Source organism: Gymnogyps californianus, chromosome 2 (assembly GCF_018139145.2).
Source record: "Gymnogyps californianus isolate 813 chromosome 2, ASM1813914v2, whole genome shotgun sequence".
NCBI classification, from domain to species: Eukaryota; Metazoa; Chordata; class Aves; order Accipitriformes; family Cathartidae; genus Gymnogyps; species Gymnogyps californianus.
The window spans coordinates 162,420,195-162,554,426 of NC_059472.1; the positions used below are offsets into that span (position 1 = coordinate 162,420,195).

The following is a 134,232-nucleotide window of genomic DNA, read 5'->3' on the forward strand; positions in this document are numbered from 1 at the left end:
ACTAGAAATTCAGAACCTATTGAGTTTGGATGTCCAGGACACAGTGATAGAGGATGGGATATTTTTTTCACCAGGCAATTCAGAAAAGTTACCCAAGGAAGCTGAGCTTCAGTCAGACAACATGGATTTTCTGGAGGAAAACAACTTGTTCTTTTCTGGAGGACAAGATTTTCCCAGCGTAGCAAGTAAAACCCCAAATTCAGACCTGCAAAATTCAGAGGCAGAAACTCCACCCTGCTTTGATCCAAATCCTTCAGAATTATGCCAGGAAATCCCGGCAGAAACAAATGCCCCACTAGTGCTGTGGGACACCTCCAGTCTCTCGCTTCTTGCTGGACAGGATGAGATTAATATTAGAGACCTGGAAGGGATTCAGAGCTGTGCACTGCTGCAGCAGTTGGATCCACAGTGCCAGGCTCCAAAGGCTGCAGAAGATACATTTGGATTGGGTCTCAGTGCTGAAGGCTCAACAAACAAGTATCTCTCTATGCAGGAAGACAGTTTTCCCCCAATGTACATGTTCACCAGCCATGCTTCTGAAACCTTTAATCAGCCTGTCTTTGATCCTTTTGATGTTGATTCAACCAAAATGGGCCAGGAGGCTCCTGAAAAAATAAACAGGAGCAGAAAAACATTAGGAGTTGAAGAAGATTATGAAAGTCTCTCTTCTGCAGACCTGAATGTGTTAAATGATGGCCTTTTAGACCATGAGTTCTTTATATAGTTGAAAAAAAGAAGATTAAAAAAAGCACCCACCCCTGCAACATAAGTTAGCTGATACGGGACAAAAATTGACTCATGAAATAAGCTTAGAAATCCCCCACTCCTCTGGCATGAGACAAATTCAGTTATGCATAGGCTGATTTATTAATGGCTTAAGGAGTTAAACTTAAGATCTCTATCCCGGTCATAGTGGGTCAGTGCTCAGTTCCTGAAAAAGAACATTGCAAGAACTGGCTTCACTGTGAGGAACCTCCAAGGAGAGACCAACCAGCACCCCATTCTCTGCACCCAGGGGTCTTCTGCAGAGGGGATCTTCTGCACAATCTACTGCCAAGGTCCCTCAGAGGATGTCTGTATGGCCACTGTCTGCACAGACCTCCGAAGAGGTCCAACCAGCAAGCAGCCATGAGCAACAAGCTAATCAAGAACTAGAAACTCAAATGAGAAGAGAATGCCGTTATCAGAAAGGAACCGAATCCTTGGCCGCAGGTGGACAAGTAAAATGCAATGGGCAAAGGCAAAGCTGAGGGGGACAGGGTGAACATTTGTCTCCAAATTAGGTTTAGGTGTTTGCAATATTAGCGTTTCAATGTAAACCAGATGCTTAAGCCCACATCAGAGTCAATGGAGAATGAGAAAGTACAGTTTGGGGAGTGATTCAGCCCACCCTAAGACAGACAACTGCATTCAAAAAGCTAACAGCTCTCTGGACTCTAACTGCGTCGATCCATCTCCACTACTACACTACTATATTTCACATATAGACAACTACATTTAGACATCCAGAGATGAATCCAACCCAAAACATCATATACCTTTTCACTACATGGCTTGCCTACACTTAATAATAATGATATCTCACTCCTGTCATTATATTTTTTCCTTCTGTAGACTGCGAAATTGCTTCACATAGGAGGTTGCCATCATTAGCCTCATTGTACGATGATGAGCACAGATAAGTGAAGTGACCTTGCCAAGGTGACCCGGCCTGAAGGGCAGAGGAGGAAAGGGAACCCAGGTCTCTTGAAGTCTTGGGGCGTGGGGACATTGCTACATGCGCTCTCCCTGTGCAGTTGCACTCTGACCCTCCCTGACTGCCCTTTGCTGCCATAACATAAATGTTATAGGAGTTAACAATTATACTAATGATAAACAAGCTCACCAGAAACCTCAGAGGGTCAAAGCAAGAACACGTGTATTATGAAAAGGATCGTGGAGCATACCACTTCACCAGTTTTAATCAGCTGTCTGTAAAAAAAAAAAAAAAAGATGAAGATGTTAAAATAATTAATTTAAAAAATTAAAAAATAAAAAAAAACCCAACCTCCCTGCCTCACCAGTGCCAAAATAACTCTGGCTTTGTCAGATCTGCTGGAGGAATAAACCTGCTTAATGACTGCATCTGCTGCAAAGCAGTATGTCAGTGCTCTGTGCAGGGAGACTGTTCAATCAACATGAATCAGGGAAAAGAGAGATGTCCTTGAAAGTTACATGACTCATTAGATGTTGAAGTTGGTCTCACCTTGGGATGGGGCAAGAGACTTGGGACAGAGGTGCTGCCATCTCACAACCCTGCCTGAAACCTGGTAAAGCTGTGTTTAGAGACGGAGAAATGAGACCTAAAGGCTTGCAGGGATCAAGCACCTTTCACTGAAGCAGTGGGAAGGGGGTGGCCTGTTACCTGTGCCAAAGACGCTCTGAGTGACACCCCAGACAAGTTGTCACTAGCACATGACACCCATAAACCTGACCTCTCCCTGCCACCACTAAGAGGAAGAGGGAAAATGCAGGAGCACCACAGCTGGTAGGTACGAATCCATTCTGGCCACAATTCACCCCAATATATAGGTGTCCAAATGGGTCTCCAGTCACAGTCACTCCTGATGCTCAGAGCTGTCTAAGAGAAAAGCCAAGTCCATAAATTAGCGCATCAATGCCTTACTGCCCGCACCAGCCTTCCTCCCCAGGCAATGGTTTCTCTTTCTGAACTACTCTCTTGGATGTTCTCTCTCCCTTCCCCTAGTCCTTGACATTTGTACATGGATGTACAGGCTTTCCAGCTGTCCATCCCAGGTCTTCCCTGAGACCTGCTGATTTCTCATGCCCTCTGATAGAGGCTTTTCCATTTTCAAGAGGCTTTGCAAGCGTTAGTAATCCACCTGGGCAAAAATGTCGGACAGAGAGAAATAAGCACAAAAACTCTAGCAGTGGGGCTCCAGGAAACAGAGGTTTGCAGGGCTGATCCAGCCTTTGTCCCTGAGAGATCTCCACCATGCAGGATTGACCCACTCAGCCCCAGATGATGAAGACAGTCATAAGAACGATGTCTTTCTATGAGAAATGTCATCTTAGGGTGACAAAATCTACAAGGGACTGAAGCTTTCCTACGGCTTCAGGAGAGCCTGTCTGGTGACATTAGGAAGAACAGCCTCAAGAAGTCACATCTGTGTTAGCGCATGAGACTGCAGTCATGTCTGGGTCGCCCCCAAGGAGTTTTTGTAGTCAAAATCTGGCCTCTTTGCCACGGGAGATGCTTGTGGCTGAGGAGTGGGAGGGAAGACCATGCACCACACACAACAGGGTAATCTTGAAGACTTCAGTTTGTTGCACACTGATGGAAAAGGCACTTACGTCCTGTTCAGCAGGACAGGGTTAAAAAACCTCTGCCACAGCCGATCTCCTTGGCCAAGTCATCCCATGATGTGGCCAGAGATGGATTTAGGGTAAAAGGAACCTCTGGCAGCCGCTTAGCTCAACCTCCTGTTCAAGGCATGTCTCTGAATAATAGCAAGTCCTCTCATCCAAGCATGTGGATCCAGAGCCCAGGGATACATTTGGCTGTGTGGTGCATGCACATGATACATGCACATCGCTGGTGCAAATTTACACAACTCTAAGTAACATTTACTCTCTTCCTTAACTCCCAATAGCATTAACCAGTATGACCTCTCTCTCCCACCCCAGCTTAGAGGGTGATGTTTTAGGATCCTATCTTTTACCCCTCTTCCCACCTCCATAACCACGCCAGTGCCATACTAACTCATGAAACACCAACCCAGACTTGTGTGATCCTTCAGTAACTTTGCTGGAGGCTCAGACGTACTACCTGGCTTGAGAGCGAAGGACAAAGAATTTGAGAGGAGACATGAAGTGAGCAGGTCAGTGTCTAGTGACCTGTCCTTATCGCTCTGGTGAAAGCAGCCAGGAGACCTTTGCCAAATTACACACCGAATTTCATACACTGAGGGCAATCCGGCTTTCCGGTTTCCAGGAATAAAGATACAAACCACTCAGGGAGTCTGTCCAGGAAGCAGCTCAGACGTGCAGCAGAAATCAGGTCAATCTGCTTTCCAAGTGACATCAGAACCTCGGGCAAAGCCAAGCTGGTGTCGTTTCTTATCCCCAAATCCTGTGTGCTCTGTGTGTCTGTGTGCATAACGTGCTATGTTTTTCTTAAGGGTACTCTCTAAGTCAAATCTATTTTAGGATTCTCCCCAAGACACTGTAGTTTAGATCTAGTTTTATGACTAAGGAGGGTTTCTACATGGGGCAAATGAAAACCGACAGCTTGGGACACAGCTGTCAAGACCAAATCTACTTGACTACCAGCCATATTTCCTGGTCCAGAGGAGAAGTGCTTTTCTGCTTCTGTTTTCTGTAGTCTCCAGGATGGGCTATATATCCATTAAGCCATTAATGAGAGCAGCAAATTTACTCTGTTCGCTTCACCACACTTAGGAAAATTAGCCCTCATTTGCAGAGTCACAACTTCACGTCTCGGACAAAAACCTTGCGCTGCAGCACAGTTGCCTTCAGGAGGCCTGGGGACACACTCTGGGCTGGGACAAGACAAGCTGTCCCTGCGCTGTCCCCAAGAGTGGCAATGCTCTGGCACCTTTGTTCCGGCCCCAAGAACAGGGAGGGAATGGCTGGTGACAAAGTACACCCTGGAGGACTGCAGTATATCATCGCAATGGATGAATGTGCTGATACAAGTGCTCATTTTATCACACCTGATTAGGGGTTTAGTGCTCACATAGTTTAAACATTAATATTTGCCTACTTAAGCAACGTGCCCTGGTGCAGCCTGGCCATAGAGGTAGTCACCATGACTGAGTTTGGAGATTTTATAAGTGCTGTGGGGGAGTTTGGGCTATATCAGAAATTGCTGGTACTCTTCCTCTCCCTCCCGCTACTTCTTAACCCTTTCCACATGATTGGCCAAGTGTTCATGGTTGTGGATGTGCCTCATCACTGTGACACCAGCTGGATCCGTGCCATCGGCCCCAACCTGACGGAGGAAGAGCAGCTGAACCTCACCCTGCCCCGGGATGCAGACGGGGCGTACGAGCAGTGCTCCATGTACTCGCCGGTGGACTGGGACCTCGGCTCCATCGTGGCGTACGGCCTGAATGCCACAGAGAAATGCAGCAGTGGCTGGGTGTACCCCTCAGCACAACCGCCGTCCCTGCTGACTGAGGTCTGTAATTGCCTTTTGAAGTGACGGGGACATGGAAGGGAAGGGATGGGCATATCCTGTCCTGTAGTTTGGTAAGCCAATGCCAGCTGTGGTGCAGTCAGGCTGAGATTTACACCAGGCATTGAGGGACTTTGGCTCCATCACACAGATCACAGCTGTAATCCTTGGGAGGTTGTTGCAGGAAGACCATGATGTAGATGCCCAAGGGGGCCACAGGCAGAGGCGGTGGGAGTGTGAGTCCAGCACATGCTCTGCTCACCTTCCCTCCCCTTTCCAGTATCCAGGCCCTTGAACCCATGATGTATCTTGCCTGGAGGGACCTTTTGGGTCTCCCTGCCACAGCTTCCCTTATTCTTCAGCCTGGTTCTACTCACATCACCTTCTCTGTGAAAGACATTTACCTTCCAAGGGCTTGTCATTGATATTTCTGGGGTCTCCAGAGACCTTCAGTGCTGCAACAAGACATCCCATGGGCCATGCAGTTGAGCAAAGGCTCTGTCTGTCAGCATCCACAACTTCTCCCTCTCTGGACCTCTGTTCCTCTCTCACTTTCCCTCATTCCTCCCTTCTTCCTCCCTCCCTCCCTCCTTTCCTCACTCCCAGCTCCAGCGCTTTCTTGCAAGTACCTTCCTCTGAGCTGAAACCAGAGGAGAGAGTCCAGCCTCTGGCATTTGCAAAGGCTCCTTGGGGTCCCTGGAGCAGCGTCCATTTCACAGCCAGCTTCTCTAGAGGACCCTCAGTAGCTGCTGCATCCCTTCCCATTCCTATGTCAGTCTTCCTTTACCAGAGAAGACACTACTCTCCTGCCCTCCTCCTCCTTCCACCCTGTCCTGCCTTTGCAGCCAGAGAAGCAAGCTGCTAAAACTCTTATCCTGAGGTCCCACTTTAAGCGAAACTTGCCAACCAGGAGGCTCCCTTGGGAATACCTGGGCTGGAGGGGAGTCCTGCAGGTACCAGCACTCAGGAGATATACACCATGATGAAGAAGCAGGCTGAGCATCTCGTATGCCTGTCCCACCTCTGACTTGTGTCATGTGGGCACACCATGGAGGCTCATGTCCTTGTGGGTGGGTTCTCTGCTCCCAGGGGCTGGAGCAAGAGCTCAGGCACCCACCTCCTGGGTCCACCATGGACCAGAAGGGCTGCCCACCCTCAGAAAGCAGCTGGGGTCTGTCGAGAGCAAAAGCATCTGTGTTTCCTTCCTCCAGTTTGACCTGGTGTGCGACAGGAAGAACCTGAATGACATCTCCCAGTCCGTCTACATGGTGGGGCTTCTCCTAGGAGCCATGATCTTTGGGCCACTAAGTGACAGGTGAGGAAACACAGCCACCTTCCCAGAGTTATTGCCCAGCACCCAGGGACAGCCCAGCTGAGAGTTCAGGATGTCCATGCACTGAGCATGAAATAGTCCCACCCCAGGACCTGATCCCCTTGCCTGAGCAAGGGCATCTGGGGCCATCTGACATATCTGTAGATGTCTGAGGGTTGAAAAGAGAGGGAGGCAGATACAGCCTTATGGGGGGGGTACTTCAGGAATCACAGGTCTAGCCCCAGCTGGTGTCTCAGCTACCCAAAGGTGTGTCCAGGAGTCCCAGAAATATACATTTGGGCACAGAGTTGGACCCACCTTCAGCTGTGTTAACCAGACCATGCGTCCCTCTTTCCTGTGGCTCTGCTCGGCTCATGGTGACCTGGACCAAAGTCCTCAGCTCCCTAGAGGACATGGCTGCACAGGGGACATGGAAAGAAGGGCACAGCATGTGTACAGGGTGCCTCACAGGGGAACCAGCACTGCAGTCCATTTCAGTCTCATCCTCACTGCTCTCAAGAGAGGGGACATGGGGGCCCTTCAAGGGCTGGTTCCTTTAGCAGCATCTCCTTTTGCCTTTGCGACGGGTCAAAAGTGGAGATGTTGCTTTTCCTGATGGTTACTTCCTGGGGCATATAGAGGAGCTTTGTTCACATGGGTGCCAAATCTCCTCTGGTGTGAATGGTTCTCAAATCACTTTGTATTCCACCTGGGCCCTTCCTCATCCCCATGGGGTCTCTCCAGATACCAACTGTGTCTTCCCTCTTCCTCCACAGGATAGGCCGTCGGCTGATCTTTCTAATCTCCATGCTCCTCCAGTGCTCGTTTGGTGTAGGAATTGCCTTTGTGCCCCATTTCTATGTGTACATGGCCTTCAGATGTGTCGTGGGGGCTTCGGTGTCGGGAATTCTGATTACTGCCTTGGCCTTGGGTAAGTAGGATGCCCTTACCCTGAGGCAGACAGATGTGGCCTCACAAGATGCAATAACAAAAGATAGTCCTGCACGTTTTGAAAAGGGTGAACCTGAACCTTTGTTCTTCTTCTCAGCTACAGAATGGGTTGGTGTCTCCTCCCGGCCAAAGGCAGTGCTTATTTCTCACTGCTTTGTCGCCATCGGACAGATGCTTTTGGCTGGCTTGAGTTATGGTATTCGCAACTGGAGGCTGCTGGAGATTGCAGGATCTGCTCCAATGTTTGCCCTTTTCTTCTACATCTGGTAAGCAGGAGCGGGGCAGAGCTTCTTGAAGACATGACAGCAGTGGGTGTGAGGGGTGGCAGTGAGGAGGCAGCAGCTCAGGAGCAGATTGGGTCTTTCCCAGTAGAGTGCAGATGCTGGAGGGACTTCTGCAGAGCTCAGCACATCTCCCTGGGGCACTGGACCACTGAGAGCAGCAGCTGCTTTGCTTTTGGTCTTCAAATGTGGCCTTTGAAGCCTAAATGTAGGCCTGGAAAACCTGACCTGAGGAGGAATTTAGACCCATCCATCACATGTGATGCCCATTGCTTGTTGGACGTGGTTGCAGGGAGATGGGCTGTGGGGAAACTCAGCAGGTCACAGCAGCATCTCCTGATTTCATCTCCTTGGCAGGGTGCTACCAGAATCAGCTCGGTGGCTGGTGACAAAAGGCAGAATAGAAGAAGCTAAGAAGGTCCTTCAGAAGGCAGCGTCCAGCAACAAGCGCACCATCCCACCAGGACTCCTTGAGCAGGTACTTGTAATGGCATGCAGAACTGCTTGTTGTCTTCAGAGGCTTTCCTCTGTGCTTGGGTTTGTAGCCGCCGCTGGAGCTGAGCTCATCTGATGATAAATATTTGGCATGCCTGCTGGGGATGGTTTGGGGATGGACTGTGGGGGAGTCCAGCTTCAGCTGCGTTGTACAGAGACGAGGTCAGGGAAGAGGCACAGCTTCTGCTGAGGCTCAGCCTGGAGCTTTCTGGAGTCCACCTTGGGATATGGAAAAGACTCAAATGCTTCCCTGGCTTTTCTTCTGTGAGGATTGCAGGAGTGTTGATGATGAGCACGAGGTCTCTGTTTAGTCTGTGGTTTTCCATGCATAAATGCCTGAAGGGGGGGTTACCTCCTTGCCCACCTCAAAGTCCCTGCGCTGGGGAAATCTTCTTCCCTAGGAACCTCTTAGTCACCAAACTACTGCGCTGGGCACCCAGAGCACAGGCACAGGAGCCTAGCCCCGCTGGGCTGCCTTCCCTCCCAGAGCAGTTTGGGGTCCCAAGCCTGTCCTGCTGAGGCTTTCATTTGACTGCGGCTGGGAAAGGAGCTAGCCAGGGGTTTCCTTTGCCTGGTTTGACTCTTTGGCTTTCTGCATTTTGAAGTTGAAGCCTGAGACGCAGACCAAGTCTGGAAGTACTCTGGATCTCTTTCGGAAGAAACACCTCCGGAAGGTGACTTTAATCATGTCGTGTGCCTGGTAAGACATCCCCTGGTCCCCTCTTTCCAAACTTCTAGGTGAAGAAAAGAAGAGATTGAGGGTTGACAAGAACTGTAAATTCACTTCATGTGATTTTTGGGGTCATGTTTATGTCTATGTGTTCATCTGCTATCTTTCTATCTCCCCATAATGGACCAGATCTACCTTGTTTGGGCATGGGGAGAAGATGATTATTCAAGATGTTGTGGGTTTTGTGAGAAAGGCTGGAGTAATTCCAGTTTTTGGCAATCCCTGGGCCTTCAGGTTGTTTTGTGCCCCCCTAGAAGTTCTGGGTGCAGTCTAAAAGTTGCTGACCATATGGGGATCCATACTGCTTTATCTCATGTAACTACATCCCACAGAATTGTCACAGGTGGTGACTGGAAGCAAAACAGAGATTGCTGGGAGTTTAAATAAGTTTTGTGTGGTCTAACCACCTTAATATTTGAGGATAAACCCCTGGAAAACCCATCTGATTACCTGTTCTGTTCCATTTTACTTGAATTTCAGGTTTGCAGACAGCCTTGTCTACTACGGGCTGAGTCTGAACGTGACACATTTTGGTCTGGATATCTACCTGACGCAGCTTGCCTTTGGGGCGGTGGAGTTACCAGCTCGGTTTTGCTGCATTTTCCTGCTGCAGTGGTTTGGGAGGAAGAAAACCCAGGCTGTTCTCCTGCTGCTGTCTGGCCTGATGTGTCTCGCTATCACTGGCATCCCTGAAGGTGAACAACCTCCTCCCAACCCAAGAGCACAGCCGGGCAGAGCCCCAGCCAGCTCTATCCTGGTTCAGACCCATCCTCCCAGCCCGGCTGGCCGCAGACCCACACTCGCTCCCAGGGGCTGAGCTGCCTCGAGTGCCACAGCCCAAAGGGCTGCACTCCCAATGATGTGCTGGCTTCCTCTCTGCTTGACTTTCTTCTCCTTCAGAGCTGTGCCTGGTCCTTCCGCAGCTCCTGGCCCTTGGCAGGCAGTGTCCATTACACACCAGCACCTACTAGGTACCACCACCTCCACCTACTATACACCACCACCTCCTCTCAGAAAGGTGTAGCGGAAGAGGGGTTTTAAAAGCCACCGTGTCTCCCTTCTTTAGATGAACAGGAAAAGCAAATACCCCCCCTTATCTGTTTCTGCCTACACATTGCCACAGTCTGTACCTTCACCCCTGCTGCTGTGCTAGTGCTGTGAGTAAGGCTGAAGGAAAGAGAGGGGCTGCATGATGCTTTCAAGCCCATGGACATGATATTTCCAACCGAGCACTCCCTGAAGACCTGTAGTGGCTCACTCCAGTTGCAGATTTAGGAAATGCCCAAGCCTCAGGAGAAATCTAGGCTCTCTTTGCCAGTTGTCCAGAGGGTATTTTCCAAGTAAGGGTGCGCTAGGAATAATTTCCAGTGGGCTAGGTAGTAGATTTGCTTGGTAAGTCCATTAGAAAGGGCTGTCCCAAGAAATCCCACTGCAGACACCTTTGGTTCCAACTGAACCTTCTCCACGGAGGTCACAGTGGTGGTCTCTCCTCCTCCCTTCAGACCAGGCTGTGGCGACCACCGTCGTGGCCATCATCGGCAAGTTTACAGCCACAGCCTCCTTCTCCACCTCCTACGTCTACTCCGCAGAGCTCTTCCCCACGGTCGCCAGGTGAGGTCTCTCCACACATAGAGCTTCCCTCTGCCATGGCTGGTGGCAGTGATGGGGCAAGAGCCTGGTTGTCCCCATGGCCATGCCTGGTCCCATGGCGGCCCAGGGGATGCTGAGCCCTGCCCATGCCTCCCAGTGTCCCTCTCTTCCCCAGGCAGACCGGCGTGGGACTGTGCTCGATGTCGGCGCGGGTGGCGGGGATCATGGCCCCGCTGATCCACCTCCTGGGCCAGTACCACCGGGCCATCCCCATGGCCATCTTCGGGAGTGCCCCTGTGGTGGGGGGGCTGCTCTGCGTCCTGCTGCCCGAAACCCGCGGCACTGACTTAGTGGACGACACGGGGGCAGCCACCCCCGAGCTGAGGTGGGTATCTGGAGCTCTGAATTTAAGGCACAAAAAAATCCAAAGGTGCAAATTTAAGGCAAAGAGAAATATGTCAGAAACCAGGATGGAAACAGCATTACCGCTTCCTCTTTCCTTTTTGTCTTCAGCAGCAGGAAACTGGAAATTTTGTGCAAGAGAGAAACCAGAGAGGATGGAGTAGACTTGGAGAAGGACGTCTACAGATGCTCAGGGAGCAAGTGATGAATGGACAGGCATATACTAAAGGTCTCCTCTGATCCAATCTTTCTTAAAGCAGACCAATGAGGCATTGCTATCTGGAAACTGGTCTTTCAGCTGATCAACAAAATATTCGTGGTCAGAGGGAGAGGAGATCTGTGTCGCTCTGCGTTTGGAAAAGATGCACTTCAAACTGTTTCTGAAACCCAGTCTGTTATGCCTGGCTGCGCGAGTCCTCCCGACGTGTTTCCCAGTCCTTTGCAAACTGGTACCCGTGGAACCATCCCTGTCGTGTTTTACAGCAATAAAGAATCGCCAGTAGAGTGGTGGTACTGGGCAAGCGAGCGCCGGGCTGTGTCCCTCCTGCACTAATCGCTTGGGCCGTCAGCTTTCTCATCGGTCCAAGCCTCGACATTTGATCAGGATGTCACTGAAACCCTGTCACACACGTATTTAGCTTTTATTTCTATGTGGTGTTGAATTTGAGTTTCTACATGAATAATATAAATTATACTCTGAGTTTGATAAGAGACACTTGTAATGCAATATGTGAATAATAAATGGTGTTGATTCTTTTTTTTCCTACTGTTTCACAGTTGGCCTTTGTAACTGCTCTTGGCTCTGGAGTGTTTTCTACACAGAAATTGTAAGTCTGTAACTTAACACACAGATGGAACCGTGTTCGGTTTCCATCAGCTACAAACAACGCAGAAACAGTGTTAAAGCGGAATGACTGAGTTCAATTAAGACTTTTTTTTATTTCCAAGTCTTCCGATAAACAATCTATATTTATTGTCTCTACTAACAGCTGTGGAAGTTTCCTGAATTGTGTGGCGTATGCTGCAATTCAATGTCAGTTACAATGAGCGGGCATCTGGATCGCTTTCCCCAGTCATGGTCAGCCTTTAACAGTGACCTTGGTTGGCTGCTGCCAGCTCAGCCACAACATTTCAGTGTCATCTAGTGTCACGCAAAAGAAAGAGAAGTGTGGCCTCCTCTCTGCACTACTTGTTTGGAAGCAGAGAATGTATATTTGGTGCCCTTTCATGAAGCTATCTATCTCCTCAAACCACAGCACTACTCTTGGTCAAAGAAGAAGGCTGGTCACTCAGGGTTGTAGCATCCTTTTGTTTCTGTTTGCTTTGTGCTGTAGTAAATGATGTTTTGAAGGCTGGGATGTCCCAAGTCCGGGCCAGACATGCCTGGAGGTGATATTAATTTTGTGCTTTGGCTTTGGTGCACAAAATCTCCCCAGTGTCACATGGCACCTGGCCACGGCTGGAGATGGGGCAGGGCATTTGCAGGATCTGGGCTTTGGCACTGACTCATTGCACAGAGTCATGAGAGCAGCGTTAATGCTGCTTCTCCTCACCTCCTCAGCCATTCCCTGCTGGGTCCCTTTCTGCAAGCTTTGCTCTGGTCATGGACCTGGGGCCTTCCCAGCACGTGGTCAGAAGGAAGGAGAGGACAATGTCCTCTAGTCAAAGGGCAAGGTCCAGGATCCTGACATCTCTGCCCCACAGCCAGGAGTCAGGGTTGCAGCATAGTTTGTTGGTGTCACTGACACCGAGGATGTGCTGATAGTCTCAGTGGTCCCTGCGGGGCTCCTCTGGCAACAGGAGCTGCTTCGCCCCATAGCTCCTCACCTCACCTCGGAGAACAGGGCCAGGCCAGGCTCTGCTGCCCCTCCATGCCTTAGATACCTCTGGCTCTGCCTGACCAGCTTCCTCGGCAGTGGGGAGGATCCGATACATGAACCTGGGTCTCCTCCAAAGGGGAAATGGAGGTCAAGACGTTCTGACCTGAACACAGACAGGCGTAAGTGAATGTGTAAGCGCAGGAGCAGGGCCTTGTTCCTATGTCTGATATAGGAGGGCCTGAAGAAGGCTTGGCCATTAATCGATATGCCTTAGCAAACCCTTCACAGTATCCATGGCATTTGCTCACCACTGCCACCTTCAGCACCGTCCCACAACTGGCCCTCCAGTCATGGCTTGGTAAGCCACTCTATTAAGGTCTTGCATCTGCTCTTCGCAGCTAAACCTTGCTACCTCATTTTGTCCTCACCTTCTTTTCAGCCTTTTGGCTCCCTCCCCTTGGCTATGGGGTCATCCTCTTTCCCTTAGTTATCCCTTCAGGTCACCTGAGGCACTTTTTACCCTTTACCCATAGCTTTATCATGATGAGAACCCAAAACACCCCATTGTATGCATGCAAAAGTGTGTTTGCATTCTCACATGTTATTCCACCACACCTAGCTCGACTCTGTACTGTGAGCTCTATTTATTACAGTGCAAGACCATGTGTGGACCAGGTAGCAGCGACATTAAGGCACAGCAAAACCATTAGACATCCTCCCATTTCTGCTGAGCTGGGCAAAACATCATGAGTCAAGCTATTCAGGTGCTCTTCAGCCAAAAGTGCACCATCCAGTGATCTTCAAACCAACCAGGCGCAGTGGTCTAGAGAAGAGGAGATGAAATGGATCTTCAGCCTACTGGAGGCATGAATGAGATGGAAGCAGAAGTACATCAGATGTGCTTGGACACCTTTATTTATGAAGTGAGCTGAAACAGAGAGTCTCAGAGCAGAATTCCCCAAAGGAGCCATGGTTCACTCAACAACTGTGCATTTTACTCTAAGCTCTTCCCTCAGCCTTTACCCTCAATGCCCTATTTTCCACAAAAGCCTGAAGGAGGCAGCCCCCAGCCTTTGCCAAGGAAAGAGTGCCCTCGGGCAAAGGACCGAGCTCCTCTATACTCAGGGCCACTGAACGGGAGCACCACAGCAAATCCTTTGAAAAGCAGTGCCAGGGAGAAGACAGCACCACAGGCAGCCCCTCCTGGTGGGGCATTGTCACATGTCACTGGTTTTATCCAAAACTCTGTCTTTATCAAACTGCATATCCGTGGGGTACTTTGATCCATGGAAAACATGCAGGCATGACAACAGGGAGAAGAAATAAAGTCTGCTTTAAAAGCTTCTTGACACTACCAGAAAATAGCCTTTGAGCTGTATACAGACAAAGCTGGACCACCACCGCTGAGTATCTTCTGGCTTCATCTGTATCAAGCTAGTGGTAAAAGAAAGTCATCTTGAGGGACAGCAGATAAGAGGAGGGGAAGCACAGGAAAAGCACGTGTTTTTTCTTCATAGTATAAGACAAAAGTGGTCCTAAACCGTTTAAACACAGAAATGGACAGCAAGAAGGAATAGACTAGAACAGAGTAGAATAGACCTGGTAGTTCCCAGAAAGATTTGCACTTTCTTCTAAGAGATCAACTGCCACAACGTCTCTCAGTTTCCTGGAATAGACAAATTAATGTGGTCCTACACCATAGCCTGACAGCACAATTTTCATGCACAAAGCATCATGACATGCTTTAATTCAAAGCCACCAGCACTAAGGCAAAAATTCTGCTGCCTGTTAGACATCCTCGCTGCTTGCTGTTTCTTCCATCGCATCTTTTTTTCCTCAGCTAAGTGTCTCAAATTTAAAAAAAAAATAAAAAGGAGTGTTTTTAAGAGAGGGTGAGAAGATCATGCTAGACAGTCAAGAGAAATCACTCCTTCTTGCAAGTGTGAGATTGTTTTCAGTGCTGCATCTGCTCTGGCTTTCTCTTTAGTGAGCACAGTACTCTGTTGCAAGTCTATCCAATGCTCTAGCAGGTGTCTCACTTGGACAAAGTTTACAGTCTCATGTTCCTGGAGATGGGACAGGAAAAAGGAAGAGAAAATGTTGCCTCCATCCTGGTTTCTGACTTCTTCCTTTTACCCTTAAATGAAAAGCATCAGATTTTCTCCAGCAAGAGCACTGTTGAACACCAGAGACAGCATGCAGTGCCTGAGGACAAGCTATAGAGGGAGATACAGGAAGGCAAAAAGGAAAAGGAAAAACAAGAATTGGCAGTGACCGCTTGAGAGGTGGTGGTGTCCTGCAAATGGAGACCCTGCCTGTCCTCAGTGCCAGCACATCACTAGGTTGCCTTTAGCTACAGCCACTTGCAGGCCCAGCTAGAAGTGAGTGGTCTTTGTGCACTTATTGTCTGGGCCACCATCTTTTCCTTTCACGTGTCCATTTTCAGAGCTGCTGTTGGCATTTTCACAGACCTAATGAAAGGGAAAAGAGTTTAAAAGCAAAAAAAGACCTGTTATGAGCTGATGGCAGCCTTCTCTGGGACATGCAGCCTTTAGCAACCTGGCTTCCCATTCACCACTCACTTTCTGGGCCCCTGTGGACACCCTTCTCCCAGCAGGACAACAAAAGTATCGGGGTGCAATTCCACCTGGTCCCGCGGGGAATGGGGTCTGGGAGCTACGAGAGGCCGAAAGCCAGAGGACATGGCTACGAGGCACCGGCCCTTCCCTGGGGAGGGCAGGGGGAGGCAAGCGAAGCGCCGGCCATTCCTGGAGTCCTTCCATCCCATGGACAGGAACGAAGGGATGACCACCATGGGCAGGGTTATGGGGCCTCCTCCCCTCTGTCCGCAGTGGGGCAGCCCCGCTCCCCACCCTCCCACCACTGTAAGCCCTCGAAGAAACCCCTAGCCCCAGCCCATGCAATGCCGACAGCCTCCCGCAGCGCTGGCACCCCACGTCCCTGCCCAAGAGGCAGCACGGGCACCGCCGGGTACCCACCTCAGCTAGGGGCTGGCTGTACCCCGTGTCGTCCACCAAGTCAGTGCCGCAGGTCTCAGGCAGCAGGACGCAGAGCAGCCCCCCCACCACAGGGGCACTCCCGAAGATGGCCATGGGGATGGCCCGGTGGTACTGGCCCAGGAGGCGGATCAGCGGGGCCATGATCCCCGCCGCCCGCGCCGACATCGAGCACAGTCCCACGCCAGTCTGCCTGGAGGAGCAAAGGGCAGCGGGAGGCATGGGCAGGGTTCGGTCCCCCTGGGCCGCCATGGGACCAGGCATGGCCATGGGGACAACCAGGCTCTTGCCCCATCACTGCCACCAGCCATGGCGGAGGGAAGCTCCAATGTGTGGAGAGACCTCACCTGACAACCGTGGGGAAGAGCTCTGCGGAGTAGACGTAGGAGGTGGAGAAGGAGCCGAGGCAGTAAACTTGCCGATGATGGCCACGACGGTGGTCGCCACAGCCTGGTCTGAAGGGAGGAAGAGAGACCACCACTGTGGGACGATGGAGGGCCCAGCACCGCTCAGGGATGGAGGCTGGGGATGCACGGCAACAACTGTGTTGCCTGCAGGGAGCCATCGCCTCTGAACAGTGCCTGAATGTGGACCAAGGAGCAGCTCTGGCCTGGGAGCCACCTTCAGCGCACTTTGCATCCATCATCTCACCTCGTCACGTATTAATTTTCCCAGAGAACAACTCTGCTAATAGCTGGCCTACTGGGCTCAGCTCTCTATCACAATTGGCAAGCAAAAGTTTGCTGATCAGAACGGGCCTTGGGGAGTTAACCAATTCCCTTGTGGCCATGGCACCAGGGTTAGCTCAAGCCCTGAGAGATGTGAGCCAGCCTGGCCGGGAGGAAAGGATCTGTACCAGCAAGGGAAGGGTTGGGGCCTCCCTGTCCCGGAGGTTGTCCTCTCAGGATGGGAAGAGGTAGCTCACCTTCAGGGATGCCAGTGATGATCAGACACGCCAGGCCACTCAGCAGCAGGAGAACAGCCTGGGTTTTCTTCCTCCCAAACCACTGCAGCATGAAGATACAACCAGCACGGGCTGGGATTTCCACTGCTCCAAACGCAAGCTGTGTCAGGTAGATGTCCAGACCAAAATTTGTCACGTTCAGACTCAGCCCATAGTAGACAAGGCTGTTCACAAACCTGAAAGCCGGGCAGGATGGCACTCAGCATATTTTTTGGCCATGAGCAAATACAATATTGATCTCCAATGACAACTTTTTGACCAAGCCATGGCATTTCCAAGGGGACATAAAACCAGACAAATACCACAGGTCTGCCAAAGCTGGAATGGCTCTAACCTTTCCCACAAACCGCATAGCATCTTGAATAGCCAGAAACAGAAACACCCATCAATAACACCCAAAAACCACATGAAGTGAATTTACAGTTATGACTAACCACCAATCCCTTCATTTCTTCACCTAGAAGTTTGGAAAGAGGGACCAGGGGATGTCTTACCAGGCACACGACATGATTAAAGTCACCTTCCGGAGGTGTTTCTTCCGAAAGAGATCCAGAGTACTTCCAGACTTGGTCTGTGTCTCAGGCTTCAACTTCAAAATGCAGAAAGCCAAAGAGTCAAACCAGGCAAAGGAAACCCCTGGCTAGCTCCTTTTCCAGCCGCAGTCAAATGAAAGCCTCAGCAGGACAGGCTTGGGACCCCAAACTGCTCTGGGAGGGAAGGCAGCCCAGCGGGGCTAGGCTCCTGTGCCTGTGCTCTGGGTGCCCAGCGCAGTAGTTTGGTGACTAAGAGGTTCCTAGGGAAGAAGATTTCCCCAGCGCAGGGACTTTGAGGTGGGCAAGGAGGTAACCCCCCTTCAGGCATTTATGCATGGAAAACCACAGACTAAACAGAGACCTCGTGCTCATCATCAACACTCCTGCAATCCTCACAGAAGAAAAGCCAGCAAAGCATTTGAGTCTTTTCCATATCCCAAGGTGGACTCCAGAAAGCTCCAGGCTGAGCCTCAGCAGAAGCTGTGCCTCTTCCCTGACCTCGCCTCTGTACAACGCAGCTGAAGCTGGACTCCCCCACAGTCCATCCCCAAACCATCCCCAGCAGGCATGCCAAAATATTTATCATCAGATGAGCTCAGCTCCAGCGGCGGCTACAAACCCAAGCACAGAGGAAAGCCTCTGAAGACAACAAGCAGTTCTGCATGCCATTACAGGTACCTGCTCAAGGAGTCCTGGTGGGATGGTGCGCTTGTTGCTGGACGCTGCCTTCTGAAGGACCTTCTTAGCTTCTTCTATTCTGCCTTTTGTCACCAGCCACCGAGCTGATTCTGGTAGCACCCTGCCAAGGAGATGAAATCAGGAGATGCTGCTGTGACCTGCTGAGTTTCCCCATGTATTGGGTCTGGCTGAGACGGAGTTAATTTTCCCCATAGCAGCCCTCATAGCGCTGTGCTCTGTACTGGTAGCTAGAAAGGTGTTGGTAACACACCAGTGTTGTGGCTGCTGCTGAGCAGTGCTCGCACAGCATCAAGGCTGTCTCTCCAACATTCCCCCCTCACCAGCAGGCTGGGGGTGGGCAAGATCTTGGGAGGGGACATAGCCAGGAGAGCTGACCCAAACTGACCAAAGGGCTATTCCATACCATATGATGTCTGCTCAGCAATAAAAGCTAGGAGAAGGAGGAGGAAGGGGGGGCATTTGTTATTTATGTTTGTCTTCCGGAGCAACCACTACGTGTACTGAAGCCCTGCTTCCCGGGAAGTGGCCAGACATCGCCTGCTGACGGGAAGCAGAGAATAAAACATTTTGTTTTTCTTTGCTTTCGCTCGCAACCTTTGCTTTTGCTTTATTAAACTGTCCTTACCTTGACCCGCGAGCCTTTCATTATATATTCTCTCACCTGTCCAGTTGAGGAGGGGGAGTGATAGAGTGGCTTTGGTGGGCACCTGGCACCCAGCCAGGGTCAACCCACCACACCCCACAGCCCATCTCCCTGCAACCACGTCCAGCAAGCAATGGGCATCACGTGTGATGGAGCGGGTCTAAATATCCTACATTTAGGCTTCAAAGGCCACATTTGAAGACCAAAAGCAAAGCAGCTGCTGCTCTCAGTGGTCCAGTGCCCCAGGGAGATGTGCTGAGCTCTGCAGAAGTCCCTCCAGCATCTGCACTCTACTGGGAAAGACCCAATCTGCTCCTGAGCTGCTGCCTCCTCACTGCCACCCCTCACACCCACTGCTGTCATGTCTTCAAGAAGCTCTGGCCACATCCCACTTACCGGATGTAGAAGAAAAAGGCAAACATTGGAGCAGATCCTGCAATCTCCAGCAGCCTCCAGTTGCGAATACCATAACTCAAGCCAGCCAAAAGCACCTGTCCGATGGCGAAATAGCAGTGAGAAATAAGCACTGCCTTTGGCCGGGAGGAGACACCAACCCATTCTGCAGCTGAAAGGAAGAATGAAGGTTCAGAGTCATCCATGCAAATGATTTCCCCTGATGCAAACAGAGTGTTTCCCCTGGAGAAGAGACCTCCTGGAGTTGAGGAGAGGAGACCGGCAGTCAGAGCTCTGGCATCAGTCACACATGCAAGTCACCAGTGTTTCATGAAATGCATCACCTCTACTTATCGTCAGGGTGTCCCGGTCCTCTGCAAGAGGACATGAAGCTCAGGTACATCACCTCTTTGCTCTCAGCGTCCACAGAGCCCCTCACTGGGACAGAGCTGGGGCCCAAATCGATCACGTCCCAGAGCCACTGGGCTTTCTCCCCACATTGACCTCCTGAGCTGGGAGGCCGTCCCCTTGCCCTCCTCAGAGCACTGGCATGGGAGAGATGCTCCCCACGGCTCTCACTCGGGGTTAATGAGATGCCAAAGTGCCAAAGGACAGCACAGAGCAAGACCTGTCCTCACCGTGGTGTTTTTCAAGTCGTACATGATGATTTTTATTTCTTTACAGACCTTTCCTATTGCATCTTGAGAGGCCACATTTGTCTGCCTCAGGGTAAGGGCATCCTACTCACCTAAGGCCGCTATCGTCATTGTGATCCCTGACACCGAAGCCCCCACGACACATCTGAAGGCCATGTACACATAGAAATGGGGCACAAAGGCAATTCCTACACCAAACAAGCCCTGGAGGAAGACGGAGATCAGAATGACTGGCCGGCGGCCGATCCTGGGGAGGAAGAGGGAAGACACAGTCGGTATCTGGAGAGACCCTGTGGAGATGGGGAAGAGCCCAGCGGGTTATGCAGTGATTGTATCACCCTCTCTTGAGGGTGATAAGGCTCAGACTAGACTCTGGGTTGACATGTGAAGCACCCTGCGCACACGCTGTGCCCTTCTCTCTTCCACCCCCTGTGTGGCCACGTCCTCACGGGAGCTGAGGACTTTGGTCAGGGTCCCTATTAGTGAGGAGCGGTGACAAAATGCATGGGGTGCAGCGCCCAGCCAGGCTCGGAGCAGCGTGCCGCTCTGCACACCTCCGGCTTTGCACAGACCCTGGACGGGTGGTTGTGTCTCCTCACCTGTCACTTAGTGGCCCAAAGATCATGGCTCCCAGGAACAGCCCCACCATGTAGACGGACTGGGAGATGTCGTTCAGGTCCTTCCTGTCGCACACCAGGTCAAACTGGAGGAAGGAAACACAGATGCTTTTGCTCTCGACAGGCTCCAGATGCTTTCTGATCCCACCTCCAAGGATGTGAGTCTCCACGGTGCGCACACAGCACACAAGTCAGAGGTGGGACAAGCCCGTGGGGCACTCAGTGGTGCCCCTCTCCCGAGCACTGGGACCTGCAGGATTCCCCCCAAGCCCAGGCACCCCCAGGGGAGCCTCCTGGTTGGCAAATTTTGCTTAAAGTGGGACTTGGGACATAAGTCCCAGCAGCTTGCTTCCTCCTAGACTGCCTGCCCTCCCAGAGGAAAAAGGAGGAGTGCAACACTGATTCCTGGGCCAAGCAGTTTCTGCTATAGAGATGTTCTGCAACTGCCAGCATCCAGAGGGCATCTATAGAAAGAGTCACATAGGGAAGATCATGTGTAGGAAATACAGAGAAGTCAGAAAACACTGAAAGAAGTTTAGCACTGCTCGCTGGAGCACTGTTGGTATTGCTGAATCTCCTGTTGACCGTTAGATGTGTGGCTTTGCAAGCTTTCCTCTCCTCATCAAACCTGGTACCTCCGCACAGAGCGAGGAGCGGTGAGGAACTCAGGCTGTTTGCGACAACCCTGAGGTGGAATCGCGACACTGAGACACCGAGGCAGACACCCCACAGCTGCTCGCCCTGATAGTTCCCCAGCATGCGTGGGAGTAGAAACCGAGCACTGAGCTCTGCCTTCTTCCCCTGGCCAGGGTGTCCGAAGCACAAAGCTGTGCACAGGGACAAGTTGGAAGGTTACCCCTGTCTGCAGAGGGGCAGCTGGGGCAGAGAGACCCAAAAGGTCCCACCAGGAGTGATTAATCTCTCCACTGGCTCTGCCTGTAGCCCCTCTGGCATCTATATTGCAGCCTGCTTGCATACAACCCCTCCAGGACCACACCTGGGGGCTGGGTGGTGGAGCCAAGGTCCCCAAAATACACCTCATGTAAATCTCAGCCCAGCCCAGCTGCACCATGGCCGGCACCAGCTTTGACTGAACTGCAGGACAGGGCGGCCGTTTGAGTGTCCCATCCCTTCCATGTCCCTGGCGCGACAAAAGACGATTACAGACCTCGGTCAGCAGGGACGGCGGTTGTGCTGAGGGGTACACCCAGCCACTGCTGCATTTCTCTGTGGCATTCAGGCCGTACGCCACGATGGAGTTGAGGTCCCAGTCCACCGGCGAGTACATGGAGCACTGCTCGTACGCCCCGTCTGCATCCCGGGGCAGGGTGAGGTTCAGCTGCTCTTCCTCCGTCAGGTTGGGGCCGATGGCACGGATCCAGCTGGTGTCACAGTGATGTGGCACATGTGGAACCATAAAAAGTTGGCAAAACTGGTGGAAAGCCACACTGAGGCAGGGAAACAAGGTGAGCAGCACCAGCCATTTCTGAAATGGCCCAAAATCGCCAACCGCTTTCAGAATTTCCGTGACGCCTGACATTGGCAGCTGCATCTGAAACAGGACAGTGCTGGGACAGACTTTCCAGAGGGCTGGAATTAATGTTTAAACCTAAGATAAGCTCTGCAGTCGTAGGCAGCCACCTCAAATATGTGAAGTCAGAATAGACTTCATGCCTGATGTTTTACCTGTCCTAAGTACACCATGTAATATATTAATCACCTCTGTGCCACTCACAAACATACGGTGCTGGCTGGAGCAGAAGGACCCCTGTTTCAGGCAACCTGGGTCACCCCCTCTGCCAGGGCCAGGTGGTGTTGACAGGGGAAAAAAGACTCTTCTCCAAAGCAACTGCAGAAGCGGCATTTGCTGAACGGCTGAGACGGTCCCCAGTGGTTCCACTTGGGCAAGCAATGTTCAGAGGGGCTGAGACAGCCCAGCGTGATGCAGAGCTGGGAAAAGTCCAGGGGAATAAAAGGAGTGATGCTATATGGATGGGCAGAGCCAGCGACGAGGAAGGGTGGCCAGTTGGCTGTGGTCCCAGGCGACAGGAGACTCCATTTCCTTCATCTTTTGCAGCTTCCCTATGCAACCACGAGCAAGCCACGCATGGGACATCCACCCTTCCCAAGAGTTCTGGGCCACCCCACAGGCTGGTGGGGGCTATATGCAGGGAACACTTGGGGAAGGCGTACAGGGATGGGAGAAATCTAGCACAGGGCAATGCCGCTTGAGGCAGGTTTGGCAAATCTCAGCTCAGATGCCTTCCTGCCTTAAAAGGATCATTGAGAACATGAAACCAACTCTGTTCAGCCCATCCCTGATGTAGGAACAGCATTTGCCTGGGGCCCCTTCGGGATGTCCATGAGGCAAAGCCTCCAGAAGTGCCCAAAAGCAACTTGGATGCTCCTTTGCCTGCCCACAGATCCATGGGAAGAGCATTGTATAAGCATGATGGAAACCAGACCATGGCTGCCCCATTTGGGTTGACCAGGGCACCCACACGGGTCAAACTTGGAGGTACACCAGCTCCCCGGGCAGCCAGAGGAGAGATGCTGCCCGCGGGATAAGCCCAGCTCAGCAGCCACAAGCAGGGAGCATCAAAGATAGAGAAAAGCAGGCAGACGTTGAACCAGGCAGAGGTGCTGGACGACATAAACTGGGTCTGTTCAAGTCAACTAGGAAGCTCAGATGGAGGATGAGATTGAGGTGCCCCTGTTCACCTTGGGCTCTGCTTCATCAGCAGGAGACGGGACAGGCCAAACCTTGCTAAAAGCAGAATCACGCGTGTCCACGAGCTCAGGAGCCTTTCCCAGGCCTGATCCTGCCTTCTGCCCTGGCTGTCTCCTGGCTCCATGCTAGAAGGAGTCCATGGCACAAAGCAGCCTCATCCACTCTTCTCTGTCATGGTTTAAATGGGGAAGCCCGGGAGGGTCAGTCAGACACCAGCCATGGGTCTTATGGATCTGGAGAAGCAGGAGCCAGAGGACTGGCACAAAATGCTTCCAGAACTTATGAGAGAGAAAATGGGGTCTGTTCTGCTCTGACCAGCTTTGGAGAGCCTGGGCTGGGCATCACACTGAAAGGAGGCTGGAGGATACCAAGCCCTGGACCAAGGACCAAAGGAAGGAGTGGGAACCCCATTGCTGGCTGTTTCCAACAACAGGTGAGGAAGCAGTGATGGAGCCGAGTCACACCTCTGGGCTGAGATGGCGTCCTCAGGACCTGACCAGGGCACGTGTCCATGACACACCTTTCCATAGCTTTTGGTAAAGGTCAGGAGGAATCGACCTGCTGCAATTCAGGAAGATCTTGTGCACCAAAGCCAAAGCACAGAATGAGCATTGCCTCCAGGCATGCCCTGCTTGAGCTCAGCACACCCCAGCCTTAAAAACACCATTTACCACAGCACAAAGCAATCAGAAACAAAAGGATGCTACAAACCTGAGTGACCAGCGTCACCTCATGGTCTGAGGGGTACACCCAGCCACTGCTGCACTTCTGCGTGGCGTTCAAGCCATACGCCACAATGGAGATGAGGTCCCAGTCCACCGGCGAGTACATGGAGCACTGCTCGTACACCCCGTCTGCATCCCGGGGCAGGGTGAGGTTCAGCTGCTCTTCCTCCGTCAGGTTGGGGCCGATGGCACGGATCCAGCTGGTGTCACAGTGACGTGGCACATGTGGAACCATAAAAAGTTGGCAAAACTGGTGGAAAGCCACACTGAGGCAGGGAAACAAGGTGAGCAGCACCAGCCATTTCTGAAATGGCCCAAAATCACTAACCGCTTTCAAAATTTCCGTGACGCCTGACATTGGCAGCAGTATCTGCAGAGACAGGCTTGCCCGGGGCTGGAACCAGCGCTTAAGCCCAAGATAAGCCCTGCAGCTCTAGGCGGTCACAAGTACGCAGATTTGAAGAAAAAGCAACGCTCTGGGTTGGGATTTGTACTCACACTGCGTTCCCATTAAGTGAAACAGAAATTTCAGGAGGTGCGCGCTGTCCAGGGGAGGTTACTTTCCATTTGGAAACTCATCAGCTGGGAGGAGAGACTTTGAGAAGGTGATGGGGATGCGGTAAGAAGAGCGGGGAAGCCCGCAGGCACGGGCAGTATGAGACACCTCGCGGTGAGCACCCACGAAGGGAAACATCCAAGGATGAAGGTAACTGGAGTGGACTATTCAGTCACAGGAGGACTACGAGGCACTGGACTAAGGCAGTATGGAAAGCCTTTAGGAGTGTCCATAAAGGGATTTCCTACAGAGGCAGGGATGGGAGGCAAAACTGGGATATAATTCTCTGGGGCTTTTTAAGCAGGGCTTGGCCAAATACTGGAAAGACTGCAAAGAATTTGGCTTAGATGCAGAGGATGAGATTCAGCAACCCAGAACGTCCCTTACCATCCCATGTCTTAAACTTGGAAGTTACATTCACCCAAAATAAAGTTTTCTGGTTCCGCGAGTAAAGAGGAACACCTTAAGAGAAATAAAGAGCCAGAAAATGGCAAACTAAGCCCAAGAGCCTTCAAAAGGAGAGTGAATGGAAGAGGCAGCTTAGAAAGTGCCACCATCCAAGACCACCACATTTTTTTTTGTTTTGGTGGGGTTTTTTTGTTTGTTTTTAAGCAAGAACACGCACGGATGGGTGCATCCCAGCCAAAAGGCCTGGGGAACATGCCTAGAACTGGACCATCCCTATCCCCTCCCAAAAGACACACACCTTGCCCTTGACAGTTCCTGAAGCTTTAAAGAAACTTCTCTGCTCCCACACTGTGAGCAGGAAGACCCCTTCTGCTTCTGTTAACGGAGACACCATGATCTCGCCCAAACAAAGCCCCACTAAGCTCTGGGTAAATCATGTCAACAAAGCTATCAAGAGTTTGAATGAACAGGGCACCTTGGGAACAGAAGCCATATATTAGGGAGAAGTTTCCAAAAGGACCTCCAGTGAGAAATACCAGGTTTTTTACTTCTCAGGTAACGTTTCCCTTCATTTCTGAAAACTTCCTTCCTTCATGGAAGATGGGCAAGAAATATTGAAGGATGTGAAGGAAAACTCCATGGTTTCTCCAGTGCAGTGCTTCAGAGAGTTGGCTTTCCAAGAGGGAGTCAGGTAGTCTGCTTGCAACCAGGCACTTCTCTTTTTGCATGACATTAGGTGACACTGAAAGTTTGTGACCAAGGTTGCTGCTAAAGGATGACCACAGCTGGGGACAGCTGTCCAGATGCCCCCTCAGTTTAACTGACATCAAATTGCAGCATTCCCAGTGACAAATCTACTGCCACAACCATAGCAGTGGCTCAGTGCCAGGTCACAGAAGTGTTCTCAATCTTACTGACAGTCTGCCAACAGTCTTGTCACCTGCACACTTGGACAAGACCTTTCATTTCAGGCACCTCCTTGCGCCCGCAGCCCAAAGCGTGACTGCTGGCACCTAAGTATGCTGCAGGACAGGATACTGGTGCTTACAGAGAGGAATGGCCCGGCTACAGCCAAAAGCTGTCAGGATAACGCGAGATGGGGACATGCCTGGGCTCTGCCTCTCACCACCAGTGCATTTTCTTGAAGTCCTGGCTCCACTAGAAACGTAAGGGAGAGACCTGAGGCACCTCTGGATCAGATCTGTCCTGGAGCCTCAAATTCAGAAAGAACAGGTATTGTGGAGGTGGAAAGGAGGGAGTGCAGTTCATGCTCCAAACGCTTCTCAGGGTATAAATCACCCCACTTTAATACCAGCCTGTGTCACCCTGAGGTTTTCCTGGACAGGGGAAGCTCACTCCCAGCTGCGCAGGGCACGCAGAGCTTGGAACAAACTTTGCAACTGGAGACAAGCCCTCAAGGTACAATCTTAATTGCCATCCTGGCTCCATTTCTGCACGCAACTCCTGCAGAGCATCCCCATCCCTTCCCCACCGAGTCTTCCTGGGGGTTGTTGAGCCTCCCACCACCCCAAACAGAAATGCCCCACGAGCCGCAGACACCACTCAGACAAACCCCTTCCCCAAGATACACCATCCAACCCAATGACACGTAAACCACACACCAAACACGTGGCAATGGACAATTTGTTCTTTATTGATTAAAAATTAGAGACATGCAGTAAAATACAAAGTCCAAAAAAGGAAAAAAGCCTGAATATTTTACATCTTTCATTATAATCTACAATACACCAAAGTTGTGAAGAGGATCCGTTTTCATCAACAGAGCATTGTCCTTAAAAGTAGGAACTAACTTAAAATTACCACCTGCTTCCAGGTTCAGATCAGAAATTTGCACAAAAACCAAATCCTTAATGACACTGAAAAACAATTATGAACAGCATTGGCACTTACTGGAACAATATCAGAAAAGACAGTTGTCTAGAACTGTAATAGCCCAAGTAAATATTTTGGATCCCTACCCAAAACATCTGGAGCTCTATAGAACAAAACACATCCATTTCTTCCTTACTTATTTTCTCCATTAAAGAACTAAGGAGCCTTGGGTTAGTGTGAGCTCGTGCTCTCTAAGTCCTGGCTTTGGGAAGGTGGGGAATAACTTAATAAATAGATGCTGCATTGTTCCATTTGAGCAGTTCGAGTCCTACCTTTCCAGCACCAGTACACAAATGAACAAGGAGGTCCCCATGGCATGCAGGCAGAAGGGAAAATAATACTGTACCAAGACTACCTTGTCTCCGTATCCTAAGGGTTTCCAATACATCCATATCAACCACAGGATGACACGAAAATCGAGATGCCAGCCTGCTCTTCCCAAGCCAAGAAGCTCGATGGGGGACACCGTAGGGAGTGCTTTGTGTCAGGCAAACAGGAGAAAGTGCCAGAGGTGCCACACGCACGTGCACGCACACACTTGGCCAAACCCAGCCACCACCAACTCCCTGGTATCTGGCACCTGCTTCCAGGGCTCTTGAGAGCTTCTGCTCAGCACCCTAGGATGCTCTCACTCCCAAACCCTCTTTCTCCTCTCCCTCCCCTTCACACTCACCAGCCATGGGGCTGCAAATAGCCCATGGGGACATACCCAATATCCACCTAGAGGCTAAAAGCAACAAGGGCGGTATAAAAAGAACATGCACAATTCAGGAAGCTTCCACAGCTGCTCATAGAGAACAATATATAAATACAGATTGTTCATCTGAAGACTTGGAAATAAAAAAAGTCTTAATTGAACTCAGTCATTCCGCTTTAACACTGTTTCTGCATTGTTTGTGGCTGATGAAAACCGAACGCGGTTCCATCTGTGTGTTAAGTTACAGACTTACAATTTCTGTGTAGAAAACACTCCAGAGCCAAGAGCAGTTACAAAGGCCAACTGTGAAACAGTAGGAAAAAAAAGAATCAACACCATTTATTATTCACATATTGCATTACAAGTGTCTCTTATCAAACTCAGAGTATAATTTATATTATTCATGTAGAAACTCAAATTCAACACCACATAGAAATAAAAGCTAAATACGTGTGTGACAGGGTTTCAGTGACATCCTGATCAAATGTCGAGGCTTGGACCGATGAGAAAGCTGACGGCCCAAGCGATTAGTGCAGGAGGGACACAGCCCGGCGCTCGCTTGCCCAGTACCACCACTCTACTGGCGATTCTTTATTGCTGTAAAACACGACAGGGATGGTTCCACGGGTACCAGTTTGCAAAGGACTGGGAAACACGTCGGGAGGACTCGCGCAGCCAGGCATAACAGACTGGGTTTCAGAAACAGTTTGAAGTGCATCTTTTCCAAACGCAGAGCGACACAGATCTCCTCTCCCTCTGACCACGAATATTTTGTTGATCAGCTGAAAGACCAGTTTCCAGATAGCAATGCCTCATTGGTCTGCTTCAAGAACAGACTACATCTAAGATGCTGAACGAAAGATGTTTTGAGGAAGGACTGCTTAATGTAAATTAAAAGGTTCAGCCCTCATGCCATGTCTGGCACTCATGTGGAGAGAACCAAAATGGTAAAAAAAAAAATAAAATTAAGGCAGTTTACAAAGGGAAGATGACTTCTAACACCTCAAAGTCAAGGAACTTCTCAAAAACACAAACACAAGGGAAGGCAGCTCTCCCTCCCGTGGGTTAAGACTTGGCTTGCTTTCTCAGGTGCAAGCATTCAAACCAGCAGTTTTAAAAAACACAGCCGAAGAGAAGCAGATTTCTCAGCACTCCAGGTGACCCAAACAACATGTACATTGGTGTTTCAGATAGAAGGAGAAGCAGGTAAAGAACAAAAAAGATCCGTTCAGTATTAAAACTTGTGCAAAAATAGCAAGTGAAAAAAAATGAAACCACATGTAAGCAAACATTTAGGCAAGATCATCAGAGCAGTGGAACCCCCTGCTTCGTACTCAGTAGTATTTTTCTTTAAAGTAAGGCAATAATAAAATGAACATGCAGGCAATGACGTGTTGGATCTGCATGTTTGAGATGACAGATACAAAAACATGAGAGTTGTTTACAAAAGGTGTAAACACCATCGGTAATTTCAGGAAGGTTTGTGATCCTATTAAGGAAAATGTTAAAGCTTCTAGGAAGGGGGCTGTAGTTCAATTCTTTGGCAGTAGTGGTTTTTTTTTTTTTTAGGCTAACAGAAGCATTACGAATATGCACATGTGGGTTCTCAGTTGGAAAATATCTCCTGGGACCATTGTTTAGCTGATGCTGAGCTGTGCAAATCCAATGAGTTTGCCATCATCAGGAATATCTGAGCCTTCGACGCCAGATGCCTGAAACACAAGAAACAGAGATCCAAATAGCAACACGCATGCTCTACCCTCCGATACACACCATGCTACGTATCACAACAAGGTGTATCAGATACGGTCTGGGGAGGTAGCAGTCACAGGACAGCTTTGCACTGTATTCAGCAGCTTGCACTACCCCAAAGTTAAAATTGAGTGCTTTTTTTCTTTTCCCTCCTTTTTTTTTGAAGCTAGGAAGGGCTGGGAGTGAAGTTTTGACAACATCTGCTCTGACTAGGACTACGTGCACTAACTGGGGCAAAACAAGTGAAAACTCCTTACAGAAAGAGTCAAAAATAATGGCACTTACTGCTTCACTACCAATAAACTGGTTACACCTTCGCTTTGCCACCATACCAACCTCTGAATTTCACCACCTCTGAAGGATTCATCTGCTGCTCTTTCTCCTCTCCTAGCCTATCTTCTCTTAGTTTTGGCTCTCTTCTTTTGCCCGCTGCTCTTTTATTTTTTCTTCTCAATTTCATTTCCCCATTTCCTCCTCAGAGACAATGTATCTGGACCCTCCCCATTCTCCTCCTCCAAGAAATGAGTCCGTGTCATTTCTTAGCCCGCTTACCTGCCCTGAAGTACTTTTGCCCTTTCTGGGCAAGCGTACATTCCAAGCCCAGAAAATACTCTTTTGTAACATTTTGATATGCTTATTAGCCAGAGTAAGGGAATGTTTGTATTAGCACATCATCTCACACTTATTTAACCCAGGTGCTGCTCAGAGGACACAAGCAGGGAGCCTGCATTGCCTACTGTTAGACAGCCAGTAGGAAGCTCTGGGAAAGAATGGAGGATTTAGAGTGCATACATTAGATGCATATAGATGTGATATCACATCTATATGCAATGCTTTCTCTTTGCAAGTGACAACTTGTTCAATTAGAGAACAGGAATAAATACCAGTTTGAAAGTGACGGATCTGTTTGCTTGGGGCTCTTCCACAATTTTCTGCAAATTAGCTGCAACTGAAATCACACACACACACACAAAGAAAATGGGCAAATATTAGGACAGGCTAGAGAAAAACATCCCAAACTCATTAGGCCTCTTTCTATTACTCAAACTTAGAACTTTTAAAAGTGATAAATATTTTAGGTCTCAATTAGACTCAATCTACTTAAATCTAAAGCTTTAAACTGTGGAAATGCTGTTATTTGTTACTATGCTTCTTTTTCAGAGGTAGTTATTTTTTCTGGATGTGGTGGGATTAGTAGTAATAAACTGCCCAACTGCACCTGGAAATCCAGTTAATTTTGCACTAGCAGCCTTTCCAGATGTTGCAGCCTGTGTATAAGGAACAGTTTTGCTTGCTGTAGTCGCAATATATAGGCAGTGCTGACAGTTTAAAACTCTCACCTGCTGCACAGAGGGACACGTTCATTTAGCAAACTGTTGCTAGAGTAGCTGTTCATACCCATACAACACGTGCACTTCACAATTCCTTCCCCAGCCCTACTTAAAACAAAAAAGCCTGGCTGATTCCAGTCCCAGACCTCTCTTGCGCAGGACCTGTGAGCAGAACAGGCTTGTGCAGCAATTTGGCAATGCATATACGTCAGATGATAATGATTAGCTAATGCATCGATTAGCCTTCATTTTGCATTACAAGGAACATTTGCTTCATAACGTTTCCAACTAGATCGTATTCTTGTGGACTGGGGGCTGCCTAAATGTACTGGCACAGAACTGTCACCAGAATTAACAGCAGTTTTGTAGAGCCACTGGGGTAGAGAACCAAGGCCACAGCAAACTCTCTTAGTACCCACTAATCACGTCATTTTAAACATGCAAAAAATGACTAAATGGTTAGAGCAGAAAAAACAATATGTAATTACCTATTACCAGATCTCTGCCATCAACAAGACCTGCTGAAATGAGTTCTTGAGACACACCATCAGCAGTATCTGTTGGGGAGAAACCCAAGAGCCAGTCACCACATAACAGAAATTGTCCAACTGATGAAGGCATCACATAGAAAGCTAAAGGAGCTGGTACAAACCAAACAGCAAAAGTGTTGTTCACACAAGACAGATATTAGGGTGTACACCAGGTGCAGTCAGACAGCTCTGAGCTATGCTGTTAAACTCTGAGATGGAATTCATTGAAGGGCTGCACTTCAGTCATATCCACGAACAGTTTTACAAGAGTCTTCTCAACAGCAGTGCTCCAAGCCCAACCATAAGGCAAGCCTTTTACACACAACTGCACAACACCGAACAGAAAACTTCCCCTTCACCAAAACCACCTTCACACACACTGGAATTTCCCACCAGCTCACCTCTCCCTGGGGTAAATTCAAATCGAATATCATTGAGCTCTTTTTTTGAATTCCTGTGGAAAGAAGAGAATTTTATATAGAAGAGACCACTTCATTGCACCGATAGGTGCCCAAAAGAAAGTGCTGTCATTGAATAATCAGTCTGTGAAGAGAAGTGAATTCATTGCACCCTTTCCCCTCAAAGGGCAGAAACTAATCGCTTGAGTGTGCATCTGGAAACAGGGCTCTCGGCACAGTCTGCCTCTCAACCTGACAGGGCCTGAGTGGCTTGAAGTCCAGGATAAGTGAGTGCCACCTCTCTGGTATAAGGCCACATTGTTCCACTGTCTCAGCAACTCGTATCTGTCAGCAGATATATACTCGGAGCACATCTTTCGGAGGAAGAAAACACTCACTGACATCAGATACACACACATTATGCAACTGTCCAGGAATGACTGGGAGGCGATGCTCAGAAGTCCCAGTCCAACGCCTATCAACAACCAAGATGCCTACAGAGATGAGAGGCAGGTTCCTTAAATGAGTAACGTCAATATGTGTAATGATACTAGAATGCCCTTACAATCCTTTTTCTGCCTATTTCTTGGCACATAGACCAGAATCCATGCCTTGAATTGAGTAAAAGCTCTTCACTCTCAGAACTGGCTAAAGTCTGAAGTTGTGCCTGAATAGCAAGACGGTCCAGCACAAGGCCAGAACCCCTGGATCCCTGATCCCCTTTAGGGAACCCAACTAATTCCTTCTTCCCACCCCATTAGAGTTTAGGAATATTTATACAAATATCAAAACTTCTTTCAATCTACAGCTCTTGCCAAACTGAAGAAGTGGATGAGATAAACTGCTTTTCTGGCTCCCAGTTTCGGAAGAGTGGATGAAATCCAAGCTGACAAACAACATATAACCATCACCCTTTTAATTAAAAGGCAGATGGCAAGACGCACTACAGAAGTCTTCCAGTGTCCCTCTCTACAAAGGCTCACTGACAGAACAGGTCAGTTTTGTGTCCTTACCTTAACCTTAGTACAAGGCTGATGGGGACTTTCGTATCTTCCTGTACCGGAGCTGCAGCAGGGGCAGGTGGGGCCTGCAACAGGATTACATCATTTTAAAGCAGATTAACACTTCCTTTCTCTGGTTTTAAAACTAGAAATAATCTTGATGAACTATAAATATAAATAAAAGTTTAACTCATCATTGGAATCATGACACTACAGTGAAAAAGACGACAGACTAATGAAACAGGAGAACTTCATGCTTAAACAGTAACCCAGGAGGTTCTCTGCAATTGTCTTGAAAAGAGTAAAAGCTACACAACTTCGAGAAATTGCAAAATGACAGGAGACTTCAGAAGTAGTGCTAAATGTAAAAAGACTGCTTGCTTTACATCAAAACTTAAGGTTTTTGGGCATTCATGACAGCTTCAAGACCTCCTGTGTTTTAATCCCTGCCCCAAACATCTGATTTAAAAACCTGATACAATTGTGAAAAGTACCTAGGAAATAATTTCATTGGCAGATTAGCATATACTCTCAGTTACTTTTTTGTGAAATCAAAGGCTTTAAGAGCATCTAGCAGCAATTTTATAGCTGCCTATTTTCACTTCTAAACTACTTCTGAGTAATCATTGGAACATGTAATCAAAGCTTTTTATATTGGTCAGCAGCAGATTTCCAGTAGGAAAGATCCAGGAGATGTCCATCTTTATAGCACTTGTAATACTTCCAGTAAAGGGCTAATTGTTACTCAGGCTCCACCAAAAAAAACCCAAACAAAACAGAGAAGGGTTGGTCACTCTTCCACTGTGCAAGTCATCTCTACTGCACACGCTGAGGCAGGGATTTTAAATCTGCAGTAACAAGACAGACACAATGCTAGGCTGATAATTTAAGCCTAGAAGTCTTGACCAAGTTTTTTCATCTAGATCACTTGCTTTTTCATGAGAGGGAAAAAAAAAATTCCTTTGTTTAAGACTAGTATTTTACATCATCTTTTGGTGCTCTTGTGCCAGCAATGCAGCTCAGAGCTTCTGATCACAATCTTGTTTCTGCTGAAGCTGAAAGCTTTACCAGGTCAGCGAAAACAAACAAGGGTTCATAGAGAAGCCCAGAGGTCTGCAAAACAGTAACCAACGAGCTACAAGAACCAGAGGAGACCTATAAAGAATAACACACTGACACAAAGAGCTGTAAAGAAGAACATATTGACAAAAAAGAGCTATAAAGAAGAACATACTGACACAAACAGCTATAAAGAACACCACACTGACACAAAGATACGAAGTTCACCTTAGGACAAGCTACCAACAAACAAGCTATTGGGCACTAGTGGCAGGGAGCAAGATACTCTGCTAGTGCAAATCAAAACACTTTCACTGAGACCAACGCTGCTACTTCATTTTACCGAACTGAGGGTCCTGGCCTTCACTGCTGCTGGTGTTTCAACTGCCGCATAAAATTCAGGGATTAAACACTGGCCCTTTTTCAAGGGATTTGAAGGAGTTTTATTTAAGTATTAAAGCTACTTTTAATGTAGCCAAGAATATGTCAGACCCCAACTCCACTATTTTTGTTTAATGACTAATGCGCTGTCTTTAGTGGTTTTGTAAACAGGAATATGAGCTGACTGCAGTGAAGTGACATATGTATCTTTCTACGTTCTTCAAAATAAAAATAATGAAACATTTCTAGGAAGGAGTAAGTCTAAAAGTTATTTTTCTAACCAACACTGTCAAGTCTCTTCCGCTTGGATCTGCTAAAGGGTGATGGTAGCCTGGCCCCCTCCAACAGTGACAGCCTCTTCCCACCAACAAATATGAACATTAGTGTCTTTTATAAAAGAGGTGCCATCACACAGGAGTCTGGCAAACTCTGCAGTGCTTTACTCCAGCAAACCACAAGACATGTTCCAAGTGTCTCAGTAATGATTTGGGTTGGCCATTTTTCTCTTTTTAACACAAGTCAGAGCTCTTTCCTGACTTTGCTATGCCTGCCTATCTGACCTATATCTTACACTTTGGGGTAATGTAGCTAAGAATTAAACACAAACTTGTCAAGCTTTCACATTCCCTGTACTTCCTCTCAAAGGTCCATTCTCTCCTCTCTGCTTGAAATGGAAGTGTTTGAAAGCACCACTTTCAAAGCTTCCCAAAGATGGATTTTGTCCGCAATTTTTGACTGCTACAAGGACAGTTTTAACCCAGGCTTCCTGTCTCTCTTCTGAAGTCTGGAGAACTTGCACTTTCTAGTTTCTTCCTCTCACTCTTCTCTCCAGTCTTATCCCATAGATGCCAGTGATGCTGAGACACATAATCAGAGCCTGTTTGTGCTGCACCTTAAATACCACGAACAAGGAGCTGCCACTTACATGAGACTCTCCTTTTTTCTTACCTTTAACCGTGCCTCAAGCCAGAGTCCACTCCCTAAACAGCATAAAAAGTCACTGCTCACCCACAGAATAAGAATGAAAAACTGCTGCGCCCACATTGACTGTCTTCCTTTTGCAAGCCACCAGGCCAGCTGTCACTTCTGCATAAGCAGCAGTACTAAATCAACTCCAGACAAGCAACTTGCATGGCTTCAGATCATTTTAGCATGTCTGGAACAGAACAGCTAAGCGCAAAGCTGAAAGCTGGTACGCAGGGTTTCTGATCTTACCTGGGCTGCTGCTGGGGCTGCTGGAGGAGCCTGACTAGGTGGAGGTACAGCAGTTTGAGGTTGTGCAGGTACTGGTCCTGCAGCCTGAGGTAGTTGAGTAGGTGCCTGTGCTGGAGCATTGAGTGAAGGACCTGGAGGCTCAGCTGATGGGAATAGCTGCAAGCAAAAAGGCATTTTAATGAGAAAAGGAACTCAAGAGTTCTGACTCAACCACCAGCTTTCCAAAAAGTGCTCGTTTGCCACATAAATCACTTAGAGAAGTTCAATGTTAAGGCATTCCCAGACCTCCAGGACACTAACACTGATCCCAAGTTGGTGTTCAAGGGGTTTAACATGTCCTTACATCCAGGGACGCCTTCTGCCCTGACGCCTTCTGCAAGTTTTACTCACCAGTAAAGAAGAAGAAGAAACCAAGATAGCAGCAAGACTGTGGATCTTGGACAAAAATTACACTCTGCAGCTAGCAAGGCTGGATGCACACAAATCATATCCTAGCTTGGACAAAAGCACCCTGTCCTTTAGCTTCCCTCCTTCTCAGAATCAGAGTCCTACTTATATTTCCAAGTAGCCATGCAGTCACACCAGAGCAACTCTGCTTTGACTTGTAGTTCCTTTCAGAGAACACAGCCTAGCAAAGCATTAAGATAACTATCGACAAATTATCCATTCATAAAAAAAAGTCAGAGTCAGAGCAATCCGGATATTCAACTGAAAAGTGAATTCAGAGTTCTTCAAAACACACAAGACAAGACTGTTTAGGACTGGACTTAAAGTTAGCCCCTTGCAAAAAAAAATCATATGCAATTAATTTGAGGGTGGGGGAAAAGAGCTAAATGAAAGTTTAACCTTTTTTACCTCTTGTGTTATTCAGAACAGACAAACTGATTTTGGCATGGTAGCCAAAGAACTGTAAGCTTGATGGCACTTCTTCAGTGTGCCCTCCAACTTACTCCGCTAAGTTGTAGGAAATATAAATCACCTTGAATATTGAAAGCCTGGGCAGCAGACCTCCAAATCACAAGATATATTAAGGGATGTATCACAATGGGGAAATTCATCCCAAAGGGATTCTGGTTTTCAGAATTTTTTTTGAATTTGAATTTAGAGTTTATGTCAAATTACAGCACCAGAACTGTAGTCTTTCTTAAGATCTCCCTTTATAATCAATCTTTGGAAACAGATGAAGGAAGAACAGGACAGCCTAACCCAAGACTAATTTCTAGGAGACAGCTCTGTTTATCTTTCCACACAGGTAGGGAAAAGAAAGACATAGCACAGTCTCTAGAAGATAAGCAGTCTCTATCACTGAAGGATAAGATACACTAATATTCCTAATGTAAGAAACACAGGACAGAACTGAAGGCAGGTTATATATTGCAACTGAAGTTTGCTATCAAATACTACTACAGATTTATTTCACAGTTCTGAGCACAGGTTCCAAACCAGTGAATTAGACTACGCAAAACAGACATTTTAAAGTTGTATTTTGTTGGATTTTTTTTTAAAGAGGAAATCAGAACACCATTGTCTTGCTTAGATTGTTCTTGTGACCAATTCAGTATCTCACAACATACGGACTTCTGCCATAGCAAGTAAAGTTGAAAAGATATACACCAAACTTACGTCAGGGAGACCTCTTAGCATTACACAGCCAATGATTCCTTTTATAGGGAGGTTTTCAAGCAAAGCTCAGCTAGATACTAGCTTCTACTTCACACAATATTGTTTTCAAAGGCTAATAAAAACATGTTCCTTGAAACAACAGCAATAACTAGGAGTCATCATTTTGGGAAGCCATTTGCAATTATAACTTACCTCAGAATTCTGTACAGGTTCTTTCACTCTGGGAGACTGAAAAACAGAGAAAAAGCTGTCATTGCCTAGACAAAAGTGAAACTTATTGACTAGAAGGTCTTGTCAGAACCATACTGAACATATGAAATCTACATAATTACTTTCAAGTTACATATACATATTAAGATGCATAATAAAAGGGACACCACACAATTTGTTGGCAACCTAATCATATCATACCACCCCGAAACATACAGTCATGTTTCAGAACTTGCAGTTGACATTTACACAGCGGCACACAATACCCTAAGCTGCTACCGTTGTTAACCATTAGCAAAATCCAGTACTCTTGAAGATCACTCAGATTGGATCAAATTACTTGTGCACCAAGATGGCAAAATCCATTTTAAGCTACCCAAGTCTTGCAGAAAAAGATAAGCCACACAAATCTGCCTTGCAGAATTCTGCTAGGAAACAAATCCCCTTCATGTACTTAGGGAACTAGTTTGCAAACCAACTTGCCTAAACCATACAAAACCGGGGTGGGGGGCGGGAAATCAGCCTTACTTGTGCTGCTTTATAGAAAGAAATCTCTCGCCTCCTCTCCTTGCCCTTGGACTCTGCATTATGCTATGCTCTCCATGAGAGAAAGCAGAAAACTGACAGCTGTACACAAGTTCAGCAGTGAAACACAGATCAGTGGAATAGAGGGGAAAGTGCAGTCAAAGCAATGTGACCAATCTTTGCTTATCAGTAAAACAAAGATAACATGCATTAGCTATTTCACATGAGCAGGAAGGAATTGCCAAGTACTCCTCCAAAGTCCTGCAATTAAGAGAGCCTGCAGCTTTGACTTCTAACAGGTCCAATTACCATGTGGAGATAGACAGGTGGGATGGCTTGGTCCATGCTGGGTATGGTGGGGTGACCCTGGCTGGACACCAGGTGCCCACCAAAGCTGCTCTATCACTCCCCCTCCTAAGCTGGACAGGGGAGAGAAAATAGAACGAAAGGTTCGTGGGTCAAGATAATGACAGGTAGAGCACTCAGCTATTACCATCACGGGCAAAACAGACTCGACTTGGGGAAAAAAAATTAATTTATTACCAGTCAAATCAGAGTAGGATAATGAGAAATAAAACCAAATCTTAAAAACACCTTCCCCCCACCCCGCCCTTCTTCCCAGCTTTACTCCCGAGTTCTCTACCTCCTCCCCCTGCAGTGGCGCAGGGGGACAGGAATGGGGGTTGCAGTCAGTTCATCACACATTGTTTCTGCCGCTCCTTCCTCCTCAGGGGGAGGACTCCTCAACACTCTTCCCCTGCTCCAGCATGGGGTCCCTCCCACGGGAGACAGTCCTTCACGAACTTCTCCAACAGGAGTCCTTCCCACGGGCTGCAGTTCTTCATGAACTGCTCCAGCGTGGGTCCCATCCATGGGGTGCAGTCCTTCAGGAACAGACTGCTCCAGCGTGGGTCCCCCGCGGGGTCACAAGCCCTGCCAGCAAACCTGCTCCAGCCTGGGCTCCTCTCTCCACAGGACCACAGCTCCTGCCAGGAGCCTGCTCCAGCGTGGGCTTCCCACAGGGTCACAGCCTCCTTCAGGCCTCCACCTGCATGGGGTCCTCCACGGGCTGCAGGTGGATATCTGCTCCACCATGGACCTCCATGGGCTGCAGGGGGACAGCCTGCCTCACCATGGTCTTCACCACGGGCTGCAGGGGAATCTCTGCTCTGGCGCCTGGAGCACCTCCTCCCCCTCCTTCTTCACTGACCTTGGTGTCTGCAGGGCTGTTTCTCTCACATATTCTCACTCCTCTCTCTGGCTGCAAGTTGCTGTTGTGCAGGGTTTTTTTCCCCCTTCTTAAATATGTTATCCCAGAGGCGCTACCACCGTCGCTGATGGGCTCGGCCTTGGCCAGCGGTGGGTCCGTCTTGGAGCCAGCTGGCATGGGCTCCATCGGACACAGGGGAAGCTTCTGGCAGCTTCTCACAGAAGCCACCCCTGTAGCCCCCCCCCACTACCAAAACCTTGCCACGCAAACCCAATACACTGGGATTAATAAAATAGATGTTCCTTCTCCACCTAATGGTCTAAAAGACAGGTTGCAATTAGGACAGTACAAGTTCAACAGAAGAATGTAAGTCTCATCATGCCACTATCTTCAGCCAGTTTATGCACTAACCAATGCCACTACCTTAACAAACGCAGATCAGAGCAATTTGTAACATATGACCCAGAGGCTTCTCAGGAGAGAAGGTTAAAAAGTCTTATTCTCAGAACAGCAAGTTCCAAAAGGCCCTCTGGACAGGAGGAGAAGGAACAGTTCCTTCACGATGACTATGTGCAGACAGTGTCAGGAAAAAGAGTCATGCAGCCGGAAAGGTAAAGACTGAAATCCATCTCAATATGCTTAGCCTTCACTTGACAGTTACCAGGCAAGATGAAAAACATGGCACTGCTCCCAGAGATAAACAGCCATGCTCCACATCTGCAGGCCACAGCTGCAGCGCTTTTCTTTCAGGCACAAAGCTCATATCCAAGAGCCTCAAGGAATAACTCAAAAGGAGCTTGTCTGAAAGATCACAGTGTGCTAGACACTGTACAGACAAGTATGGAAACACTGGCCCTGCCCCACAGCTAACAACTAACCCAGATAAATGGCAAACAGAAGTAAACTAAGGAAAAACAAAGAGACAGAAAGGAAACAGGACAAACATTAAAAGACGTTTACCTAATTAAGGCACAAACAGGATGACCTTGGGGATGTGCTGAAATATATTAGTTCTAACTTATTTTTGCTTGCGTAATCAGGGATGATGTGAGTAACCAGTGAAATGTGACCACATGGTGTGCCACTGCACAGATTTATCGAGTAACAGAAGGTGAAGGATTTAAGAGCCCACATAGCACAATTGCTTTAATTTGAATTCAAGCTTTTAAATGCAGAGAGGAAAGAAGTTCAGTAAGTCTTTATATCCAAAAGGTAATGTTGAGCTAGCAAGTCACTATATTCAATGAATTGAGCAGATATTTCTGGCTCTGTTTATAATAAATGTTTGTCTGCTTTCAGGTGCAGTCTTAGCAAGAGACTTGTAAAATACATGTTTGTACATATTAAATTCACCCTATTTTTTCTGTAAAGTGGAGACAAGCAAAAAATACAAACACTTTTCATTTATGTAGATGCTTTTATGCAGGTTAATACTTAAGCATTTTAGCAAATTAAGTCAATCTGCAAGGCATCCTTTTACTTTGAGGCTGACAGCAATAAAATACAGGTACAGATGGAATCATAGAATCACAGAATGGTTTAGGTTCGAAAGGACCTTTAAAGATCATCTATTCCACCCCCACCGCAATGGGCAGGAATAAAAGGTGACACCTAGTTAACATAAGTTATTTTATCTTACAACTTAGTTAAAATTGCAGAGGGATTACAGACAGGTGGAATTTACACCCTGTGTTTGAAATATGGCCAAAACCACAGGATAAACACTAGTCCTCAATAACGCCACCATATTCATGCCAAAGACTGGCAGTCTGGATACACGTCTTAAGACTGCTTGAAAAGGGATCAAATGCAAGAGATGCACAGGCGTTCCTAGCCTTTCATCTTCAGGTAGAAGAAAATGACTCAAAAGCTGTCCAGAGGAAAGACACCCAGGGCAGGATTCAAGTACCTAGGCAGACATGTAGTGAGGTCTAAGATGCCATGGTGCCCTTCCTGACCTCCAGAAAGGTACAGGTCTCCCAAAGTTCTGTGTTATATCTACACAGGGTGCCTCCAAAATGGCAATTACATCTACATTTAGGTAACTGAACTGAGACCTACTGCTCCAACACCCATCCTAAACGTTTCTTGAACAGGAGGCTAAAGGCCAAGCACAGCCGAAATTAGAGCAATCAGAACAGACAGCAGTACAAGGAAATATGCCAAAGCTCCAAGAAAAAAAAACAACTGGCTTGAAAAGGAGCTTGTAAACATGTGTGTCAATCTGCTTTTTTCTGCATAAGAGGAATGAAACAAGCAAGTACTGTTCAAAACACAGTAAACAGTGTTAAGTCATAGTACCCTGAGACTTAGCTTAGAGACAAGACAGAAGAAGTTCTAAGTAATCTCTGAAATAGAGTTAGGGTCTTTTACAATACTGGTCCTAAACTTTGTATTTTAACCTACAAAAGGAATTTAGAAGATTTCAGCTCATAAAATGTCTAGAATTTCAGTAATAGCCACCTGGTACCAAGAGATCCTCCTTGACCATGTAACACAAAGCTGCATACAGTAAGCTCTTTAAAAAGTCACAATAGTTGTTGCCACAAAGCATGGAATTACTATATCAATAGTGGCCTTTAAAAACCCAAGCATTTCAAAGGATGCTAAAAAGATGCAAAATCTTGCATTTAATATTTGTCTATACAGAACACCAGTAGAAGGAAGACCAATGAAAGAGAAATGAGAAAAGTTAAAGTTGTAAAGGGATAAATGCTTCAAAGCAATATTGCTTTTTTCCCTTTTCATATTGAAAAGCTTCCTCTAAAAATCCTTCAGTGTCTCACTAATTCAATTACAGAATGATTAAAAACACATAGTCCACTTCAAGCTACCTGCTGCAGTGAAAAGGGAACAGGCAAGCCATTACAGTCAAAATCCACACTGCTGACTACCGGGGAAGACAATCTGGAAATTTATTGTAATCTTTTAGTTGATCATTATGCATTACTCCTCTGTGTTTCTGCAGTTTAGTCTGGGTTTAGGGGTTTTGTGTTTGTGTTGGGAGAGGGGGAGATACTGTTTTTTGGAGGATTTTCAAGTGCTAGACCAATCACCCCTTGTGACTTCAGGGATACGGTAACATTTTCTACCAGGACTAATCAATGTCAGTGTAACTGAGGGGACAGAACCAGGCCCTATGTGTTTCAGATATCAGCCATAAGCACAGGCCCTGTTGATTTCAGCTCCATCCTGGAGAGGGCAGTAGGACAAAACCTCTCCCGACACTTCCAGAAGAAAGCATCTCAAACAGTCAGCACCCTTAAAAACAAAGAGAATATCCTAGCTCAAGTGAATTAGTATGCTGAGCTGGGAGCAGACCGTCTGAATTCATGTTCCCAATTATGCTCAACATCCCTGAATGAGACCAGCTGTGCCTCAGAATGATGACAGAAGAGAGATCAATACAATTTCTTCAACCTTCAGTCTGCTTTCTCTGGTTTGGCTACAAACTCGAGGGGAGGGATTATAACTTACTGTGTATTGTGCTTAAAACAAGGCAACGTGCTTCCCAGGGATATTTAGACATACCAAATCAGAAAACAAAACAGAGACAGTAGAGCTATCGGAGTTTGAGGACCCACCCTGAGCTGTGAAATTGCTGCTCTGCCTTCCTCACTTTCTTCATCTAGTTCATCATCACTCCATTCCCAGCCACCATCTTCAGTCTTATGAAGACGTCCACTGGAACCTGGGACTCTCCGGACCTGCACAGCACAATGACAGAGAACTGATATGTCAAGCAGACAGTTTCTACAGTTAATCTTTTTTAGGAGAAATAGCACAAGAGCATCTCAGGTTGCACCATCTGCCAGGGCACTGCCATTTATTGCGATGTCTAGCTCTGTATCTAGAAAATGCTGTACTACAATAATTCTCATTAAAAACGTGAACACAAGCATAAAAAACTCTAGCACGACTGTAACAGCAAGAGCCCAGGAGGTTTTCAGTACCTTTTTGGATCTTTCAGTGATTGTTGGTGCTCTCTGCAACATCTTCTCTTGTAAAAATTCTTTATTCTGAAAAAAAAAAAAAACAAACCTAACAAACCCCAAAACATTTGCATTGCTGAAAATGCCCTTTGATTCCTTCAGTGTCTGTGATAAAGAAACTGTTTAGCTATTTCTAGCAGAAAGTGTTTTACATGTTTCATCCCCATTCCCCCAAAGATATTAACCACTTTCTTCCTTTGGACTACAGTATATGATGTTTCATCCTAAATACCTTTTCAGTTAGCGGTGGCACTTTCCCCATGCAAAGTCATATGGAATTAACAATCGAGGAGTTGTATACTATTCTGTCTGATTTACTGGGGAAGATACTTATTATACTGCAGCATCTGATACTCTGCTGAGACATTTGGCATTCTTCCATTTGCAGACACTATACCACCTGGATCCAGCCTCTTTGCTTTATCTTACCCCTAAATTTATGCCTGTACAACTGCCAAAGGCAAACCTCAGATGTCAGGCAGGCCGGGATGCAGGAACCCCTCTATGCTGGAGTAACAAGACTGAGGAATTGGGGCAGCAGGATTTAAAGTGGCTGAAAAAACGTACAGCACATACGATGTTTAGAGAGGAAGTAAATGCAGTGATCACAATAGATTAAATATTGAGAAACTGCTGTGATGCTTTACTGTATTAAATTTCCTCTTCAGCAAGCTACTCTGGACCGGAGAACATGTGGGCTCCTGAGCGTACAATTTTCCAACTGCTTGTTTGCAGAGCCAAACTACTGGCTGCAGGGGAAGCAGGCCAGGCAAGCACCTTGGCATTAGCACTGGGATCTGGCTGGGTATTTCACACCACACGAGTGAGGTTGGATAGCCCTGCCGTCTCTGCCCACGACGTGCTCCCAGAACTCCTCCGTGATGGTTTCTTGCACACAGGATGGAGAGCCTCAAGACACACGCTGTCACTTCCTGATAAGTGGCTCTCAGCATTATCAAAACATGCTTTTACATAACATAGATTGTATTTAAATATATGATTCAATATAGACATATAGAAGTTGGATTCTTCTGTCCTCAAGTTACAGCTGTCAGTTTGGCAGTGGCTGATGTATGAAAGTAATTTAACACTGAGTGTTCACTGGCACACATTTTCACGTCGGGTGCCGGTTTAAGGATTGCCTCATTTACAATAATGTTAATTTTCTATCACCACATATGCTAATATGTCACTCGGCATCAGCTTAATGAAAGCATGAAGGAGATTTTACACGCAACGAAGTATAACATGAACCAGCACTCGCATAACCAAACGGAGAAAGGTCAGCAATGTGTAAACCATCTTGTCCCTTTGGACACCAAGCGTGTATCCAGTATACAGATGCAGACTATTCAGTTACCTAATATCCCATCACGGGCAATGAAAACCTAGTTAATACTGTCAATAGCCCAGACATCAATTAAACTTGCCCTAAAGCAAACTCCTACATTTCATAAACTGGATCACTCTCTAGACTTCCTTGGTCACACTTGTTAGATTTCTGTCAACTTTAACAGGACATCCAGCTCCTGTACAGATACCTAGACATGGCCGCTTCCATTTAAGAATCTTAATCTGGGAGCTGAAAACTACTTTAACTGGTGATGCTGCTGGGCTGTCCCAGGTATCTTTTTGATAGTTTAATCTGTGTTCTGCTATAAAACCCATGTATTTTGATCACAAACATGCCACAGAAAAAAAATAAGCAAAACAGAAAACATTTCTTCATTCCTATGGAAATATAAATTCTCCCTTGTATTATTTCTGTCTCTTTCCCTCAGTAAGACCTTGCACATTGCATATGCACTAATCTCCAGGCAGTAATTACATAAATGTTCACTGGCAGTTCACTTCAAGGCTAGAAATGGGACTTTCCTACTATTTTGTATCACAAGATCTTCACTTTCCATAAAGGCAACACAGGGTGAAATAGTTCTAGGTAGCCCTCTGCACAGTGGGCCTCATTCACTACTTTGCATACAGACTGATTATAGAGTTGACTAAAATATAAGTTACATTTACTGCCACAGAGACCTTTATAGTTGGACAGGCAGCCAGAATGGCACCATTACAAGAGAAGAAAAAACCCCAAAAGCCACTGAAAGACATTTAAATGCTCATGAATTTCTCGATAATTTCTCTTAATAGCAGCATACACAAGGAGGTACAGAAGAGGGGTTTCATTCTGTTCGTTCACAATGACCCATTCAACTCACTCAGCTATGCCGGCCCTAAGCGAAACAGCCCACACATGCCAATAAAGCTGTCACCATACCTATCATACTTCTGAAAAGTCCTCTCCACAGCCTCTGCACAGATCAATTTAGGAAGTGTTTTCTTACCTTTGCTTTTGTGAAAAATTTGTGTCTTAAGAGTTCTGCTGCTGTTGGTCTGTCAATAAAAACAGATGTAGAAAAGACAATTATAAATGCTCCCTTTCAACACAACAGTCCTCCAGGTTGCTGCAGCTTGTTGTAACATGGCATCTCGTAAGGGCATCAGCTTCTCCTGCACTATTCCCCTAAAAATCAGTCTATGTATTCCAAGTAAATTTTACACCAGCATTCTTTTAAACACTCAGTGTATTCTGATCAAAGCCTATTCTGTTCAAAAGCAGTGAATAACCTGGGGCCGGAGAGGGGGGAAGTTGCTCCCATTTTGATGCTGAACTTGAGTCTTAGAGCCAGTTTGATAGGATCACAGAACCAATTTGCTCAAAATTGAAATGAAGGATCATCACCTACAGCAGGAGTGCAGCACTCGCCATGTGCAAGTAACAGAGTTATTTCAGAGATACTTGATTATATGTGTGCAATTAGTTCTATTACACAAAGGTGGGACGATCAACCTTCGTCTAATAGAAAAGGAACAAGTATAAACTATTTTCCCCTTTAAGTTAGACTTTAGGATAAATACTGGAAAGTAAAAGACATCCCTTGGTCAGTTTAGAAGGAGCTTTATAAAGACTCAGGCCTACATGAGAAAGTACCAGCTTACAGCATTCCCCACACTGCAAACGGTGCTTAAATAGTAACAGAGTTTAATTAGTGACTTGCAAAGGCCATTCATCACAGGGTTTCTTTCACCTCAGACTACTCTAACAAAAATCATCCATCTTATAGCAAGGGAGCCCCAAAAATAATTAAAAAGCAACTGCCCTAAATTCTCCTCTTTGAGAACCCATACAATATGCATAAGCATATCTGATTCTGCTAGTTGCTCTTTATGGGCTGACCTCCTGCTCCCATAGTCAGGATGATGACAGTGGCTGTTAGTGGTGCTTGAGAAGAAAGAAGGGGTATGCCATGATTCAAAGTGATTATGTTTAATTCTGATCATCACACACTCTAACCTGCAGGGATAGGATATGCTTTAGAAAGGAGAAAAAACATCATGCTGGGGAAAAAACCCTGCTATCAGCATTTATCAAGCACTCCACTGGATTCGTTAAGCATTTCAAGTGTAAAGCTTGTTAGAAGAGAGAGAACCCATCTCACGATGCACGAGAAGCCTTTGTTCCTGGATATGTCACAAGAGGGAACTGAAAAATGTCTTCATTATTATTATTTTATGAAGAGACTTCTTCCTTTCCAGAATTAGTTTGCTTACTGAGGAAAAAAAGAAAACTCACATATAAAAACTGATCTGTGGGAATGCTTGTTTCTTTACCTTTGCATTTTAAGGAACACTATTTTTAATGCAGGATGAACACTCCTTTAAACAGCTTCACAGACTTGCAAATGTTATGACTGTCCTCCACAGAAATACCTCTGTGCTATCCTATGTGACAGGCTGTGGGTTTTAAACAGTGCCGTAGACAGCTACACTCTCGTGCAGCTTTGAACGATGCCATAACAATGATACAATGCTATCCTGGGAGCCACAACGTACGCACCACTCCCTTGGTAGTACTTCTAACATCACTGAGTAGTCAAGCTACTGTTACAAGGAAGACTGAAAGTGTCTTCAGGTCACTTAAGCAATCCGTATTGATGAAAACATGTTGGTAAAATTTGCCAGTGTTCTTCCTGATTTTCTCCCCCAAACCAAATATTACTTATAATTAAGCAAGTCAAAACTACACTGAAAGCCTTCTTTGCACTGGCAAGTTTTAAAAAGTTTACTTACGAAGCTTTGCAAGTAAACACATATTGCCCAACATGTAATTTCTGATTTATAAACACAGAGCAGTTCTGACTCGGAACAAAACATGAACTGCAGTCACCTGCTGGAGGTGGCAAGGAGGAGAATGGCACTACACATGCAGTGGACTGGGATGCACGCTCATTAACCCAAATGGAAGACGTGTGCCCCGGCCAGGCACGATGCCAGGCATTTATCCATAAAAATAACAACAGCCAAGCGAATTTGCTGCCACACAGCAAGATTGTTGCGTTCATTGTGACTGAAAGGCTGGAAGGGCAGAGAGTGTACCAGCTTTAAAAAAATATGGAATACAATGAGTTTTGTGGTTTTGTTTTAGGGCTTTTTTTAATTTATTTTAGTGTTACCTGTTCTTACCTTTTTTCAGGGTCTTTTTGTAGGCACGATGAAATCATCTTCCTAAATGATTTCCCATACTTCTTCAACATCTCCTTATCTTGCACACCAGTTTCCAAAGATGGAGGATCATTTTGTAGCGTCAGCATTAAAACCTGAAAGAATTATGTCTATTGGCAATGAGATTTTTCTTGGCTTTTGTTAGAGACAGATCTTGGGAACACTATATTTTAGACAAGCATTTTCATTAACCATCTGAGTCAACAAGGACTGTTTCATTACACCGGCTCTCTGAGGGTAGCCTGAGCTCAGAATGAAGTTTCTTACAATTTAGATGGCTCCTTGCATTCACCAGACAGCAAAAACTCACCTACCTTCTCCTCAAGGCAATTACAGGGTCTCTCCTCTTCCCTCTGCTTCCCACATTCACTAACTTTGTGGAAACAATTATTTTCAAAACCTTTACACCTCTCAGCTGACAGTCAGAATTTGCAGAGGTTCAAGACTCATACAACAGGATCTAGAGAGAGTTACCTCCACCTCCTTTCCTTGGGAAGCAAGCCTAATTCATACCCAACTATTTATGCTACTGTTTTCCATCACATCTCCTGGCCCAGAGTGCAGTCTGCGGGCCAAACACAAGGTTGGGATGTGCCTTCAGGCCTATTTGGTGTGATTAAAGGTGTAAGCATAGCAGAACTTCTACCAGCCTTCCTCATTTGAGATGAGCAGTTGTGCAAGGCATTTGATTCAAAGGCTCTGTTTAGATCTCCCTGCAGGTATTTCTTAGCTAGAAATCACATTAATGTAAAAGCAGAAGGGTAACATGAAAAAATACGAGGGTTCACTTCCATGTACCAATGCGACAGCAGGGTGAGGACATTTCTCACACAAGCACCCATCAAGCCAAACTGATTATTTCTTTCACATCACTCAGATATTCTGAAGGAAAGGAAGAAAATTACTCATTTCCATTTTCACTTGTCACCTACATACATATGAATATCTATTTTTAGAAAAGGAAGCAGCACATAGCACATTTAAATAGCTTTCAACAGCTATATTGCTTAGGACGGCAAGAGCCCATCAATCTAGCTGAAATTACACAGTCCATGACAGAATTCCCTGCTTTCTTCCCCTCTCCTTGGAGGGTCACTTAACATGTGGGTCATTTTGCTGTGCAACAAAATTAATCTGCAGTGAAATGCAATTACATTCAATAAATAAAACACAACAGAAGTCCTCTTGCAGGCTGCACGACTGGAACTCATATCTAATAGAATTGGAGACTCATAATTCTATCTACCATATGACAACACACAATACTGAATAGGCAATCTTTGTATTCAAAGCTACAACTCACGCATTCAAAACACAATAAACAGAAGTACAGCCTGCAGAAGCTACTGCAAAATGCCACCAATAATCATAGCACAAAAGGAAGTATCAATGAAAACAGCAACAGCTAAATCAGCAACACATTTCCCTGAACTCCTTGCTGCTCTGCCACAATCACTGATATGGTACGAACTTTAATGGCATTTCTAAACCACGCAGCTACTCAACAGTCCCAGCACAGAGATGACACAACTCTTAAAATTAATTCTGTTCTACAACAGTTAAATCAGTGCAAAGTCCTGGCATTTAAATCAAGACATGGATGTGCCTGTTTTAATGAGTTAGGAGCTACAGGATTCCCAAATACTATTGTAATTGAGGGGTGGGAGGGGATGCACACAGGTCCTAAAGAGGTGACACCCAACTGGCATAGCACTCCAGCAGTTAGAAGACTCGGAAAAGGCAAGCTTGCCCCATGGTATGCCTAAAATTGAGGACCCATAGGCCTCATATCCCAGGTAACTAGACTAACCATAAGCTATGGGGCTACTGAAAGGGCTCTCCACCCCCTCCTGTTTGATTCGATGGAGCATGCATCCCAGGAGTAGAAGCAAAGTGGCCTTCAAGAGGGTGGGCCAAAGGGGCTCAAAGTTTCATGACTGAGACAGGGCCCCATCAGATCTCACAAATGGGCTAAGGAAGATGATCTCAAAGCTCAGTAGAAGGGCAGGATGCTTCAGACCTCAACTGATGAGGTGAACTCTGTTAACTTCAAGATGTAGACTCCCTGAAAGAGCAGCATGTTGGAAGTAGGTCCTGGCTCAAGAGTCAGGAAATAGGGAAAGTTAGCCAAACTATAAGGTGATCTAAAGTTCAAGATATTTAAAAAAGATTTTTGAAGTGTTAGTGTTTAAACAAGAACATTTCCTCCACCTCAACTTCAATAAAATATTAATGTTGCCGCTACCACACCATTTCATTCTGATGTGGTACTTTCCACTGGTTCAGTGACTGACAGGACCGTGTTGGTGTCAAACAGAATACGACATTCTTTTGGATAACTGGTAACAGGATTTCTGAGAGGTATCAAGAAGGATTATCAGTGCAGGAGAAGGAATGGCTCGCCATCCCAGTGTCACTGGATGCCAGATAACATGTTCTGAATCATTATTTATAGCTCTAAAAACATCTGCTACCTTCAGAGGCTCCAGGATTAAAACACACAGCACTTTCCTCAAGAATGGTGACCCTGGCGAGACTCAGGATCTAAATAAGAATGGCACAGTTTCAGACAATGCTGATTAAGTGGCGTATTTTTAAAAGGTGACTTCAGATAAATCCAAGAACATCGTGATCCACAAGTGCAAGTTGAGAGTATAAACTCTTCAACGAAGCATGCTGGCCAAATTCTTGGAAACACCCACAGAACACACTGATCCTTTATCTTGCACAAGTATCTGGAGACCTGCTCACCTTCATCGGTGGGTATTTATGATAAGGAGCTGCCCCTGTAGCCAGTTCGATAGCAGTGATCCCAAAGCTCCAGATGTCTGCCTTGAAATCATATCCTCTGACCTGAAAAACATTAGAGGATGTTAGCATATGCCTCTTGCTATCCTACACTACAATCCCTTTCTTTAGCCTATTACACATCCTTTTGCCCTTTCCTTGCTTTCCCCTTGAATTTGGAAAGACCAGCACTGTAGTGTTAAAGGATGGAAAGAACACCTTCTCCCTCCTCCCCCTCCAGCTCCTTATACCTTCGAGGTGTTTTGGAAGTCATAGTCTGATGAAAATTATGGTTGTGGACTGTGCAACTAGGACTGCTCTGCCATAAACCTCTCCATGTGTAGAATATAAAGGGGCACTGGGTTAACCCAGGCTCTGACTTCTACACAAAGACACAGAGAGTCATTAAACAGTATAATGAAACTCTCATAGTTAATAGATGGACTGTTATCCCCTTGGGACATATGCCTCACTACACTTTTAGTCAACCGCTTAATCAATCTGAGTGCAAACACGCTCAATCCTGAAACTTCAATATGCACCAGCTCAGTAAAGAGCCCCTCATTCCTGTCTGCAAACTAGTATTTCCCTTCACTAATTAATAGTAGCTTCTGCACTTGACATTAAACACAGACTTGTTCAGGAAAATTTATAGCATTTACTTCCCCTCATGCACAGGAAAAAATATTTCATATGCCAAAGCGGTTACTTCCTCATTATCATTAGGTAATATTTTGGCACTTGCCTTCTCCGCTGCAGGGGAGAGACATTATGTACTAACTTCAAGAGCAGCTACAAAAATCAAAGCGTTTTGGCTGCTTAGAAGGGTTTGTATTTCTTCTCACTAAACTATGGAAAAAATGAATATTGAATCAGAGCAAAGCTAATAGGGATATTGTGTTCAGCTAACCTAACGAGCTTTAGAAAGCCACTCATTGTGATGAAGCCAAAAACATTCCCCAAACCACCTTTAAGATGATCTTGAATTTCAGCAAACAAACAAAAACCCCGCTTGCACTATTATTCACATAATACTATAGTTGAATTGAAATTTATTATAGCAACAGGAGTTTATATCTTGCACTAATTTCTTCAACTCTGCAGGCATCATTTTCATGAGCCTTAAAGGTCTGAAAGGTTTCTTGAAGTGCCTCAGTTTATGGATGCCATGATTACAAACAGATTTCAAGTCATTTAACTAAACAAGCACAGATATCTCGTATAATTTAAAAGAACATAGTGGAGGAAGAAATATGCTGTAAGGGTAGATTTTTTTTTCCCCTCACACTATTTTTAGGTTTTGAGAATAACTTTGGGACGTTTCTTAGCTTTATCTTTCAGTTTGCGTAGTCTTGCAGCACATCTATACACTGTACAACTCCCCATTCCCCACTGGGATTTTAACTGTTTAGCGTTTTGGGGTTTTTTAATTCTGTCATGCAATCCTGCTTGCAAATGAAAGCTATGAAGTTCAAAACTGTCTACAACAGTTCATCTTGACATCTGTCCAATCCATATTAGTCACCACTCTGCAGTTAGTTTATATCAACAACATTTATTTTTCTCATCAACTTTTTTTTGCCATAGATCTGTCAAGTGAACGTACATTAAAAGACAATGCCAGGCTATCGTGTATTAACATGTTAAAGGAACTTAATGATGCTGAAGTAAACCAGATGGAATTGGGTTGTTAATATCTACATATCGAAGGCTAACCTACAGCAAACCCCTTCGTCCTTTTTCCCCGGGTTGGATATAGTGGCTCAGAGTGACACCTGCTGGAAGACAGCAAGATGATATAAATGGACATCGAAGGATTTCACATCGGCAGCCAAAATACCTCCTTACCATCTAATATTTGCAACAAGTTAGATGTGCACAGCCTTCATGGAAGTATTGGACTCCCTAGAAAATCTGCCTCCTTCGGAAACACATCTGTTGCATCAAGAACTCCCCCTTTGTCACCAAAACCTTCATTTCCCCTTTTTAGCACCCTCTTTAAGATTTTTTTCCCCTGTTATCCTGTGGATTGCAGCCACCCTAACCAAAATGAACCTAGAGCAGCACCATTAGGTCCTGGCCAGCCTGCTGTGCCCTGTGCACCAGGACAGGACACAAAGGGCAGAAAAGCAAGGGACAACTCTGATCTGGTTTTGGAAACAATAAATACTCTATTTTTATTCATTTTTAAGTCAACGTAACAAAAAAATCCAGAAAAGTATGACAGTGAAGCAGTTCAGAAGCAAGTTTGCAAAGACGGCTCCTGACTTGGGGAGTCGTGTCTTGTACTCTGAGGAAGTTGGAGCAGTGCTGTAACGCACCGGCCCCTCAATGCCACCATGGGGAGCCACTGAAAAGGCCAAATATTGAAAAAGCCTTTCATCAATAGCATACTTAAGCTACTCCAAAGTTATCTCAATCCCTCAAGAAGTTTCAGATATAGGAAAAAATGCATTAAAGTTCTACCACTGTTTTAGCTGCATTTCATTTTAGATATACATACACATGTAGGGGTCTTATTCAAGTTCCTCCTAAGCTTCAAAATATTTTATTGTGAACAGTAAGGAGAAAAGTAACAAGGTGGGTTTACTTTAATAAAACAATGTTTTCCCAAAATACTTTTTTTAAAAAGATTTTTGGAAGGAAAAGAGGAAAAACATTTATAGTCAGTTGTATTTCTGCTTGGCACACCTGTCAAAAATCAAACCCTGAGTCCAGCCCTCTGTCAAACTGTTTTTAAGGGGACAAGGGATAATTTTCAGAATGCTTACGGCACTGAACATCAATGCAACAGACAGCTACTGCAAATGCCCTGTCAGGACTGTGACATAATTTTGTTTGTGGATCTTGCTTAGAAATGGGCAACAATATTTTACATTAAACAAAGTTTCCAGGTGGCCTTCATCAGAAGTCACACAGACAAAGCTTCTGTAGTTTAGTCTAGAAGTAGTGGAGGACAAAAAGTGACATATCTCCACCCAACAGGAAGAAGTATGACATCTTTTTGCTAGCCAAAAGAGCAGAGGAGGAAGGGGGAGAGGCAAGCATTCCTCAGCATTTACAGTCTGGATACTCACAAGCCAAGAGAAACTAAAAACCTCAATAAAGTCAACTGCATGTTACTTTACTGTAATAACTCCCCACTCTGACATGTTGCAATTAGCTACCCCAAATTCTTGTATTTGCAAATGCAAAAGAGCACGTTATTGATCTGTATATGTGCATATCTACCACATGGGAAACTATTTATATTCTACCTCACATCTAAGCAAGAGGGAGGGGCAGGTTAATCTTCTTTACGCAACAGCTGAGCTGTCTCATCCTCACCTTAGGTAGGAGCCTGAAGAGAAGCAACAGGGCAAAAATCTACTGAACACTTAATATTCCCCAGTACAAGCCTGGCTGCAACAGGCAAATTGAAGAAAATCCTGTAGTTTTAAGAAAGCCTTACAGGATGCCAAATTATCATCTTAGTTCGAAGTAAACATGGCCATTGCTGACAACAGGGAATGCCAGGTGCACATCAGCTGAAAGGATACTAGGAAAAACAATTCACCTGTTCCATAACTTCTGGTGCCATCCAGCAAGGTGTGCCCACAAAAGTTTTCCTGACTTTATTTCTGGTAATGTCACCACCAGTGGCCAGAAACGCGCTAACGCCAAAGTCTGAAAAGAAAACAAAACCAGATTTTATTAAGAACATATCCCGAGCAAACTGAAAGGTTGTCCCCTCTTTCCCCTCATATTCCCAGCCATCTATTAAGTACTAGACCACACAGTTACGCATGAGGAGCATCCTAATAAACAAAGAATGATCAGCAGTTAGCTAAGAGTGCGGGTACATGAACGGTCTGTAGTCCACCATTCAATTACTGGGGACAGCAGAGCTTTCAGCGCTGGCTGGCAGAGGAAAATTCCACTTTCCATTACGGCCCACTGGTCACATTACAGCACGCCCGTGCTCCCCCAGCAGACCTGCTACTGTAAAAACCTGTCTCTGACAGCCAGTGCTTTATTTACATTTGTATACATACATAACAAGTAATAACTGAACTTCAGTTAGCATCCTGTTAATATTTGAAGCAATGAACTCTGGTACATAAAAAGTTACTAGACTTTATAACATTTAACTGTCCTAACTGCATCCTGGAGACTGAAGGTATCAGCCCCTTATTCTGGATGTTTTATTACCAGAACACGCTTACTTGGTAATCTTCCATCACTGAGATGCTCAGTGCTTTAACAGGAACTTGGACCGGTTCCCGATGATACAGCAGCATTACTGAATCGAGCAGCACATGCCGCTAACCAGCCCGACCATCCCAGAGGAAGCCTTGCAGACAGGTATTCACACCCTGCACAGCGTTCCCCCCACTTGAAACATCTTTCACAAGCTGAAGGATGCTCAAGGATGCCCCATGCACTCGCTGGTAATTGTATTACTCAAAGTAAATAATTCTTTTATCTTTGAAAGCATAGTTTTCATGTAACACTGATGTTTCATGCAATTAAGAATGACATGGAAAACAGGATCTGTGAACAGCAGCAGTAGTGTGCAGGGACAGCAATGGAATACAGTATGTTTGTTCAGAGAAGAGCATTACAAAAGATTTGGCAACCAAGTCATTCAAGAGAGGATGGCTGACTTTCCTTGGAGAAAAAAAAAATAAATAAATCAGGTGACAGGGAAACTGTAAACACAAAACTGTAAAAGTATTTCTTCCCAATTTGCTCCAAACTACACTGCTTATGTATTGCAGAATTATATAACTTGATTTTATCCACCCCCCTCCCACACTTTTTTAAACACAGTACAAGCAATCAAAATCTTGAATGCCATTTTTGAGATTGATGACAGGCTTGGAGGATGTCTCTGAAATTCAAGGGCTATTTCACATAAAAACAGAACATTATTGACCACAACTGGTTTGAAAATTCTTGAAACTCAGCTGACATAGCTAACTGTAAATGCAAGTCTTACTCAGAGGAGCCACAGAGTTACTCCATGGCTTACGGATGTTATCCTAACTGAGGAATCTAACCGAGGAACCAACTGCAATAAAAAGATCCCTCTTTACAATTTGCAAGCAATGGCATCCACGTGAGGACAGTCTCAAGCTTCCCTCCGCATCACACCAGCAGTGCAACGAGACCCTCCTCACCAGTCTTTCAATATTTGAGAAACACCACTGAAATTATCACTCAGAAGAATAAGATGCTGAAAGCTTTCAGCTCACTTAGGGTAGAGGCTTCCAAGGACAGGAACTTAGTGCTCACTAAAATACTAGACATGGCCAACTGAAAGTCGAAATTAAGGAAAGTTGCACAGAAATCACAGGGCTAAAACAAGCACTAGGAAATGCCTATCATTAGGGTTCAGCTTCTTCCAGATGCGCTGTCCTGTTCTCTTCACTGTTCCTGGAGGCATCTTGTCTTCCTGCTAACCTTGAAGTTTTAGCTCGTCTAGATGGATCACTATCCTCGTCAGCACTGCAATCTGTATTTTTCTGGAAATCCTCTTTTTGCAACAGTGATTTTGCTTTGAGATCTTCCATGTGTGTATCCACCATCCTTGCTTTTCTCAGAAAACTGAATGAGCTTCCTAAAAAGTTCAGAGTAAAATTACTTGCACTTTACCGCTCGTTACGGGAAGTCCCGCAAGATCTATTGTTCTAAACACAAGAGCAATTAGAAGTTCTTTTAAAAAAGATAATATTAATAGAAACTTGTCCAAGTGCCATCAGCATATTATTGTGATGTGCTGTATTTGAACTTGTGTATATTATCTTACCTCAAGTTTCCATGCAGTCATTTTGAGGGTAAAGGAAATGCCATTCAAAGCAAAAGCATTCCAGCCGTAAAAACACAAGTCCTTCACACAGCGCACGCAGCATTCACCACATTTCACATCAAACGTGGGTTTATAAATTCCAGTTGGAAATTGTGCCCCTACATCTGCCATCTGAGGTCAGCAGAAAGCTTAAACAGAATTAACTTTTATTCTGTTGCATGGTTGATTTATTCAATGTTTTCCCAATCAATTTCCCTCATTTCCAGTGGGCTATAACAGGAACAACCTGCCTGTGCTACTCTGCTGTAAGGAATGACTTTGAAACAGTCTTCTCAAATGTCACCTTACTAACTTTATCCAAGTCTCAGCTATTAAGATAAGAATTTGCCTGCTCTCAAGAAATATCTGTAAAGCAATAAAATAAAATCCTGACCACAAGTTAGGGTTCAATTCTTACTTCTGAGCAGTTGGTACGATCTGCATCTCATTCTCTCTGCCAGTGTTAACTACCCTCAGAAAGGCTAAAACAGAACAGGTTATTGCAAATGAATTTAACTCTAGAAAATGGGGAAAGTCACGAAATTCAAGAGGTACGATAGCTCAGAAGTGTTTACATTTGTACTCTTCCTTGGCAGCTTGTACTTTATATTAGCTCACTACAGTGATAACTGGAAAGGGCTGCATCACCAGAAACAGGAAGGAATTGGAAAGGTTTGGACCTGGCTTGCAATGCCAGTAACCACCACTGCTGGGAATCCAACAATTGTCAGATATTCTAAAGGAGCCCAAAAACTGCAGACTTCCAGCAGTCTTCTAGTAAATAGTAGTCTCCAGGATGTCTGGATGCAAGTGGTAGGATCATTTTTTTAAATCATTTTTCTGAAGCAATGTAGAAAAGATTCATCTGCTAGACCTGTTTCAGTGATATAAACCAAAGACTTCTTTTAAAGATATATATATATATATATCTCCAGACTCTCATATCACAGCAAAAACAATCCAGAATGGAAATGACAATTCTGCTGATGCAGGCTTTGCAAAAAATACGGCCAATTTTGTCTTTTTCAGCAGAAACATCATGAGTTGCAAACCACATACCCTACAGAACACTCTACAGTGGCAATGAAGTTGCAGGCTAGTGTTTGAAAAAGCATGGTATTAGGCAACAATTCCCACTATTAAGGTATCCAAGCTGTCAAACTTGAAAAACTATTCTGGCCACACAGGAAATGCAAAAGCTGAAAGGAGAATCTCCTCTTACTGTTCTGCATTGCAGAAACAAAGACCCAGTCTGAACAAGACTGCAAGAATGCTGTGGCAGGACCACGTCACAACCGCACCATTGCTGCTGTGTACCTCAGGAAGATACATTTCTACAGTATCACAAGTGAGATTGTTTTCTCCAAATCTAGAAGCCAGCCGTTAAAAATCATCTCTCTTTGGCCATCTCATATTGTAACATTACCTTAATTCTAAAAAGCTTAAGTACCTGCTACTGTAGGTAGCTACCTACAAGGTAGGTACAAGGGAAAGAAGGCTGTGCACTAACTAGGAGCCAGAACCAAAGCCTACTGACATCAGGAAGGCTCCTACAGAGTTTGGTGGGTTTGGATCAGACCCTAAAGCAGTTCCCAACTTCAGTGCGGGCAGAACAACAGAATTAACCAATCTTGACTTCAAACCACTCGGAGTTGTTTTTAAACTTGGGTAGCTGAGATATTATCCCTCCTCAAGCAAAAATAAAAGTATTTCAGAAGACAGCACTAAGTCTTTTTTTCACTGGTCACCTTCCTTCTTGTCCAGTTGTTCACCATCAGCAAATATCTGCAGTTGTACTTAGTGTTTTTCTGCAAACCTTAAAGCTTTTAGAGCACTGAAGATGAATAAAGCCTGGCAGGAAGAGGAGAAAGACAGTGGTAAATAGCAATTTTGTGCTGAGAACGCAGCAGGTGGTAAGACGCTAGAGAAAAGGAAGAGTAGTGATGAACAAGAATCAAAAACTTCTTTCCTTTTAAAGACTATATGGTCATAGAGTGGTATTGGATCTATAAATACACACTTGTTCTCCCAAATTCTCATTTAGAAAGGTAGATCTTTTCAGTCACATATCTTTCTAATCAATTCACATGCAGAACAGCAGCTTTATTGCATCACAAGTTTAGCCTTTTCGCAATAATGTCAAGGCACAGAAAAGATGTACGAAATCCCTTTGCCAAGTAAACATAAAGATCACATCTGAAACCAAGCCCCAACAGCATGTTAATAAAGATAACACTAATACTGCACAAAGTAACTTAAGGATGACAAAGCCCAGGCCGGGTGAAGCTACCGCCCTTGGAAAAGTTCACAAGTGGTTTCAACAACCAAACAGCGCAACATCCCTTCAGGAAACGCAGATATTACAAGTGACACAAAGAAGAAGTTACTTCACATCATGCTGCTGCAGGGGAGGCACCAAAACTCTCCACCAACCACAAAGAAAAATACTTTTGCCCCTTTTTTCGAAAGAGAGAAGAGGCTCAGAAGTGTCCCTGATACAACAGCGGCCGCTCGAGTCAGCCCTGCAATCGCACACCTCTCCCCGAGTTAGATGCATGCCTTGCCCCTTGTTAAAGCAATTCAATCTCCCAAAGTTAGAGTTGCCTAAAGGAAAGTGGGGGAATGACACTGCCTGCATCATAGCTCGATGTTTATGTAGAGCACTATTTTAGTACAATGAATTAAGAGCAGTCAGGAACACAGCGAACCGGTGACAAGCTGGCATGGATTTGTGGAAAGTTACACAAATTCAGTTACACAAGTTTTGCCTGGCCTTAACTATCCCCATTTTATAAATAGATAAAGCGAGAGGGGTTAGGCAATTTGCCCAGTATCAATTAGCAAGTCCTGAACAACTCTGTGAAATCTCAATCTACTTCAACCGCTTGGCAACACGGCCTGCCCGGGACATGGCAGGCACACTGAGCGCCTCTTGGAGTACGTTATAATAATCCGAGTGGTTTTAAAACCTGAAGATATCGTGTTATTGTCCCTACAACAGAAAAATCCCACACGTGTAGGGACGTGCACCTTTCAGCCTTCGTAGACCCTTGCTTCTTCACATTCTATCACGGAGGGGTGGGTGACAGCATTATTTAATATCCCAGTGGATAAAATCAGAGGAAAAAAGATTTAGTCTGCACCCAGTCTCAGTAGGGTGCTAATATCGTGCCATGGTTGGAGCATGGTTCGTACCGAGCAAGTCTCATGCACCCTGGGAGAGTTTCCCTCAATCTCTCCCAGCCCTTTCCAGTCTATCAAGACTCTCACTTCATTTCACAATAATTTTAGGGCCTGCACAGTTAAATAAACTGAAGAACATTAAGCCTTGCTTACTGTGAGAAGAAGTCTCCTGTTTATGCAGCAATATTGGTGCTGATACAGTTTATGTTGACAAAGAGTGTTTTTACCCGTGCAGCTTTTAGACTCCAGGGAGCCAATAAATGCCAGGGCAAAGAGGTTTTATGCTCTGATTAAAAAAAAAAAAAAAAAAGATACAATAATTGCCATGGAGATGCTGGAACACAAAAGAATGTGGTTATCTCAATTTACATTGCAACCACCGTCAGCACAGCCCAGAACAATGGTATCTGGGAAAGAGTCCTGCTCTCTCCAGAAGACAGATTAACTCAATGTGCAGGAAAACACTTCAAACTGAGAATGCGATACTTTCTGAATTGTAACAGGCTCCAAAAAGTTGGTGCCAAGCCACAAGCCCAAGCCAGAGCCCTTGGGGGAAAAAAAAAAGAAAAAGAAAAAAAAAAAGAAAAAAAAAGATGTTAAGATAGAAGCAAACAGCCTCAGTTTAGGTCTCACTGGTCAGCTGGATCTGTTAAAGGCAATTTTATGCCTTGGTTCAGTGGATGCACATTTTGAAAGCAAAAGGAGCTACATAGTTAAAAACAGACAGAGCCATGAGTAAAAATACCAAGTCCCAGGACCTGGGGAGGAGTCTGAAGCTGGGCGTTTGCACAGGCCATTAGAGGAATTTTTAGAGTTCCTACTTCCAGCAAATACCCCCAAGCTCAGATTTCTCCTCCGTCGCTTTACCTGCACCCGCCTCAGCTCACAGTGCTCCCACAGCAGCTTTCACATCCGATGCACATCAATGTGGAGTTACAAACAGAACCTGAGAAACATCGGACACACTTCATCAAGTTGCTTTTTCTGTTCAGCCTTAACAGAACTGCACAGCCCAAATTAACAAAAGAGGCTTCAGTTTTCACTGGTTAGAACTGTATAATCCTGCAGCAAAATTAGTGCCATGAGTTCTATACAGTGAAAGTTTCCCAAGTAATTAAATTCACTGACATGTTGTAGAGGTATAGCCCGGCAGTGGGGTTTCCTCCACCACGGGGTCGAGCATTTTTTTCTAAACCTTGAAAGCAGCTTTGTTTTTTTCCTCAAAGGATTTCCAGTTTGAGATTCACATTCCTTACATTTAAGATTTACATTTCTTCTGAGACGAGAAACATGAACTGTGTCGAGCAGTAGGAAACACACAGGAACACGAGGTTGCAAAGGCCAAACACTGAGTAAGACCCTCTTAACAACTGTTCACAGGCAGTTTTGATAGAGGGATGGCAAAAGGGAAAGGAGTCATTATAAAATAATTGAAGTCATTCTTTCCTGCTACATTATTTGCATTTTTATGCACACCAAACCAGCTCCTTCAAGAGAGGTGCCCCATTCACTCTAACCCTGAGGCTTCCCTCCACAGCTGATCAATCTTTTTTTTCCTCATGGTGTAACTTTCCAGCGAAACTTAAACACCTTTGTTTCATGGGAACGCAGTGATGTCATCCAGCTGATAATTGAAGCACTCAACGATCAAGAGAATTATTCATAATATGCATTAATATTATTGTCAAAGGCAAGTGCTTTGATCTTGTTGAAACAAAACTCACTTTATTGGGATTGGTTTGCTTCCAGCATTTTTTCCTCCTCAAAAAATTCACGAGAAATTTTGCTATTTCATCCTGGGTCAGGAGGAAAGGAAGCTTAAGTGTCAGAAATTCCCACAGAAACAAAATCTCATGTTATGACCAGGTCAGGCTATTCTCTAGCATTCCGTCATTCATTTATTTTTGTTTCTTTCAAGTCATCAGTTGCCTTTGCAGAAACGAAAGTGCTTCCTGCCACTGTAGTGAACTTGCTGACCTTGGTTGAGTTTAGTCGCTCTGCTGTCTCTCACAAAAGGTTACAGCGTTAGTCCTTTTGCATGTTCAAAGAAAGAATTTGTAAAGAGGGAACTTTGCACATCTTGCAACGTTGCCTTCGCAGGATATGCAGAGACATAGATTTCATCATTTAAACATTGCACATATAAACCACTAGTAGATAGTTCAGCCCAGGGGAACACGTACAAATCACAGACAAAATAAATCCTCTGAAATTCGTACAAGTAAGACTAGTCAACCTTAAAACTGCTTATGAACTAAAAATTATTCAGCAGAAAAAAAAAATACTTGAACAGGTACCTATTAACAGTGAGCCTTAATTAAAAAAAAGCCAAGCCCTGGCACCCTTGTGGAAGAGAAACACAAGCAGCTTTCTGCTAGGCTGGCAGAAACACTTGGAGTAACAGTGCATTGTTCTAATGCAACAGCTATTTGGAGCCTCTCCCAGAACATAATCTAAAGTTCTGTACAATTACAAATCCAAAATGTTACGTCTTGGCCCCATTATGGAAAAAAACTGTAGGATTTCACTGTATAAAGTTTGCTCCTTTGAGCATTTTAAAAGCCACTCCCTACCTTCCATCAGCTGCCACATGGGATGAATTATTTACACCTCATTAGAAATATAACAGCAGGCATTAAGAGCACTGGGAGACTTAAAAGGGAAAACAAAGCAACTTCAGGTTTTGAACAGAAGTCCTGTATTTTAGGTGTTATGTCCTGTACAAGCGCTTATTGCCTTTTGCAGAGGAAGAGCAGCCACCTATAAAAACAACCTGCATCGCAATGCGTTCTGCCTCCTGGGGGAAAATCTACACCCTTCATTTCAAGATGCAAATCCAGGCATAGAGATACCAAAGGAGCCCAGACACCTCTCAGCACTACACAACACGCACTTCTGCCCGACACGACAGTCATTGCCACACAGCTGCAAAGCCCGGTCCCTTAACCCCCGGCACACTGGCTTCACCCACTGCTGTGCCTCTACCAGCAGGACAGGGCACTAAAAGAGACCTTATCACAAACAGATACGGCTCTTTCCAATTACATATGGGACTGAAAAAGTTAAACATGTACAAGGATGTTTGCTAAGATGGCAGGACCAGATGCGAGCTCTGCCCTCTAGCTAGAGGTGGCACAAGGACTGGAAAGGCACCACAAGATTCATGGGAAGAGCACAGTCCTGATGGAAAGGACAGTTGGAGAGAAATCTTACTCAGGATAGGAAAATGGCACACTGGGAAGAAGAGGAAAAACAAGCCTCACAGGTTCTAAATGTACTCTCCAAAAATCTTGTCTTACCTAACAGTCCACAATAATAATAATAATTCTTGATTTCTGGAAAGAAGAGTGAAGTCTGTAGGAACATGTATGAAATAAGAAACCAGAAGGGCACGGGGGGGAGAGAACAACAGCCACCACACACCACCCTTTCCCACAGACATATGATCCATCCACACCAAGGACTGTTTCCAACATACCTGTGTTGATGCAGCTCATGACAGCAGTGACTACAACAGACGTCTCCCTCCAGGCACATCTGTATTAGCTAAAGCAACTGTCTTAACAGTCTTCCCTACCCTGTTCCTCAGCTTACATGACTGCTTCCAAGACTTTCAGTTCACCCCAGTTTGGGCTGGGCTAGGGCAGTCAGTTAAACATGCACTCTGCCACTCGTTTCAACTGAAGCAGACTAGGAAGCATCGACATGAGCAGTTTGACCAGCAGATCTTTGGTTAAGGTGAAGTTGCGAGTGACTTTTACCATCGGACATATCAATTTCCTTCTGATGAATCTATCCACTGTTCACCACAGTCCTTTTGAAAACCACCTTACACATTGATGATAAATCAGTGAGGTCTGTGCAGTCCACTTCCAAGCCTATGAACCTGCTGTTTTAAAAATCTACTAGCTTATGCCAAGAATTTTACCTAATCTGTTGATTCTGAGGGCTTAACAGTCAAAGGATTTATTCATGCTGATTGTCATCATTCCAAAGAACGGTATTTTAAGATAAGAAGATGTAATAAACTCTGGGTTGTTTTTTTTTTTTATTTTGGTTTGTGGTTTGTTTATTGTTGGAGTTTTTGGTGGTGTTGGTTTGGTTTTGTTTGTTTTAAGAACTGTGGGGCTTCTTGAAGCTAACATTTTTATGTAGGTTTCTTCTTGATCATTAAACCATCTCTTGGGATACACACTTACACCTAAAGTTTATTCAAAGCTACAAGGAAAGTTACCTGCAATTTGCACTGAGCCATCTTCTCCAAGAAGAATATTTCCTGCTTTCACATCCCTGCAGAAAAACAAAGCAACAACAAGCAGAAGTCATTAAATCTTTCCTTCAACCAACAAAAATACATTAAAAGGTTATTATTTCTTGTATTTTGCTTCTTGCATTAGCACCTCCTGCTTCCAATCATGCAGAAACAGTAGGGACTTAACACCAATTGTAACTTCAGTAGACAGACACTGAGTGGTATTTCTATGATTTATAGCTAGTAGCATTTTAAGTACTATGCACAAAAAAAAAAAAAAAAAAAAAAAAAAAAATCGAAAAACTTATCAGAAGGTACCCTCAAAAATACAATCGAAGTGGTTTGTCCCAGGTTCTTAAGTTAGCTAAAAATGTGAACACAGAACCTAGCACTGGTCTGATACTCAGGTACCCTTTTAGGGGGGGAGACTTCAAGAGATGGTGAGTTGATCTAGTCTCACTACCGCTGAATGCATCCTACTCTTCCCCAGCCCCAAGTCTCGCTGCTCTCCAGCCCTGGAGGAGTTCATGTGCTTCCTCAGGAAGCCAGTTTAGCCCCATACACTGGTGAAAATCCAGACAGAAGAAAAACGTTGTTTGCTCATGGTTTAATGAACTGAACCACATTACCAAGGGTCAGGTGAGCAGGGCTGGTACAACAGAGACGGTGAGAATGGGAAAGTGGGGCCACTCAACTGTCCTGAAGTCTTAACTTTAGTGAAAAAGTCTCCTCGATTGTTTTTCGACCAAAGTCAATGAATGCACAAGAACATCCAGCATATGCTACGAAAGTTACTGGACCGTCCTCTTTCTACCCCAAGAAAGCTCTAGTTTGTTAGGTTAACAGCAGTACTTCTCCATCCTCGAGGGGAACGCTACTTTCACTCCAAATATGCCTTGAAGTTTTACAGCTTATTTTCACAGGCTGCTCCCCACGCAAAGTCAAGAGAAGCACCTTTGTAGTTGACACCTGCATTCAGCACCATGGCTGCTAAACTTGCACTGGCTAGGAAACCGTGCAGACCTCTAGCACATGCAGGTGCTGTCTCAAGACAGGCTGCAAGCACAGCAACTGCCTGGGGAATGGATGCCCATGAATAGACAGCATTTCACAACACACCTCACCTTAATGGAAACCACCTGCATGGCAGAGAAAAGGAAAAAAAGGAAAAAACCCAAGACAAGCAGATTCTCCCTCCACTGCCTTCCTCAAATATTCCAAATGCTTTCACACACAAAAAAGAAGTCAAAAGCTATTTTCTCTCTCCTCCCTCATGCATCATGAGGGCAGAACTGGCATGAAGGCCTGGCCAAAGAGCCCTGGTCGGGCCCTGGAAATCCTCTCCTTCCTGGCTTTGCTCTTCTGAAGAAGAGCCTGGGCCACTGCCAGTTCCAGGCCAGGATAATTTTAAACACATCCTCTCCAGCATTAGCATTTGTTAGATTCTTCCCAATAGCCAGTCTAGGACACTGGCATGGCAAGGCTTTCCCCCAGCACACAGCAGAACAAAAGTGAACAAAGACTGTCCATAAGACAGTCCCACTAAAGATTATTTTAACAGCAAACTGTGGCTGACAGCAGCTTTAGCCTTCAAACAAGTATTTCAAGTCCTGCCAAATATACACCTCTTGCTAGCAGCGACCATCTTGGAGCCTAATCCCTGTTTGAAACACAAGGATAAGAGCAAGTACAGGAAAATACTGATTTGCTTTAATGATCAAGAACACTTGGACAGATCTATATGGAAACACTGAAGTTGTATGGCAAGATAGCCTTGAGAAGCTGACATAACAGCAGAATGGAATTCAAAGCAGTAAGAAGCTGTGACAGCGATGCTGGAATAAGTAGACAAACGTAAAACAATCAGTGCCAGTCAGCTCCTGTCCTGCTCATTTTACATTGGCCAAATACATGAACACGCATTTAGGGGCAAGTCAGCTTTCCCTCCCAGAAGCATTATTTTGTTTTCTTCCTGCAATTAACAGCTGCAGCCATTGCAGACAAGAAAGCATCAGCACTGCAGTGCATGGAGACTCTTAAGTAGACGGAGGGACCTGAAGGGATTAAATACAACATTAAGCATATAGCTATGCTACCCCCCCTTAGCATCCATTGGCCAAATCCAATACAATCAGAGTTGTAGAGAGTTAATTGCCATGAGATACAAACCTGACTAACTCCTGCACTCCCACAAAGCGTTCACAGTCCGTGACAGTGAGGGAATGGACATCTGCCAATATTTAGGTAGAAGATGCTTTTGGGATCCAACCCCATGAGCACGTGGAGCCATGAGCACGCAGCACCCAAGTCTGCTGCTTTGTAGGTAAGGAGCTGGCTCACACAGCATGAAATGTGCTTGGCACAGGCGCAGCCATCTCCCAGAATCCCTCCTCGCACCAGCACTAATTCAGAGGGAACAGAGGGTGTTCAGGAAACTCTCCAATCCTACTGGAAATGTTTATCCAGACCGTCAGTTCTCCTACGACAGCCAGGACGCATGAGGCCCTTTTGAAGCTGCCTGCCAGTTCCAGGTTACGGGGAAAGGAATAGCATGCACCAAGGTTGCCCGTTGAAGTTATTGTTCCTCTTACTGAAGATGGACGCAAGTAATAGTAATTTCCTCTTCCATCTGTACTCCAAGGCAGCCCAGGATGCTGGAGCGTTTCCCCAGTAAGCTGGGCTGTGCGGTACTGTACAGCCTTTCCAAACTTCCCCTGCCGGCACAACAGCGTGTGCAGCTCACCGAGCAATGAAGGAAGTGCCAGGCAAGTTTTTAAAGCAGAACTGAGGATGAAGTCTCAACCATCGTGCGCTTCAAAGTCCAAAAAAACCTCGGGCAGGTTTCACTGATGTAGCAACAGTGGACAGAAAGCAGCACACATTCAATACCACCAGACCATCCTACCGTAACAGAGCAGGCTGGATGGGCTTGGAGTGCGGAAAGTAGTGAAACAAGCACTCAGATTGAATCCCACAGGAAAAAAAGAGCCAAAGGACTCCAGTCCCTTAACCCCCTCCAATGCAGAGGCTTGTCTTTTTTTTTTTTGTAACTTCAGCTTGGATTAATTAAAATTTACATATTTTCTCATTGGAAACAAAAGTCAGTAAATATGGTGCTTCAAGTTGGTTCAAGAAATTAAAACAAGTCATTACTACAATAAGAAATCCAGGAGGCCAACAACAGCGACTGCCAAATATCCAAGTCAAGCTGCAGAATTAAATCACCACTTGATGTGGCATTTTGTCCGGGTGACCAACCCTGTGAAAAGGCCATTACTCACCCCAGCGTGGTATACTCCACCCCAGAGTAGCAAAATGGATCAGCAGCAAGCTGCTTCGGGACACTGACTCCGTTTTGGAGTTACTGTACCACAGAGGCAACTTCCAGCTTTCCCATTCCTCACCCCAGTGTATTGCCATCACGTCACCCACTGCAACAGCACCGGGTGAACATCAAGCAGCATTAACACTGGGTGAACACAGATCCCTTTCTTTAGCATATACCGGTGTCACTGGCAGTATCTTCAAATTAGGTCCTCCTTTAAAACCATCTTTAAGACTAATTAATTGCATTTAAAGCAATGGGGCAGGGGAGAGAGGAACAGTGCTTTCCTGTTTATTCTCGTCAGGAGATGCTTATAAACTCACAAGCTGAATGGTGAGAAGTTTGTTACTCCAGGATATAGTTATTGCCAAGTATAACAATTTGAAGGTACTTCCTATTAATGTGGTAATGACCATATCCTGGGCTGATACACTCAGAATAAATGGTGTGCCTCTGGCATAATGACTATACTGGAAACAGGAAGCAGCTTTAGGCTGTAGCGTAAACAGTAATTATATCACATTTTAAATGAAGTTACAGAAGGCTGGAGTAAACTCTTTCTTGCCAGTAGCTTAACAAATGCTACCGTAGTACTGGACATTCCTGCTCCGTAGCTGTCATCTTCCTCTCTTCTAAAGCCTCCAAGAGCCCTTCCGCAAAACAACGATTATGCTTTTATTTACCTCGTACTTCACAACCAGAGTGGGAAGAGGGGTTTGGACTTGCTCCAGTGCAAAGCTGGATTCTCCACATCAGCCTTGAAAGGTTTAGCAGCAGGGCAGAAATCCCTCATCTGCATTCCAAACTGGTTTAGCTTCCCAGTGCGACCAAACACTAATGTACCAGTTACATCACATTAATGCCTCCAGGTTAGGGCTGGGCCATAGGCATTAGATGCTATATAACCAAAACCGATCCCTGATCCAACAAAATTACAATCAAGCATCCAGCTACAGGAGGCTTGGGAGCACAGGAAGGCAATGAGATGATGCTCCCCAGTTTCGAGTGCAGTGTTCCCACATCCCCCACAATTAATTTTTCAACGGGCCAGGGAGCGGAACTACAGGAACTGTATCCTAATGGCTTGTTCCCACTATAAAAAGCTGACATGAGTCCTTAAAATCCTGCTAAATGATCAGATCTGCCCTCACCCATAGCCCTCAATCCTTGGCACCGCCATATAGCAGTTGTCATTGCAGTGACAACACCAAGGGAAAAAGCAAGACTTGCTGGTCCATAATGGAAAGCAGCATTATCAACAACCAGCTGCAACTCTGCAATCCCGGCATATGCAATAAAACTTCATATTACAGACTTAAAAGAACTGATGTTTGCAACAAAAGCAATGAAGCATGCTAAGTTATTGCTTTTTAAACAAGCCTCTTAATATTGTTTGGAAATCGAAAAGGATTCACTTGGCTCGTGTTCAAAAGTCTACATTGGGAGCAATAGCTAGGACAATTTTTTAAGGCCACTGCAACCACAATACAAGTGACCTGAGCAAAGAGTGGCATCCCAGGACTTCTGTAGCCTAGCACTGAGAAGAAAACTGTCACATGAAGGGGGAAATGGAGGTAAGCCCTGTTTATTACGCCTTTGCTTCCAACCTGCTCATATGTGCCTTTAGGATGCAATGCTGGCTGTCAGTACAGCCATGAGTCATCTGCCCATTAAATGCAATTTACATCAACTGTAACAATAAGTTTTCATGGACTGAACTCTATAGTGCATAATTTGGCATGAGGAAGGAGTGGTTCGTCCTGCCAAGTTTCATTTAAAAAAAGAGAAGGTGCAAGATACAAGAATTACTGTTTTCTGTTACTGGTAATGAATAACTCAAAAATATTTATACTGAATGCAACCAACTGCTGGAGTTGACATTGTTCTGAGTAATTTGCAAAATACCTCCAGGACAATATCTCTACATACAATTAAACATGAAGCAATTTGTGACATTATACACCAAATGAGCACTATTCTCTCTCTACTATCCAACATTACTCTCCCTTCAATGATATGCTGTTACCTATGTCACCTCTTCCCTTTGCCTTATAAGCCAAGATATAAAAAGCTGGCTATACACGAGAGCTTTACCATTTGAGACAGAGCTGCAAAACGGAAACCAGGCTTGGAGCATGCAAGCAGAGCAGTATTTTTACGCCCTCAAATGTCAGCAAGTTCAGTACAATGTAGGTGAAGGCATTCAAGACAACTGTGTTAGAAGTGCTGTACGTTAGCATGCTCCCTGTTCCTGCTCAGAAAAGCTGCGTGTACTAACATTTTCACGCCAGAGGGTTGAGCCTTAAGTCCCAAACTCTTGCCCTAGATGCAATTACTGCCTGTTACAGCGCTGTACTTAACTCTGCAGAGCTGGACTCGGGAACATCTCCCAAAGCTTGAAGGTCTTCCAACGGCAGAGAGCTGGCAAAGCAGCTTCCATACTCCTCTCTCCAGCATCCCTGCTGAGGCAGGCATAAGCAGGGGGAAGAGACGGCCAAGTCCACAGCTTGCTTCATCCCTGCTCATCCACAGCCCTCTCAGCAGGCCCTTGCAGCCACTGGCAGCCGGGACCAGCAGCAGCAGCCAGGCTGCTATAAATTACAGCGGAGGGACCAGCCCAGCGACACGCTTTATTGCTCAGGATCAGGGAAGCACAGCGACTGCTTCTACCCTCTTCTCTGAGCTGCTGGGCCGTGGTGAAAGATGAGGGCCTCAACATAGGAGCTAAATGCCAGCAGCACAAGGCAACTCATGATTTACTCAGTCTCATAAACAGTAGAGGCATTTTTAAAGCCCCAACTTCACGGGGGCTAGGTAGGTAGGAATATTTAAGGGCTTTTTAACTGTCATCTTAATGTCTGGAGAAAGTTAGATGAATAATCCAGTATTATCAGGAATTAAAAAAAGTTCTTTTTCCTTCTTTTAAGTAGCATGAAGCAAAGCTTTGAAAGGCAGAAGTGACAGACTGTGGCTCTGCAAACAGAGGGGTGCGTAGACAAAGCCTACTGGAAAGGCCTGTCAGCTTCCAACAAGACGAGCTATACGAGTACACCGAGTACTTGTTTTCTCCGTGCCCTACCCTTAACATCCACGCAGATCACACTCAGCGCAGTGAAGAGACCTCTTGGGAGAGATAACTGCATCCAGTCTCCTGGCATAGGCAAACAGAAACCCCAGTAAGGGCTACATGAGAAATGAATCTCCCATTGTACTTTATTTTAGCTAAAACACAAAATACCTTTCAGAGGATCCACGATGCACTTACTACGTACAACTCCTCCTGATTTTTTGCCCTCCAATGCTGCAGAAGTGAACTGCTGCTTTAAGTAGAGGGTTTGGGGTCCAAGAAACCATGACTCAGAAATTAGATTCATTTTAGGTTAAGTCACTACGTCAGCTCAGACAAGGGAGGGCTCACCAAAGAAAGCTGCAGGAGATCCTCCCGAAATCCACTCTGTCATCTTAGTTATCTGAATAGCTCCAGGGGCTGGCAAGATGCTGAGGCAGTAAAGAAAGAGTTGCAGACCTTGGGCTAACTCGGTGAGAGCCTCTGACACGAAGCGAGACAGCAAGCGGTGTGTCACATCACTTACTGCATTCCTGTCTGTCACACAGTCACTGTTATCGCAGCGCCTGCAACTTCCTTTATCTCAGCAAATTATGTCCAGCTTATGCTTTTTGTTCCTGTGCCAACTTCGTCTTTGATGGTTTTGCGCTCTCATTAATTCCTTCTCTTCCCACGTGCTTACAAGCCTAACTATGGTTAAAGGGAGGTGCGGTTCAGTGACAGATCCTGTCTGCCTTGGACTTTACCTCCCATCCATCACCATGCCTCTAGCCCAGCATCAGTGCTCAAGTAACCTCAATTGCACATCAGTGTGGGGGAAGCTGCTCCAGCTAAAACCAAAACCTTAAAAACAGTTTTCAGACAGATCAGCTCCTTCAGCCAGATAATAAAGTGCTACGAACACAGAGCTAGGTCTAATGCGCCAACGTTGAGACGATCGAAGCATACCAACCCTCACAGCCCCACTTCTTCCTCCTACAAAAGAGGCTGTTGCTTCACATATTCACCCCAGTGCACATCACTGTTGTAATATCAACTTATGGCAAGGAGGATTTACCAAGCAGCTAGGGCTTCTGACAAACTTCAGCCCTTCGGCAGTCAATGCAAGAGAGAAACTACGTCTCTAACCTCATACACCACTTTTTAAAGTTTCCCCTATTCAGTCAGAACTTCAGTTTTTTCTCTTGTATCCCCCATAAGGAAAGGACCCTGCCCAGCAGGCTTTAAAATCAAGTTTTCGTACCATTGAACAGCAGCTAAAAAAGTACCAGGATTTCTTCCACGAATTCATCTATTCAGCCCTTCCATTTCCTGATCCTGCTTCCTAAGGACTGCAGTGGGGACAAGGCACAAAGCTCCTTTTAACAGCTGCTGCATGAACAGCAACACACACAGCAAGCTGTGGAGTCACAAGGTCTGCCTCCTACCCCTGGAGGCCCAGATATTTTTGGGAGGCCCTGCCTTAGTCATTGGTAACAGAGGAAAATAGTCAAGTTATAACATGGCCTTATTTCAATGTTTCATGTCAAATTATTTAATGTGCAAGGAGGTGGGCATGCTTCATGTGGCAATACTAGTGATGCATGCCACCATGCTGCAGTATCTCCTGCATGCTAAAGCATGTTCCTAGTGTGCTCAGAAATAGGAATTTCCCCAAAACTACCACATGCAGGTCGCCCCAGTTTGAGTACAAGATGGATCAGGTAGCAGAAGAAACAGGAAAGCCAGTGACTCACACATCTCCCTGCCTTGACCCTGCCACGATGGAGAGATGAAGGTTCATTCCAGTAAACACATAATCAACTTGGATCAAGTAAGGCCCAAAAATTTTGATATAGGGCAGCTCAAAAAGGTCTTAATTTCCAAAAGGCAGTAAGCACCCCTGTTCTGGAGAAGCCGTATGTGTATCTATACACACACAAGGTCCAAGGCATTCCCCTATGCAGCCAAGAGCTGTCCATATCTACGAAGCCACCCACAGCTCTTGCTCAGCAATGTGTGCAACATGACACAGAAGAAGAAATTCAAGACAACCAGGGCTCGCAAGAGACTTGCCAGCTCAACTTCATTCTCCAAAATCTAGAAGACGACAGTTTTAAGCATGCCCAGCATAGGAAGAGTAAAGAAGATCTCCTTATTTCATCCAGCTATTCCTATAAAATGGAGAAAGCAGTTATAAAATTGGGTATCAGTACAACGGAAACAGCCTCTTGGTACTCCCAGTCTAACTTGGCGATGCTTTCCAGGCTGCCATGAAACGACAGATTTCTCTGTGGCAGTTCCCTATTTGTTGTCCTAAATGTGTAGGGGGTTTGTCTCACTTCTGTTTTTGAAAGTATTAAGCTTTACTTTTTAATGTTAAAGTTTTATAAGAACTCTGCAAGACAGGATATAATTTGATTTAGTAAACATGCAAAAATAATTTCTGATGCAGCCTCTTAAAATTTTCAAGTGTGCTTAATATGTTACCACACAAATTTAGCAAGTGACCTTTTTTTCATGCTTTAGCATAAGACATGAATGAAAAGACTGCAGTGGTCTGAATAAATGCTTAAGGCATCTCCAAATATGCAGCTTTTAGGATCTATGAAGGCCAGAAAGTCTGCTGCATTACAACAGGGGACAATATTCAAAGCCATCTTTTTGAAGTGGGTTATTCACTTGATGCATCACGGTAGAAACGATGAACAGGATGAACACCAGTGATTTAAACAATTACTCTACTGCTGGAGAGATGCTGCAAGAGCCTCACATAGTGGGTGATCTAGTCCCAGTAATCTACACCAGATAAAAGCAGTGACATGAGAAGGATGTCACAAACAGAGTGGTTGTACGTACGTGCGAATGGCACTTGTTCTCTTCCAAGTCGAAAGCTAAGAGTGTCTGTTACATTTTCACCTGATACAATTAATGCTGCAGACAGTGAATGAAGATTATTCCCCCTGGAAACACATAAAATCCAAATACTCCTGACAACTCGGGAATTGCTAGAAACTGTATTAGTCAAGTGTGCAACTCAATCATGGATCACTGACCAAAACCTGCCATTGCTGTTGAACCTTTTGGAGATCACCCCAACCTCTATCTCCTGCTTTTCATGATATTTTTCCTGCTTCTCATCTCCATGTAACAAAGCAGGGAGAAAAACCTAAAAACTCACCTCCCTTTTAATGCGGTGCATAGTAGTTGTACGTAAAAGTTGTTTTTCCCTTGGACTAAATCGAAGTTACTTTGAGTAGCTGCAGGACACCCAGTGACCAGGTCCAGAGGCAGCACCTGGGTCCGAAGAGAATGACATGGGGACAGACACCTGAACCCAACAGTCATACAGCAAGTGCTCGGCTTCAGGCATCACCCTGCGAGCCGCTACGTGGACCCTCGTAACGCACAGAGCCCCCGAGGGTTGGGGCACTGGCATCAGCCTGGAGCCACTGCAGGGCCCCCAGCACTCCTGTGCTTTCATCAGCAGTGATATTTACTATCAGAGTTTTAATTGCCACGTTTTTAGGCTTCAGAGCAGAGACTGTCTTTATCCACTTCGAGGAAAACTGACTCCACAGGAGCTATTGTTTCTGGCTGTCTGCAGATTTGGGATGTACATCTGGTTCATATTTTCTCTCTGCAACCACAGGGAAACTTTTTTTTTTTTAAAAACAATGAATTTCTGGATGATGCAGTGGAAGAAACAGCCACCAGGAGAACATGCTGGTTTGCCAAACCACCACAATACACCCCAGTCTGACTGCCGTGTACAGAGTTGAGATTCGGCAGTCCTTGGACCCTTGACGCTACACGGCAAGGTGTTTGTTTGGGGGACCAAATCGCCCAGTACAATCTAGAGCAGCATCATTCTTCCTTCCCACCGAGACACCCAAGAGTAACATTTCCATTGTTCTGGCTACTGAACTGTTTACAAATTAAAGCTTTAAAATTTATATTAACAGCTACCTCTAAAGGTTATTTCTGCCCATCCTGTACTATAAGGGAGAAGAGACCAAAGTACACTTCTCTGAATATAAAATTCCACTTCCCACAGCTAAGCAATAGCTAGCTTTCAAATTACTAGCGTCCTGACTTAAAATCAAACTGGCAATTAGAGGTGAAAGGCTCCACATCCCGTTATCCATTCCTCGATCCTCCCCTACCAAACTTCAGTTCCAAAACGCACTCCCCAGAACAAGGTTATAGCACTGTGGAGAGGAGGGCTGTGAAGTTCTCCTACGTATTGCTACAGAAACAAAAAAGTACAGTATTTCAGTCGTCAATATAATCAGAGGCATACTGGAATCCAGTTTAACCACAATATCTGCCAGCACAGTTTATCAATGCATTAATCAGCTACATGAAAATTAAGCCTGAATCTTGTAGGACTGAGCTGAGTTCTGCCAAAATATATCCATCAGCTCCTTCATCTTAAATCTGAAACTTGCTACTGGAGGAGCACTCTCGCAAAACCCTACGCACAAGTGTTGGTGATGTGTATGTGCTCACATACAGGCATCTTTTTTTCAGAAATTAGTTTCTCTTAATATAGGTAGAAGAGGCAGACAATTAAACTTTGATGCTGTGTCAAAACCATCCTAAGGTCCAAAAAATAAACTAATATATGTGGCATAAAAACACAGCAAGAATATTGTTTCCAGGGTCTCTTCAAAGCAACATTCAAACAGCTGCCACAGCACCCTGCTGCCCCACACTCAGAAAACTGATTTTGAAAAGACACTAAAAAAACCCAAAAACATTCTGTATGGGGGCACAAGCTGATCTAACTCAGCCTATCAAATGTGCTATTGCACCTCTCACCCCCTAAGAAGTAGAGCAGCAAACAAATTAAAAGCTGAATCACTGCCATGCCAATATTTCAAGTGCAGGCAACCCTAAACCACTTCCTAAGCTTTTTTGTTTTTACAAAAAAGCATGTGAGTATCACATTTATTATGCTGCAACAGGAGAATCTGATTATATTTGAGCAGTGTATCATTTCACCTGGACTAACTGAAATATTCAGTTACACAACAGCTAATCATGAACAGAAGATAAGCTCAGAGATAAAAATAGGGAGAAAGACAGAGAGACCTTGTAACAGTTAATCAGCAGGATTCATTTGTCAGACTGCCATGAAGAGCACCACCTGAAAAAGCCTTGAACTTCCCTCCAACAAGTCTTTTTAAGCAATAAAACCTCTTGGGTTGGTTTGGCTTTAGTTTTATTTCCAAGTCATTCACCAAACTCCTGCTAATCCCCAAATACCCAGAGGAATCAGAGTCCAAATGGGGAAGAGGTGCAATATACCCTGTGTGTCATCCAGACAAGATTAGCCCGGGAGCAACCCCTCGCAGCACGTCAGTCTTGCTCGACTTCCATTAAAAAAAAAAGTGTCCGAGCAGATTCCTGCAGGACAGCTTCATCCAAAGGTTTCAGAGTCTGGCCCTCCATCCTCAGCGCACTGGCTGGTGCCCAGATATTTAACTCACTTAACATGAGCCAGATCACTAGGATTTCAAATTGTCATTGGGATCACCGTGCTACACAGAAAACCACAACGGGGATGGTGGCAGCTGGCACAGGAGAGACGGCCAGGGACTGGCACACAGCAATGAAGGCAGAGAGCTGCCAGCTCCGAGATGTGGGGGGCAGTGGTGATTTTGGAGGAAGACAGGGATCATTTGTAATAGTTACCTTGATGAAGGTATTCATGAAAATAAAATTGATTCTGCCTTCCCTTTTGTCTTCTCCTTAAGGCCTCAGACTCTGTTCCCAACAGCCCTTGCACTTTGGACAACATGGAAGACTTAAGCATTTGTTGCTGAACAATGGCATCTATTCAAGTCTCAGCCTTGCTCTGGCTGTTAATTAGAAAAGTAAACAAAAAAAGTTATAATTTAAGCCTTCACTAGATATTTGGCTTTCTAATCTCGTCTAGAGAATACTGTCAAGCTACTCTCCTGTCCAAAGCAGGGATTTACACTTCCACACGAAGCCAGCTCCCCAAACCTTAATTGGAAGTGGCATTAAGTTCAAGGCAGGCTTACGCAGAGTAAGATTTAGCAGCAGCAGAATTTCATTAAGCCAGTCTTCCACGTGTTAACTTAATTTACCATTTAAGATGATGCATAATTTAAAAGTATCGAGCAGCTCCACTGTCAGACATATATTCTCTGATCTCATTGATGATTTACAGCAGTAACAAGCTGTCCCCGCTTCAGGTCAACAGCGCCCACAAAATTACATTTGGGTCCAGATATTCATCCTTTGGGCTTTGCCACCAGCCTGGCTGTCCAACTTCAGATGTGCTAATTACATTCATTCATCCATACTGTGTCTCTAACTTTATCAAGTCATTTCTTCCTAGGTGTAATACAAATGAAGTTGGGATATTTAGTGTAACCAGCTGAACACTTTGCCCTGCTGGATGCCTGCTTGCTTTGGGTTGGTTGTTCCAGGTCTAACCAAAGCCCTTCAATTTTGACCCTTTACACAGCTGACCTTGTTTTGGCCTGAAGTTCACCCCAACCACAGCTGCCCCACATTGCGGACACTATATTCAGCAGTTCAGCCATCACCTGATGCGGTTTCCTTTAGAGCCAGATACTTTAAGCTGACCCAGGGGACTAAAGTTTAGTTATTTTAAACACTTCCTCTCAGAGCGTCTCTGGCATGACTGCAAGATTTCCACCTGCCTTTCCCATCAGGCACGACCAATATTATGACCCCTAGCATTAAGCAAAATGGGAAAACCATACAGATATTCCTATGTATGAGGAAAGGTCCCATCTGCACTACAACTTTAAACTGTGTTTTTCTCAGCAGTGTACAAACATCTGGATAAAATGCAAGACAGCACGATTAACTCCATTAAGGAAATACGTTTCATCCCTCAAAGGCATATAAGATTGCTTTCTGCCAACAGTTAAAAACCCATCCTTTGCATCACAGGTAGGAAACTACACAACTTTCATTCTGTATCGTGACTATTACCACTTCTCCAAATTTCCCAGACCGCCATGCCCCAACACAATGAGGTAATTCAAATGCTTTTTTTCTGACAAAACATTACGCAATTGTTGGAGCAGCCCCGAAATATAGGGATGCAACACATGCAAAGTAGCTGACGTACAACCGCAACCTTAAGCTGCAGCAATGACACAGCTTTGATTTCTTTGCTGAAGTTCCCTAAATATGGGCAAAATGCTTCAACGAGCAGGACAAGAATGGTCGCAGCAGGTTTGGTTCAGTCCGCTTCCGAATGATTCAATATGAATCACATTTTTTTCAGACCAAGCAGTTTGAACTTTCGTGAACATCATATTTTTGCTGAGTGCAGTAAAAAAAAAAAGCCACCCACACATGAATATATCCTCTATAATCTTTACCACAATTACTAGTTTTGCTGTTTCACTACAGCAAGTCAAATGGAGAACCACCTCTCTTTCAACACAGAAATCACTATGTGACATCTTCAGAAAAACTGAAATTTAACAGGTTACTGCTGCTTTAACATATATATTTCAATTTCATTAGACCAGAAGATGAACTAAATCAGCCAAGGAAATCAACTGCAAGTCACAGATGAAGATGGTTTTGTCAATTACTCATGGCAAGGGTGAAAAATTACCATGTACTCAGCAAGTACATTGGTCTACTACTTTACTCTAAATTCCTAGAGCTGCCTGAAGTCTTATCTCTAAAAAAATAAAGTTAAGCAACCAGCTATGAAATCAAAACTGTCTTCAAGGAAGACAACCATTCTTGTTAAATCAGAATTTTAATGGAGACTGGAAACCGAAATTTGAGACTTCTTTCAGGGAAAAAGAATTCCACCACAATTGTTTCCAACCATTTCTTTCTTTTTAACCCTAAACAACCTACAAAAGCCAGTCAGTTTGACTAAAATTATGAAATAAATACGTCTTGGATTTTCTAATTAAAATAACATTTTGGCAAAAAGAGTTACCTCTTCTTGTGCAGCTATCATAAGAGGACAGAAACTTACTCCAGCACAGCAGCAGCAATGCTTATAATGGCATTGTACCAGAAGACAGCCAAGCTCACAAAATTCCCAAGAAAGAAGAGGCTGTTGTTCCCAGCAGCAGTCTGTGGCTGAGATGATGTATATTAACCACAAGCGGTATATTCTATTTTCAGCACGTATTTAGGATTGCAAATCTCATTCTTTTTAACGGCAGAACATACTGACTTAGTATCCTCTCTTCCTGAACGACACCACACCTTGACACCAGGGGAGAGGAAAACATGATTTAAAAACTCTCAAACAACATAGCAGCACAGAAACCCACACGTTTCAGTGATCCATCAAATCACAGGCCATTAGTTAACTGGGTTTTGCCTACAGAAGAAGTTTTTCCACTAATTTTGCTTCCATATTTTTTTTTTTTAAGTGAAATTACCCAAATTCAAATTTCATGATGTTGATCTTGCAGCTGGCCTTAAAAAAAAAAATAAAGAACAAACAGGGCTTGAAGGACTCCTTATTAAATTGCTCAGCACTTCTTATGCCATGCTCTTGGCGATCTGTAGCTCTGCAAGAAACACCCAGCTGAAGTTCTCCAGCTCCAACAACTACACTTTGCAGCTGTATGTTGACATTTGGAAAGAGGTTCTCTACATCAGAACTTTCAATACCCCAAAGTTCACCCAAACTTGGCCTAGTCATAGTACTTCCTAAAGCAGCAGCAACTATATAGACATTTGAATTCTGAGTTTTGATTAAGCTCCCACCTTTACTTTCCTATTTCCACGCCCTCACAACTGGTTGTGGGATGAGACTGCATGTGCTCAGCTACTCTGTTTCAGTGACACACATCTCAGGACAAAGATGAGAAAAATGAAAAATACCTGTGGATTTGTCCGTTTTTATGCAGGTAGTCCAGCCCCTCCAGAACCTCCTTAAGGATTGTGGCTATACAGGGTTCATCCAGGACACCAGTCTTGTGTTCTCCTTTGGCCACAATGTGCTTTATAATATCCAAAACAGAGCCTAGAGAAAAGAGTTAAACACATTAATTTAAACTAGAAGAACTGATTCACAGCTAAGTGCACTTTATAATCACTTAATATACAAGTCCAAGGAATTCATTGGGAGGGGAAGCGACAATGGTCAGGATCAGAGTCAGTAGCTGAAGCCTTTGCTGCAGGAAAGCAGAGGCAACGATGCAGGCCTCACACATGAGCCTTATAGGGGTGCAGATCCTCAAGGTGGGCTGTAAAATCCCTGTGATCACAAGTAACTGAGAAGTTATTCGAATAAGCCAAAATGTAAAGAGTACATACACAGGACTCTTGGAAGGTTTTTAAGTAGATAGTGACGCTACAGCTGTTTTAGTACTGAGTACTGGAGAAGCAGGAGGGAGAAATGGAAAAAGCAGGGGGCTGCCAGGACTCACGAGCCGAAGGCAACAAGCTTGATAAAATTAGACTTTTTCAGCTCTTACAAACTCCATGCAGAGGAACAGCAGGAAAAATCTAATATGTTAAGGGATGACATTGCCCTAACAGAAAAAAAGTGGAAATTATTTAATTGAGAACAAATGAGGCTGAATTCTGACAATAAGTCACTTCTTCACTGTGTACAAAACTGGAATAGCTTAGATCCTTCCCTAGAATCATCATGCTTAGTCTCCCAACCATGGTGTGAATTACATCATCTTGCGTGACAAACCACGCTTTATAGAGTAAACCACCTCTTTGAATTGCACCCAGGAATAAACGGAATCAATGACTAGTAACAAGCCTCTTGTGCAAGGTCCTGTTTTCATGATATACTGGGTACTGTATTCTTGGTATTTGCATCTGGACTGAAGACAGTCTTCTCAGAACTATATTTTTATTGCTCCAGTATGGGATGTCTAAGCCTGTTTTCCAGGCCTGTGCTATTTAGCCCCTTCAAACTTGGGTTTCTATGGTTTAATGACTGGATAGTCAGCTAGTAGAATTTTTACAGCTATGGGCACAAAGCAATGTCAGCAGTACTGGGATGTTCTCAAAGAATGAGAAAAGCAGGCACAACTGCAAAGCACAAATTCCAGCTTTGACTGTCTTTGAACAGTAAGCTTCCAGGGAAAGAACATCTCAGTACTAACTCAGCTAGTTTAGAAAAGCTGAGCTAAAAGTTTTAAAGAAGTTTACAAAAATCCATTCTTCTTAACTCGCAATCAAAAAAACATAAGAGAAAACATTTTTTGTATCTGAAGAACAGTAAAAGCTGAGAAACTCACTCTCATGAATCTCGTCAACGGGGAAATTACAAGTTCCACTTTGTAAATTCTTGAAGCAAGTGGAAAAATAAAATAGAGGTTTTTGGGTGGGTTTTTTTTTTCTTTTCATCCTTCAGGTTCAGGTAGACAAAAAACCCTTCCCCCTTTAAAATCTGTTTTATTAACTATCCTATCTGAATTTCTAGGCCAAAACAATCGTGCAGATAAGTTTTCGCTTAGCAAAGTATTTTACTTTTGGATTCTCACATGAGAGCAAAAAGGCTGCAAGGTTTGAATACGAATACCATGTGGAAAGGCTTGTTTTGCACAATTCAAACTGCACAGGAAACAATTACATGGGTGCACAGTGTCCCTTAGTTTGTGGGAAACGGTATGTGCTGAGTTCATCTAACAGCTTGCTGCAGTCAGGAGAGCCACTATTCCCCACTCTGCCGAGCCGCACACTTTCCATCTTCTCTGGCCCACCGGCAGTCCTCACACTGTACACCAAGCCACACACTAAATCCACCAAAAAATAAACTGGGGGGGGGGGAGGAAGTTTTGTTTGGTTGGTAGTGAGAATAACCTCTGAACAGATGAGTTTCAGAGCCAATGAAGAGGAAAAGGAGGGTAAGAAGGAGGGAGAGCACATTTGTGAATGGGGGAGGAAACCCCTTTTGTCAACAGCAAGCGATTAGACCAGCTCCCTGGCTGCCCTGAATGGCAACTCCAGCTTCCTCTTCCCAAAAAAAACTTTTGCTTGGTTCAAGGTATTTGCAGAAGACACAATCTTAAAACAGCAGACACTAACAAAATAGAAAAAAACAAGGAAAATGAAAAAAATATAGAAATGAAGTTGCATAACATCCCCCCAACATTTTATGCAAGAATACTCTGAGCAGTGTTCAGCTTCCTTTACCCTATCTGAGCACAGAAACACACTCCTCTTTAGTGAGCTTTGACATGGGTCTTAGTTAGCCAAAGTTTTTACCCAGCTGTAACTCAGGTTGTTTTGACATATGTTGGACTTGCTGCATGGGAGCAAGATTATCTCTACCGAAGGAAATTGTAAAACCCCAGACATCAGAGTACGCTCCCCTTCACTGAAATCTCACCTTTAGGTTCTAGTGTCTGAGAAAAGGATCCTCTGTTGTGTGTCATGAGGACTCACCTGGGATTCAGCTTGTCACGTATTCATATTTTAAAAGTACGTGCTTACAAGCCTCAATGCTTCTTATTTTGGACAAGAACTTTTGTGACACCTGAGAAAAAACAACTATCAATAAAACCTTCCACTTCCACTGTTCAGGTTTTTCCTCTGAAATGTGCCTTTTTCTGGAGAACAAACTGCCACTTGTTTTAGAAGTCCAGTGAAAATATGCGGTTCTTCACGTACTCGTTTTGTCCTCTTTCCACCCACAACTCTGTTAGCAGACTTTGTTCACAAACATTTCCCTTCTCCTGCAAAGGGCTCAGGGAACATGAGGAGGCAGATCATATGGTGTTCAAATTCATTTGGTCAAAAAATCCTGTATTTAGCCAAGCTAGAGGTTGTATTTAACCCAGAAAAGGGGGTGGGGGTTAGACAGACAAGGGCACGCACAGAGCCAGCCTTCGTTGTGAAAGAACTGATTCACACCCATACTATATCTGCTCCCAGTCCGGCCTGCCACTTTTTAAGCACATTTTTTTAAAAAACACTTTCAAATTGAGATGTTCAAAGAAGTGGAAGAATTTGCCAGTCTTCTACAGAAAGGAGAACAGCAAAAAGGCTATCAGCAAAATGGTTAGTTAGGAAACAGCAGAAAAGCAACCTAAGAGCCACCTTCCTGTTGAAGAAAGTGTTATTTAGATCATCCCCACTTAGTTTGCACAGGGGAAAAAAGTTTTGCTACTGGCACCACAAATAAAGTTGTGATTTTTCCACCTCACAGATCAGTAAATTTGGGAGTTGGTACTGACTCCCAACTCAACTGCAACTTTGTAAAGCACAGCACCACAGAATACGAAGAACGAAGCCAAGCTGCATTTCCACGCACTGCTTTGTGCCACATTTGAAATCTTCTGGCATTCTGGCTCAGGAAGGCTGACGTGGAGCAACTGAATACCCAGATCCCCAAACAGAAATCCATAGCTAAGCACGAAGCTACTTTGAAAGCCAAAGTCATGGGAATTTCACTATTGAGGAAAACACTTTCTGCTAGAAGATAAGAGATTGATTTCAGCATCAGCCTGATAAATTCATTGCAAAGTTGTTCCCAAGGATCTCAGTTAAGTGTGTGACACACTTACTAGGGTAAGACCTCCACTGCCTTAGGATGTAGACAAATTTTCTCACACCGACTGCGTTACACTCAAACAATAGATGAGTAGATCAGAGCCCTATCCTACACCTAAGGGGAAAAACGACTGCTTTGCACAAAGTGGCCTGTTCCCAATCCAGCAATACGTTAACTGCTAGAACTTAACTGGAAACTAATTCAGCTGAACTGGAACCAAGATCCCATCTACACAAGAGCATGTGCTTTACAAACCGATCATACTGTTTCAGAACACCGGCAGGATTCAGACACTGCCAGTTTCTGAGCCAGCTTCCAAACCAGTTTAAGAGTAACTGGGGAAGTGAGAGTACATCCAAACATAGTGGATCTCTGCTTAAATGCAGTTTCGGTATGGATTTGTGCTCCATGTGCAAGCTGTTCAATCTCATTGTGTAAGACAAAAGTCTTCCATAATCTAGTGGCCAGAAGATGAGGTTCACACTGGAAATACGGCAGCCAACTCTGTATTACAGAACAGTTACAAGATTTTAAGAGGAAAAAAATCCAGTAAAATGTCTTTTTAAAAAAAAAAATCTTTGACTCCTCCCTAGAATAAAACTTCTATTTTAGATAATGCTGTGAAGTACTCTTGTGTGTATTATACATGGCACTAGGTTTGATTACAACAGTTCCCTCCTGATTTTTCTCATTAGAAATGCAGGTGTAGAAGCTACAGATTCACAGAACAGGAGGGTCAGCCTTAAGTGAGAGAGAAAAAGAAATTAAGTTTGGCTGAGGCTGACTGGAAAGCTCTTCCAAGCCCAGAAGGGGAAGCATATCAGGAAGACAAAACAAGACAGAGAGAAGAGCCAGAACTGGAGCCTAAATGTAAATATAAATAATGCTGTCATTAATAAGGATGTTTAAAGAAGTCTGGTGATGAGCAACTGATCTCAAAGCCCAACAGAAGACAAAAGAAAGGAGAAGACATTTAGAGATTCATGTGGAAAAAATGCTGCTATAAACAAATTCCTGACCATCAAATACACACTGTGCAGCACACCAACAGGAAGCCTACAAGATATCGTGCAATCTGATAAAGCATTTTGCATTATTTATCATTCATCATTAAAGTGTCTCAATATATTCTGACGCAATCACAAACCGTATTACATCTACTTAGTAAAGCACAATCTCTCAGTGCAAATTGTACAGCAACTGAAATTTAAGTGCTTTTCTGCTCAAACTCACAAGCTTCCTAGTCTGCTTTGAAAGCTGCTAACGCAATAGCTCCTAATGACGCGGAAGTCACCGGGAACTAGCTGTACATACACTTACCTTCACCCGATAAAACCCAACCTGTAACTACTGCGGTCAAAGACAAACATGCAGTGAGCAACTTCTTCTGGAGTCCTCATTGCTCACACCAGTTCTGCAGACAGACTAATGTCTGTCCGGCTGCACAAACGGAACAGACATCCCATTGCTCCCTCCGCTGCCCCCCCAGGAGTGAAGAGCAGGAAGCCCCACAGTTTGCCTTTCCTATTTTGGCATGGCTAGAGAATATCCGATTAGGCCTGACTCAATCCACAGAAGCCAGTTCCAACTTCCCAGAAGCAAGCAGTTGATTTCCACCCATGACAGCAGTATCCGAGCAGTGAAGACACAAGAAACCCATGAGCAGACCAATATCCTGAATTTGTAAGAGAGGGATATTAAGTTTTTGTATATTGACATCAGGCAGACCATTTGCTATGGACTGTCTTGAAACCTAGTAAATGCAGTCCTGTCTTGCACCCCACACATGTACCCAGTAAAACTGTCTCCTTCAACACCCTGTACTATGTGCTACTCCAGTGTTTTCTCCGGCAGCGAAATGAGATTAAGGAGTTCCACAGTTCACTACCTCCCTGTTGTGCCAATGCATCTGCTTACGAAGCCATACTGTAAATGAGATCACTGCGGTAATTGGTAATCCGGTTTTCCAGGCAGGGTGGAGACCGAGCAGCCAGGAACTTCTTAAACCAGCTTTGCTGTTGGAGAAAACTTTTGTGTAATCGCACCCTCGGGACAAGAACTCCTAATTGTTCCACTGATTCACTTTCAACAGCAAGCCACCGCCAACATCGAAGCTTCCTGTTCCAAATCCAGAGCGCGTTTCTTTGACCTCACCTACATCAGCAAGCACGCATAATAGCGTTTAGGAAGCCTGCTTCTGATGTTCCTCCTCAGGAGAGGAAGAAAGTATCCACGTGACAGTCGTCAGCCACGCTGCTTAATGCTTCAGCGCATGGGGCTGAAGCAGAGAAGGGTACCAAAACCTTGTTCTAAACAAACTTTCCTTCCTGCTCGGATTACAGATAAATGCAGGACTATTACGGCTGGAATTTTACATGCCCCCAGAGGCAAAAGAAATGTACATCAGAGCTAGTTGCTGTGGGAACCACATCTTGCGTGTTATACTATAACCTAAGTGACAGGACAAAGATACAGGATAAGTTCAATGCAAAGAAAATGCCTCTAAATTTCTCCGGCATGCAGAACAAGAAAATTTAATACTCTTAACTTAATTTCCAACAAAAAAGGGCAGGTAACAGTTACTGCATTGATTTGCCATTTAGAGGCCTGGCATAAATAGGCTGGAAAGCAGTGCTGGGGATCACTACACAAGTTTGTGAGAATCAAGATCTGCCCCAAACCTGATGGACACTGATCCTGAACATGCTGCATCTTTGAGAACCGGGAGTTGGCAGGATTCATTGCTGCTTCTTTTAAGACATCTCAGCAGAAGCCAGTGGTTTTGGTGAGCCTGATTGTCATCAGAGCCAAGAATTAAATCTGCATCTTGTCAGCTTCTGACAAACAGAGGCAGAAAACGCGAAAGAAGGAACAGCTGCTTGAATTCAGTACTTCTGGGGCTGAGGAATACAGACACAGCAAAAGAGCACCAAAGTAAAGGAAAGAACAAGTTATACAAAACAAAGGAAAAGACATTTAAGTAGATTGCTGGGGTTTCTGGTTTTGAAGTTTCTTCTTAACCCTGGCTTCTCACCTCAGCACAGAGGGAGAGTTAAAGAAACTTCCATTTCTTGCCTCCTTCCCTCTAGAGCACTTGCATGGATGTGTAAGAAATACAACAAGATTAAGGCAAGAAGCAAAATGGTACAATAAAGGGGGCAAAACAGCCTACTGCAGTTGAGACAGACATTTATATGAGAAAATCTGAAGACAAACTATTTTTTTCATGCTTTTCCTATTATAGCTAGGAGTGGCAATGCATCTACACACTCTGCCTTCTGCAATCATGTACAGTCCCCACCATCTCCTGCTTCTGACTTACCCCATCCTTAATTGTTTGAAATTAAGTTGTGTCTCTACAAATAGAATTAAAAACCCTCCAGATGGACTCAAAATAGCGTAGCTCTCTCCTAACAAAACAATTCAACATAAACACGAGGATTTCTAAGAACCTGTGGCTTACGCTTTGATCATAACTCACTGCTGTATTCAGGAGTGGCCAGATCAGAGAGAAGCATGGCAGAAGTAGAACAAGATGTCCCATCTCCCTGGTGGAGACCTAAGACTTGCCATACCTCCCTTTTGGTCTGGCTTGCCAAAGAGCATGCTGGCCAAGCACTTCATCAGATAATCAAGATCAAAGGTTGAAGTAAGAGTTAATTAGATAATCTTAAAAACTTTTGGAAAATAAAAGGTTTAACTATTTCAATACAGTAATCTCCTTAGCAGATTTAATTACAAGCTTTCAAGAAGGCAGAAGATCTGAGAGCCCTATCTGGAAATGTTTAAATATTTAAAGGATTGACACAGTTTAAAAATATTTTGGAGGTCTCATCTGCTTTAGGCTAGGACAGTAAAAATTGTTGTGTGATGTAGCAAGCCACCACAGACGGCTGTTTCATACAAGCAACTGTTTTGTAGAGTTAGCCATGGCGTGGGTCACCTGTGAAATGAGAGTTCTTGTTAAAACCAGCGAGAATTTAGAGGAGCAAACAGGTCACAATCACAAAAAACACAACAACAAAGACAGCTGCTCCTCTTCCTACTAAAAAGCTGCAGGAGTTAGAAAGCAGGATGGGGGTTCAGATGGCTTTAAAAAGGCATGAGTAAAATTCACAACAGGGGAATGCCAGTGAGGCAAAGAGCAGGTCAGCAGTTGTCTAGAAATAGCCATTGCAGTTTAGTTTGGAGTAACATTGGACCAAAAGGCCAGGGTGCCAAGTTGACATTGCTAAGCTTAGATCCCTACAAAACAGTTTTCGTCATTGGAGGAAAGGGTCTGAAATTTCTGCTGAAGGGAACAGAAAGAGCAGATACTTCACAAACCTGACTCAGGCACACATCACCAGATCTGAAAGAGGGTGTCAGAGTAACTGGACACACCAGCACCTCTTGTCACTACCAGCTGGATATCGTCACAGCCACATTTCTGCCATCAGCAACAACTACACTCTACATCTGCTTCGGTGTCAAATCTGCCAGTTCAAACTGCTTTCAGCAGTAACTTCAACCAGCCTGTCTGACTTGGCTCTGATGCACATTAACAGTTTTACGTGTTACTCCCCAACAGCTCACTAGTACATTACCTCCTCACTGCTGACGACTTTCAAAGATGGAAAACGGTATCTTCCACCAACACAGTACTTGCAAAGCGGAGACAAATAGTTCAGTTTCAGCAACAATGCCAGTCAGGCAATTAAGCTACCTTTGAGTGCACGGGCTAGCTGCTCAGAAGAGCAAGGCACTGTTATCAGACAATAACGCTTCATGGATTTAGAGTATTTTCTCTTAGAGATTTTTCTAAAATACTTGCATATATGACTACGTTAAGATTTCAACAAAATGACTGCAATCAGAAAATAAATTAAATTGCACTTACAACAAAACAAAACAAAAAAGGCTTTCATTACAGACTGGTCTTTGTGGGCTGTTTATCAAAGTAATAAGGTGAGTGTAAGTAGGCTGAAATTAAAACTAGTTTCAGCCTGAAAACACATGCCAGCATAGACTGCCACTGATGGAAGAGAAGCAGTAAGATTCTGAACTTTTACCCAGAAGAAATTCTCAAGTACAAAAGCCACAATCAAGATACAGAATGGACATCAAAACAGATTTCATATGTGCTTACTGGGATGTACAAACCTCAGTCCATGCTCTCTGAACAGTTAGATGGAATGAAAGAGTTAGGCTGCACCCTGTTATTTTTTTTTCCCTTTCTGGTTTATAAAAACAGCTCAAAGGTTTTTCCTGTTGAGAAACTCAGATCATTATTTTTCCCACTGGACGACAGATGACCACAAAACTAGCCACTTTATTAGTGATAAGAAGTAAGCTGAAAGAAATGAGAAGCAGTTTTTAAAGTGTCTCTTGTTACATAAATCAGCCTAAAAACAACTGGAAATAGCCTCATTAAAAGTGAATGAAAAAGCTCTTCAGTCAGAAAGCTCCAATAGACAAGTTTCTTCCCCATCCTCAAGATTGTCATGTAGAACTTGCCTATGAGATCTAACATGAGATTTCTGAAGTACAGCCGTGAAAAAAGTATAAGTGAAAACAGCCAAAAAATACCTCTGAAGTACCCTCCTGCATAAAAAGTAGTGACAGGCCATTTTCAAAGTCTTTCCGTCTATTTTAGCAATTCATCCAGCCCCCAAACGATTCATTTTAAGTGAGAAAATTTAACACTGGCTCGTGGAAATGGGGGGGGCAGTGGTTCACACTGCTACTATTCCATCTTTTATTGTACCACCCTAGTCTTCAACATATGCAACAGAGTAAGTAGCAGTGAGATTTCACAGCACTACTTTACTGAAAGTACCCCACTTAATGCCAGAGCTGCACAAGGGTCAATTATCGGTCTGTATAACATAGAAGCCCATTCAAAGTGAATACCAAGTGACAAGCAGGTCATCGTTTGCACCACCAAGAGGCTGGTTCTGAAGCAATGATTATTTTTCCAGAAATTTCCCAGTGTGGTCTTTACGTTTGTGGTGCCTTGATAATGAAAAGATGGTCCATAAAGGGTCTGATTTTTTTCCAGCTTCACACAAAAATGCAGACAAACAGAAACAACATTTGGAGGTTCAAGGATAAGCCTAATCCTGACTTGGTTCTGACAGAAAACGGCTGTGAAAATACTAGCTAAGGCAGCTGTGCATTTTCTTCACAGAGGTTGTGTACTCTCCTGAAAAAGGCCAAGAACATTGCTGCTGCCTCTCCTGCACCCCTGAAATGCCATTTCCTCATGTTGTGGAAACCTTCCCATAGATACACTTTTTATACACACAGCAAAACTACTTGCGTTAAGCTGGCAGGGGATTCTTTTCTACACACAAACAGCCATCATACCTTTAATGACCTGTTACGTGTCCCTCCAAGAAAAGAAAGGGTGTTGCTTAATGACACATGAGCATGAGACATTAAAAACCCTTTAAGACAGACTTAAGCTGGCATGAAATCTGATTGCCCCCAAGAGAACTGCTAAAATTCTTTAAAGAAGATCTTCAAAGACACATGTTTTATGGTCATTGTCAAGCTCTTGTGGAAAAAGCCAACAGGTTTAGCCAGATTTTTCCACATCATCTTCTCGCATTTTACAGTCCTCGGTATTAAGCCAAGAACAGAGAAGCCAAGAAGTTTTTTTTAAAAAGCAAGAAAACAGGGGTTTTTTTTTCAGCTTTCAATTCCTTTTCACTAGAGTGCCAGGAAAATCAAGTCTTCCTAAAGACAGGCCTAAGATTTAGCAACGGTCCTCTGTGTTATCATCCAGAACTTGATTCCATTTCTTGTCTCGACTGTAACTTAAACAGGGATCCTGGAAAATATGACGACATCAAAAAAAGCATTACTGATAAGAAGTTTTCAAACTCTCTCTCAAAAAAAAGCCGTTTCTCCAGTGTCTGAGAGACTAAATCCAGAAAGGGGACGTTTCCCTGGCTCTGTGTTAACTAGGCAGTAATTTGAAATTGCCCCAAGTATTCCCAGTTATTTTGTCGACTAGAACAAGTGGGCAAAGTAACCCAAGCTCTGAGGACTGACACTACACAAATTAAGCTGCACCCACACTGATGTTCTCCCCCCTTTTTAAGGCCATACACTGACATTATAGGAGTAGCTCTGCCCAAAATAGAGGTGATTTAAAGTTCCTCACAAAGGCAGCCAACACATAAATAAGTTAAAATCAATCGAATGGCTGGTTACCAACAAGCCATCAGCACCACGCAGGCCTCCAAGCTGCAAGTGAGAAAAAGGTCAAGGAACCAGCCTTGCAAGAGGAGTTGCAATTCTCACAATAAAGCTAGTGGAAATGGTTGGCTCAGTGGAGTTAGTTGCACACTTCTCTAGTTCAAAAGCTTATCCTAGGCTTACAGAGCAAGATGAAGAAACTTTTGTTAACATGACCTGAGAAGCACCATTTCGGATCCATCATTTGAGAAGATGACAGATTTATTTTCTAGCAGTTTAGGATGGTTTCAACTACTACATCTGCACTTCAGTTTCTCTTGTCAATGTCTGAAGTCATACGCTCCAGTTTTCAAACAGTCAAGTGAGTCGTTCAGCAAACACATACAAAATAACTCTACAAAATACTGTCAAATATACAAAATAGGAGGGGAAAAAAGCTAGCACAGTCATGTAGTTAGGTGCTACTACTGATGTACATGAGAAGCTACTGCTGAGCTAATGGGCTGAAGTTAAATATTGTTATTCAAATATTTATTTGAAATATTTATTTATTTTATTAATATTTACCCAGCTCCCTGAGCTGGAAGACAGGGATGGGGAGCAGAATGAAGCCCCCATAATCCAAGGGGAAATGGTTAGCTACCTGCTACACCACTTAGACACACACAAGTCTACGGGGCCGGATGGGATCCATGCAAGGGTACTGAGGGACCTGGCGGAATTGCTCACCAAGACACTTTCAATCATTTATTAGCAGTCCTGGCTAACTGGGGAGGTCCCAGTTGACTGGAAGTTAGCAAATGTGATGCCCATCTACAAGAAGGGCCAGAAGGAGGATCTGGGGAACTACAGGCCTGTCAGCCTCACTTCAGCGCCAGGAAAGGTTATGGAGCAGATCATCTTGAGTGCCATCACACGGCACGTACAGGACAACCCGGTGATCAGGCCCAGTCAGCATGGGTTTATGAAAGGCAGGTCCTGCTTGACTAACCTGATCTCCTTCTATGACAAGGTGACCCGCTTAGTGGATGAGGGAAAGGCTGTGGATGTTGTCTACCTAGACTTTAGTAAAGCCTTTGACACTGTTTCCCACAGCATTCTTCTGGAGAAACTGGCTGCTCATGGCTTGGACGGGCATATTCTTCGCTGGGTAAAAAACTGGCTGGACAGCTGGGCCCAAAGAGTTGGGGTGAATGGAGTTAAATCCAGTTGGTGGCCGGTCACAAGTGGTGTTCCCCAGGGCTCAGTACTGGGGCCAGTTCTGTTTAATATCTTTATCAATGATCTGGATGAGGGGATCGAGCGTACCCTCAGTAAGTTTGCAGACGACACCAAGTTGGGTGGGAGTGTTGATCTGCTTGAGGGTAGGAAGGCTCTACAGAGGGATCTGGACAGGCTGGATCGATAGGCCGAGGCCAACTGTATGAGGTTCAACAAGGCTCAGTGCTGGGTCCTGCACTTGGGTCACAACAACCCCATGCAACGCTACAGGCTTGGGGAAGAGTGGCTGGAAAGCTGCCCGGCGGAAAAGGACCTGGGGATATTGGTCAACAGCTGGCTGAGTATGAGCCGGCAGTGTGCCCAGGTGGTCAAGAAGGCCAATAGCATCCTGGCTTGTAACAGACATAGGGTGGCCAGCAGGACTAGGGCAATGATCGTCCCCCTGTACTCGGCACTGGTGAGGCCGCACCTCGAATACTGCGTTCAGTTTTGGGCCCCTCACTACAAGAAAGACACTGAGGTGCTGGAGTGCGTCCAAAGAGGAGCAACGAAGCTGGTCAAGGGTCTAGAGAACAAGTCTTATGAGGAGCGGCTGAGGGAACTGGAGTTGTTTAGTCTGGAGAAAAGGAGGCTGAGGGGAGACCTTATTGCTCTCTACAACTACCTGAAAGGAGGTTGTAGCGAGGTGGGTGTCGGTCTCTTCTCCCAAGTAACAAGTCATAGGACAAGAGGAAATGGCATCAAGTTGCACTAAGGGAGGTTTAGATTGGATATTAGGAAAAATTTATTCACCAAAACGGTTGTCAAGCACTGGAACAGGCTGCCCAGGGAAGTGGTTGAGTCACCATCCCTGGAGGTATTTAAAAGACATGTAGGTGTGGTGCTTAGGGACGTGGCTTAGTGGTGGACTTCGCAGTGCTAGGTTAATGGTTGGACTCAATGATTTTAAAGGTCTTTTCCAACGATTCTATGATTCTATGAAATGTCGTAATTCACAAGTGGGAAGCTTAGGAGGTAAACAAGGAAAAGGGTATTACAGGAAGACAGCTTTTTACATTGCCTTTTAGGGTAAAAAAATTGGACCACTCACCTCCACTAAGTAACTTCATCACCAGCCAAAGCTCATCTTTCACCACAAACGATGTGTAGTAAGATACAATGTTGGGGTGATGGCACTGACTCATGGCTTGAATTTCTTTCTGTAGAGAAAAATAAAGCGTTAGCAGTTGGACCCAGTGATTATTATTCCTCGGGCACAGAAGTTATCTTCCTCAACAGAAGTTATCTTCCTCAACACACAACGTTCAAAGAGGGTGCAAAGAAAAAGGATACCTAGAAGCTAAATGTAGAAAATCCAGAAATACTCTTAACACTCAGCCTGCATCATACTAGGGCCCAAAGGTGTTTTAGGGTGCTCTTCCTGTCTGTCTAGAAGAAAGAAAAAGTTCACCAAAAACCCCTTGGCAAGGGCAACAAAATGGTCATAACCAAAACACCTGCATGCAGCTACAACAGAATATTCCCGAAAATTCACACCGGTTTGTTACCTAAGAAGTTCATGCTGACTCCTCCTTTCAGTGAGACATTACACAACAGATGCTTAATCTGTTGAAGACTATCTCATTTGGATGAGAAAGGGAAATATTTGCCTCTGGGAAAAAAAAGGCCTCTTATTCCTAATGTTTCTTCCCAGCAGGAAAGCAGATGGCTTAGCTCAATCAGGTTGCAGGCACAAAGGACAGCCATATCTTTTGTCATACTGGAAGAAGAGGGAAATCAGTTCGAGATTAGAAAGTCATTAGCTACTACAGATGGAGTACAATATGAAATATGCTCAGATATTCAATTGTTTGAGTTTTGACTGTGCTTATTCTTAGATTTGGTTATGGGTTAAGGGTTGAGGTTTTCCAGCTTGTGAGGGGAGCAACACCCCAGAAAGCATTGACTGATTTTTCATTATGCAAGCACAAATCACCAGTTTGGACAGAAAGCCTCGCAGTTTCTTGACTGTCCATAGACAAAAGCCATCCATTAAGCCAAGCCTGGCACCCTGCACTACACCCAGCTGGGCCTTTGTGCTTCAGCCAAGCTAGTAGCTTCAGCCAAGCCCCCCAACCTGTCAAGCTGTACCCTCCAGCATCACCCACACCAGACACTCCTCCCCTGATATCCTGAACTTCTGCCCTCAACTAAGACATTCCTTCACTGAACATGTGAATGCCACTTATTTTCAAACGTTTAATCACTGCTCACTGTTAGCCCCCTCCCCATGACACAGACTCAGCCAAGCGCTGTAATCCCAAACACACAGGGAAGGAGGAGAGCAAGGGCCCTTCACACCTTGACCCTTTCCTCCTCCTAAGCACAAGACCTCCCTCGTACCAAAGTACAACAGAAAGCTCTGAGAAGGATTCACCCATGTCTAGGACACCCCACGGATACAGCATATTCTTCTGCTCATGTACAAAGCTCTGCTTGTGACTGAGTATAGCATAAAGGCACATTGCTTCCTCCTTGGCAAGGGTTTAGCTGGCAATCACAGCTACAAAGAAACACGCTAATGTTGATTTATCCACTTTAATACTGCTTTTCAGGGAGTAGGTGCATTTGAGGAATCAAACGCAATTGGTTCCTCTTTCTGCTTCCCCAGAAGAGGCACCAACTTTCCAGGAAACTCCAACAAGCAGATTAAAGAAGAATCCTTCTAAACAGGAAAGGATATTTAAAGAGTGGGGAGTAGGCTGTTCATCTCAATGTAGCATACTCATTGACTATGAGTATAGTGAAAATAAATACAGCCTGAAACAATATCCTCTGCTTACTCTGACAGCTCCAGCTCCCTTCCTTGCAAACACTCACTTCTAGCAAGCTATTTTTCAAAAAGGAAATCAATCAGCACCTTTGGAGTTTTCTAATGCCTTCTAGTTAGGGGTTTTCCTGCATTGCGAAGAAATCTCGACAGACGAAGCTGGCAATAAAAATATTCTTTTTACTTCCCTGCTTCAAATTTCTACCAGGGGATGGATGGGAACTGGGGCCCTGGATAACACAGGTCAGACTCAGTGACTGGTTTGTGCCCTGTCATACTCCTTGCACAAAATCCAGCTGGTTGGGAAGCTCTGGGCTGCTGTCTGTAAACCTAAGTGCAACACTTTTGATTTACACCATCTTTCCAAAACTCATTAAGTTCAGAGTTTTGAACTCAGTTGCTTACCCTAGGATCATTTTGGACTTGCTCAAAGCACTGGACTGAACCCTAGTTAAGGGATCCATAAACTTGACACAATCTTGGTCCCTGAGCCTGAAATTAGCATTCAGCCTAAAGCTTTAAATTATTTTAAAGATTTTTTTTTTCTTTTAAACATGCAAGCAAATCCAGGTGCCTAACTTCTCTCACTGACAATTAAAAAACCGCACATGCACAAGTGGCACCAGAGGAAACACAGGTAGAAAGAAGCAAGCAGGACGCTGACTGGTTACTCATCCCATCAGCCAAACCTGCCCCAAATCCACCATTCTCAGAAATTATTAGAGGAGCTGTTTTTATCTTTTCTTAGCTAGACCCCTCAAAATATTTTGAACCAGCTCCCTGGGAGATCAAGAGAATAGTACAAGAAATATACGTAAACATTGCATATTTTATATATATTAGTGTATCCCACTGGAATTCAGGAGACAGTGAGACAAAGTCTGGACCAAGTTTACTTAAGAGCCTAGACCTAGATCAGATCTTTGCCATTCGAGCAGCTCTGTACTACAGCATTTTGCAGGCGTTCCGTGACAGTTACTATTTTATTATTTTCCAAGAACTTCCTCTCTCGTTCATTACTACAGTCTGCTCCCCAGGCTGGGAAGCAGTTTAAAAAAAAATAGCTCAGATCTGTCACATGCTTTGGTGCACAAAGAGGGAAAATAAATAATCACAAACCTGATCTATGCAATTAAACACCTCCGTCAGCTAGTGGATGTGTAACACAGGCAGATTAAACCATTTCTCACAGTGTAGCACAGCCCTGAATAATTAATTGCATCACAGCCCATGATTTTCAGTGTTTTTACATTATTACCAGTAAGAAAGAGCAGCAGTCAGGCAGCTTTTCCCTCTCACCCACAGACCCCCACCTCATTTTCAATAGTTTTCTAGGCCAACCTCACACTGGCTACATCAAAGCTTCCTTCCCCTTCACCCCCACAGAGGGTACTAAGATCCTGGAGGCTCAACGCATATGATTGTTTTAACTGATCATGGCAAATCACAGTGGGCTTTGTGGTTAAAATGCTTCTTCGCATAATTGAAACCAAGCCAATTCTGTCGTACATACAACAGTCTGTGCTACGGCAGTACAAATGCGAGGGCTGAAGAGCTGTAGTTAAGGCAGGAATCCCAGTCAAGGATCACTGGGGAGCTCTGCTCAAAAGCATACTTACAGAAAAAGGGAGCAGGAGGGGATAAAATGCAGCAACAACCCTTCTGTGTGTAGTAAGCGCAGCTTTAATACTATTTCCAAAGTTTTTCTGAGAGTTTGCTGCTCTTCAAACATGACAAAGTCACAGCAGGCAAAGATTTCCTCTCCCTACCTCCTCCCTAACAAGACTGCTATCCCCAAATTACACAAAGAAGACATAACAGTTACAACTGTGCTCCCTGCATTTGCACTAGCATTGAAACTGTATTCGAAGACTCCTAATAAAAATCTCAGCGATTTCTGCACCTCTGTAATAACGTCAGCGCTAAACATCAGAATTTTATTTGGGCTGCTATATACAAGTTTTAAGCTGGAAACGTTGCTTTATTCCCACTCTGCCAACAGTCGTGGGTCACTTGATACAGACCCCTCAAACCATCCGCAGATCCAGTGGATGGTAGACAGCTCTTCCATCCGCTTGCTTACGCACCGACACCCCTCGCACTAGATGGCTTCAGTTATGAGCCTTACTGCCAATTCCCCATTTCAGGAGCCATAAATTACACTGCCTTCTGCTCAGCTATGGAGAATGAATTATCGATAAAAACATGTCTAGACACAGGCAATGGTTTGGAGATGGATGCATGCTGACCCTGGGCTAGATATTAAAAATATCTGCACTGTCAAATACCAAAAGCAAATAGACTGGGATTAGCTATAAAGGCCTCCATGTCTTCCATTAAGGGTTCTGATGAATGTTTTCAGTACTTCTGCGGGCAATAAAAGAAGCATTTCAAGGCTTGCGAAACAGTAATAAAACTGCTGTGAAGTATAATTTAGAATCATAAGAAACCTATCAGTCTCCTCTAAGTCAGACATACTTCTGGAGATCTGCTATTTTGGAAGTGCGTTTATTTGCCCACTGATGCACAACTGAAGTTTGAGTTAATAGCAGCAGAGATACAAAGCAGGTAAGGCTGTGTTTACGCTGCTAGCTGAACTTTTTTACTGGTATTTTCTGTTCACATCATCACCTTCTACTCTTTTGTGTTTATCTGCCCCTGAGGCATGTTTCAAAGACACTTGCTCTCAAATACAAGGATGAAAATCGTGCTTTATTTAGTTTTACTTCCTAGATGTTGACATGAACTCGAGATACAACACAGCAGCAGCCTGCTTTTATGTGGCTACCTGCAACTTCAGAGGAATCCAGAAAGCTGTCAACTTGGCTACTCTATTCAAAGGCAATCATGACCATAAGAGAACTGGGGAGGGAAAGCACGTCTGGGGGGGGGGGGAAGCAGGTCAGATACGGTCTCCCCCTTGAATATACCAATGCTCCAACTATGGCTGGCAAAGAACTTAACTCTCAGCTGAAATCTCAAGGTATAAGGCATTAAAGTTCTTCTGCATCCTTTTAAAGCAGGATTCAGAGCTCTGGTCCTACAGGCAGCCATAAATGTTCAAATTTTGCTCCAAGTGAAATTCTAATGGTTTAACTAAAAGGCTGTAAAATTGAGAATATTAATTCATTCCCCTTTTTAAACATCAGCATAAAAAACTCCATGTTCCCCTACCACAATCAACCTGAGAGGCATTTTTTTGAAGGACATTGGGAAGAGCATAGAGCTCAAAATCAGACATTCTGATCCAACTTCCATGTCCAGATTATCCAGTTCAACTCCCTACCTCAAAATGTAGCTACAGGAGATAGACTGGCAGAATTAAAAAGGGGTTAGATTAGCCCATCCAGAGAAATGGTGGAAAAGAAACAATTCTGAAAGGGATACAAAGTTTTCATCCATAAATTAAACTTAGGTGATGGGAACAAACCACCCCCAGGGCAAGTCACTCAGCAGTTGCCCATTTCAATAGCTATTCTTCAGCATCATTCAGTGGTCGTTCCCTCTTTCAAGGTCTGCAGTATTAGTGACAACGTACTGAAGGAAGCAGATGTTTTAAACTATTATGCTGCAGCAATTCATATGTGCCCATTTTTTATTGGTTTCAGCCACAAAGCAAATGGGCAAGTGACTGACTCCTCTCACAGATACAAGCGAAGCCAGCTTTACCCACCTTGCCAACTAATGTATCCCTGACCCTTACAGTTGTTCAGATCAATACCCAGTGTTTACAGTTCGACAATGCCTTAAATTTGTGATTAATACACACAGCCAGTTGCAAACTCTGTAAAACTATTTACATGCACCATCTCATGCTCATCCAGTCGAAATGAAGACATTCTACATTCAGGATTTCACCCACCTTTATCTTGATATGCATACTGACCTTTGCCCCCCCAAAAAAACCCATCCCACCTTCAATCAGCACAGTAATTAAGACTTCTGTTGTTGCTGCTTTGAGAAACAATACAACCAAGGTGGACACAGCTTAGGTTTAAGTCTTCTGTAAAGCTGCAATCCCATCATGGAAGACGACACACAATATGCCATTTCAAATAACCATGCAGAAGCCACGTATTATACATCGGACTTTCTGGCATTGACACTTGGGGACCTTTTCCCCTGGAGCAAGTGTAAAGGTCCTCAGGACTGGAAATGGAATTATAATGGCAATTCCCATAAAATGACAGGCATGGATGAAACGTCTGTACTACTACTATAGCAGTCTGCTGCTTTGTTCCCAACAACCTTATAGTCTGGTTAATCCACTTGTAGGAACTACTCTGTCAGATCAAAGCCAGTTCAATATCCTGTTCAAGTCTTCAAAAGAAGGTGTAAAACCCTATAACAAACAGTTACACAATTATCTGCCCAGAGGGAAGACTTCTGACTAAGCCTGGGCAGTTAACAGTTGGCTTATGCTTTAAACCAGGGGAGTCCATAATCCTTTTTTTAAATCCTACCTAATTTAACCTTCTCAACTATAGGTTGATTTATTTAATCTCACGCAATGTTTGATCTCCGTATTATTGGCAGCAAGCTCCCCAGGTTAATTCCATGAAATTCAAAAGGATGTTTCTTTTTATTGCAGTTAAACTTGTTCCCTCAGCTTCTTTAACTTCCCTCTGACCATAGCAGTGGAAGAGTAATACCTTCACTTCACTCCTCTTATGTGTAGACCTGTCAGGCCCAGTCCTATCAGCCTCTGGACTAGGAAGAGTTTGGAGTCTCTTCCTAGGAGCAGCAACACCACATCTCCCATGCTCTGTGTCCTGAACCTGTCTCCTGTTGAACCACCCTAGGAACTAAACAGGCAGCAGTTTTCCCCCCAGTTGGGAAAGCCAAATGTGAAATACACCATAGCTTATGTTCCCCTCTCTGCCGTTCAACATTCCTACTAAGTGCTAAGCTGACAACACGCGTCATCTGCTACTCAAAGCATGGAGGAAAAAACCCATCTGGATGAAAGAAAGCTAACTCAGCTTTAATTGCATGAAAATGAAGCAGAGTTTGCTGGACAGAGGGGAGATTTAAGGCCTTTTAGATCAATAATTCTTTAAAACAAGAAAACACTTATACAAGAAAAATGCTTGAGGCATGGTTATTTCGAGGCAGAAACACCACTATGTTTCAAGGATTGGCAACAGCAGCAACGCAACCAGCATTCCACAAAGGAAAGGAGAGGTAAAACACAGCAGTGAACAGTGTCCAGCTGTGAAATACACCACATGAGCAGACTGTTTTCAAACACACACCAAATGCTGCCTAACTTTGTTAACTACTGTGGGGTGCAAGACAAGTAAGAAGTGGAACTTCAGCAACAAATCAAAAAGTCCAAGAGCAATTGTAGACAACACCGTATTTAACCACCTCTCCTTATACTCTGCTCCCACTCACACCAGTGAGCAAGAACCATTATAAGCTATATTGTACTTCCCTTCCAGCTGAACCTCACATGCAATCTAGGAAAGATGTGGGAGCATTCAAAAACGTACAGGGAAAAAAATAAAAATCAAGCACTGAAATAAATTCCTGACTAACATCACCTAATTCCATAGCTGGGCTAGAAAGAGCCGCATCTCTGCACTGCATTACTCCTGCCTGTCTATGTTCATTACAGCAATTAGCACTTCTGCTGAAGAGCTGAATGCCCTCAACTTGGTTTACTCACAATGCAACAAAATTGGTCCTTCCTACATTTCCATACCCTGTACCAGCAATAAATTAATCCATTGTATTAACCTAGAATGTCATGCAGTGTTTGCAAAGTGTACAGGTTATCCCTGACCACCCACACAGCTCAAGTGTATGTTGAGATACAAGGATCAAGATCAATACCTTTAACGAGCCAAGTTATACCACTTAATCACCCTAAGCATGGCATCTCCACAAGCTAGGAGGTGGTCCCAGATTGCCTGGCCTCTGGGTGCCTGCTGCTATAGAAGCTTAAAGGAAGCTCAAGGCCACTCATCCATTCAGCTAGTGATAGAGCCACTTACTGTGCATTTCCTACCCCCACTCCAAACTAACCTTCCTCTTCTCCTCCATCCCAAGAAACAGAACCACCAGCCACTGAACAGCACGGACATTGAAAGAGTCATAGAAGAAACAAGTCATCCTTATCAATGGCAGAACTGTTTGCTGCAATCCCTTCCCTCTCCCAAGCAACATGACACTGTTTTACCCTCTTTGCTAGGCAGATTCTGGGAATAAACAAGCTTGCTTCAATAGAGAAGTCTACGGGTCTGAAGCACTGTAGAAAAAAAAATTATAGAAGAATTTAAGCACAATTTTTCCTTTTCTATCCCATTGCCTGATGACTGGGCAGTGCTGTAACACAAGAGCATTGTCCTGACCCCAGGCGGTACATCGAAGTTTACCGTAAGCTGACTATTGTGCTTTGATATCTTCAGCGCAATAGAAGGATAATGGATCTAATAAAAGCCCAAGTTCATGTTTTTAACTGCATTGGGGGAGAAGAGAAAGCAAGGAGGGGGCATAACATACCCCCAGTATGAACTCATCATATTTCTCTTTGCACTTGCTTCTTAAAACCACTGTAATCTGCAAGGACTTACAGTTACGTTTTTTGGAAGAAAAAAAAAATCCTGCAATAACAAGTAGTTGCTCAAAAAAGGTAATTAAGCTGGCGGGGGAAACTGCCATGAAGGGAGACTACAAGACTGAAAAGCTTGAGAATATTTACTTTGGGGAAGAAGCAAATATGGAGACAAGATAAAAAGCAGGGAAGATAAGAGCACAGAGCAGGGAAATCAGGAACTTCCATCCTTTCGGCTCTCACACTGGGAAACGACATTCAATAAACTGACAAATTCAGAAAAAAAAACAGGGAAAACACTTTTTCACACAACATGTCTACGGTTTTTCACACACCGGTCCTCGGCGACCACTGCCCCAGGAAGCTGGTACAGCTCAGAACCATCCTCTTCCCCCCTCCACTTCTCCATGACTTTAAGTTCAAGAATATCTATAGTTGCATACACAAGCCTACAGAAGGACCCACACTAGATCTGGTCACAAAATTGGAAGCTTAGGAGAGCTGACAAGAGCAATTCATTTTAGTCCTACCCATAACAAGAAAAATCATTGTGAGGAACGAGTCAGCCAGAGATTTAGAATATGCTATTAGAAGTACTTATCTAAAATTACATGCCAGGTCTCCGCAGCATCTCTTTCTGAACCTAACCCTTTTAGCTGGAATTGGCAATTACTCAAAGACTAACAATCTCGATTACTACATCGTGACAATACAGTTAGGAATACAACTGAGGCAGAGTAGTATGGACAAGCCACATAAAAGACTTGAAAAGAGTACCAAGGGTTGGTATCAGGACAAAAAGACTGACTGTGAAAAGGGAAGAGATCTCGAACTCCTACACTAGCATGAGCCATAAGAGGATTTGAACGCAGGTCATCTTTCTCAAGAGTCCTACACACAACCCTTCACAGGCGCACTAAAACGTGACAGCTTGGATGGAGCCTTTCCTCTTTACAAGAGCAGATTTGCAGATACCTATAATGATAAAAACAGCATTAGTCACTAGATGGAAATTGGAACCGTGGTTCAAGTGACTTGCTGAAGATCGTGCAAGTGTAGAGCTAGCCAGGACTCCTGAATTCTGTCTCTGTTCTACTTTCTATTTGCAATCACCAAAACAAGTGCCTGAGGTAACACTACAGAAGCCGTCAAGATGCAAGTGGAAAGACAGACAGGTAGGATTAAAAAAATCCTAGAGAGTTGCTTTAAAAGGAAAGGTAGTACAAGGCCTCATCTCCCCGCCTTTCCTCAACCCCTGCCAGAAAGAGATTAGGAACAAGAGCTAATTCATTCAGTTTTTCTCTTTACAGGTGAAAGGAAAAAATGTAAAGAACTGCAGGAAAGGAAAAGAAAGCAAAACCATTCCCTTAAATTTTAAAGATTCTGGAAGCACGTAGCTCTGGATCCTCCTCAAACTGCAGAGCTCTTGTGGGTACAGCTGAGCTTCACACTTGCACATTAACTCTATTCAAAACAAAGGGATTATACAAAGTGCTTAGCTCTAAGCAAATAGCCTGAAGTTCTCCAACAGTTGATCTTCTTCACATTTTAGGTACTGTGTCCCACAACCAGGACAACTGAACTGCCTCTAGTGAAATCAGTCAAGTCCCCTCACCCTCACACCACCTCAAGAAATCACAGAATCATAGAATGGTTTGGGTCAGAAGCGACCTTAAAGGTCACCTAGTTCCAACCCCCCTGCCATGGGCAGGGACACCTTCCACTAGACCAGGTTGCTCAAAGCCCCATCCAACCTGGCCTTGAAAGAAAGGTTGTTTAAGGCACTAAGCAAAGACAGAGATTATACTAACTGAAATACCACTCCCCAGACAATTTTGATTGCATACCAGGAGTTCATCCATGCTCGTCTGACACTTCTCAAGATTGATCCGTTTAATTGCCACCTTCTCCTTCTTCGGAGCGCAGAAGGCTGCCTGCACCACTGCAGTAGCTCCACTCCCTGTGGGTGAAAAAGACAGATAGTTAGCAACATCTTACGGGACTTCAGCAGAAAGGAAGGGAGGTCAGACAACAAAATTACAAGTGCCAGTTAGTAAAGACAGCAGAGCCAGGTGAAAACCCAGTGAAGGCAACCCCGCAGGCACTCCCCACTCCAGGTCTGTGCAACTCAGTGGGTCAGCTCAGCTGCAACATCGAAGTGCTGCACTAACAAAACAAAAACAAGTGGATCTTTACGATCCCTGCAAGGGATCATTACAGCTCTGCAGACAAAAAAAACCCTCCGGACTCCAGCTTGCTTATAACAGAGGAGTGATTCTTCTTGTGTGCTTTTAAAAGAAAGGCCACTGAGGTCACACAGACTTTTAACCTGATGTGTTCACCCAAAGTGTCGAAACAAGCCACGCTCTTTGCTACCAACACTAATGAGATTTTTCAAATATTTTTATGTACTAATTGCGGTTCTCATCTCTCCTCATTTTATGCAAAGACACGAGGTAGGCCTCATTCAAGCCTGTTCAGCTCCAGTTCTCACGTAGCAGCACACTGCCTCGGTGTCTGGGTTGAAAACCACAGCCAGAGGACATTTGAATTCCAATAGGGAAAAAATATCGCATTTTAATGTACAGTTGTTCAAACCGCTATAAGTAGGGATAAGAGTTCTGGATTTAAACTGCTCAGCAATATCATATCCTTTGATATCAAAAGGAGTTTGCAACAGTGAGACTTAAAATCTAGCTGATGTTAAGCCCATATTTGTTGGCCTCCAGAAATAGTTGCAACATTCACATCTCATCAATAGGACACCTTGTTGCTTTACTTTCTACCTTCATCTTGGTTCCCCACATTTACACACTTCACTGGAAAGGAATAAATTCATATTAATAAAAAAGGGGGTAGGACAGACGGAAAATAGCTCAAGAACTTCCTATTGCCAATACCTAAAAAAATGCTATTAAAAATAAACCCACAGCTATTTTGTTCATTATCCCAGGCATAACTCTTGAGCCCATTTGGGCTGATGAGGGAGACGAGAACAGCTATTCCGCATTTTGGAATAACGCACCTATTTTACCAGATTCTCCTATTCTTAACGCTATAAAAACTACCTCCAGATTCTGCAATACAGGTCAAGCACGTTTTTGCAAACTATTTTTTTTTCTAGTACGTTCAGATACACTGAGGGCAAAAGCTTTCAATCTCATCTTCAAACAAAGGCTACTGAAGCTCCCTATAACCACCATCAATAGTCTTCTCGCAGCAAGCTGCACCAAGTCAGAGTCAAACTCAAATAAAGTGCCAGGTGGGCGAAAGAGCTTGAAATCCAGCCCTGAAAGATACAGGAAAAACTGCTCCATCCAAAGTCACACTGAAATAAATTACAAAGCCCTGAACTGTGGGACTCTGGTCCTCTAATCTTCAACCAGTACCTGCTACAGTGGAGCTACAGGAGTTTCACTTCACTTTATATGGCATTACAAGTGTACCCTGGACAATAGCATCAGCTTGCCAGGCGATTCCCTGCACTTAAGAGTTTACATTCTAACGGCAGAAGCATGCAGAACACAAAACAGCAAGGTTGCTAAAGCTGTACTATTTCATGAAGCAAATGAGTTTAAGAAGTTCAAGACCGAGGCCATTTATTACTTGCACGCATATTAATTTTCAGAGACTATTCATAGCACAGGGTAAAACAAAGCTACCAGGAGAAGCTTAGGTGGAAGAAAAGGATAGCAATAGGAGCAAGAATATTCACAATGGACTTTGAAAACGAAGTTTCAGTGCCATAAGCAGGGTCTTGAGCAAAGGATGGGGATGATGGAAGAGTCTAGGCAGACATTTAACAAAAAGCACTCAGAAAAAGCCGGGGGAGGAGGTTTTGACAGCCGAGTTTGGCTAGACTGCCACAAGCAGGGCTGAAATACACAACATTAAGCACTGGACAAACACCCCAAAAGCAAGCCTCCACATACACTCCCTGTGGTTGCTTTGCCCAGCAGGTAGCAGGTGCGGGACTCCAACACAAAAGCAGCAGCCCCAGCACAGACGTATTCCCACTCACTGGGAATCCTGGGTTGCACTGACCTGCTCCTCTCCACCCAGTACCTGCTTCTCTAATTTTTTCTGCTGCTTCTTTGGGGGAAAAAAAGTGAAAACACACAAAGTGACTCAAGATAAAGACAGCAGAGCGTACAGAAGTGGTGACAAAAGGCACAAGAAGTGAGTCTGCATTTCCTAGGACTGCAAGTCTCCCTACAGCAACTGCCTTTTGGAAGTCAGAACAAAAAAAAAAACCACACCAAAAAAACAAACAAAAAAACCACCTGTGCCTGTATCATTCCTTTGGAAAGAGTTAGATCCCAGAGAAACATTACTGCTGACACATTCAAAGCACCAGTATTATGATTTCTTTCTTTGGATGTCTTGGTGCACAGTAATAGACGGAGGCTGAAAACACAAGCCAGATGCTGCAAGAATATACAACTATGCGCCTCAGGACTGTGTCGTCACACAACACTTCTCACTCTTCAGTTAATTTTGCGGTGCATATTTTCATCTCTAAAGCTACCTGCATGGTCCTCGTCAACACAAGAGTATCTGTGCTCAAAGACTCTTTCTGGATATCTCAGACACTCAATAGCTTCAGCATACACCTGCTTCCCCCCACAACATGACGTACCAGGATTTCTGTGCCATTTAAACCCAGTTGGTGTAAGCATGACTGGCAGAGATGCTTCTTACAATCCAGATGTGATACCACTACTGTAGACCAAATCTTTCATAAGATGACAGTGAAGTCCAGGCTTTTATAGAAGTGACTACACAAAGAATGGCTTTGTGGTTTTTTGGTTTTTTTGTTTTGTTGGTTTTTTTTTTTTTTTAAGATGTTACCACCAGAAACAATAGATGCAGACTAATTAAAAGCAGGACCATGCATGCTACAGCTCCTTCCCAGTCCTTGAGCCTGCCTGATCAATGCTCACTAGGACTTCAGGGCAAAAACTGCTTCTCACTAAGTGTTTGGACAATGCCCCCACCTACAGGGACCCAACGTGTTATGAGTGTATGACATTATTTGAACAGTAATGAAATCCCAAACTAAATCCTTCTGGGCACATTGCAGGGAATCATCTGAACTCGAGACTCCTCCCATCTAATTCCCTGCTGCTCCTACTTTTCTGGCAGCTCTCTTCAGTTCGATCACCACCTGCTCTTCCCACTCCCCCCTCTCCCGCTAATTCATCATTTCTTTCAGCTCCTCTGTAGCACTTAATTATAGAGAAACAATGAAATCTCAAAAGCGTATCAAGCAAGGATTAAGCCAAGCTGCAGCACGATGTGCCACAAGCAAGCTGCTCTTTGGTAGCAGCAGCGGCGTGCCACGCTTCTGGGACCAAACAAAGACGGGTTTCCATGCTTCTTTGAAGAGTACAGAAAACATAGCAACATGGCCACTTCAGGCTTCGCAGCCATACAATTGGTTTATGAAATTCCAGGGTGGCAAGAGAAGGAAAGGAGAGAAGCTGCAGCAAGGATGCTAAACACATTGCTAAGTGAAAACAAGCCTAGATAGAGATGACGACACCAACAGAAAGAAAAAGAAAAGGCCTGGCAAGGAAGTTTTTTTAAAGTTTAGGAGCAGGTAACAAATATATGGGGAAAGGTGGAGAGAGAAGTGATTTCCCTGGCTGCTATGAACCAAGTTCAATGAGAAAACACCACAAGGGCAGTTTGTGCTAGGGTAGCACAACTTAGACAAACCAACTCTCCCAGCAGACGCAGATCTGCTGCAATCAGAGTCAGCTGCAGTCCTGCATGCTGCTCAGCTGCAACGCCGTGGGCAGCACTGGGTTAATGTTTCTGTGCTCAGTTCATGCTTGCTCCCCACCTCAAGACACTCTGATCAAGGTCAGTGCTGAGGCTCTTCCCTCCGCCTCCCTCAAGATCAGCTTTCGGAGAAAATTCGCTCCCTAGTTAATCTCTTCCAGCATAACAGCTTAGCAAAACAATGAAAACTGGGCATGGCCAAATGCTTGCTGCTTTATTCCTGAAAAGCAGGAGATCACTTTCTTGAGGGCTGGGGGGGGAGGAAAGAGACCTGGAGTGGGTATTAGGATCTGTTTAATACTCCCTGCTTTCGCCTCTGTAGGCTCTCAGATACAGTTCCAAACCCTTAGGATAGCAGCTGCAAAATTCCTGCATAAGAGGGTCACGACCTACTTTAGGAAAAACTGCCTAAGGAGGAAAACATACCCTTTCTAACCCTTGCTTCTTTCATGTTTCTATGATTAAATGGTTCTTTCTGAAATAAAACCAACCTCTGAAAGGATGAAAACAACTCAAATCAAAAACTCCCCAAGCACTCAGTTATTGAAGCCTGATTTTCCAGGTTATCTCCTCTGGTCCCCTGGATCCATGCTCCCTGTACCTTCAGCATCCAGAGCTCCAGCCTGAACTTCTCCTTAAATTGAGACAAACTCCCTACAGAAGTCCACCGCCAGCCTTCAAGGGAGGCTGGATGCCATCTCTTCTGCAGTCACTTGCTGTCACATAACTTACATAAAGCTTGTTTTTTTTAAAAAAAAAAAAAAAAAAAAAAGAAAAACAAACCCTCTGAGATCTCCGTTAAAGTTAATGGAAATCAATGATTTCAAAGCTATTTGGAAGAGTGGAAAGACAGGGGACCGACCTGAGGACACAGCATGTTCATATACATTTTGTTTCCAAAGATAACTGAATCTTTGCAGCCACATAAGGACATTGCAGCTCTCCCAGTAAGACTGGGATGAATTGCACTGATGCGTCCTCCCAGGTGAATGCAATTGAAGCCAGAGGTCCTTTTGGCAGAGATATCTGCTTAAGCAATGGGAACAGTCATGCCAAATGGTCACAAGACAAACATCAAATCCTGGCTCTACAACATTATTCTCCCACCATGTGCAATGGCAATTTAAAGTAGCTGCACAGAAAGAGTGCTCACAAAACAGTGTTGCCCAAGCTTTAAATCCATCCCACTACTGGAAACTGAGTTTCAGGTACCCTGGGAGATGTGAAAATTTCCCTTCAAGGTAACTCAGTTGCTCACAAAGCTGTTTCAACTAACAGGGGACATCTTCCATAACAGTCTTGGAGCATCAGTCTTTACCTTAGTGTGGTATCAAATCTCCTCTGTAGAGGAAAGACACTCTTTCAGGGTCAAATGAATGTTACAAGCAATTTAGGTTGCAAGGAACCTCTGGAGGCCTCTAGTCCACGCTCCTGCTGAAAGCAGAGCCAAATCCCAAGTTAGACCAGGTTCCTCAGCATCAACTTCAGTCTAATTTTGAATATCTTTAACAATAGATATTTCTACAACCTTTTTGGCTTTACCCACGTGGTAAAGCTTTTTTTCACCTCACTATCTAATCAGATTTTCCAGCATTGCTCACAACTATGGCCTTTCACCATGCACCTCTGTAGAGTCCAGCTTCATCTCTTCTATAACTTCCCGCTAGATAGCTGAGGACAGCAACAACATCCCCCCTTAGCTTACTCTTCTAAGGCTGAAAAAATCCAGCTCTCCCAGTCTGCCCCCGTAAGTCATGTTCCCAAGTCTCCTTCAGTATTAGACCATGCTCAGCTGAACATCTCTGCACAACCCTGCCCTCTCCTTTCACCATTCCCCAGCGCACACACAAGCTCTCTATTTTTAAGCGAGATCTGGAATCCATCCTCCACTATCTGGAGTGCAGAGCCAGAAAGCCGCTCATGACGCAGGCTCTGTTTATAATTGTGCCCCCGGGTTTTCCTCTTAGGAACAATGCACACAAAACACTTCCCTGCAAGGCTGCTCTGGACCAAGCAACAGCTTTCAGGCTCCAGGTATCCAGTTTCAGGTAAAAAAAAGATAAAAATTCAGAACTATGTCCTGTGGGCTCTGGCACGCTCTCTCAAAGGGTTTGTCTCATACCCTGCTGGTTACACCAACCAAAGAAATCACCCTGCTGTGATTAGCTGCAGAAGCAGCGAGAAAAGTAGACAGTTTGCTTCGCTCCACATCTTTTTATGGGATTACACATCTATAACAACGAGCAGAAGATCCAGACATGGAATCACACACATACGCTAAGGTCTTTTGGTCAAGGATGTGACACTAACGGTCCTCACTCCAGATCACACAGGCAGGACATCCAAATCCCAGGAGACCTTTAATGCTTTATAACACAGACTCAGTATTCACGCCTGCCACTGCAGGCACGGGGATGGCAATCTCCATCTCCAGATGCTTCAACTCTTTGACAGCCTCATGCCAAAGAGCTGTGGGAGCCCTGCTCTGTGGTTACTCGTTCCAAGGACAATACAGTAATAAAACGAGAAGCTACAAGACTGGGAATAGAATTTCTTAAGCGTTCTTACACAGCACACGGCAGATACAGATCTAATTAAACACCAGATTGCAAACTCAGACTGATCTTGCATTGTTTGGTCCGTTTGCTATGAAGGCAAGTTATGCCTCTATTTTCTCCACCTCATTTGAGGTTTCTGGTGAGAAGAGAGTCCTCTCGCAAAGAATGAGCTTCTTCTAAAAACAAGCCAGCAAAAAAGCCTACTCTTAAATTTGTAGCCAGCTCAGTACAGGGTGGGAATACTCCTTTCCCCAAGGAGGACTTGGTAAGAAGAGTTCACTGGATGTCAAAAGTCTTCCTGGCACAAGCCCCACGATTCAGGAAGAGTGAAGTAATGCAACGTTAATGGTTCTTGAATATGGTCATAGTTCTTCAAGCCATCTCCCCACTACGTGTCAAATTCCTACTACAAAATGAAAGATGCAATCCACACTGACAGTTACAAATAGCATCAATAAAACCAAAGGGAATTCGTAATGGGACTCAGACATATTCCTAGTACTGCCACAGAGGGGACAAAAAAATCTGCTCACCCACAGTGAGGAGAAAGCTTTCACAGGAAAGTGTCATCTACTCAGCCCAGTACTGCAGGAAGATCATTGCAAATGTTAACGATGCTAGAAGTGAAGTTACAGCCCTGAATCAGCAGGAAGATCACTCAGGTGCTTCTGGCACTGCTCAGAGCGAACCCAAACAGCAAGCCGACTCTGAAAGCTGCTGTTAGAAACACCGCGAGCAACAGCAAAATCAGTAAGGGAGAATTCAGTCGGTTTTGTTCTGTGCCTGGTTGGAAAACCTGTGAGAAACCAAAGCAGTAGCAGAGCAATCCATGGCCAAGATGACAAAAAAGCTACAAAATCGCAAGAGTGAGCAGAGCTCCCCTCCCACAGTAACACGGGGAGTGCAGACACACAGCTACCCCCAGGGAGCTCCCAGAGCTGCACCAACACAGCCCCGCTCACTCCCAGACACCTTTCCACCACTCATTCCTGGTATGGATTTACTATGAATAGTTATTTCCCATAGAGAGAACCACCAGGGCTTTGCATTTGTTTCTCTGCAAGCTGAAGGAAGACACATCCACAGCACAAGATGGCAATACCCTATCTAAAACCCTGGTAGAGGTAGTAAGAGGCCATGTTTGACTTGGTGCACCCTCTCTCAACTCCAGTCATGCTGTATTTGATCTACAGCGGAGGTGGAAAGATACTGAGTATAGAAGAGGGAAAGAAATACTTGCTAATACAGTGCAGGGAAGAAATAGATCATCTATTGTAACAAAGAAGTGTAAGCAAAGCCAGACAGAGAAAGCAGATTTAACTGAACAGTTGTGAGGAAGCCAATTTTAAAGCCTATGTTGGGAGGTGGAGGAAAACCAGCAATCCCCACTGACTATATATCACAGCATAAGTACACACTATACATGAAGACACCTGCACTATGCATGTGCAGCAGTCCTCCAGGCACACGTAACAGCTGAACTCTCACATTTAGAGGAGAGTAGCTACCCTCGTATTTCTGAGGAGAAGGCTTTAAAAAGAACAGCTCAACCCTGTTTTAAATAAATCATTCTAAAACTTTGCACTTCCATGTGATCAATGTCAAAATGTCACTCCGCCCTTCAATACGCCATAACTCATATCATTGAATGCAGCATGTTCATTCCTCTTTCGGGCTCACCTTTAGCACAGCCAAGTGCTACGAATATTTAGCTGGGTTCAAGCCAAAGGTGACTGCACGTACATTAAGACACAGGGCATGTGCTGGACAACACACTGAGAAAGGGTAATAATTGGGAGGTAATGTGTTCAGGCACAGAATTAAGACTTAAATACAAATTACTTCTATTTTGCACCAGCACGTCTGATGACTACAGTCTAGACCTTTTAATGACAGAATTGGAAGGAGGAATGGAAAAAACACAGTTATTACTTGTGAAATCCTATGTTTGTTTCATTTAAATTGCAGGTGTATCTCTTTGTAATGACCGCTGGTCATTTATTCCAGTATAGCCAGAGCTCAAGCAGTTTGCAATTCTGTGCAAGTTGCAAGGCCATTTATTTCAAACAGTGCTCACACGAGTGATTTATGTTGTTAAGACACAATTACATGTTTCCTCCAAAGCCTGAGAATCTTTGCTCAATCATTTCATGTTAGTACCTGCAGTGTCCAACAGACAACTAATATTCCAGCATTAATCCAGCATGTTCAAAGAATTTCAGAAAATAAGACGCAGATTTCTGAAACTCAGCTATTGAATTAGAAATACAGCCAAAATATTTGAACTGCATGTAAACTTGCTGACAGTGAATTATTCACCGTCTTGATGAGAGCTCTCGCTGTTGACAATACCATTGAAAACCATGCATTGTGTTCAGAGCTCAGAGATTTCTGCCCATGTAAGACAATGTCTTTCTCAGGACTCCTAATGCTCCGTGTACAGCGGAGAGCTATGATAAGCCAGTAAAGATCATACAGTGCTGCCAGCACTCGTTTAAATGTGCCTCCCCTCCAGTGGTCCATCAATACAGAAACACTTGACGCTGCAGACTTATTGCCCAGTTCTTTAATTCAGTTCTCAAACTCGAAAGGAAGAACACAAACCCATATCCAGTCACTTGTAAGAAGTCAGAGCCATCAGCAACTGATAGGCAATAGCCGCAGCTGGGTACATCTCCCCATGCCCCACAGAACTCTACATTATAAATAAATGAGACTCTGATTTCTAAGCTGTAGAGAGATCTAGCTAGCGTAAACTGCACGACTCAACGCCAAGGTTTCTGCAGAAAGGAAGGGGAGTCTTATGGAAATTTTCACCCCACCCCACGCCGCATTGTTCTCTCAAAACTCTTTCGATATCTCTTAGGCCCTGAACACAGAAAAACGTCATCTGTTTTCCCCACCTTCGGCAAACATTCAGGTTGGGAATCCTTACAGACTAAGCACAGAAGTGACAGTTTTGGAGAGAAAACGGTCAGCCTGTCAATGTAACACAGACCAGGACTGGAATGGAGGGTGAGGAATAGGGTCAGCCATGAAAAGCATGTCAGCAAGATATCTGACAAAATTGTCACTGGGTCACTTTGCTGTTTGATTTCACCAATGAACTGCTTCACCTACAGTCACCAGTTTACGACGCATGCAGCTGAGCCAGGCTTTCAGCTGCCTCCCTACCGCCAAGCGGCTAGAACAAGAGATGCAAGAAAAAAAAAAAAGACAAGAGAAAGCCACTGGTCACAGATGGTATCAGTGGAGAGAAAGATTAACAGGGATGAGTATCAGCCCATCTGATATTCCCCCCAACCTTTCCACTGCAAATACCAAAGCATGGAAGAGAGGATGCCAGAAGGTGCTGCTGTTGACTCTATGCCTAACCTCCTGCCGCCTCTAGGATACCCCAAATTAGTTCAAACTAGCATACATCCCCATTATACCTTTAAGCAGGTATGATTTAACCTGAAGCCCACCTCAAGAAAAGGTTAGAAACTCTACTGGCACACTGATGGTCTGCAGGGAAGAGATCAGAACCTCACCAGAAAATACAAACACCCTCCAGTTGCACAAGGTGCCTGGGTGATTTGGGGAACACCTTTGAGACTGTTTTTCCCATGGCGGTAACTGCAGTAAGCTCCAAGGGCCAGTTACACAAGTCCTGCGTGACCTGCCACATTTACTTAAGATGCTATTAGCATGCCTAAATTAGATTTTCAGTTTGAAACCAATTATATTTATTTGATTTCGTGCCAACATCTCTGGATAATTTAAAGGGCACTGCAGCTATGCAGTGTTAATTCTACACAATGGAAAGCAGGCTCAAACATCTCATTTCCAAACACAGCAATATTACTGGAGAAGGTTTATCCTTCCCTTTTAATCACTGTCAGTTGTCTTTATGGTATATGCAGCAATGTAAATATCATGCTGGCTGTCATCAGGTATTACCAAGGCTCAAAACACAGCCCTGGTACAGTAGCCAAGCCAGTGTTCTCCTTTCTTCCCTCCCAACCTTTATCTCCAAACTCTGTCTCAAATGTAATTGTCAACTGTAGAGGATATTTTACTTGGCCAGGATTCCACTAAACAGAACAATCTGTCTGCATACAGCACAGATGTTTGATAGTACACTGGTTATTTTAGGTAAATAAGCTTTTAAGTATCTGATATGTCCTCTCTTGAAGGCTATTATCCTTTCTTTTCAGGGAATAGCTTGATCTAATAAGTCTTTTCTGCATCTATTAGTGTGTTCAGCACACAAGATTAGCCCACTGGTTAAAAATTACATTCTTCAACCAAGGGTAATGAGAAAGATCCTGAGCCTTAGGATCTGGACAAATAACTATGCTCAGGCTGCTAGTCCATGAGCCTCTCAGCTGTTCAAATAAAGATGTGCATCGGTGAGTCGTTCAACAGGAAAAGAGTTCATGCTCAAGACGCTTTTTCCAGTGAAGTACAGTTTGCTGGAAGTCAATACCCAGGTATTTCTTAGCTGTCAATACCACGTTATTTATTAGACAGCACTTGCCATCCTCAATGACAATTTTTACTTTAGTGAAGGGATGGAACTTACAGCCTCAGCTTTCAACTTGCTTGGTGCACTACCTCACAAGGTGAGAGACAGAAAGAGTTTCACAAAGCAGCAGCCTAGGAGGTGTAGTTCTCACAGGTGAGGACATAGAACACATCAAGTTTCCAAAGGACTCAATTTCCACTGGCAGATCTTAAGGAATCACAAATCAGAGACATTTGTAGTCAACATGTTTAAGGTTTGGAGACAGCACAAACACCAAGCTGCAGCTCTCCCATGCCTTCACTGGGAAGTGTCCTTGCAGATACAGCCTGAATGTAAAGCAAGCAGCGTAAGAAAAACACCGAGCTATAGACACATGCTATAAAAGAGAAGGCATTGTTACTTCCCACTGTCGCAGGGAATCCATTAAGCAGCTGTTTCATACAGCGATGACAGGGTCACACGGAGGTTTGAGTGTTTAATAGAACGTGTGCCTGTAATTCCCCCATGCGCCATTTCAAACACAAGCATTCATTAATTTGGTATAAGGATTATACAGTTTGGCATCAGCTATAGCAGGGAACTGGACTCCACGACCCTGGGATTCCTTTCTAGCTCCACGTCTCAGCAAAATAAGTGACAGTAGCTTTCCGGTTTTGTTCTGAAAATTGACATAATGAAATCCATCCCTGGGGATTTTGCAGGAAAGGTGTTTACCCCAAGACAAGAAGCATCATCTTTAATTTGTGAGCTTTTAAGCCATCACGATAACCTAATATTGTGTTGCCTGCCTGAAGCTGGAGATGGCCTGAAATGCCTGACTGCTGTTTCAGCTGCCCCACTTACCTCAACAGGTATCAGTTCTGAGCACGGCCAGCTAATTTTCTTAAGAAAAATATTCTGTAAGTGCTCTCATCCCACAGCCATTAACTTGCTCTCCCACTTTTCAAATGCCGTCATTTTCCACTACTCTCTGCACCATTTTCAAAGCTTCCTTTTCAGAAAAGCTGGAATGAACCCTGGAACCCAAGAAAATGGACTTACAATCTCCTGAAGACCAAAAATGAGCAAAAGCTTAACTTAGACCAAATCGAAAATGAAAATGCACAACCTGTCCAACAGTAACTATGGAGCTTTCACCCAATGTTTAGGAAAACTTAAGTTTCACAAAACATATGTTGAATTGCCACAAGATGCAATAATGTCACGCCCTGACCACAAGCACATCAATACAATTCCACGTTCACAACTAGTTCTTTTAGAACATTTTCCTACTTCACAACACTCTCCCCCCAAAGAACTGCAAAATTTGTCAATTAACTCTGCTCTAAGACGAAAGACAACTTAAATTCTTCCACACAATAAGCTAGCAGAGGATACCACGGGACAAGCCACATGCTCAGTCAGATCTCACCAGAAGTGAGGTGAGGTACTCAAGGTCAAAATTTCACTCTGCAGTTTTAACTTAATTAACAATTCTGTGGATGGATGAAAAGGAAACAGAGCATCCTCCCACACAGCTTTATAAATAGGAAGGGGCTAGCAGTAAAAAGAGTAAAGTTTGTGCTTAAATTACCACTCATGACTATAAAGCGGTAAAATTCTGGAAAAACCCAACAAGAATTTACTACAGTAAGAGACGATCACTGAAGTATTTCAACTCACACTATTCTTCTTTAACAGCTGCTTGTACCTTTTCTCTCCAGGATGAATTTACATAGGCTCATTTCCTGCCTGAAGGAAATATCCATTTGGGAGAATGCTATAAAGTCAGTTTAGCATGAAACAGTGAAATGAAACAAAACAAGAAATTTTTCTCTCCCCCGCCCCCAACTCGGTAGCTCTCAAGACAAAACGGATGGAGCAGAAAATTGAAATTCGGCAAGAAATTAAAACCTCATTCAGAAGAGCTTTTCTGTATTCCCTCAAAAATGCATTTTAATTCGACTGAGTTTTAAGAGTTTGGAAGTGTTGTTTCACAAGCATGCACTACAAGCTGTATAAAACTTTAATGGATGGGAGGTGGAAGGAAGATTTGGCTAATTTGGCGATTTGGTGAGAAAGTGAATCAGTGCTCTGAATTTACTCTGTACTTCATTCACGGATGGGATTTGTGAAGCCTTTAAGACTTGAAGACAGCTGTCCCCTGCAGACTTCCCAGTGTGCAGAACCAAAGAGGTCTAAGAAATCCTTGCAAGGCATGTTAGACTCTAGTTTGGTGGAGGTTGATACATAACCAAATATTTTTTTTCCAGGGTGGAATTTCTCTTAATTGCAAGAAAATCTGTGTTAAGTAAAAATTCTGCGTGCAGTGATGCACATCAGGAAACAACAATCTTTAAGAACCTTGGGGAGTGGTGAAAGAAAGGACTTGGAAAAAAAAAAAGTTGCTGGATGTTGTAGCTATTTAGTAGGGGTGAAAGGAAATACTGGATTTTTCCTTTTTGCACCACAAATCCCTACCTGCTTGTACTATGTGATGGGACCACATAATCTGGTTAAGAACAAGGAATATGCAGGCTGCGATGATTAACATGAGAACCCCACGCATGAGCAGTGTTCAAGGCAAACAACGCACCAAGACGACCTAGGAGATCAAACTTGCAATTGACAGAATCCCACGCTAAGGTCAGTCTCTTGGTTTGTATTCATACATGAGAGGAACATGAGAAATACTGAGGCAGTATCATTGACCTAGTCAGGTACCTGTATCCCTGTTGTCATTTAGCTGTATTTACACCATTTGTTACAGTGATGTTGTCTGACTCAAGTCAGACAAGTTTGATTTTGTTCTTAGTACGGCTCCCTTCATTAGCATATGCATGATTTTGCACATCAGAGGTACCATATCTCCTCTCATACACCAAGAGTGATGACCTTCTGGCAAAGAGCCTGGACCGCCTGTCAGCCAGGGACCTAACCCTGCCTCCAAGATGTTCCCACATGACTGCCAGAAAGATAAATGGAGTTTCATGTTTTTTTAGAAATGTCAAGGCTGAACTCCCTTAGGTGAAGTCACAGGAAACTGCAGCAACTTTGAGAGCCAAGTTCTTCATATCTGCATCTCAGTTGTTTGATTCTAAAGGGAGAGCAGGGTAATAGGCTAATCTCATCTGGAAAGTCCCAGGATCCTGATATTTCAAAGATTTTGCAATGCCAAATTCCACTGCTCCAACAGCTATTCTTCTACACCCACAACGCTCTCAAGTCTGTCTCTCCCTATTAAGAAAGTTTAATAACACCGAGTTTAGAAGGGCTCCATTAGCATGTCCACAGCTAAATTTACTGCTACAGAGATTTATGATGGATATTGTGCATTTTAGGGGAAATCTTCCAAGAAAATTTGACCAAAATGCAGTTTTTCGCAATTCACTAACAAAATTAGCAATAAGAACCAGTGTTATTGCCCATCATTTTAAATAGCTCCAACTTTTAGTAAAAGATTATATCTCTAGACGCTGACTTGGTGGGCAAGCTGCTAACACTCAGAAATAAAATAGATGCTGCCAAGTTTAAATAGACAAATGTTCCGGGGAAGAGTTGATTCTCTCCAAGATTTCATCAGTTGCAGAAGGAAGAAGCCTCCCAGGCATGCATTTGTCAGCCAGCATATACACCCCTCAGGTGTGCTCAGCAGCACAGCAGATCCAAATTTCCCAGCGCTAGCCAAGATATTTGCATTAAATTGAAACTATTTAAATGGTATTCTTGAGAAATGAAAGTGTTAAACATTAATCAGTCCAGGAACCTAGCAGTACTGGAAGCAACTGCCACACAGAAACCAATCATGGGAAAGTGTGAACTACTTCCACATGAAACACCCCATATGTTTTTTTTAATACCCCAGAATAGCTGAAAGCAGCAGGAACCGTCTCTGCCCTCCCCTCAAATCAGCAGGCAAGGCAGCCACACCGCTTCAACAACAACGATGTATTCTTCCCAGCCAGCCTCTTTCACCACCGCTTGGCTTTGTACATCCTCAGTCTGCTTCCCTGTGCATTTTATCCTCCTTCCTATCAGAGAACAAACAACAGAAACACTAAACAAAGACACACGCACAACTAAACACCTTTTGCTTTCACTTCGCAAGAGGTGAAGATCGACGCAATTTAGCCCTATTCTAGTAGAGCGATGGTATCAAAGGTCTTAAAGAAATGAGATGCGCCAAGTATTCAAAGGAAAGGTAGCCTGGATGCAGGAGTAACCTGGCTATTCAGTCTCACTCAGGAATACACAAGATATATTTGTCTACGTGCAAGCAGCTGAGAAACTGCGGTACTGTCCATCACCCACTTCAGTGCCCAAGCAGACCAAGTACTATGAATGACCACTAACTTTTTTTTTTTTAACAGATCTACATTTGCCCAAAGTTATTTTTATATAAGCTTTAACATAACCTAAAACAACAAAAAGGCTTTTCTACCAACTTTAAGTGGAAAAAGTTGACATATGAGCACACAAAGCAAGTCTTCAAATTTATTAACCAGCCTGAATACTGGGAATACGCTGTAGGAATAAATTTTGTTTAGCTAGGCTGGGGGAGAGGAGTGGGAATCCGCGAGGAAATGCTAAAACAAAACATATGGCACGAAGACTGAAGTCTAAACGCTCAATTTAGTTCTCAAGCAGTTATATTTTATAGAGTGTAACATTTTTCTTGAATGGGTTTTAAATAGTTAGGCATATGAAACTGGCTGCAGCTAGCACATAAGACTCACAGGTAAAAATCAACACCATGCTTCAAAAAAGAAACCTAAAAAGTTATCACTGGACAAGAGCCTCTCATTCCAGCCTGGTTTTTACGTCCAAAGGCTTCGATCATACCTGGTGAGTACTTACAGGCTGCTCTTTTTCAATGGCCGTGCTTTTTCAGTACATGAGATTACTACCAAGCACAAGATGGGTAACCACAGACATTCCCCCAAGTTTGGGGAAGCGGAAATCTTAATTCTAAGAAGTTCCTCTATACCTGCAAAAGAAAGTTTGTCCCACAGAGGCATACATACACTCACATGTAGAGCTTGGGAAAAGCATGGCTAGAAATCTAAATATTCAACTCCAAAATATCCATGTGTTCATAGGCAAAGCCCAACTCAAAAGCTACACAAACCGCAGTCATTAAAAAACCTAACCATTCAGTAAATGGCGACTTCAATTTTCAATTTAAGCTTGATTTCTGAGGGGAGAAGAAACTCCCACCACATCTGTTCGCGCAGCCTGCGCTGTCCTCATCGCTACGAAGGAATCTGTCAGGGGAGAAAGGGCACAGGAATAGAGCAAGGGAGCACTCCCACCACTAATTTATCTTCTGTTTCTGGCACAGACTGTTCACAGAAAAGAGGATGCTCCTAAATCAAACAGCCACAGCCAGCACGGCTCTCATCTTTCCAAAAAAAGTAGCAAAATGAGAATGACCCAGTTCCAATCAACTTCACTACTGCTACCAGCATTTCCAACAGGAATTGTGAGATCCAAGGGAACCGGCATGTGCAAGTATCTGATCAGCACAAGCAGTATGAGGTCAATTTTTTTTTTCAGGCTTCAAAAAGACTGCCGTGATTTATATGCAATCCACGCTTGGAAGACCACCTTCACAACCACCAGCACAGACTACGTTTTTCTTTTTAGATGAAAATTTAGATGTCTCCAGAGGCAGTATTCACCTGCAAAGACTATCGCTACTCTGGGGGTACATTTTATAGAAATGCTTTATAAATTGCTTCTTCTACCCCACCTCCATTTTATCCTTTTTTGAAATGAAAGTCAGGTTCTGATCCTGAGCAAGGTTCCTTGATTTAGTGGAACAGAAGTTATTTAACCTAAGTAGGCTACTCAGCAGTTACTAACACTAACCAAGCATAATAAACGCAGGCATTAATCCATACCTTTATAATGGCATGAGTCATGCCCAGTGCTGAGTAATCTTTTTTTTATAGTATTAGCCAGAATCAGGAGGGCAGTTATACAGGAGAAGTTCTCTTTGCAGGTAGGAAACTTGCTCTTTCAGTTCCTGCACCAAAATGGTATGGAGCCATCCACATCAAGTGAAAGCCACATATGGCTATTTTCAGGCAAAACCAGTACAAATTAAGGAATTGGACTACACATGGATTTCCTTTATTCTGATGTGGAAAAATAAGTGAGCTGGTAATCTACTGAATGTCGGACTCTAAATGTAAAGAGCAACATTCTTCATCAGGAAACAAGTTAAATCCTTTAAAAGCACTGGTGCAAGGTTCATCTCTTTCCACACCAGGACGTCTCTTTGTTCCCTGCTGAAAGACTTTTACAGCTCTACAGAAGTAAAGAGAGCTCAAAAAAAAAAAAAAAAAACCACCCTTGAGGTTTACAGGAGACATGAAGCAGGAGGCAAGGCAGTCCAGCTAGTTAACACAGTGACATTTTGTCCCACAAATCATATACATGCTAGGAAACTTGCATCACATCTCCATCCAGGACACTGGCAGACACACCAGCGTTTGAAACGAGTAAGGGGGTGGGGGATGGGAAAGTTAAAAAGAGAAACCATATGTTTGCAATATACACATTTCAGTGTACACTCCATCACACACCAGAATGCCAACACAATCTTTCAATGAGCAGGCGACATCCAGAAACTCGGTTTACAGAGGGACAGGGAAAAGATACGGAAGAAATTAAATACTTCTTTCCTGATTTCTCCCCAAGTTCTGTCAGTTAACGTGAGACGACGACACATCTCTGTGCTCCTCCTAATACTTTGAGGCTGTAGGATGTGTGTCTCCAGCAGCAAGTTCTCCTAAGAGCAGAAGTGCATTTACATTCCCTTTTGTTCCCATCCCACCCTGCTCCCCAGCTACAAAAAGGCAGATTGTCCACTCCTATCCTAGGATACTCAAGCTCAAATCCTTGCTTTGTGCTACCAGAGCACCCCTTTGCAGGCTCCCAAAGGAAAAAAGCATTTCACACACACACACGGATCCAGTTCCCTTTCCGGGGAAAGGGGTGGCATATTCTCCCAGTTCCTCCCCGCACCTTTATCTCCTGCTCCTCAAAGAGGCTGAACATCATCCTCCCCAGGGTGCATTTTCCAAAGGAGGTTTAAAGGGTTAATCTGTAAGATTACACCTTCCCATCTTTACAGGGAGTTTGCCTCCTTCCTAAAGCACTGCTGCTCCCACTGAGCAAGGGAGAGGACAAAGCCTGATCCCACAGAGCAACAGGGATTTCCAGAAGGATTTCCCCCCCTCCACAGCTTTAGTTCCTTCCTACTTTTAAACAATGCCAAGAATTTAATCTCTTAAAACAGCATTTTCACAAACTCTCCCACCCTCCTTAACAGAAAACAAGTCTCCCCATGAGGCAGAGATGGAAGGCCTGGGCATGATAGCACTACGTCATTTATAAACTTCAAATAAAAGCACTCCACAAAGATTACTCTAAAAATTAACCTCCTTCCTAAAAGCCTTTGGCCAGGAGCCTGCCCTGCCGCCTCCTGCTTTATTTCGTGCCTCCGGAGAGCGACACGGGAGGCACTGACCTTAGAGTCACCTGTGGCACCACCTCAGATGTGTCACATACTCGCCCTAGAGCAATATATCCCTCAAACACACACCCCAACAAAATGGTTGAGACAGCCAATAAATCAGTACAGCGGGAGGTCTTTGGTAACTATGCAGTTTAAAGTCAAGAGAGAGTGAGGGGGGGGGGGGAATCATTTAATGGAGAGAGCAAGGGCTGGGGCCTCGAGCTGTGAGGACAATGAATGAAAATTCACAGCAGCAGCAAAAACCCAGGATAAAAGGCTCGTTCGGCGGCACGACAAAACCCTCCATCCCCTGCACGGACCAAAGCAACGCGGGGCTCCAAAACTGCTAAGAAAGGAGTCGTCCCCCCAAAATGAACAGAGGTGCCCTAGGAGGAGAGAGCCCACGTAAGGTGTGGAGTTTGCTCCTGCAGACCACCTCACGCCCAGCACATCCGAATTCACACAGCCACAGGCAGACAGAAGAGCCCCCACAGCGTGGACCCCGTCCCGCTCTGTGCCCACTCACCCCGGCATGAGCATACACACCCCCCCATGCAGAAAAGGGAGGCAGAGGCTGGAGAGGAGCCCCCTGCCAGAGGGGTGCCCCCCCCCCATGACTACCCCAAGCCTCTACTGGGGGTGGGGCAGACCCACACCCCCCTCTGTGGGTCCCGCACACGCGTGAGGAGGGGGAGCAGCCCCCCCGCGCCCACGGAGGGGCTGCAGAAGTGGTGCCCCAGGCCCGCCCCTACCCAACCCCTCCCTGAACACGCACACCCACGGCGGGGGGGGACCCGGACCCACAGACACCCCCCCTGGAGGGGGGGCGGGAGGCAGACCCCCACACCACACATCTCCCTTTCAGTAAAGGGGCCTCCCAGACCCCCACGCCCCTCGGGGCGGTGGGCAGACCCCCCTCACACCCTCCCCACATACACATCGCGGGGGGGGACGACACACACACTCACACTCCTTGAAGGGGGGTGTGTGACAGGACCCCCCCTCAGCTGAGGGGGGACAGACACCCCCACACTTCCCTCAGCGGAGACACACACACACACACACACCCCTCAGCGAGGGGGCGCCCCACACGGCCTCCCCCACACCCTCCGCGGCGCGCACAGACGCCGGGCGGGGGCCGAGCGTCCCCGTCCCGCCCCGCCGCCGCTCACCGATGACCTCCTGCAGCTCGTAGTCATCCTTGTTGATGGACCAGGGCAGCGCGCTGGGGTCCTCGGCCATGGCCGCGCCGCGCCCGCCCGCCCGCCCTCCGCGCCGCGAGGGGGAGCGCCACGCAGGAGCGAGGGAGCGGAGAGGCGCTGCGCTGCCCCGAGCGGCCCGGCTGCCCCGACCCCCAGCCGAGCCCCCGCCGGCAGCGGCACCCGCAACCCCGCCGCCGCCCGCCGCTACCGCCGGCCAAACTTTGCCTGCTCCCTCCACCTGCCCATGCCCAGAGCGCCCTGACGTCACCCGCGCACGCCGCCGCGCGCACGCCCCGCCCGCCGCAGCGGGGCGCCGCCCGTCGCCATCTTGAGCGTGGCGCCCCTCCGCCGCCGCCACACCACTCCACCACGGCTTACTCGGTTGCCGCCGCCGGCCTCGGGGGACGGGCCGGTACGGCGAGCTGTCGAAAGCGGACGGCGGAGGGGGAGTCCTTAAGGAAGAGAAAGGGAAGGACGGAGATGCCACACACAAGATGGCGGCTGCCCACGTCTTCCCCTCCCTCAGACAAGAGGCGGGAGGGGCTGCTCGCTTAAGACCCACCCGGGCTGTAATTGGCTGCCAACTGCCGAGTCCGCAGCTCCTATTGGAGGAGAGGCTGTCAGTCGCATCTTGTCCTTCTCCAGGGTCCCTTCGCCGGCGGGCCCTCTGGTCGGGGCTGGGAGCGAAGGCCGGGGAGCGGCGAGAAGGGGCAGCGGGGCCTGGGCCTGGGCCTGGGCCTGGGCCTGGGCCTGCCATGAGGGGGATTCGGAGCCCGGCGGGTGGGACGTGGCCCCAAGTGCAGCGTGCCAGCAGCTCTCCTCCCAAACATGGTAGCAGCTGGCTGGTGTGGCAGCCCTGTGGTGTCTCCCTGGTGCGCTGGACACATTGGAACCCACCGGACAGAAGGATGAAAAGCGATGGCGTAGCCTTGCCCGGATTTGGTCCAGGAGGGACGTTTTAATCCCAAGGCAAAGAGGGCCAAGCCACTGTCTCCCGTCTCCATTTCCCCACCAGCTGCAGCCCTGCAGTGAGGAGGTGTGGAGCCCGGCCCAGGCGCTTCAGGGATCCACATTCTGTGTTTAAAAATAGGTCCCAGGGTTATGATGGGTATGGAGGGATCAGGAGGTCTGGTTGTCTCCTCACCGCCTCCAAGGATGAGCAATTCTCCGGTTTCCCAGCTGCTGGATGCTTTTGCTTGCTCCACGCTGCAATTTCAATGTTCATGGCTATGTCCAACGCCCTTATCCTATGGTTCATGGTCCACAAGTCCGTAGCTAGAGCTTTGTTGATCTGGATGCATTCAGAAGTACATCTGGTGGTCAGTGGGGAAAAAAAGATCAGATTAAAAGAGTGAGGAATATGAGGCTAACTGGTACCATGAACCCACAAAGGGTGCTGTCTATATATTTAGGTTTAAAGTGTTTGGAGTTTGGGGATCTATTTTTTTCCCGACATAAAATAGATAAACCGGCGTGTCTCTATCACCAGGCATGATAGTAACCATCAGGAGAATCAGCTGGGAATTTCTGTATCAGGTTTCATTCTTCTTTGCCAGTCACTGTTCTTCTTGTAGCTTGATGTAAGGTGAGCTTGATGACTACTGTGAGAACATCAGTTATACATATTTTACATATTATACATATTTTTAGCTTATTGGGACAAATTCCTGAGATGCCTCTGATGAACCAGGCTTTGTAGAGGGCCACTGTACCCTGCCAAATGCATGGTCTGACTCCAGTATTTTCACTTGTGCTACCTAATGCAGGACATTAACTCCTTCCTTCTACTCTTTTTTTGTCCTAGAGAAGCAAGAGGCCCACAGTCCCATCTCGCCCGCTGCTGTGCAGGCACTCAACAACGATGGTCTCTGTCATAAGGCAGAGCTTCCAACTGAAAAGCTGTTTGTTTTTTCTCCTTGTCTGTGTTAAACATTCCTCTGCTGAGCGACTTTTAATATTTGCTAAATATGCTTTAATTACTGCTCCGAAGTGTCCCTGTGATCTTTTAACCGTGTTATAAAAGGAGTTTATACAGCAATTAAAACCAGGTTTTACCCCAGAGGATGCACTCGGGTAGCCAGTGTCGTATTTCTGATAGCTAACAGCATGTTAAAAATGGATCTGAGCCAGGCATCAACAACAAAAAGAGACTTATATATGCTTAATTTTACCACAGTGTTTTTAAAGTCAGAACCATTTTTTGAATTCTCTTATTTTGGGCCAAAAATCTTCCCCCTGAAGGCAATGCTAAAACTCTATTGATTTAGATCAATGGGGCAGGATTAGGCCCACAATGAGCCTTGTTCCTGAAGAATTAGCACAGACTTTGGTCGAAATTAAAATTTAAAATGTGTGCTGACAAGAACACCAGTGGCCACATGAGCATACACAGATGAATGCTGTATTTTAGTTTTCCAGCTCTGCAGTGAAAAATGCAGTTCCACATTTTTAAACCAAAATCTCTCATTCACATAGACGCCAGGTCCCACAAATTTTGTATTATTTTTTAAATGAACTCAGCGTTTTGGGTCCCTCAAAATTCAGGCATTGCTGTTGCATTCATTCATTCAGCGGGTTGTTTCAACTGGAGTCCGATGAGGGATGAAAAAATGGAGTTGCCTTCCACGAAGATCTTAATCCTTAGCCCGCTACAGCTCTCCAACCAGCACCTTTTTTCCTGTTTCATTGTTAATATTCTGCTCATCCTACTTTTCCTGATTTGCTTTATTTTGTCTGTCTCGTGTAGGTTGTAAGCTCTTCAGGGCAGAGGCAATGCCTCTATTTATAAAAGAGCCTGTGAAGTGGTGCTGCTGAATCAAGTGGTTTGTTGTAATAACAAGAAATTTTAGTAGAAATCTGAAGTGGAAAAGCAGTTTCCTGGTGTATCCACCTCCGCTCTGGACCAGGCTTTAGGGGAGACTGAGAAGTGAAAAAACTCCAGGCATCTTTCAGGTAGGAAGGCTGCAGCCTGAGAAAAAGTCTCAGAGCTGGGTTTCCCATATTTTTTGACTTCCAGTAAAACACCACGGTGATTAGAGCAGGCAGTGCCCTCCTCCCATTGATTCTGCTGCAGAGTAAAGGCTTTCTCCTGACACCTGCATTTCACTGATGTCCCCGGGGCTCGTGGTCCCCGGCGACTGGCTGGGAGCCTTTGCACAACAGGCACACAACGCACGCATTCACACAAAATGTTCTCATTCTTGGAAGGCACATGGTTTCCTGCCTTTGTAGGCCAATTACTTATTGTTTCAATGAAACTTACTGGCACTATCCAGCTCTTTGCCTTTTTTTTTTCCCATTCATGTAATACTGGCTATCGTAAAACTGATGTTTAACGCATAGATAGGTGATCCTAATACTCAGCGCACAGACGTTACTAGCTTTAGTACCTGTAAAGGATCCTTGACGGTTGATGTATTTTATCATCATCACAAGTGTGAACATAAACTAACTTCATTTACACTTGGGTTGTAGAAAACTAGTCTAAACTCTAGTTTGTGTATCAAGGCACTGCAGATTTCATCTTTCTGTTCATATAGACTCTCAGCTACATCATTGTCATCTTGTTACAGTTGAAGTTGCTTTTTCAGAACAGCCATGCAGAGTCATTTGCTGTCACAGTTCAGTAGTGTTTGGGGCCACGGCATTTGTTGCCGTGTTTCTAGTTAAAGGCTTCTTAAGGCATCATAAACCGCTGTTTGTAAGTGCCTGTGCATTAGCTACCATGATTCTTGCAAACAATAGCAGTTAATGTGCTTATTGAACTGCTTGGTACGGGCATGGTTTGCTAAGGCGAGGGGGAGCCCAACAATGCCTGTCTTATTGCATTCAGAATAGGGCAAGTGCGCGTCGGCAAGCAGAATGCCTGACCTTGTTTCACTACAAAATTTGCCCGCTATTCTTTCTTCATGGAAACACGTCCAGGTTTATTGAAGGGACCTTACTCTATCAAACAGCAGCTGATTATTTAACAAAGTACAAGGCAGTTTCCTTTCCAGCCAACAAAGGCAGGCACTGCACTTTATCTCCGGGGATTTCTCCTGGCAGCTTTGCTTTGGGTTTTGAGAAATAAGGCAAGGACCACGCAGTGGAGGAAGGAGCAGTGATTTAAAACCCTCCAACTGGAGCAAGTTTTTAATAATGGTTGTTTTCAAAACACAAGCCAAATGCCAGTCTAAACCACACCGGCAGGTTTTCCTAAGTGATCCTGTGTACTACCATGTATCTCCACCCTGTCATTGAGTGCTGGTGTGCTAAGTCATTTTAAATTCACCTTTGAGGTCACTTTGAAGTCAAGTAGCTGAAGGCCCGGTTTTAACAGGTGAATTCTGGTTCTCACAGTATGTTTACTGAAACCAGCTTTTGCTCTGCAAACACACTTGCCTCTCAACAGAAAAGCTGCACTGTTCTCTTACTTCCTCCACCGAAAATATCCCCCAGATTTTAAGCTCTAGGAAACAAGCGAAGAGCTTATGACCAAGACAAGTTTTTTTCTTCTTAGTCTTTTCTTCTAAGTTTATGATTTTTTAGTATATAAATTGAAAGCCAGTTAACCCCGTCTGTAACAAATTATAGCTTTGCTGCCTCCTTCAAATCTAATATAAAATCGATGCTAGGTTTAAGAAATAATTATAACAAGATCTTGATTACCACATACCTGAACCACAGTTTAATAATCAATCAGCTCTTGCTCGGCTCTGGTTTACAATAATGCTTTCTTCATACTGCTTTGTCTTTACAGAAGCTCATGAAAGACACTTCACATGCCCATACCCCTTTTCGCCCTGGGAATGTCACAGCTCCTAAGGACGGAAAGGTTTTCCCACAGGCCTTTTCTGTGGAGGGTAAATCTCCATCATAAAACATTTTCTAAGCAGCTGAGCAGGACAGGGGGACTGAGAACGTGTTTCAGAGCTTTTCCCCTGGTTGTTGAGGGTGCAAAATAAGCCTGATGCAAGCATCCAGGCCCTGATGGACAAGCGGGTACACCCGGCCTGACTCCTCTTTTGCAGTGTGGCCAAGGACTGTTGGTTCTATTACGTAAAGCTTTGTGTGTGTATTTAAGACCGTTTTGGACATTTTATTAATCAACAAACTCTTCTAGAAAAGTAGTCAGTCTGGACATAACTCCTGACAGAAGTCAGCTTAGCAATGCCAGAGAAGATCCTCTCCTTGCCACTTGCTGTTGCAGCAGAGAAGTCCTGAGCATCCCTGGGTACTTGAATCTCCTTCTGAGGGCTGGCCATGGCAGGACTGAACACAGAAAGCAATTTTTGGAGGAGACATTGCTGCTCTCAGGTGATACAGCATGGATACTCTGTCACCTGGAAGTGCTTGGATCCAATTTACAGCTGGCAAACTTTGAAGAAATAAAACGTCTTTTGTGACATTATAATGAAGCAAGATGAATTCTCTTAAAAGGCAGTGAGAAAAGAAACCCTAGGAATAGAAAGATCAGATTGAATAAGATTTCATTCACTTCTTGCCATCTGGGAATACGATTTGTGAGGGAATATTGTTCTTATCCTTCTAAACGGCCAATATCTTCTTGAACCCAGCTCAGCTGAGGCCAGACAAGGTTTGTGGTTCACATTAGCAGATTCTAATGACATGAGTTTACAATAATAGTCTAATAGTTCAGTGTAACAGTGACTCATAGTTTATTACTATGGCGATAGGAATGTAAAGAGATCTCATTTGGAAAAAAATCTGTTTGGATAGTTCACATCCTTTCCTCCCTACTCATGAATTCCTGTGTCATTGACTGCTGGCTGCTAAAAATAGGATGCTTTTTGTGTATCTAAAGTAAAGGAAAACCTAGAATCAGAGAGACAGTAGGAGGGGACCAAGGTCCTTATATACAGAGCCTTCAGGAAATATTTGTAATGAAAGCCCTCTGAGAGTGCAGGAATGTTTTCAAAAGATGGGAACAATCTAAGTCTAAGAAGATACTTTGCAGGAAGGAGGAGAAGAGTTAATGAATCGCACCAGCTCCCAGCTTTGATATTTTGCACCATGGGGATGGGAAGATTCATCTCTCTATTAGATACAGGACCAAGCTACAGCTTTGTCTTGGAGAAGCTGTCCCACTTCAGCAGCAGGAGAGGAAGCTTCAGGGAACAGCCCAGGAGCAGCCCTGTGGGCTGATGAGGAGCCAGAGAGGAGCCACAAGAGAAGGAGACTCACTAGGAGTCATCTGAAGTCATACAAATCTCTTAAGGACAGCAGTAGGAAAGGGGAACTGGGAAGACATGAGTAAGGTATCTGCAAATTAAATGGATTACCACCACCACCACCCCTTTGGAAAAAAAAAAAAAACCACCATGCATGGCACCTCAGAAACAAACTGCTGAAGTGTGAAATCGTGTGGCAGGGAAAGCTGTCACAGAGAATCAGAAATTGATTTAATAGAGAAAAATTAACTGCTGCATAATTTGTGCAGATTGCTAGCGGAGAGAGAGAGATCCACAGCTCCTAAGGGCTTAGCTGCGGGCACCGTCTGGCAAAAGGTGCGGAAAGCAAAATTTCATAGTTGGTAATTCTACGTGTAGTGAATGCTTCCTCTTCAATACCGAACAATTAAAATCGATGACAGGATGCTAGGTAACAAAAGAAAATGACTGATCAATATGCATGTCTTGGAGCTGAAGAAAAACCTGTCTGCCGAGAGCAGCATGCTGATGAGGCGAGATTTCTGAGAGCTCAGATAGAAAATCTTAAAAGCTTCCATTCCCGATGCTCAATAAAACAATGCAGCTAAGCAGATGCCAGACGCAGTGCTAGGAGAGGTTAAGTCACCAAGGAGGCTGAAGAATAACTGTTAGGAAAAACAGGGAATATTCATTTTTAGACTAAATAGCTTTAGAGTGAAAAACATGATGCTTCTCTTCTTTGCCTTTCTTTCTAAAGATGTCAAAAGCCTGTTACTGATATTGAAAAATGATGTTCTTTGCATACCCATGTGAGGTTTTAGAGATGCTGAGACACCACATTTTAAGGTCAATGTCCATTTTAGTCCTCAGCTCAAAGCACTTTAAATCTTATTTCCACATATATTTCAGTTGGGAATGTCTGCCAAGTGCCGCCAAAAATCAAACACTAAATCTTCCACGATTCGGTAGTTTTAAATCAGTCACCCAGATTTCTGAACACTTTTGAAGACGTTGCTGTAAAGCAGTCCGCAGGGTCCACCGTGGCTCCGGCAGGACAGGGAATGGCACGTGGACCTTCAGGTTCGCTTGCCCAGTTTTCCCCTCCTGAATGGTATTTTTTGTTTCGGAGGCAACAGATCGTAAACTGGCACACAAGCAGTTAAGCACCTTAGGGCTTGCGGCTCTTACATTTAGTTCTGCTGACACAAACAGAAGGCGAACATAGCTGAAGATTAGTGCCAGAAAAATGCTGCAAAAACTTTGTGAAAGTTCACTTCGTCGTAACCCCACATTTGCCTGAACATATTTCCCGTGAGTCCATCCTTTTCCTAACTTTAGCATCCTAGACAGTGGATAAAGACCCGTTTCATCGCCTCGTGACTTTGATTTCATTAACAAACCAGACAAGATTCGTAGTGTTGAGCCCACACGTTCTCACTGGGCTTGGAGCAAGGGTTCTCCTCCTCCTGGTCCTGCGCCGTCTCGCCTGCTGCCTCGTCTGCAGAGCCCTCCTGCTCCCTCGGTGCTAGTGAAGTGAGCAGACGTCCACCTTACGAGCCAGCAGGACCCACTGATCCTTTCCCCGCAGGCTGGCACCCAGCCTGGCACGCTACTTTGCTCTTTCCCTGCTGAATGCACGGTAGGGCTGAGAGCTGTACAAAATCTGTCCAGTCCAAGGGAGAGTCTGGATACTTGGCTGTTGAGGAAACCCTGGCACGTTCCTCCCAGTGCCTCTGTGCTTCCAGCCATCTGCCACCTGCCTCCTCACCCTGGGGGGCTCTGCGGTTGCTGGGAAGGGGAGGCTTGAAAGCGCAGCACGGAGCAATCGTGTTGTCCCCAGGCTCGGCCCCGGGCACCGCGCTCGGCTGTCCCCGCTCTGCAGGGCAGCCGGAAGGCGGGTGTGAAACAGGAGGAGGAAAAAAGTTCCAAGCAACCTTTTGTAAAGAGACGTAGTTAAGCGTTCCACGGCCAATGCAGACTGCGTTCGTTCCCTCCTTCCAGTCCAGCCCCACCAAAACCCAACCTAAGCAAGCCTAGGAACTGGAGAAATTGGAGTTGAAGCCCCTTCGCCGGCTGCCAGCCAGGAGAAACTCCAAGTGCAGCTCATGAAAAGTTCATGCTCTGAACTGAAGGGATGCGTCCCGTGCAGCAGGGACAGCAGTTCACAGCTGCTGGTGCACCATGACGTGCCTTTGTGGAAACCATCTTATCCAGCTGAGAGAGAAGAAGCGGCTGTCGGGTGGGCACGGACAGCCCCAACCTCTGCTACTGCATGAGCAGCTGTATCAGCGGAACCGGGAGGAGGGAAAGGCGCGTTGCTAAGCCAGGCTCTGCTACGGGAACAGAAAATGCATTGTTTGTAAATCAGACTTTGGAACAGCTTAAGACTTAAATACACCTTCAATTAATTAAACCTTTGCAGAGTAGCACAGCTCCAGAGTGGATACAACAATATTCATTCTCCTGACTGCAGATTTTGCTACAAAATAAACAAGTTTTCCGGGCCGGGCTTGATAATGCTTACCAAGAAGTTGGGTTGAGTTCAAAGTCATCTCAAAATCCTAGTGGGGATCAGCTGAACCAGAAATGGTTATAACGTAGCACCTAGAGAAAATTACCTTTAGAGAAATATTTGTACACCGGACATGTCTGGTTGTCTAGTAAAACCCCAGTAGGTCTGACAGAGGTGCTTTTTAATAAGCTCTATTAGCATGCTTTCCAGTAATGTGAACTTTGTGAGTTTTGTTTCTTTTTATTGCCTTATTAAAATATGTTTCCAGGATGCTCAAACATTTTCCCAGTCGTTTTTATACATAATTACATTTTCTTCCCTATGCTAATTTTCTTCCTGTAAACGTGCCCTCTGGACCAAGCAGTGCCTCAATCACGATAAAGCAACTCTTTTCATGTCAGCGTAATGAAGAACGGAATTTGATCCACCCAGGGACAACACTTCATCTCTCACCCTCCATACCTTCTGCAGCGGTTACTAAATTTCACCAGGTAAACGCTGTCCTCCAGTAAACGAGGAAATGGCGCCGACGTTCCTGCATCGAAATGAAATAGAGGACTGGAAATATTTCTTCTGGCACAAGAGGAATGACATCTAGAAAAGAGCTACCGCAGCCGGACCCTCTGACCCCACCTGAGTCTGAGCTACTGCCAAATACAGGCAAAAATCATTAACTGCTCGAAAACATGCAAACAGGCGACTGGTGTAAAGCCGCACTGAAAGTGATGGGATGCCAGCACTTCTGGGAGTGGGACTCTCCTGGCAGGCTGCTCTTGCCAGCAATTTCTATCTAGAATAATATATTCAGGGATGGTTTCCATATCACTGTCCATATGTTCGCTTGTAGTAGCCATAGCAAAGACATTACTTCATATGCTTTAGAGGGAATATTGTCCTGCAAGCGGCTTAGTGTATAGCCTCTCCTGTTGCGAAGCGCAGCTCGTCCTTGACCTCCAGAAATTCCTTCCAACCGACGCTTCCACGATTCAGTGATCCTTCATCTTTTCCTGTGGCAGGGCCTTGGCCTGACAGCTGCTGGGTTTGTAAGTTATTTCCCTGGCTTGGACTGACTCCGAGCCAAAGGAAATAAAGCTGGCAAAATCCTCCAGATCGCTGCACTGCAATATATCCCCTGCCGGGGCCTCTAGGAAGGATGCGGAGTAGGAGCTAGCCGCCCAGCATCCCTGCTTGCTGGGGGCGGGCAGCGGAAGCCCTGGCTCTGTCCCCTCCAGCCTGTTGGGTACCAGGGCTGAAGCAGGTCCATAACGGCGACAGACACAGAGCGCAAAGCCAAAAATGAGACCTGGAGAGGAACCACACGTGTCTGAAGTACAATTCCTTGATAATTTTCCTCTTGGTGTGACACAACTCTACCTCTCCCTCTTCCAGGCATGGCCAAAAACCTCCACTGAGGAAGCTGTTTAGGCAAAACATGAAAAAAAAAGAACTAGCCTGTATCATTTCTCACTAACACTTCGAGACCTAGCATTTATTCTCCAATGCCCAAGAAGGAGATTCAGCCTGCTGGGTTTTAATTCTTTATTTTAAAATGTTTTCACAAGTAGCAAAAGGGGAGGTTTTTGAGGAGGAAAAAACACAGAATCGCTGACTACTTTCAGAATGGCTATACAACACATATGCTTTTCCACAGATTCGTATCAGGATAGAAAGTAATATAAATAGATATGTATGTATATAAAAATAAATGATTTGGTACTTACAGATTCAACTAGGACAATTTCAGTGAGGGAAAGAAACAAAATGGAAAAAAAAAAAACATGACAATTTTGTAAGTCCCTTTTTTAAAGGAGTTCAAAATTTTGACCTTCCACTGAACATGAAAGAGGGGAGGAAAACCATAACTGCCACTGAAACATGTTTACAATAACTAGATTTTATATCATTCATAGATGTCACACTTCATCAAGTCACCGTGACAAGACAGATATGAAAATGTCAGAAGTGCATAAACTCTGTTTTTTGCATAGAAGAGGATACCTATTTAAAGCACATATTTTATGTTTTAGGGCTGTTACCCCACTTTACCCCAAAATAATTATTTTAGCCTGCAAGACAAATGGTAACTGCTTGCAATAAAGCAACAGTCCGACAACAGTGATACTTGCCCAGCGTCCGAGCCAGGCAGACAGAAGGGCCAGGGCACAGAGAGCTGGGTGATAACGAGATCCTGCTGAAGCGCTGACATCTTGCATAATTAATTGGAATATTGCATTTATCTACTGGAAGTCAGAAGATTTAGAAATTCAGCTCTTTTTTTTTGCTTTCCCTTCCAGAAGCAGCCCTTTCCCTGTTTGCCCATCACCACATCATCTATTACAAACATTATTATTTTTGCTGCTCTTATTTTTTCCTCATTTGCAACATCCCAAGTCCCAAACGACCCGTCAGGACTCGCGCAAAAGATACCGCGCGAGGTTCAATCTGCCAAAATACTCGCTATTTTTGCTATAACCTCCCTCGAAAAGCCTGCAAGGGCAGAAGAAGAAAACCCACTCCTCTTTTCCCCATCCCGGACCCCGGCCGTGCCAGCGGCTCATCGCCCAGCCGGTCCATCCCTGGTCTCTCCTCCAGCCCCCCGGCGGGCAGGAGCCCTCGCCGGGTGCCAGCACGGGCCATTGCCTCCCTCTAGCGTCTGCAGCGCGGCCTCCTCTGCCTCTGCTCCCCCCTCATCAGTTACCAGAGGCCTTTCAGCTCTCGAAACAAGAGGAATCTGGTTTGGTCCTGCGAGTAATGACCCCTAATTAATGTTTATAGACACTCCAGAGTATGAGAATTCACCGAGCCCCAGGAGCGCCGGGGGATCAAGCGGCCTCCAGAAACTCTTCTATAATTAACATTTAACGATTATGCAGAAACCCCGAGGCAAGCAGCTGTCTCTGCTTCTGCAGGAGAGGCCTGAGGGCAACAGGACATGAAGACGAACTATTTAGAAACCCCTCATCAGCTTAACTTTTCTCCTCCCATACCCACGCAGTTCTCACTTGTTCTAGCAAGACTGAGAGGTGCAAACATCACCTTGGCACGCTGGCGGCAGTTATATTCGTAGGAAGGACTGAAAAACACCCAGCTCGCGGGCCTATCCAAAAATGGCCCCTGACGCTAACGTGATGTGCGTGAACAAGCTTCACCGTGTTCAGGCCAAGGGCCAACTGCTCTCAGCCGGGAGGAACCAGCAGCGGCGCGTGGACAGGACTTTGCAGCACCCCCTGCTAAGGGACCGTTCGTTGACAGGGTGGGTGAGGAAAAGGCAGGAGCACACATTTCTGTCTGCACCTCAGCCCTGGTAATGCTTTAAAACAAATCCTAAAGAAAGAAAAAAAAAAATCACATCCAGATGCAACCTTAAAAATGTAAAATAGTAAAACATTAAGCTGTAAAGTCAACGTGAGTCAGTGGCTGAAGTAATGAATGAAGTGGCGGAGTTCAAGCAACTGCAGATACATAAGCAAGATTCCTCTCTTCCCGATTTAGAAAGTAAATATTTACTGTAAATCTGTTTAATACACCAATGGGTCGCTTTAAAATGCTACTTTGGGCAGAACTCTTGCCCCCCACCGCTGAGCACTCAGAACTGATGAGATCCACTAGTCACTCTGCAAGACTCAAGGCTAAGTCTAACGAGCAGAGCAGAGTATCAATGTTGCTCCCAGCCTTAGTCACAGAAATACATTAATGATCATGGTGGTTAACTGAAATATGCTCCTTCCTATTAATGTAACATTAGCCTTTACATTTTAAACAGCCCAACTGACGATTTAATACGCTCTTTATTCAATATTTATCCCTGTACCTTTGAGGCACCCCAAAAGCTGATGTGTTTTGGAAGGCTCTTAAAGGTGAAACAATTTAAGATCTGGACCCACTTAGGTGCACCGCTCTGTTCCTGGTCAAGTCAATGAGCAACAGCATCCCGCGCTTTGTGTAGTAAGGACTTTTCACTGAAAATATGTATTTTAAGACTGAATTTCTACTAAAGGAAGGCTCTATTGTAAACATTTAATAAGATCTGGAAATATAAAATGCTGGTATAAGGTCACTTAATCAAATGTGACCTGAACACAGACAGACATGACCGACATGGTACAAGAGTGTGTCTTTCCTTACACTTGTTGCTTTCAACAAGCAAAAAGTAACCACTTAAGGCAAATCTGAGGGACTGCCTCAGAAAATACTAG

The 134,232-nt window shown here is 44.8% G+C and overlaps 3 protein-coding genes across 3 annotated transcripts; 1 reads left to right on the top strand and 2 right to left on the bottom strand.

Annotated features, from left to right (window-relative positions):
- The first annotated feature begins 4,801 nt into the window (after nucleotides 1-4,801).
- Nucleotides 4,802-11,166, top strand: LOC127012706 (solute carrier family 22 member 13-like). Its single transcript, XM_050890939.1, has 10 exons — nucleotides 4,802-5,203; nucleotides 6,412-6,515; nucleotides 7,289-7,443; nucleotides 7,561-7,729; nucleotides 8,102-8,222; nucleotides 8,845-8,939; nucleotides 9,450-9,664; nucleotides 10,472-10,580; nucleotides 10,735-10,944; nucleotides 11,076-11,166. The coding sequence occupies exons 1-10, from the start codon at nucleotides 4,832-4,834 to the stop codon at nucleotides 11,164-11,166; spliced, it is 1,641 nt and encodes a 546-aa protein (XP_050746896.1). The 5' UTR covers nucleotides 4,802-4,831.
- A 3,990-nt stretch (nucleotides 11,167-15,156) lies between these two features.
- Nucleotides 15,157-21,843, bottom strand: LOC127013129 (solute carrier family 22 member 13-like). Its single transcript, XM_050891793.1, is given in 11 exon segments — nucleotides 15,157-15,252; nucleotides 15,781-15,991; nucleotides 16,146-16,200; nucleotides 16,203-16,253; nucleotides 16,724-16,938; nucleotides 17,257-17,351; nucleotides 17,974-18,094; nucleotides 19,034-19,202; nucleotides 19,779-19,933; nucleotides 20,286-20,389; nucleotides 21,472-21,843. Coding segments are annotated over 11 exon segments (1,644 nt in total).
- A 4,514-nt stretch (nucleotides 21,844-26,357) lies between these two features.
- Nucleotides 26,358-121,412, bottom strand: OXSR1 (oxidative stress responsive kinase 1). The gene is made up of 18 exons (XM_050915914.1): nucleotides 121,343-121,412; nucleotides 101,659-101,771; nucleotides 91,534-91,642; nucleotides 78,401-78,542; nucleotides 63,135-63,190; nucleotides 53,444-53,553; nucleotides 49,852-49,953; nucleotides 47,062-47,195; nucleotides 44,883-44,931; nucleotides 42,502-42,567; nucleotides 42,133-42,255; nucleotides 36,796-36,831; nucleotides 34,981-35,136; nucleotides 32,338-32,411; nucleotides 31,328-31,380; nucleotides 30,885-30,953; nucleotides 29,950-30,014; nucleotides 26,358-29,025 (listed from the first exon to the last, which is right to left on the bottom strand). Exons 1-18 carry the CDS (start codon nucleotides 121,410-121,412, stop codon nucleotides 28,951-28,953), a joined length of 1,602 nt encoding a protein of 533 aa, XP_050771871.1. The 3' UTR covers nucleotides 26,358-28,950.
- Nucleotides 121,413-134,232: the final 12,820 nt, after the last annotated feature.

What these genes read in the sequence shown, in the direction of transcription:
- OXSR1 (XM_050915914.1), bottom strand. Translation starts at nt 121,412, where the DNA reads ATGGCCGAGGACCCCAGCGCGCTGCCCTGGTCCATCAACAAGGATGAC. An exon ending in TCACTGAAAGATCCAAAAAG is followed by an intron (nt 42,256 to 42,501) that starts GTACTGAAAACC and finishes TGTGCTGTGCAG; the next exon opens with GTCCGGAGAGTCCCAGGTTC. An exon ending in CAGCCCCAGCAGCAGCCCAG is followed by an intron (nt 32,412 to 34,980) that starts GTAAGATCAGAA and finishes ATCCTGTTGCAG; the next exon opens with GCCCCACCTGCCCCTGCTGC.
- LOC127012706 (XM_050890939.1), top strand. Translation starts at nt 4,832, where the DNA reads ATGACTGAGTTTGGAGATTTTATAAGTGCTGTGGGGGAGTTTGGGCTA. An exon ending in CGCCGTCCCTGCTGACTGAG is followed by an intron (nt 5,204 to 6,411) that starts GTCTGTAATTGC and finishes TCCTTCCTCCAG; the next exon opens with TTTGACCTGGTGTGCGACAG. An exon ending in GCAGCCACCCCCGAGCTGAG is followed by an intron (nt 10,945 to 11,075) that starts GTGGGTATCTGG and finishes TGTCTTCAGCAG; the next exon opens with CAGGAAACTGGAAATTTTGT.